Here is a 144179-nt window from a genome sequence, read left to right as displayed (position 1 = left end):
GGCACTTTTTTCGGTCATTTTGAATTTACCCTATCGTACCGCCCGGGTTCCAAAAACGTCAAACCCGATTCTTTGTCACGTCTTTTTGATCCCTCTGCCCGTCCCGTTACTCCCGAGTGTATTTTGCCTGAGAAATTAGTGGTCTCAGCACTCGTATGGGAGGTCAAGTCAAAGGTCAGAATGGCCTTAGAAGGGGTAACGCCTACGTCCGGTTGCCCACAGAACCGTTTATTTGTGCCAGAGGAGTTGAGGTCCGAAGTTGTTCAGTGGGGTCATTGTTCTAACGTGGCTTGTCACCCAGGGATAAGTAGAACTAATGGGTTGGTTAGACAACGATTCTGGTGGCCACGTATGGCTCGCAATGTCCGCGATTTTGTTTTGGCTTGCTCAGTTTGTGCCAGTGGTAAGTCATCTAACCGACCTCCTGATGGGCTTCTTCAACCGCTGTCTGTCCCTTCGAGACCCTGGTCCCATATCGTTCTAGATTTTGATAGCCCTCCCGCCCTCTAATGGCATGACGGTCGTTTTGACCGTAGTGGACCGGTTCTTGAAGGCGGCACATTTCATTCCCTTGCCCAAATTACCCACAGCCAAGGAGACAGCGGTCACTGTTCTAGATCACGTCTTTCGGCTTCATGGCTTCCCGGTAGACGTGGTTTCAGACAGGGGATCTCAGTTTATATCCAAATTTTGGAAAGAGTTTTGCAAATTGTTAGGGGCGTCTGTTAGCTTGTCATCGGATTATCATCCCCAAAGCAACGGACAATCTGAGCAAGCCAACCAAGATTTAGAGAGGACGTTGCGATGTTTGGTCTCCAAGAATCCTTCTTCCTGGAGTCAACAACTCTCTATGGTGGAGTACGCCCACAATTCGTTGCCAGTGTCAGATACGGGCCTCTCTCCATTTAAGTGTAGTGTAGGGTACCAGCCACCAGCGTTTCCCAGTCTGGAATCTGAAGTCGTGGTCCCCTCTGCTCACGCGTTTGTCCAGAGGTGTCACCGCACCTGGACAAGAGACCGCAAGACTCTGCTCCAGGTGAGGGAGCGCACTAAGGCCAAGGCCAATCGCCACCGGTCAAAGCCTCCCGTCTACGTCGTGGGTCAAAAAGTGTGGCTTTCTACCAGTAACATTCCTCTGCGATCCGTTTCTAATAAATTAGCTCCCAAATTTATCGTCCCGTTTACTATCACCAAAATCATTAGTCCGGTGACAGTCTGCCTTAAATTACCTCCTGCGTACAAGAGGATACACCCCGCCTTTCATGTGTCCAAAATTAAACCCGTGTTTTAGGCACGTATTAATCCGCCTACTCCGGTTCCCCTGCCGCCGCGTCTCCTAGATGGGGAACCAACATATTCGGTTAATCGTATTCTGGACTCGAGACGGAGGGGACGAGGATTCCAGTATCTGGTGGACTGGGAAGGTTACGGTCCGGAGGAGAGGAGTTGGGTACCTGCTAAGGACATATTGAACACTCCCTTACTGATGACTACAATCAGCAGGTAGGCCCTTCTGGGAACTCCAGGAGGAGTTCTTAGAGGGGGGGGGGTACTGTCACGGTTGGTAAACCGTGATCTCGGGGTGTTTACACTTTGTGGTGAATTCTGTGTGTTCCGCGTCTGCACTGATTAGTTGTGGGCATCTCCGTTAATTGTATCAGCAACAGCTGCCACTCATTACTCATCCACTATATAATGGCTTGTCTCACATCTTGTGTTTGTGAGATCGTTGTTTAATGTTCAATGTGGTTCCCCTGTTCGTTTGGCTCTCAGTGTTGTTTGCGTTTGGATGTCTGCGTTTCCCTAGAACCTCATCCACTCTCTGCATGTTCACTCAGCCACGGACGCTTACCTTTGGCTCTATTCCCCGCAGTTCCTGTGCCACTGTCTCCTGCTGCCTACATGCCGACGTCATCTGGATTACTCACCTTCTCTCCGCCATCTACTGGATCCCTCACCTCTTCACCATCACCACGGATTATCGTTGTCTCATCGTCTCTGTTTGTTTGTGAACTCAGATTCATATCTTCCCATTAAAATTTGTTAACTCGCATTTGCTTCCAGACTGTCCTTCTTTCACCCACCGTCACATGTATATGCCTCCTGATAAGGTATTTTAGTTTTACTCACGGATCGATTACTTCTTAATTGACAAAACCCTACTTTCTTCAGTTATTTCTTCAGATTACTCAGCCATTGTTATTTCTGATCATGCCCCATATATGTTAGATATATCCTTCTTACCTGCTTTTAAGAACCGACCTCAGTGGAAATCCGAAGTGGGACTACTTGCCAGAAAAAATTCTGTGAATTTATATCCAAAAAAATTGACTTTTTCATTGAGACTAACAAAACTGAATCAGTCTCTGCATCTTTTTTTATGGGAGACATTTAAAGCATTTATTTGTGGCAGAATAATTTATTTTATTGCTCACTTAGCTAAGATTAGGAAACCTCATCAGCAAGAGCTTATCTGTTCAATCTTAGAGGTGGATAGCCAGTATTCCAGTGATCCCAAACCCAATCTTAAATTGAAACGTTTGAAGTTGCAAACTGAATATTATTTGCTTTCAACAAATAAAGCAGAATATTTACTTAAATGAATTAAAGCCATCTAATATGTACATGGGGACAGAGCAGGCTGTCTTCTTGCCTCCCAGCTTAAACATCAGTCCGCATCCCGCTTTATTACACGGATTTATGATAACCATTCTAATGAGCTTGTTACTGATCCTCAAAAAAATTGACTCTGTCTTTTTCTCCTTTTATTCCAGTCTCTATACCTCTCAACCTCCTTCTGATGTTTTCCTAATGGAGTCTTTCTACATAATTTAAATATACCTACTAATACATTAATACAGGAGACACTAGATGAACCTCTTAGATTAGATGAAATCACCACTTGCATTGGTCTCATGCAGTGTAACAAGGTTCCAGGGCCTGATGGCTTCCCCTTAGATTTGTCTCAGTGCAGTTAGCCCCCTTATTGTTTGATATGTACAAGGAGTCGTTTAAGTAAATTTTTCTCCCTACCTCATTGATTCAGGCATCTATCTCCCTTCTATTAAAAAAATAAAGACCCAACTCTATGCAGTAGCTATAGACCTATCAGTTTATTGAATGCTGACGTAAAAATTCCAGCAAAGGTGCTGGCAAAGTGCATAGAGGTGTTCCTGATATTATATCTGAGGATCAGCCTGGGTTTATTAGGGAACGTCAGATGTCATCTAATATCCAGCGTTGCTAAAAGTTATTTTTAGTCCATCTCTTTCTACTAAGTCTGAAATTATAATTTCCCTTGATGCTGAAAAAAGCATTTGATTGTGTCTAATGGAATTATTTATTCGCTGCATTAAAAAAAAACAATATTACAATATTATTTCATGGATTCGCCTCTAATACACTGCTCCCTCTGCAAGTGTAAAAAATAATGCTGATAGTTCATCATTCTTTCCCCTCTTTCATGGGACACGGCAGGGTTGCCCTCTGTCTCCTCTGCTCTTCGCTTTAGCCATTGAGCCTCTTTCTATAACCTTAAAAAAATCTCTGTTTATATGTGGGATTCATAGGGGTGGCACGGAACATCGGGTTTCTCTATATGCTGATGACTTGTTGTTGTATGTTCAAGATCCAGTTGTGTGGATCCAGTTGTGTGAATGAGATTATGTACTTGCTTGACACCTATGGCTCTTTATCAGGTAAAAAAAAAACTTTACACAAAGCGAATGCTTCCCCATAAATGATATGGCTAAGAAAATTTCTAAAAGCGCCCTACCCTTTCATTTCTTCTCTGCAGAATTTTCGATATTTAGGCGTAAACATTTCATACCCTTTCAGTTCTCTGTTTAAGAATAACTTCACAAATTTGGTTGATCAAATTAAGCTTGATTTAAAACGATGGGACAGTCTGCCCCTTTCTCTTGTAGGAAGAGTGGAGACCATTAAAATGAATGTTTTGCCACAACTTTTATTTCTCTTTCAGTATCCCTCTTTTTCTACCTAAATCTTTTTTTAAATGCTTGAATAAAGTTCTCTCTTCATTCATTTGGGCAGGTAAGATTCCTAAGGATAATTGATCTATCCTTCAATGAAACAAATGTGACAGAAGTCTAGCCCTGCCTAATTTATTGTTTTTATTACTGGTCCGCTAATATTTCTACGATTTCCTTTTGTTGTAATGTGCCCGAGGTCCACTGGTGCACTCTAGAAGCTACTTCTTGTCTTTCTCCTTCCCTCCCTGCACTAGTCTTTGCTTCTTTGTCTCTGTGTCCCTCTTGTGTTATCAACATAAAAAAATTGTAAACAATTTTGACAACATTTTTGTTTGGAGTCACTATCCATCTCAAGTCCTATTTGCAATAATCATTTGTTTTTGCCACCAGGTATTGATCACACCTTTAAAAGTTGGCGAGATAAGGGCATTGTTTGTTTTTCAGATCTTCTTAATGATAATTATTTTGCTAAATTGACCATTTATTTCCAAATTTAACTTACAGGTATTTTCAACTCTGTCATTTTGCCAAAACCAAATTCCCCAGTGTCCCTCTATTACCAGGTTTAATAGAATCTCTGCTTGAGATATTATTGTCAGCTTCTACAGGTGGTCGTCGTATATCCTCTATCCATGCCATGTTACTTTCATCTAGTACATCTTCTCTTAACTGCTTGAAGATAACTTGAGAGAATGAGTTGCAAATCAAGTTATCGCAAGAGCTATGGTCTGAGGCCCTTGCTAGACTTAATTCTACCACTGTATGTACTCAGCTAACTAAGTATCATTCAGCTAAAAGTCTTGCATCAAATTCATGTGACCAAAGCTAGACTTTATAAATTGAAGCCAAAACAAACAAACACAACACTCACAGAAGACAGTGACAGAAAGACAGAAGACTGTGACAGAACCCCTCCTTTAAGGAGTGGATTCCAGATACTCCAAAGTTAGAAATCACGGAGGGAGGCGGAACGGAGGTGGATCATGGGGAGGGATGGAGGGCCAGGCCCATGCAGTGGGATGGGGCCTAGAGAAAGAGATAGAAAGGTTCACCTTAAGGGAACTGAGAGCGGATGGCGCCGCCTTGGGTGAACTGAGAGCAGACACCGCCGGCAACTTGGAGGAACTGAAAGCGGACGAGGACACTGTGATGGTCTCGGGGGAACTGTGAGCGGACACCGCCGCCTTGGGGCAATTGTGAGCAGACGCTGCCGCCGCCTCGGGGCAACTGTGAGTGGATGCCGCCGCTGCCTCGTGGCAACTGTGAGTGGATGCCACCGCCGCCGCTGCCTTCGGGCAACTGTGAGCGGACACCGCCGCCACCTCGGGGCAACTGTGAGCGGACGCCGCCGCCACCTCGGAGCAACTGTGAGCAGACGCCACCACCGCCTCAAGGGAACTGTGAGCGGACGCTGCCGCCGCCTCGGGGCAACTGTGAGTAGACGCTGCAATTAATACTTTATCATCCACATATACTATTTGCATAGCTGATTATATTTGTTTTTCCTTTTCATTTCTCTCTCACATTTTTATTATATTAATAGCATAACTGTGTACAAAGATTGTTGATATTTTCTAATCCTCCTGGGGGGCTCTTAGGTTTGGGGTGGCTACACCTATTTATTTTTATTATTTTCCTTTTTTCTTTCCTCATTTAGTTATTTGTGGGAAAGAAATGTGTAAAAAGGAAAAAGTGCAGACAATGTTTTCTCTTTCATGTATGAATAATAAAAAAGTTTTTGTCTGTATAGTAAAAAAAAAAACAAGAAAAGCTAGTTCATGCATTCATGACCTCTAGACTAGACTATTGTAATGCACTGCTAGGTGATTGTGTAACGACTGGGTGAAGGAGTGGCAGGAAGCAAGTTGCGAGGTTAATCAATCAATCAATCAATCACCTTTATTTATATAGTGCTTTAAACAAAATACATTGCGCCAAAGCACTGAACAACATTCATTTGGAAAACAGTGTCTCAATAATGCAAAATGATAGTTAAAGGCAGTTCATCATTGAATTCAGTTATGTCATCTCTGTTCAGTTGAAATAGTGTCTGTTTTAATTTGCAATCAAGTCAATGATATCGCTGTAGATGAAGTGACCCCAACTAAGCAAGCCAGAGGCGACAGCGGCAAGGAACCGAAACTCCATCGGCGACAGAATGGAGAAAAAAACCTTGGGAGAAACCAGGCTCAGTTGGGGGGCCAGTTCTCCTCTGACCAGACGGAACCAGTAGTTCAATTCCAGGCTGCAGCAAAGTCAGATTGTGCAGAAGAATCATCTGTTTCTTGTGGTCTTGTCCTGGTGCTCCTCTGAGACAAGGTCTTTACATGGGATCTGTATCTGGGGCTCTAGTTGTCCTGGTCTCCGCTGTCTTTCAGGGCAGTAGAGGTCCTTTCTAGGTGCTGATCCATCATCTGGTCTGGATACGTACTGGATCCGGGTGACTGCAGTGACCCTCTGATCTGGACACAGACTGGATCTGGTGGCCACGGTGACCTCGGAACAAGAGAGAAACAGACAAATATTAGCGTAGATGCCATTCTTCTAATGATGTAGAAAGTACGGTGTTATGTGAAGTGTTCCGGTTCCAGTTTACCTAATTAATGCAGCCTAAAAATCCTTTAACGGATTTGGATATTAAAAGCATATTAGTATGTTATGTGTATGCCAGGTTAAAGAGATGGGTCTTTAATCTAGATTTAAACTGCAAGAGTGTGTCTGCCTCCCGAACAATGTTAGGTAGGTTATTCCAGAGTTTAGGCGCCAAATAGGAAAAGGATCTGCCGCCCGCAGTTGATTTTGATATTCTAGGTATTATCAAATTGCCTGAGTTTTGAGAACGTAGCGGACGTAGAGGAGTATAATGTAAAAGGAGCTCATTCAAATACTGAGGTGCTAAACCATTCAGGGCTTTATAAGTAATAAGCAATATTTTAAAATCTATACGATGTTTGATAGGGAGCCAGTGCAGTGTGGACAGGACCGGGCTAATATGGTCATATTTCCTGGTTCTAGTAAGAACTCTTGCTGCTGCATTTTGGACTAGCTGTAGTTTGTTTACCAAGCGTGCAGAACAACCACCCAATAAAGCATTACAATAGTCTAACCTTGAAGTCATAAATGCATGGATTAACATTTCTGCATTTGACATTGAGAGCATAGGCCGTAATTTAGATATATTTTTGAGATGGAAAAATGCAGTTTTACAAATGCTAGAAACGTGGCTTTCTAAGGAAAGATTGCGATCAAGTAGCACACCTAGGTTCCTAACTGATGACGAAGAATTGACAGAGCAACCATCAAGTCTTAGACAGTGTTCTAGGTTATTACAAGTAGAGTTTTTAGGCCCTATGATTAACACCTCTGTTTTTTCTGAATTTAGCAGTAAGAAATTACTCGTCATCCAATTTTTTATATCGACTATACAATCCATTAGTTTTTCAAATTGGTGTGTTTCACCGGGCTGCGAGGAAATATAGAGCTGCGTATCATCAGCATAACAGTGAAAGCTAACACCATGTTTCCTGATGATATCTCCCAAGGGTAACATATAAAGCGTGAAGAGTAGCGGCCCTAGAACTGAGCCTTGAGGTACTCCATACTGCACTTGTGATCGATATGATACATCTTCATTCACTGCTACGAACTGATGGCGGTCATATAAGTACGATTTAAACCATGCTAATGCACTTCCACTGATGCCAACAAAGTGTTCAAGTCTATGCAAAAGAATGTTGTGGTCAATTGTGTCAAACGCAGCACTAAGATCCAATAAAACTAATAGAGAGATACACCCACGATCAGATGATAAGAGCAGATCATTTGTAACTCTAAGGAGAGCAGTTTCAGTACTATGATACGGTCTAAATCCTGACTGGAAATCCTCACATATACCATTTTTCTCTAAGAAGGAATATAATTGTGAGGATACCACCTTTTCTAATATCTTGGACAGAAAAGGGAGATTCGAGATTGGTCTATAATTAACTAGTTCTCTGGGGTCAAGTTGTGGCTTTTTTATGAGAGGCTTAATAACAGCCAGTTTGAAGGTTTTGGGGACATATCCTAATGACAATGAGGAATTAATAATAGTCAGAAGAGGACCTATGACTTCTGGAAGCACCTCTTTTAAGAGCTTAGATGGTATAGGGTCTAACATACATGTTGTAAGTTTAGATGATTTAACAAGTTTATACAATTCTTCCTCTCCTATAGTAGAGAATGAGTGGAACTGTTCCTCAGGGGGTCTATAGTGCACTGTCTGATGCGAAACTGTAGCTGACGGCTGAATGGTTGCAATTTTATCTCTAATAGTATCGATTTTAGAAGTAAAGTAGTTCATAAAGTCATTACTGCTGTGGTGTTGGGAAATGTCAACACTTGTTGAGGCTTTATTTTTCGTTAATTTAGCCACTGTATTGAATAAATACCTGGGGTTATGTTTGTTTTCTTCTAAAAGAGAAGAAAAGTAATCAGATCTAGCAGTTTTTAATGCTTTTCTGTAGGATATGCTACTTTCCCGCCAAGCAATACGAAATACCTCTAGTTTTGTTTTCCTCCAGCTGCGCTCCATTTTTCGGGCTGCTCTCTTTAGGGTGCGAGTATGCTCATTATACCATGGTGTCAAATTGTTTTCCTTAACCTTTCTTAAGCGTAAAGGAGCAACTGTATTTAAAGTGCTAGAAAAGAGAGAGTCCATAGTTTCTGTTACATCATCAAGTTGTTCTGAGGTTTTGGATATGCTAAGGAATTCGGATACATCTGGAAGATAACTTAAAAAGCAGTCTTTTGTGGTAGAAGTGATGGTTCTTCGATACTTGTAACAAGAAGTAGAATTTACAATTTTGGCTATATGAAGTTTACACAGAACTAAATAATGATCTGAGATATCATCACTTGGCTGAATAATTTCAACACTATCAACATCAATTCCATGTGACAGTATTAAATCTAGAGTATGATTTCGACAATGAGTAGGTCCTGAAACGTGTTGTCTAACACCAATAGAGTTCAGAATGTCTATAAATGCTGATCCCAATACATCTTTTTCATTATCGACATGGATATTAAAATCACCAACTATTAAGACTTTATCTGCAGCCAGAACTAACTCGGATGTAAAATCACCAAACTCTTTAATAAAGTCTGTATGGTGCCCTGGTGGCCTGTATACAGTAGCCAGTACAAACATAACAGGGGATTTATCATTAACATTGGTTTCTCTGGATAATGTTATATGAAGCACCATTACTTCAAACGAGATATACTTGAAGCCTGCCCTCTGAGAAATCCTGAAAACGTTATTATAAATTGAAGCAACTCCTCCCCCTTTGCCTTTTAGACGCGGCTCGTGTTTATAACAATAATCTTGGGGGGTGGACTCATTTAAAATAATGTAATCATCAGGTTTTAGCCAGGTTTCTGTCAAGCACAATTTTAATGAAGACAATGATACAAGACAATACTGAGACACAAATATGACGCTGGGAGGAATACACAGTCCAAGATGGTGGCGATGAGTGAAGTATCCGGAAGGCAGAGGTGAGTTGGCAGCAGGAGAGGGTGACACAGGAACTGCGAGGAAGCGAGCCAAAGGTAAGTGCTGTTGCTTGGTGCTGGGTTGCGTAGAGTGGACGGGGTTCCGGGGAGACACGGACATCCAACGCAGAAACACACAAGAAAGCAAAGCATAGGTCACAAACATGAAACAACGCTCTCACAAACAAAAGCCGCTAGACAAGCCAATATATAGGGATGAGTAATGAGTGACAGCTGTTGCTGATGACAATTAACGGAGACGCCCACAAACTAATCAGTGCTGACGTGTAACACACAGACTTCACCCACAAAGTGCAAAACCCTGAGATCATGGTTTACCAACTGTGACAGATTGTTCCGCATCTCCAAATAAGCTACAGGTAGTCCAAAATGCAGTGGCTAGAGTCCATACTAGGTCAAGAAAATATGATCATATTACTCCAATTCTACAGTCTCTGCACTGGCTACCTATTAAGTTCCGTATAAGTTACAAAATATTATCACTTACCTATAAGGCCCTTAATGGTTTAACTAACACTACAAACCATCACCCTCCCTAAGGTCACAAAACACTGGACTTTTGGTAGTACCTAGGATAGCAAAGTCCACTAAAGGAGGTAAAGTTTTTTTCGCATTGGCTCCCAAAACTCTAATAATGATAATAATAATGTTTGGGGTTCAGACACACTCTCTCTTTTTAAATCTAAATTAAAAACACATCTCTTTTGCCAAAAATTAAAATAATGCATCTCATAATTTTGGACTGCATTTATATCTGATCAAATGTGCATTATTATTCTTTAGCTTGGGTTAAACGAATTAATGTTGCGCTAATTATGGCTCTGTTTGTTTCTCTGTATATATGTGACATACATAAAATTGGCCGTTTTCCTATATTATATGCACATATATGCACACATATATTTACACATATATGTACCCATATATATGTGCATATACCTAAATAGGTACATATATGCACATGTATATGCACCTATATGTTCACCTATAATAGTAAAATTAAAATCCATAGCTGCTAGGCAACCTACATAAAAGTCCAAAATATAGAAATGTAAAAAAATCCTAAAAATCCTTTAACGGATTTGGATATTAAAAGCATATTAGTATGTTATGTGTATGCCAGGTTAAAGAGATGGGTCTTTAATCTAGATTTAAACTGCAAGAGTGTATCTGCCTCCCGAACAATGTTAGGTAGGTTATTCCAGAGTTTAGGCGCCAAATAGGAAAAGGATCTGCCGCCCGCAGTTGATTTTGATATTCTAGGTATTATCAAATTGCCTTTTTGAGAACGTAGCGGACGTAGAGGAGTGTAATGTCAGAATCAGAATCAGAATCAGAAAGAGCTTTATTGCCAAGTATGCTTACGCATACAAGGAATTTGTTTTAGTGACATAAGCTTCCAGTACACAGAGACAACAACACACAGAAAAAAAAAAAAGAGATTTACAAATTGACAAATAAATAAGTGTATGAACAATTGTGCTATAAATGATAATGGAATAGGATTGAGTGAGATGCAGGAATGTTCTAGGATGGAGGGTTAACAAATAAATATAAGGATATTGCACGTTTTTAAGCATAAGTAGGGAACATTTAACTGTTCATGAGGTAAAAGGAGCTCATTCAAATACTGAGGTGCTAAACCATTCAGGGCTTTATAAGTAATAAGCAATATTTTAAAATCTATATGATGTTTGATAAGGGGGCAAGTGCAGCGATGACAGGACCGGGCTAATATGGTCATACTTCCAGGTTCTAGTAAGAACTTCTGCCTGCTGCATTTTGGACTAGCTGTAGTTTGTTTACTAAGCGTGCAGAACAACCACCCAATAAAGCATTACAATAGGGCTGGGACGACGCGTCGAGGTCATCGATGATGTCGACGCAAAAAATAAGTTGACGCAAAATACGCGCATCAATTCGTCGACCTGTTTTTATTTCTCTAAAAAACATGTGCAAAACGTTTACCTTATGTGCGCTTAATATATGCGATGGCCGGAACAACATTCTGTCCAATGTTATATAACCAATCAAGGGGGTTTTCTGCATTGATCTTTTTTTGGCCGCTGTCAAAGCCTTATTTGATCGGTGAGCGATGTAGAATAGAATGAATGCTGGGCCTGACAGGGCGCGTACGAGAGAGAGCCCCGGCTGCGCGCAAACTCGCAGTCTTCAAACAACACGAGCGCTTCTTGCTCTCTCTCTCTCCCTTGTGCATATTAATCAAATTCATTAAACACAATAGAAAAAGGGCAAAACAACAAAGTTTCACGCGTGCTCGCGCACTCACAGTCTTCAAACTACGAGTGCTGTCTTGCTCTCTCTCTCTCTCTCCTTTGTGCATATTAACAAAAATCATTAGACATGATAGAAAAAGGGCGGAACGCCAAAGTTTCACGTGGAGCATTCAGAGATTTGTTTTTCTCCATGACAGGCTGCTGGCTCCCACTGTTATTTTTTTATTTTTTTGGAAAAGCACTCTCTGTATTATGTGTTCAGCAAGCTTGTTTCAGAAAGCTATGTGTTTTCAAGGCTACAAGGTTTTATTGTATGCTATCTCTATACAAGTGCAAAGTAATGCATTCTTAGTCAGTCTTTTATTTTGTAATTTTAAGAGCAATAAACATATATATTGTAATGTTAAGGAATTCATGTTTTTTCATTCAGATATGTAAATCAATATGTATAAATGTATAAATTGTTAGTAGTCAATTAATGGGGAGATAATCGAAATCGAATCGGTCTGAAAAAAATTAATCGTTAGATTAATCGATGCATCGAAAAAATAATCGCTGTTTTGTACATTTTCTGAAAATATGTCTGTCACGCTGTCTAGTCTCTGTTTCCCTGGGTGTCCACTAGTGGGCTCACTTCCCCTTAGGCACTTCACCGTAGGCACTAGAATTCCTGTAGTCTTGTCCTGTCATCACAGTAATAGCACTCCTGTTAATTGCACCATGTGGAGTCACTTTATAGTCATTAGCCTCCCTATAAATACCAGTCTTTTCCTGTTGTTTGTATGGAGACCTTACCCTTCATGTATCCAGCATTCTCGTTCCCCGAGATTTTTCCCTGTCTGCTCGTCCTCCGAGTCCTCTCGTTTCCCAAGTTCCCTTTCCTGTCCCTTTCATTTTGTTTGTTTGTTTTGGACTGTCTTTTTGGTGTTGAACTTTGCTTATTCCTGACTATGACTTGGATTACCCTATATTAAAGACATCTGCAATTGGATCTTTCACTCTCCCTGTGTCTCTCTGGGTAGTGCTAAGCTCAGCCCAGTGCCGCTGCACAAGATGGCCGCCAGCCCAGCGCGGCTGCGCAGACGCGCAGATGGCCGCTGAAACATTTTTGGATTATTTCTCCATGCTGTCAAAAATCCTAGAGGTTCCCAGGAGTGTTCACATCATGTCTGCTGATCCAGAGACTATTCACGTCACGTCTGCTGAGCCAGCACCACAGTAAAAGATGGCCACCAACCCAGCGCCACTGCACAAGGTGGCCGCCAGCCCGGAGCCACTGCAGAGGATGGCAGCTACAGTGGGCTTTCCTGGGTTGAGTCAGGTTCCCGTTGACCCTCCAGAGTTGAGTCAGGTTCCAGTTTACTATCCAGAGTCGAGTCAGGTTCCTGTTGACCATCCAGAGTCAGGTCACATTCCAGTTGATCCTCCAGAATCAAGTCAGATTCTGGTTGACCCTCCAAAGTCGAGTCAGGTGCTCGTGGACCCTCCAGAGTTGAGTCAGGTGCTCGTGGACCTTCCAGAGTCAGGGTTAGTCACCGTTGACCTTCCAGAGTCAGGGATAGTCACCGTCAACCTTCCAGAGTCAGGGCTAGTCAACATTGACCTTCCAGAGTCGAGTCAGGTGCCCGTTGATTTTCCAGAGTTGAGTCAGGTTCCGGTTGACCCTCCAAAGTTGAGTCAGATGCTTGTGGACCCCCCAGAGTCGAGTCAGGTGCTTGTGGACCCTCCAGAGTCAGGCTTAGTCACTGTCGACCTTCCAGAGTCAGGGCTAGTCACCATCAACATTCCAGAGTCATGGTCAGTCACTGCTGACCTTCCAGAGTCAGGGCTAGTTCCTGTTGACCTTCCAGAGTCGAGTCAGGTGCTCGTGGACCCTCCAGAGTCGAGTCAGGTGCTCGTGGACCTTCCAGAGTCAAGGTTAGTCACCGTTGACCTTCCAGAGTCAGGGTTAGTCACCGTCGACCTTCCAGAGTCAGGGCTAGTCACCGTCGACTTTCCAGAGTCAGGGTCAGTCACTGTTGACCTTTCAGAGTTGAGTCAGGTGCTCGTGGAACCTCCAGAGTCGAGTCAGGTGCTCATGGACCCTCCAGAGTCAGGGTTATTCACCGTTGAACTTCCCGAGTCAGGGTTAGTCACCGTTGACCTTCCAGAGTTAGGGCTAGTTACCGTGGACTTTCCAGAGTCAAGTCAAGTCACCATTAACCTTCAAGAGTCAAGTCAAGTCAATGGTGATCTTCAAGGACAGAGTCAAGTCACTGGTGATCTTCAAGGACAGAGTCAAGTCACTGGTGATCTCCAAGGACAGAGTCAAATCACCGGTGATCTTCAGGGACAGAGTCAAGTCACCGGTGATCTTCAAGGACCGAGTCAAGTCACCGGGGTTCTTCATGGGAGAATTCAAGTCACCAGTGATCTTCATGAACAAAGGCAAGTCACCATTGATCTTCATGAACAAAAACAAGTCACCAATGATTTTCATGAGCAAATTCAAGTCAGCATTGATCTTCTGGAACCCAGTAGAAACACCATGGGAGTACCAGAGTCTCGTCATTTCTCTGTTGAACTATCGGAGCCTCTCCACGTCTCTGCTGAACCACCAGAGCCGTTCCACGTCTCTGCTGAACTACTAGAGTCTTCCCTTGGCTCGGCTGATCTACCACAGTCTCTCCTCGCCTCTGCAGAACTTCCAGAGTCTCATCACATCTCAGTCGAACTCTCTGAGCACCCGACTGATCCTGTTGTGGCCACGGAGGCTACCCGTAACTTGTTCATGTTCTTTGTTTCAGACTTGCCCAACCAGACTTGTCCTCCTTTCCATTCGACCACACAGAAGTGGTGGTCTTCTGCTGCACCCTGGGGGGCTGTCTGTTTCGGCCGCACGGATGTGGTGGTCTTCTGCTCCACCCTGGGGGACGTCTGGTTCAGCCGCACGGATGTGGTGGTCTTCTGCTCCGCCCTGGGGGGCGTCTGTTTCGGCTGCATGGATTTGGTGGTCTTCTGCTCCGCCCTGGGGGATGTCTGGTTCGGCCGCACAGATGTGGTGGTCTTCTGCTCCGTCCTGGGGGGTGTCTGGTTCGGCTGCACGGATGTGGTGGTCTTCTGCTCCGCCCTGGGGGACATCTGCTTTGACCGCACGGATGTGGTGGTCTTCTGCTCCGCCCTGGGGGACGTCTGCTTTGACCGCATGGATGTGATGGTCTTCTGCTCCGCCCTGCTGGGCATCAGGTTATGTCTTTCTTGGACTTGAGTGTTTGTGTTTTTTTTTCTTTTCTGTCTGTCTTCCTCCTATGGACCTGGCCCTCTGTCCCTCCCCCTGATCCTCCGCCAGTCCACCTTCCTCCTGGGTTTCTTTTCTGTGTCTTTCTTTCTGTTTCCCTCTAAGGACCTGGCCCTCCGTCCCTCCCCCTGATCCTCCGCCGGTCCACCACCCTCCTGGACTCCTTGTTTTGTGTTGCACTTCTCTTGTCTCTTTTTTCCCATTGTACCTGGTTCTCTTGTCTCTGTTTCCCCATTTTACCTGGTCGTCTTGTCTCTGTTTCCCCATTCTACCTGGTCCTCTTGTCTCTGTTTTCCTCATTTTACCTGGACCTCCGTCCCTCCCCCTGGTCCTCCGCCACTCCACCTCCCTCCTGGTCTCTTTGTGTTTTTGGTTTTCCCTTGGGTTCGGGTGGAGCATCTGGCAGCTGCTCCATGGAGGAGGGGGTAATGTCACGCTGTCTAGTCTCTGTTTCCCTGGGTGTTCACTAGTGGGCTCACTTCCCCTTAGGCACTTCACCGTAGGCACTAGAATTCCTCTAGTCTTGTCCTGTCATCACAGTACTTGCACTCCTATTAATTGCACCAGGTGCAGTCACTTTATTGTCATTAGCCTCCCTATAAATACCTGTCTTTTCCTGTTGTTTGTATGGAGTCCTTACCCTTCATGTATCCAGAATTCTCGTTCCCCGAGATTCTTCCCAGTCTGCTCGTCCTCCAAATCCTCTCGTTCCCTTTCCTTTTGTTTGTTTATTTTACTTTTTGGTGTTGACCTTAGCTTGTTCCTGACTACGATTTGGGTTACCCTTTATTAAAGACATGTGCAATTGGATCTCTCGCTCTCCCTGTGTCTCTCTATCAGCCCATGTCTTCTTCTCCATTTTAAGTTTATTTCTGTGGTAGAATTACAGCGCCACATGCTGGTCTGGCATGTATACTACATCGGTTTCGTGTGGACGCGGATATTTCTTGAGACGAGGGAAAAAAAGATTGGGGGTCCGTCTCCGTGTGGACGGGGTCGAAGAAGTAACGGGTACTTATGATTATGGATAGAAATGTAGCAGAGTAAAGAGTACAATATTTGCCTCTCAAATGTACCTGAGTAAAGTCATGCGCACTCCCCAATAATGATACTCGAGTAAAGTATAGATCCCTCAAAATTGTACTTAAGTACTGTACTCAAGTAAATGTTTCTATGTTTTCTATGTTTTGCTACTGTACTCCGTTACTGTCCGGCTCTGTATATCATGTTAATATATTGCCATATTTAAATTCCATAACATGCCAATTACATGTAATACCAATTTCACATGTTCGCACATTCATAAGTTCTTGCACAATTTTTTTCGTTAATTCTTAGTTTTGCCTTGATAATAGAAAATATGAGCTAGGCATCACGTATGACAGTCAAAAATGGGATATGAGCTACAAAATGACCAGATCCTGGCATTAGCTATATTGGAGACATGTCTTGTATGTATAGGGCTTATATGTGGATATGAAGAAACAATTCAGGAGACCTATATTTCCTGTATATGCACAAATATGCACCTAAATTTTGCCTATATGTGGCATATATGCGCATATATGCAGTATATATATGGCATATATGCAGCATACATACGCATATACAGTATGCAGCATATTTGCGCATATATGCAGCATATATTCAATTCAATTCAATTCAAGTTTATTTGTATAGCGCTTTTTACAATACAAATCATTACAAAGCAACTTTACAGAAAATTATGTTTCTACAATATTTAGTAGTAACTAGTAGTTTGTGCACGTTTGACAGGATTTTAGAAAAAATTAAAACTAATAATGATAATACAAGACGTAGTCAGCTAGACGATGAACTATCAATATTATTAATTAATAGTTATTGGTAAATGGACTGCATTTATATAGCGCTTTCAACAGACCACATGGCCATCCAAAGCGCTTTACAATTTGCCTCACATTCACCCATCCACTCACTCATTCACACACCGACTGCGGTGTCAGCCATGCAAGGCGCCATCCAGCTCGTCGGGAGCAGCTGGGGTTAGGTGTCTTGCTCAAGGACACCTCGACACTTGGTCAGGTGGAGCCGGGGATGGAACCACCAACCTTCCGGTTTGTAGACAACCTACATGAACCACTGAGCCACTGCCACCCGGTTCAAGGTTAGCATCATCTAGGGTCCTCTGAGGGTCAGCATCATCTCTTCTCAGGTGTTCTGGATCCAGACTGGAGCTTGTTTAAATCCTAGTTACCACGGGATGTAAATCCCGTGGCAAAACATAGAAACAAAATAGAGACATCATTAGCATAGCTTCTGATCCAACAAAGTAAAATTAGTTTAACCCAAGCTAATGAATAAAAATGGACATTTGATCAGATGCAACTACACTCACAATTTAAAAGATACATTATTCGTATGCTTGGCGAAAGAGATGTGTTTTTAATCTGGATTTAAACAGAGAGAGTGTGTCTGAACCCCAAACATTATCAGGAAGGCTATTCCAGATTTTGGGAGCCAACTGTGAGAAAGCTCTACCTCCTTTAGTGGACTTTGCTATCCTAGGAACTACCAAAAGTCCAGCGTTTTGTGACCTTAGGGTGCGTGACGGGTTGTAGCATGGTAGAAGGCTAGTTGGGTATGCAGGAGCTAAACCATTTAGGGCCTTATAGGTAAGTAATGATAATTTGTAACTGATATATATTATCATATATGTGCATAAATGCAGCATACATGTGCATATACACTACATATAGGTTTCATATTTGTGCATATATCCACATATAGGTTCTTTCCATGTGGGATCAAATAATTATTGCGTTAATAGTGTTCATCATCTGTTTGATTATGTCTTTAATTGATTTTTCTGTACATTTCTGCCATATGCACATAAACTGACAGTAACCACTGATAAGGTTCTACTAAATATTGTGGAAACTTAATTTTCTATAAAGTTGCTTTGCAATCATTTTTTATCGTAAAAAGTGCCATACAAATAAACTTGAATTGAATTGAATTGAACTTATCATTGCTTTATGAAAATAAGTGTAGTAAATTGAATAATTTGTTTGATCTGAATGAGAGAGGAAGAGAGAGAAAGAGAGAAAGAGAGAGATGCAGAGCAGGGTGACAACAGGACTGAGAACAACTGCTTTAAGACACTGGTTTTGAAACGTGAATCCATTATAATCGTTAGAAGACAGAATCACAATTCATATATGTACAGATTTTTACATGCACTCGTAGTTTTCTCTTCCTCTTCTATAAAGCAGGACAACTTGGCCTCGTCCCCTTTGTTATGTGTTCCCGAGGGCAGAGTTTAAAGACCTGGGAAGAAGCTCATTGTTGTAGTTAGTAAGGTATTTGTTAAGTTTAAGTCATGGGAAGGATTAAGTAATCTAAAATATGGCCAAGCAGAATAAGGTATTAATATGTGCTTTATGAATGCTAATAAGCTGCCAAAATCCTAGTAATATGCACGCTGTAATAAGCAACAAGTTAATAGTGAGAACTGGTCCATAACCTAATAAGTGTTGCCCAAATTTCTGCAGCTTACATTTCAAACGTATCCGTCATTCTCTCTGAATGTAAAGTCTAATCCTTTTGTTTACCTGCAAAGACAGCTGATAGCATACAGATTTTTTAAAGGGGGGGGAGGGGGGGTGAAATGCTCGTTTCACTCAATATCCTGTTAATCTTGAGTACCTATAGAGTAGTACTGCATCCTTCATAACTCCAAAAAGTCTTTAGTTGTATTATATTCATAAGAGAAAGATAGTCTGTACCGATTTTTCCCGGAAAAACACGACCGGCTGGAGGAATCATGAGCGCCAGTAGGCTTTTGCGTTGAGAGCGTTTGGAAGCTGTGACATTACCGTGAAGAAAAAAAACATCCAAAACAAACCATGGCTAACAGTCAGATTCAGCGTATATTTATGATCCAGAATCAGATCCAGAGGCAGAAATTTAACAAGAGCAGCATCAGCAACGACGTCTCTATGTACTTTTTTTTTTTTTTTTTTTTTTAAGCTGTACATGTGGAAAGTGCAGTTTGATGACAACATTGCATGTTGTTTACTTGATGTGCTTATGCGTCGATAGCTAAGTTAACAACACAGAGATATTTGAAGCAGTTTTACTCACCGCCTGCGGTTCCAACACATGATCATGATCCTTTTTCGTTGAGACTGCATTATCCTTAAGAAATAAACAATGTGCAAACCGGCGTCAAACTGGGCCTTGTTTGTAAAACCAGCATCTTCGAAATGCAGGGAACAAACACAAACACTTGCACAACTCCGTTGATGCTCTGTAAAAATAAACTCCATCCACTGGTCACTTAATGCTGTTTTTTTTTTTTTTTGGTAATCTGTGCAGGGTTGTCTTGCCCTGGCAACCAAAAACACACTTCTTTTGTGACATTTCGCGATGCTCTCGCTCTGATCAGTGAATGTCTGTTGTGCTCTCAGTGCTCTGCTATACGGGAGTGCGCGCTCTTCCGGCAGAAGTGCCCTTAGGACCCATATAAGGAAATTCCGCTCCATCTAACGTCACACAGAGCCATACTCGAAAAAAACTTTCAGAAACTTGTGACAAACCGGAAAGAGTATTTTTGGAACAGAAATACTCCTTCAAACTAACAACTTAATTTTTGAAACTTTGTCCATGTTTAGCATGGGAATCCAACTCTTTAACAGTGTAAAAAAACTCAGTATGCATGAAATAGCATTTCACCCCCCCCCCCTCACCTCCCCCCCTCAATAAAAATTTGTTGTGACAAATTCTGTTTTTCTACTGTGGTGGAAAAATTCATTTAACATTGCTTCTGTATACCTATATAAGCATGTGTTTTCTTTTCTTTACTGTGTGGGTTCAGAAGGGTGACACCTGGGGGGGAAAACAGATGTCTGAGAATGACCTGAGGGGGTCATTGGGCCATATAGTGGGGGGACGATGTCTGAGGATGACCTGAGGGGGTCACCTAAGTCCTAAATGTGTGAGAAACAGCCCATAGAGAGTGTTCCTTCTTTTGTGTGGAAATTTACAGCTGCTGAAACTGTGTAACCTTGGAAGAGCAGAGGTATATAAGGTGGAGGACTGCCCTCTTCCTGGGTCGGTTTCACTCTGCAGAAACTCAGTGTTGCTGTATGACTGTCTGACCTTCTTTGCAAAGAATAAAAGCTTTCTTTTTTAATTATACCTCAGAATGAGTCTGTCTCTTATGCTGATGAGAGTTGATTTAAATTTTGCCACGACACTACTTACAGATTATAATGAAAAGTTAATATTATTTATTTTAATTAATTTTTATTGTACTTACATTCAAATTACATTTCCAATTTACATTTGTTTTTTTATTAGCAGATGATCTGTCCAATTATAATGCCGAATATGCCATTTTTGTCCAACAAGATTAACATCAGTTGATTTTAACTTGAAAAATCTTTCCACAGTTAAAACAAAATATCTTCTGATGTTTATTTCATGTTAAAACCGTTTAAATGGTAGAGTGCCATTTGAATTGAGGCTCTACAGCAATCTGTCACGACACATTAAATAGCCACAAAATTGTATTTACTGTTTGAAAAGGACAACATTTTCAACTTTGTTTGACTTTGTTACATACTTAAAGTAACCTGCTTTGTCTTGTCTGTCAGTAAGTTGTCAGCTTCCTCTTTGCTCTAGAAAAATGTATTTTTCACTACATGATCCTCGTGGAGAAGGAGGGCAGGTCTTTGCGTAGGGTCAATTCTACATGCTGCAAATCTGATAATCAACAATCATTATGGTTTTAAAACTAAATTCATGACATTTCTCCATGATGTAATATTGGTGGTAGTAGATTTAATAAAACGAGCAATGCTGAGGTTAAGAGCTGTTTAACACAAGTTTTAGTTGAAGTAAACTGTTTAACAGTCGAATAGTTGATGTTAAATCAGTTGGTTTAGTGTTTTATTTATAATAATATATAATGTATAATGCGGTTATTTAATAAAAATAAGTCCAGTAAAAACTTTGATCAGAAGAATATTTTGGGGCATAAAATAAATATGAGCAAATTTGATTGTTGAATGTTTATGTAGTTTATCTGATATATTTTGAATTGTTATTTTCCCAAGATATTTATATGTATCTAAGTAAAAGTAAAGAAACAAATCAAAATTGTCCAACATTCCTATAAAATCATGATTGATGCAAAGTTCAGAAGACACAATCTGGTCCGTAATCAGTATAATAATCCTTCCACGCTGGCTAGACTATATTGACACATACACACAACACAAACAAAACAAAGGGGCAAATGGAGGACACAAATCTCCTAGAGAGCAGAACTTGTCCTGTCGTCATAGAGACCAAGGGCTATCACTTTACAGCTAGAAACAAGACTTTAAATTAATACTTCTTCCCAGCAGGATCTTAAAGATGGGAAACCCGGGTAGCTAACCTGTATTTAATGGGGGCCTCTGAACCTCTGACGTTAAGAAGCCTTAGGGGAATTTCTCCACGAGGACATGAGGAAAAGCTGTTACCCAGTAAACCTTCTGACAAGAAAGATCCAAAGAATTCACTATATGTGCCTTAACATTGCTACATATATAAATGTGTTGCTTGGACACTTATGAATTTAGGTTCAAAATTGTCAATGTCTCACGGTAAGCTTCTCTAGGAGGATGAGGGGTCGGAGATTGTCTTGTGATGAGAAAGGGATTGTTTGTGTGTCCCATTCAGTGGCTTAAAACTAGACCCTACAGAGTGATGAATGATGTATTGTATAAACTATATTGTATTAATATTGTATAAACTTATGAACTACTTCACATATTTTGCCTTGTCGATGACAGATGACCGTGCGTGTGAAAAGGGTAAATACCCCAACATCACTCACCAAAGAATTAATTATGCAGCTGCCAAATGAAGGCCTTATTACACTTCATAAATATGGAATACAGTAAGTAACATGTATATCTTCCTGTATATTCATATAGAAATTCTTTTTTTTTTCTTTTTTTTAAACATATTTTTATTGAAAGACATTGGCTATAACAATAACATTTCCAAAACAAAAACATTTTATATATATTTTAACTATCTTCCCTCTCCCACCCACAACCACCCACAGCATCCAAAAAAATAAAAATAAAAAAAACCTGTTACACAGGAATAGTTCTTATACAAAGGCTAAGACAGACATGTCCACATATTTTCAAATAAGCACATCATATACACAAATCAATCAGTGGAGTGAGAGGTATCTGATATTGCCTGTATTGATATTTGGTTATTTTCCAGAAAATGTATAAAAAGATCCCATATTTTATGGTAATCTCTTAGTTTGCCCTTTATACTGTAGGTTATTCTTTCCAATGCAATACAATGTGACAGATCTTTTAACCAATGATCAATAGATGGACCTTCTATGTTCTTCCAGTAGAATGCTACTAAACGTCTTGCAATAACGAGACAAATGTCAGTCATTTTAGTGTGATAACCTGATAGTGATAGGCTTACAGGAATTAAACCCAAAGCACAAATTTCAGGGGTCGTTGGAATTAATTTTGAAATAATTGAAGAAATTAGTGCTGTCACTTTTTGCCAGAATGTCTTGATCACCTCACATCCCCAGATACAATGGAAGAATGTTCCCTTATGTTTTTGGCATTTAAAACAGGTATCTGGGATTTCCGGATTAAACCTGTTTAACTTTTCAGGGGTGACATATGTACGCATTACCCAGTTGTATTGGATCAGCCTAAATCTAGTGTTAATTGACAAATTCTGGGCTTTAGCACATATCTGGCTCCATTCTGAATCTGGAAGGTCATATTGCAAATCTATACCCCAAGCAATTCTTTTGGAATCAGATGATTCCTTAGAACTGTTTACAAATTTGCAATAAAACAGTGAGATTTGGTTTGTACCAAGTTCCTCATAAAACATAGCCTTTTCTAATTCTGTTAGTAGAGGTCTAGATAGAGAATGATTTTGCTTGACATTGATATAACTGCGAATTTACAAATATTTAAAAAAGTGTTTCATTGGGATTCCAAATTTTTCATTAAGATCTTTAAAGGACATCAATGTATCTCCCTCAAACGAATCCCCAACCTTACGAATGCCCTTTAGTGCCCATTGTTTAAAGCCAGAGTCATTTTCTCCTGGTCTGAAGTCCCTATTGCCCCAAATAGGAGAGAAGTAGGAAAGAGTTGGGACTACTCCCAATGTGTGCTGAACATCATTCGATACTATCAAAGTATTTTTAACAAAGGGATTTTTGGTAGTCTTTTTTAGATTTTTATACAAGTCAGAGTACAAAAACATATCCATCCCTACACCTTTTGCAGCTATAGATTCTATTTCTACCCAGGGTAATTTTGGCTGTAAGGAAAACCAATAAGTGGCACAAGTCAACTGGGCAGACCAGTAGTACCACTGCAAATTGGGTAAACGTAAACCTCCTCTGTCATAAGGGAGATATAACAATGTTAGGCGAAGCCTTGCACGTCTATTATTCCAGATGAATTTGGTTAATTTTTTTTTCATATTAGAGAAGAAGCCTAATGGTGGAGAAAGTGGAATAGAGCGAAATAAATATAGAAATTTGTGAAGAATATTCATTTTTATAATGTTTATACGACCAATTAATGAGATTGGTATGGGAGGACCATCTGTCTACAGTTTCACAGACTTTGGTTATAACTGGGTTGTAATTGGCAGAAACTAACTTGTCAATTGTGGGGGTAATAACTATTCCTAAATATTTGAAGCCATTAATTGCATTTATAAATGGATGTCCAACCGGTGGTTGATGTCTTTCGTGGGTATTTAAAAACAGTATTGATGATTTGGTCTTGTTAATTTTATAGCCAGAAAATTTTCCAAATCTATCAATCAGTTGGAGCAGTGCTGGAACGGATCTCTCAAGCCTTGTTAGAAAAAGAATGGGGTCATCTGCATATAGTGCAATTCGGTGATCACGATCTTTAATTTGAATGCCCTTGATGATAGAGTTACTTCTGACTGCAATTGCTAAAGGCTCCAATGCAAGAATAAAGAGCATTGGTGACAGTGGGCATCCTTGACGTGTGCCCCTATATATATCAAAAGGTCTTGATACTGTATTATTAGTCCTAACTTCTGCTAATGGTTTAAAATATAAAATATTGACCCATCGTAAAAATGAATTTCCAAAACCAAAACGAGTCAATACTTCGTTCATATACAGCCACTCTACCCTGTCAAACGCTTTTTCCGTGTCAAGTGATAGGATACATGTGTCATGGGCTTCCCTTTTTTCATACAGAATGTTTAAAACGCGCCTTATATTATGAGTAGCCTGACCATTTTTTATAAATCCATTTTGGTCTAAACCTATTACAGATGGAAGACATTTTTCCAATCTTGACGCCAAGATTTTAGCAATAATCTTTATATCTGTATTAAGTAGAGAGATTGGTATGTATGACTCGCACTTGGTGGGAGACTTTTCAGGTTTCAAAAATAAAGTAATTAAGGCATTTCTCAAAGTTGGTGGCAAATAACCATTTTGAAATGATTCGGCATACATTTCCTTCAGGGGGCCAACCAATTTATTTTTAAAGAGCTTATATATGTCAATTGGCAGTCCGTCAGGGCCAGCTGATTTGCCATTCTTCAGCTTTGATATAGATTCCATGACTTCACTTTCTTCAAATGTACGGTCTAAATAATTTTTATCTTCTTCTGATATAAGTGGAAACTGGAGATCATTGAGAAACCGAGTTTGGTCTTCAGTAAAAAGTGCCGATTCAGATTTATATAAATCTTTATAAAACGAAACAAAAGCATTTATCTCTAAAGGATTAGATGTTATTTCTCCATTCAACATTTTAATACTATTAATGGCTTTTTCTGTGTCCAGTTTTTTTATCTGCCATGCTAATTTCCCTGCTTTTTCTCCATGTTCATAGAAAGATTGTTTCAATCTTATTAAACTGTTTTCAGCTTTTGTTATGGAGAGAGTGTTATACTGAGCCCTTAGTTTAAGAAGATCATGATGTATTGTATTTGAAGTGTCTAAATAAGCCTTTCCCTCTGCAATCTTAATTTCTTTTTCCAATAAATCTAATTCCAATTTTATTTTATTCATTTTTGAGCTTGTAAAACAAATTATCTGACCTCGGATATATGCTTTGAATGCTTCCCACCTTATAGTAGCTGACGTTTCATTTTTATTCTCTTTGAAAAAATTATCTATCTGTTCTCCAATAAATTTGATAAAATCACAATCATGTAGCCATTTTGGTTGGAGGCGCCATCTGCGAGTTTCTTTCATATCGCATATTAATTTGTAAACTAAAGACACTGGTCCATGATCCGAAATGACAATAGTATCATACTGACAAATTGCTACTCTTGGAAAAAGGTAATTAGAAATTAAAAAATAATCAATAGGAGAATGTCCCTTCGTCACTGTAGAGCAGCATGAATATGTTCTTTTACTAGGATATAACCTTCTCCATGGGTCACACAGATTAAGTTCTCTTATATAGTTCCATATCTTTATTCTAGACTGTATGTGGGTTGTATCTGTTCCTGTTGTGCGGTCAAGGCTAGGAGATAATGTGCAATTAAAGTCTCCAGCAATTATCAGTTTTCCTGATAAAGAAGACAATAAAAGAAATAATTTTTCAAAAAAACTTGGACAATCTGTATTAGGGCCATACACATTTGCCAAAATAATGTTTTCATTAAGAATGGATCCTTGAATTATTATGTTACGTCCTGCTGTGTCCTGTACAACCTTGGATATTTGAAATTGAACTGACTTATGTATTAAAATCATAACCCCCCTAGAGTTAGAAGAAAATAAAGCTGAATAAACGTGGCCTTTCCATCGTCTTTGTATTGGTGTCGTGTCATTTGAAGATATATGACATTCTTGTAAAAATACAATTGAGGGATTAAGTTGTTTAATTCTGGTCATTACTTGTTTTACTTTAGATAGTTTCCCCAAACCTCTCACATTCCACGATGTTATTTTTAGTTCTGAATTGGAGCCCATGACAGTGTTAGTGCCTAAATCGAGAGCTGTTTATTATTACAAGATTGTGCCCTAGCCTATTACAGTAAAATGCAATTGCCCCTGTTACTGAAAAATTTTATAAAAATAAATAGGATGCTTCTCTTAGCGCTGGCTCCCTGAACTCGCTTATATATATTTTGTTACAAGACAGTTCCTTTCTCCTGTATTCGGTCTTCTTGGTTGAGGGATTAAGAGCTTGAATCCTTTAGGTTGCGAATGAAATTTTCCACCTCAGGTGGATTCTCAAAAATGCGGTCTCGTCATGGGTGACGCGCAACTTCGCCGGAAAAATTATTCCATATCGGATGCCCATGGATTTAAGCTGTTGTTTCACCTCGTAGAATTTTCTTCTATTCAAATGCGTTTCTCTGGCGATATCCTGAAAAAACTTTACTTCGCGTTCGTCATATTTTACCTTGCCTTTGGCCCGCACGACTTGCAGCACTTTGTCTTTATCCTTAGAATTCAAGAAGCGCATAATGAGTATTCTGGGAGCGTTCCGATCTCGGCGGTCCTGTAAGCGGTGAGCTCTTTCAATGATTATCGGGTTGGCAAAATTCTCTGGTCCCAGTACCTCAGGCAGCCATCTCTCAAGGAAACCCACTGTATCTGAGCCTTCAGTGCCTTCAGGGAGGCCAACGAGACGCACATTATTACGACAACTTCGATTTTCCTGGTCTTCCAATTTAACTCCAAGAAGTTTCACCTGTTGCTGAAGAGTGTCTACGGTATTTTGCAAAACGGACACCTGGTCTTCTGTATCGCTGATACGATGTTCCGCGTTTGACAGTCTGTCAGAAAATTCCTTAACTTCTTGTTTAACCTCCTGTATGGCTGAGAGGATTCCTGTAAATTGGACTGAAAAGTCTTCTCTCATGCTTGCAATTGCACTCATAATGTTGCTCTCTTGATTTTTTTCAGTAAGCCTATTTGTGCTGACTTCTTTATCCTCAGATGCCATGTTAGCATGAGGATTTGCAGGCTCGGCATTGGATTCGTCTTGATTTCCATGTTTTTTCTTTGTTGTTCGCGATGTCATTTTGTAGTAGATTTGTTTACAGTGACCTAACGTATATGTATTTTTCAGTTTCAGAACGATGTGAGGCTGTTTAAGAATGGAATTGCCACTTGCTGTGAGAGCTCAGATAAACGCGTGCGATCAACGTGCCGCCATGTTGACCTCCCTCCATATACAAATTCTTATAGTCAGTTGAATATGTATTAGACTTATTATCGTCAACAAGGAATTTAAATATGTCAATTCATTGCACTTGAAAGTAATCTTTAAAATAAATAAATTGTATTGTTATTTATGGTTCCATGAAGATCCTTTAATATCCATTGATTCTTTCCATTGCACAAAATTGTCACAGTGTCTGGACTGTGCTTCCCTTGGTGTCCACTAGTGGTCTCACTTGCCCATATTCACAACACCCTTAACCTGTTCATGTTCTCTATTTCAGTCTTACCTAACCAGATTTGCTCTCCTTTGCCATCGATCCCACTGTGGTGGTCTTCTGCGCCGCACTGGTGGGCTTCTGTCTCGACCGCACGGCTGTGGGGGTCTTCTGCACCGCCCTGGTGGGCTTCTGTCTCGACCGCACGGCTGTGGTTGTCCTCTGCGCTGCGCTGGTGCGCTTCGTTCTCGACCGCACAGCTGTGGTGGTCTTATGCACCACCCTGGTGGGCTTCTGTCTCGTCTGCTCGGCTGTGGTGGTCCTCTGCACCGCCCTGGTGGGCATCTGTCTCGTCTGCTCGGCTGTGGTGGTCGTCTGCGCCGCACTGGTGGGCCTCTGTCTCGACCGCAAGGCGGTGGTGGTTCTCTGCACCGCCCTGGTGGGAGTCAGTCCTGTCTGCTCGGCTGTGGTGGGCTTCAGTTCCGTCTGCACCATCCTGGTGGGCCTCAGTTCCACCTGCTCCACCCTGGATTCCTGCCCTGTCAGCTATGCCCTGGGCTTTCCGCTTCCTCCTGGCCTCTTTGTGTTGTTGTTGTGTTTTTTTTTTGTTGTTTATTGTTTTTTTTCCACTTCCGGTCTCAGTTTCCCTCTATAGACCTTGCCCTCCGTCCCTCCCCCTGGTCCTCCACCATGCCACTACCCTCCTGGTCTCCTTGTTGTGTTGTTGTTATTTTTGTTTTTTCCACTTCCGGTCCCTATTCCCTTCTATGGTCCTGGCCCTCCGTCCCTCCCCCTTATCCTCCACCAGTCTACCTCCCTCCTGGTTTCTTTTGTTTTTTGTTTTGTTCTTGTGTTCGGTGGAGCAGGGGCGTAGATTACGCGGGGGACGTGGGGGATGCGGGGGATGTGTGTCCCCCACTTTTAATATCACGGAAATTCGTCCCCCGCACTTTTTTGGTCAAGTGTGTTCGCATAGAGGTTTTCAAGAGCTGGTGTTAATAAATATATATTTAAACTCAAAGAGACGGGATAATCTGCACATGATCTGATATTTCATTCAGACCCAGAATACAGCGAGATGGACATCACAGAGCGCTAAACTCTCATGCAGTGTGTGATTCATTCATCCTCAAGGCCGGAGTGCGCTCTAGTGCAGAAAGTCATATCAGGAAATTCCTAATATGGGCAAAAGCATCCAGCTATCACTGTATGAAAACATTTAAAAAAAATAAAAATAAAAAAAAGGCCAGACACCTATATATGGTTTTTCAAGTAATTTCCAGCAGGTGATAAATAAAGTATGAACAATGCAGTGCCATTTGAAAAGCATTTATTACAGAATATAAACTATTCTGCCTCATTATGTGATGAAAAAATTGTTTATAGTATATAAACAAATCATTATTATTTGTTATTGTCCAGCAGTTATAGATTCCTAAGCCAATTAAAAGCTAGACATTTGAGAAAAATTTAAGTTGCCTGTAGTATCAAACACCCGTCAACAGTTTTTGAACAGTAAACTTGTTAACAATTTTTAAAAGAAGTCTCTTCTGTTCACCAAGTCTGCATTTATTTGATCCAAAGTACAGAAAAACAGAAAAATAGTGAAATATTTACTGTTTTCTATTTGGATATATTTCAAATTGTAATTTATTGAGATTTCATAGCTGAATTTTTTGCATAATTACTCCAGAAATAATTCAGAAATTCTGATTCGCTGCTCAAAAAACAAACAAACAAACAAAAATAAAACATTATGATAATGTTGAAAACAGCTGAGTGGATTTTTTTTCAGGTTTCATTGATGAATAGAAAGTTCAGAAGAACAGCATTTATTTTGAATTAGAAATCTTTTGAAAATGTATGTCTTTATCATCACTTTTGATAAATTTAAAGTGAAGTGACGTGACACAGCCAAGTATGGTGAGAATTCGTGCTCTGCATTTAACCCATCCAAAGTGCGCACACACACAGCAGTGAACACACACACACTGTGAAAACACACCCGGAGCATTGGGCAGCCATTTATGCTGTGGCGCCCGGGGGGCAGTTGGGGGTTCGGTGCCTTGCTCAAGAGCACTTAAGTCGTGGTGTTTCCGGCCTGAGACTCGAACCCACAAAAGAGTCCTTGCTAAATAGAAGTGTTCATTTTTATCATTTATTTTCCAAAAAACAAAAATTATATTGACTAAGCTTTTGAATAATAAACTGTATAATGTTGCAAAACATATTTATTTAACATAAATGCTAATCTTTGGGTCCTTATATTCATCAAAGAATACTGAAAAAAATACTCATGTTTTAAATATTGATAATCAGCAAATTAGCATATTAGAATGATTTCTGAAGGATGAGACACTGAAGACTGGAGTAATGCTGCTGAAAATACAGTTTGATCACAGGAATAAATTACATTTTTTAAATTATATTCAAATAAGGAAAAAAAGTTATTTTAAATATAAAAATATTCCTCAATATTATTGTTTTTGCATATATATATATATATATATATATATATATATATATATATATATATATATATATATATATATATACAGTCATGCCCACAAATATTGGCACCCTTGGCAAATATGATCAAAAAAGGCTGTGAAAATTCATCTGCATTGTTAATCCTTTTGATTTTTTATTTAACAAATTCACAAGAATGTATCCTTTCATTGGATAATAAGAATTTAAAACGGAGGGGAAGAAATATCATTATGAAATTAATGTTTTTCTCAAATACTCGTTGGACACAATTATTGGCACCCTTTTATTCAATACCAATATATAGCAATAAATTGTTAATATAGCAATACCCCTACCCCAAAAAATGCCCACCCAGGATATCTGCCATCCCACCCTTCTATCAAGAACAAGGGCTGACCCATATGCAGAAAACAGCAGAAACTTCAGCAGTGGATATCTAAGCGCCTTCTCTCGCTCCGCCCAGTCTTTACTATAAGAACAGGTTGGTACAGAAGAGAATTCAGTTGTCCATAACTCCGCGTCAGACGTGTGTTCTGTCTCCTCTCAACTGAAACAATGATGCTCGCGTATCTGGCGCTGCTGGTTGCGCTTTGCTTACCTGGATATCTAGATGCGCTTCATGGATTATACGCCTTCGACCAGCCAGAGAGCTTTCAGAAAAAGAGCAACTGCAAACCCATACCTGCAAACCTGCTCTTGTGCCATGACATCGAGTACACGGAGATGCGTCTGCCTAACATCCTCGGACACGAGACCATGAATGAGGTTCTGCAACAGGCTTCATCCTGGACCCCTCTGGTGCAGAAACAGTGTCATCCCGACACCAAGAAGTTTCTCTGCTCTCTTTTCGCCCCGGTGTGTCTGGCTGATCTAGACGAGCCGATTCAGCCGTGCAGGTCGCTGTGTGAGAGCGTAAAGAGCGGCTGCGCTCCAGTGATGGCCGCGTTTGGGTTCCCTTGGCCGGACATGTTGGACTGCAATCGCTTCCCTCTAGATAATGACCTGTGCATACCTCCTGCTGGTGCAGATGTTTTAGTGCCAGTCACCAAGGAAGGTAGACATTATTATTATTATTATTTGTATTATTATTAACTTTTTTAAGTGCATGTACACACCCTTTACCTTTACTGCTACAGTATGTTAATCTTTTTTGCCCAAGTTCCAAGAGTGTGTGAAGCCTGCAAAGAAAAGCCTGAGGATGACAATGAAATTGTGAACAGCCTGTGCAAAAATGACTTTGGTAAGGCTGTATTTTGTTTTATTTAAACATCTGAGTTAATGTAGTGGAATCTCTGCTTTACACTCTAAAAAATAAGGATCAATTATAACCAAAACGGGCTTATGAAGCCAAATGTCATATAAAAAAAACCTTTAAAGGGGTTGCCCCAAAAAATCATGTACTCACCGTCATATTGTTCTGTATGAAGTTATTTTGCAGAACACAAATGAAGATATTTTTGTGAATGTTTCAACTGTTTTTGTCCATGCAGTAAAAGTGGGTGGGGTCCAGAACAGCAGTGGAACCCATCAACTTTCTTTGTCTAGGCAAAAAAGAAAAAAGAAAAAAATTAAGAAGAAGAAGAATATCATACATGAATATGAATATGCATTTAATAAATACACACCGATTTATAACAACATGAGCATAAGTAAATGATGACAGAAATTTTATTTCGATGGAAACTATGACTTTAAATTCCACAAAATACATTTATTTTCTTCTTCTTTTGAAAACTGTTTGGTGCATTAAAAACTAGTTATAATGTAACATCAAGAAATGTTTTAATATTCAAAGAATCATAAATAAATGAAAATAAAAAAAAGCCTAGGCTAGGAATGTTTTGGCCAAGATGTTGTTTAGCTGATTTATCTTGTTGACTGAAAGGTACACCTCAAAAACAGAACAGACCAGCAAAGCAGCTAAGGTTGGTTTATGTTCTTAAGAAAACCTAGAAAAGTATAGAAACCCATTGAGTAAAAATGATGAAGAGGTGATGTGCATTTATTTTTAAGAGTATAGAGAAATCAAGAAGTTATTCATAAATGTGGTCTACATTGAATTCAAGCGGTTGTTTATATCCATTGTCCTCAACGTTCAATTGCATGTCCACCCTAGCTTTAAAGATCAAAGTCAAGGAGATCTCCTACATGAATGGCGACACCAAAATCATTCCAGAAGTCAAGAGCAAGACTATCTACAAGCTGAATGATGGCGTTACTGATCGTGACTTCAGGAAGATGGTGCTTTGGCTGAAAGATGGTCTCCAGTGTGTGTGTGATGAAATTAATGACATCAATGCTTCTTATCTGGTGATGGGCCAAAAGATGGATGGAAATTTGGTCATCACGTCATTAAAACGCTGGCAGACGGGTCAGCAGGAATTTAAGAGAATTTCTCGTAGTATTCGCAAGCTTCAGTGCTAGGATTGTCCACTGATCAGAGCACTCAAATGGTCTTGAAAATGAAGATCTGTAACAGTCACACCATACCTAAATGCAAAGGTTAATTTAAATCCCTAATATTTGCTTTTCCTGGCCAGTCAGGGCTCATGATTGGTGGAGCTGTTACTTGTAACTGCCAAAAAGCACCTAACCTAGATTCAACACAGTTAAAACTTTTCAACACAGTTAAAACTTTTTCAACTTTTTATAAGTTTTATCAGTTAACTCCACCTGTCATTTGTACTCTTCACAAAACCCATTCCTCTCTTTTTAACGTTTTTGACTATAGAGCCTAAAAACTGACACAGAACAAGTTTCAGACATAAAATCTTCTAGCGTTAAATTAATGTACAGTATGTGGACAATGCTTCTAGTCACTTAACAAATTATTTCATTATTTCCAGTGAAAACAAGTTCAAAAAGGATCTCACCCAAAAATGAGAATTCTTTTGTCATTTGCTCACCCTCATGCCATTACAAATGCACAAAAATTCTTTCAAACACAAATGAAGACATTTGTTTATGAAACATGAGAAATTTCTGTCCCTCTATTGAAAGTCCATGTCACCAAAACTTTGATGCTTAAAAAAGTTCATAAAGTCATTGTAAAAGTAATTTAAATTAATTGAACAGTTCCAAAGTTTCAAGAGACCCAGTTACTTTATACGATGAATAGATTTAATTTAAGCATTTATTCACATAAACATTCATCAATCCATATGCATAGAGCACATAAGCTATGGTAAACAAAAGCTTAAATAGTCCTGCTGGATTCACAGCAACCAATAATGTGTGTCACACAAGCATGTTTGAGCTTCTGCAAGACCCAATGACATTTGTTTTTGTACATCAAGCAAGTACAATTGAGCTTCTGTGTTTACAATGTCTTATTAACATTTTGAAGCAGCAAAGATTTGTTTGATTTGACTTTAAATGGAATAGATCACTAAGGTTTCATTAAACATCTTAATTTGTGTTTTAAAGGAGAAGAGAAGTCAGATTTGGAAAGACATGAATTTAACATTTAGGCTGAACCATCCCTTTAATACTGTATTATACAATGTCATTGTAGAGTATTCTGTGCTTTGTTTCAGGAGTTTGAAAAGTGTCCTTTTCTGTTTCTGAATGACAATACCACTGTTCACAAAGCAAAGTTCAATTGATTTACTCAGTCTAATGTGGAAAAAATTGACCGGCCTGCACAAAACCCAGACATGAACTCTACTGAATATCATTATATGACTTCTGTTGCAACAAACAAGTTAAATATCACAATTTCCTAGAATGCCATTGTATGCCAGTGCATTAATTGTCTTAATTGTCACAGAAATTACTGGAAAAGTCAGACCCATTAATAAGAAAGGGGGACCATATATTTAGGAAATATTAGCATGTGAGAAGTTGAAATGCTAGGTATGAAAATTTCAAGAAAGTAAGATGAAATCTATGCCATTTCATATACAGTTCCTCTATAAAATATGGTTAGGAAACATGTTTTCTTGCAATGCATGGTCTATGTGGATTTGAATCTGCCACAGTACATAAGTGAGAGTGCTTGTGTGAGTAGTTTTATCAGCACTATGAGATAGCTGGCTCTATTCTCAATGTTTAAAAATATTCTGTGTGACAGTAGTCTCTGAAGTATGATCATGTATGTTTATGTGAATATTTTCATTTATCACCAGACAATGATGAGTAGGCCAACAAATGTGTGGTTTCTTTAGCCCAGTGTTTTTTTGTCTTCTTTCTACTTGAGCCTAAATACTGCACTGTTCCTGTATAATATTCTTTAAATTACAATCAGCAGTTTTATATAGTATTGGTTTGTTTTCTTTCTCTGTCAGTTCTATTAATGCTTTACTGTATGGGTTTGTGTATTGTTTTGTTTTTCTCGCAAAGTTGTTTGCTGTTTTCTTTTGTTTTGGCATATGAACACCCAGTATTAGAGTAAAGTCACATGCTGGTAAAACCAAAGAGACATGCTTCTCTATGTGCTGCAGTTAGAGCAATGTTGACTCAGTTTTATTGTGCAGTTGGTTAGTGAAAAACATCTCATTATTAAGATAATAATCCAAACTTTTGATATACTCTGTAAATATTCCTATTTTTAAGCTTGTACAGTTTCAAAACTTGTTCCATTTCATTTGTTCATCACAGTAGCAAAATGTGCTAAATGCATTTATTTACACCCACCACCACGTAATGTAATTTGATCATTGATGATTTGTATATTTTTTCTTCAGCCCGCACACCATACATAAGTGCAAATACATTTCAAAAGAAAATCATAGGCGGTGTGTTTTACATATTTTTTAAATATCAGTTTTAAAAAAAAAATGTATACAAAGATTATTTGACGTTGGATTACATTATAGTTTTCTATTGCTAATTAACAGTAAACAGACTGTCAGAAGGTTGCAGGTATTTGTATACGTTAAACGAAACAAGAAATAACAGGAAAAAAACTGAAAATTACTTTAAAGCCTTAAATCTATAATTTGTAATATATATATATATATATATATATATATATATATATATATATATATATATATTTATTTATTTATTTATTTATTATTATTATTATTATTATTATTATTAAAAAAAGAAGAAAAAGAAAAGGTTGCAGGTATTTGTGGTATTTAGTTCCACCTAGTGGATGGCTTTGATTTCAGAAATAAAATGCATTTTGTCCAACAATATTATATTAAATTTTACATTTTAACAATGAAATTTAGCAGGGGTCAAAGGTCAATTCAATTTACGTCACTGCTCAGTTGGTTTGGGAAAGAACTTGTTTGGTGTTCTTTACCCACGAGAGAGTAGGCTGCTGTTAACATACTATTCCATCTAGTGGCTAGTATCAGTTTACCAAGGTGCAGCACATTTTTACAAGACATACATCACAGTGATTTTTATTCTGCGTTTTAGAAGGATCATTCAGAAAACCAAAAAGCTTCTTGTTACTACTTACTACTTTTAATGTTTTTGAAAGATGTTTCTTCTGCTCATCAAGCCTGCATTTATTTGATCAAAAATACAGAAAAAAATGTAACATTGTAATATATTATTACAATTTAAAATAATTGTTTTTAAATTTATTATACTTTAAATTATCATTTATTTCTGTGATGCAAAGCTGAATTTTTATGATCATTATCACATGATCCTTTAGAAATCATTCTAATATGGTGATTCATTATCAAAGTTGGAAACAATTCTGCTGCGTAATATTTTTTCAGAACATGTGATACTTTTTTAGGATACTTTGATGAATAAAAAGTAAAAAAATTATGCTGAAAATTCAGCATTGCATCACAGGAATAAATACATTTTTAAAGTATATTCAAATAAAAAACTATTATTTTAAGTTGTAATAATTTCACAATATTACTGTTTTTTCTGTATTTTTGATCAAATAAATGCAGGCTTGATGAGCAGAAGAAACTTCTTTCAAAAACATTAAAAATAGTAATGTTTCCAAACTTTTGGTCTGTACTTTTTATATATATATATATATATATATATATATATATATATATATATATATATATATATATATATATATAAATGACAACAACATTGAAGTTATTTTGGATTAAATTAAGATAATGTACCTATTGCCTCTTCTGAAGACAGGTTAATAAGAGTTTGTGCACTGAGGAAAACAAATATTTTTTATTATTTAAAAAATTTTCATCAATGGTTTAATATTTTAATTTGAATTATATTTACCTTTAATTTAAATATTGAATTTAACGAAAAACTAAACGAAAATGAAAAATGCTGCCTTCAACTAACTGAAACTAAATAAGTTCAAGTTATAAAAATATAAAGGTAATAGACAGATGCACATTAAATAAAGGTAAAAAAAAGTTAAATATTATAAAAACAAGCAAATTCAAATATTAACAAATAGGCTGATATAATAATAATAATAATAATAATAATAATAATAATAATAATAATAATAATAATAATAATAATAATACAAAACAACACTGGTTCTATATTGTTGGTTTTGTAGTTACTGTAGGACACAGTTTTTTGGAGCATTGTTGGTTTGACCGCTAGGAGACAGACATCCTGTGGCTCCAGTATATCTATTGACATACACGTCCTCTTCCGGGTGTGTTTGAAAAGACTTTCACTGAGCTGTGGAAGGGGTTGATCGAATGATACACACGGCAACTCAAACTCAAGCCAAGACCATTTTGATGAAAAGAGCAGTGCAACCAGAAAGAGAACAGTTGTAATCTGTGTGCAGGTGAGTGCTGCTGAACAATCAACTGTTGCTTCGGTGTTCTTGAATGTGTGTGTGATGGCAGGCATGATGGCTTCAGAATGCAGGGTTAATCATCTCTGCCTCCCCTGCCACTGGGAAAAGTGACTAAAGGAAATTCAGTCAGGCTGTCAGACAGAATATAAGACTGCCAACATACTGTCTATTCTGTTCAGATCGTTTCACGCTTTAGATGAAGAGAATGTCACCCACTCATAATTTTGCTATCAATTGTGTTCATGCTTAATGAAGCTCGCATCGTTGATATAAAATCGGTATAAAGTGTGAAATTGCAGATTTATTACGTTTTGTAACGCATAACTCGACTGAAGTGCCTCAGGCAGAGGAAGTAACTCAATCGCAACTTTGTGACGTGCGGGCGCAACAATGAGGCAACGCCGAGAGATTGAATTCCAGGAAGGAAAAAGACAATATAACTAAACAACACAACTTGTTGATAAAGCCGAGTATTTGAATATACATTTTGTATTGCTTTGGGTTTGTACGTGTTGTTCCATCGCTTAACACTGAAAAGTAAAAAAAAAAAAAAACGTTTACGTGTCCATGACGCGAGTTAACGAATCCTACTATGGGAAAGGGTTAGTTTATGAATATTAATTAGGTCATGTGACTGGGCGCTCCTATGAAGAGTTCGACGCGTGACCTAAGAAAAATATTCGTATGCTAAGCCTTGGTCGTAATATGTTTCATGAATTTTTTTTTTTTTTTTGTCCATGGTTTCTTTTTTTTTCTTTTTTTTATCCTGCGATTGTCTATGGCCTGTATTTAAAACTGAATGGGCTAAATTTTATTCCAGTTGACTGAATGACTGATACTTACGAATGAAAGTATCACAATTTACACACGTACAATTTCCTTGTAAAAGATAATTTAACAGTCTTCAAAACTAGGGCACATTTTCATTACGTGCAATACATTTACTTAATTTGACATAGTATCCTAAATGTTACTGATGAGGCAGCATAATAAAAATATGTAGTTGCTTTTGACATTGAAATTATAATTTTTGGTATTGTTATTTGCTATATATGAAAATGTGTAGAACTCAATAATTAAATGACATCTGAGTCTTGATTTGTAGAAAACATATCACCGTGTGTAACTGGAGCTTTATTATAATCGCAGTTTCTAGGTTAACTCCACTCTTACTGATACATGAGCATCATGGGAGAGTCTCTGTGTGCAAAGACATAGATTTCATTATTCATTAGCTGCATTTTAGCTCATCATAAAATAGTTTGGCTAATTCTTTTCCTGTGAGTATAGTTTGCTTTATAAGGAGCTATTTCCTTATTTAACCATAAACATTTTGAATTTGAGTAGTGTAGGTGGTGTAGAGAGTGAAGACGGTTGTACAAAGTACTGCAAATTTAGTGTCCTGAAGCATTTATTTCCTTTATAGGCCTGAATTCGAATTCCTGTGTGTAAAGGAATGCGGGATGCAGCCTAAAGTTTATATGAAGGATTCTATATGAGTTTCTTTCAAACAATATTAACTAAAAGGCAATTAAAACTAACATTCGGTCAGAAAGAATGTGCCTGTTCTGATTAACTAACCTATTTTTTGTTTTGCAAGCTCTTTCATTGAATATTTCAAGTGTCATTGGTTCATTGGTTCCTGGGTACTGACTTGTTGTTTGTACCATCATTAGTAGATGTTTGTTTCATGATGTAGCCTACATCATAATGCCAGAATCTCATCCTGAAACTTCAGCCTCGATGAAATTGAGTAAAATGCATAAACATTTACTTGTATTCAGCACAAGAAGAAAAAAATCTTGGTCAGTTGCTCACATGTACAGTATGTTTACTTTCAGGAATGTCAGAAGCTAGTTTTGACTCGGATAATCAATCGGACCCTAATGAACAGGGCCCTCAAAATACTGCTGACACTGTGAGCCAATCAGAGGCCAGAAAAAACAGCCTGGATGAAGCACGTATGACTGAAATTGACATCAGTGAGGACAAGGATGTTGGAAACCACAATTATATTCACAGTGAGGATGATGGTGATGAAGATGAGGATTCTCAGGCCCAGAGTAAAACTAGTGGAATAATTCGGGATAATGGTGATTCTGAAACACCAAGCAGTGTGGCAACAGAAGCTGATGTGAAGGTGACCTTAATGATATAGTGAGACCTGTAGCTTGGCTTATGCTTGATCTCGCTCATACACGTTGCTGTGATTTCAGCTTTCAGATTTTTTATTTATTTAAACATAATCAGCTACGTTATCTGTGAATTTAAAAAAGCTAGACCTCTGCCTGAATGCCACAGAATTATGAGGCACATTTCTTTCATTCTATGTCTTTGTGAGGTGTCCTTTTATTTATGTTTTTTAAGGTGATGGTGCATTTCTTTAGCATATTCTGGTAAATTTAGCTTGGCTGTTGCTGTTCAAATTGCATGATTCAAATTGTTCTACAGTCTGTCCTCATAAGGAAGTGTTTCCTTGATGCTTTACCTTGTTAAAAGTATTTCCTTTTCTTCTGATAACTGAGAGGTTTGTTTAAAAAAAAAAAAAAAAAAAAAAAAAATATATATATATATATATATATATATATATATATATAATATTATTATTATTATTATTTATTTATTTATTTTGAGCATTTATTAGATTTGGGATTACAGCTCTTCAGAATGTCTGATTAGATTGCAGTTTTTTCTGTTGGTCTCTTTGTTAATGTCTCTAAGCAACTGAACTCTAGGGAACTCTTCTGCAGGGCTTGACCGAGGCACTGTTCATCAATGCCGCTTTAATCATAGAATCTGGTGGTGACAGACTGTGAAGCATTTGGAAGTAAGGGCTTTTAGAGTTGTGCCAGCAAAATATAAACCTGACCATCATAGGAGGACAAACAAACTCAGAATGTGATGCCAGATCTATCCAGATTTGAATCAGTCATAAGAGTAACCAGTGAGAACCACAATTGACATTTGAATCATCAAATGAGTTTAGAGTCACTGACCTTTTGGCATGATGGCATCAGGTGGCTTTGAAAGATTCATGCACTGTTATTGGACACTGTGTGCTGTTTTCACTGGCCAGACAAACAAGTGGCCTGTCTCGAAGATTGAAATCACTGAGCCACTCAGCAGAACACAAACCTAAATAGCCTTTTTTGTAGTTACATATTAAGCCTCATGCAAGGGCACTATAAATTAAAACCACCTTGAAATAAGGAATTGTTGCTTAAATTGCAAGCTGAAACCAAATAGTGACAACAAACTGCTTGTCTTCTTTCTCTCATTTGCATATGTAAATGAAGTAGGCACTTTTGGATTTATCGATGTTTGTAGTAGAGATGTAATAATAATTGTAAGCAATATAAAAGCAATAAAAGAAGCAATATAGAAACAATTAGCAGTCATTAAAAAATGCAATAAATAAAAAAGAACTGTCAACTTATAGGTTACAGAAATGTGTCTCACTGGACAGGTACAATTCTCTGAATATAACCGTATTACATTTACAGTAGAAACCTACCAGACAGACAAGTGGACTGTACCATATGTCAGAATGTAAAATATGCAAATATCACACTGTTTTGAAAGTAGACCACACAGGCCCATCCTTTCAACCACGTGCCATCTTTTAAAAATTGGCATAGGCCAGAAATTACTTTTTGATATTTTGACCTGCTATATGTTCACTGTTTTATTTGTTATTCAAGATCTTTCTGCTTTTCCTCAGTATAACATGATGTGGATCACTGTATCCACTCTCACTCCCTCATCTGGCTCTGTGTTCATCATTTGTTGGCTGTTACCGCTCCTGGTTTGAGTGATTGGTTTGTTGTCTCAAATCTCGAATGTCTTTCCTTGTCTTTTTAAGAAAGATTCAGTGTTAATTAAAATCTCACTTTGGTTGTGTCACTAAAACCACATTTGGACTTGCTGTAATGCAGTGCACATTTTATTGGAGTATTTAAAGACTCATCAGCAATCTTCTTAACCATTTGGCCCACGACCTTCTGATGCAAAGTCACATATGCTTTATCTTGTTAATTACTTTTCACGTGCTATTGCTCTCACGTTCTACTTGTCAGAAGGTTTAGAAGTGAGGTTTGATTTATTTTTTTTGTATGTTTTTTTTCGTTGCAATGAGCCCAAAGCCTGTTATTTTTTATTTATTTTTTCCAGCTTGTCAGTGAAAGAGTGGTAGGAGCTGAGTTGGCGAGGTTATCCTTGGATGTCTGATTAGCTTATGCTTAATTCCACCATCCGTCACATTGTGCTCTTGTCACTAGGCTGTTTTATCCCTTAAAGGATTATTGATGAACTTGTGGTCATCACTTCATTCTTTGTGATTTTATGTAGATGAACAAAGGACATATCAAACTTTTAAACAGTACTATATATGAAAATGCTTTTACCAGTCCCTGATAAAAAATGATCACCAGATGGCAGTGTAGTTAGTCTTGGCTGTTCTCTCAGTACTTTGAGTTTTTTTTATTCACTAATAGTTCTATTTCCCTGTTGCTGTTAAATAATTATTCTAAAACAGCAGCAGACCTGATCCATTTCGTTTTCTATAGATGCAGTTTCGTTGCTTGTGGTGCCGCAGTTAAAACATAACAAGTTTTAACAAGCTAAGGTTGTGCAAAGCTTTCTGGTGGTGGTTGCACTCTGCATCTGAACTCTCAGCTTGACAGCCTTAACATAGATTTTTCCTAGTTCTCCTAATTAGTGATATTGTGTGTGTTTATTGAAGGTGGCTATGGCAGAGGAGGCCCACAGAAGCCAGGCTGCTCAAATCTCAGTCACCAGAAACGGAGAAGCAGACAAGAGTAATGAGGAAGTGTTTCACAGGGTAAGTCAAGTTCCTACATAGAACAAACCATCCATCATGCTCCAATTCCACTGTTTCTAAACTGTTCTTGACCTCAGTAGAAGTCAACTAACAATGGTGCCATTTGAGCACAGAATGTTTGGATATGAATGTTTCCAAAGTGTTGTGTACTGATGACACACAATGTCAATGAAATAAGTGTTGTGTCTCATGACTGCAGTTATGTTCTTAATTATTTAAAATATCTGACTAGATTATTTTATTTGTTACAGTCTAATAGGACTCTATAGATTAGACAGACAGACAGACAGACAGAGAGAAAGATAAGAAAGAGTTGCTATTATGGAATATATTGTTTTATGGATTATGTTGGTTTGCCCAGCCCTACCTCCATATATCCGGGTTAGCATTTATTCTTAACTTGATTTCTCCTTGTTTACTCACTGAAATGTGCCATCGTCACAACCAGCCAATGAGCTCATGGTCTATTATTAAATTTAAAAGGCTGTCATGTCTTTAGCAACCATATATATATAGTGTGCATGCGAACGTTTGGGAACCCCTTGAAGACTCTGTGAAAAGTGGATAATTTTAACTGATAACAGAGTTCATACTAAATGCATGTTATTTTTTATTTAGTACTGTCCTGAGTAAGATATTTTACATAAAATATGTTTACATATAGTCCACAAGACTTGTGAATTGCTGAAATTATTAAAATAACCCCATTCAAAAGTTTGAGAACCCTTGGTTCTTGGTTCTGTTTGTGGTTACCTGGGTGATCCATGACTGTCTTTCTGTTTTGTGATGGTTATTCATGAGTCTGTTGTTTGTTCTGAACCATTCTGAACATTTAACCTGAACACTGTTCTTCAGAAAATCCTCCAGTTCCTGCAGATTCTTCAGTTTCCCAGCATCTTTTGCATATTTGAAGCCTTTCCAGCTGTGACCTGTATGGTTTTTGTAGCAAAAGCAGTAATGTTGTTAAATATTTTTACTATTTAAAATAACTGTTTTAAAATGTAATCTATTCATGTGATTTCCAAGATGAACTTTTAGCATCATTACTCCAGTCACATGATCCCTCAGAAAGCATTCAAATATTCTGATTTGCTGCTAAAAAAAACATTTATTATTATTATGTTGAAAACAGCAGAGTAGACTTTTTTTTTTTCAGGTTTCTTTTATAAATAGAACGTTCAGAAGAACAGAATTTATCTGAAATTTAAAAAAAAAATTACATTTATAAATGTCTTTATCATCACTTTTAATTAATTTAAAGCATCCTTGCTAAATAAAAGTATTCATTTCTATCACCCCCCCCCCCAAAAAAAAACCTCCAAGCTTTTGAATGGTATATGTATAATGTTACAAAAGCTTTTAATTTCAGATAAATGCTGATCTTTGAATCTTTCTGTTGGATCTTTCATACTGTTCAGAAAATGTTGACTGGTAGTGTATGGTTCACACTCATATCACATCTTGTTTTGGATAAGAATAAAACATCAAGTCCGACAATATTGTCTTTTTTTTTTTTTTTTATACCTAGCTGTATTCGCATTGGCCCATGGAGACCTCTATGAACACATTTGACTTGGCCAAAAAAGTATTTACGTATTCTACACTCATGGCGCGTGCACACATTAGGATAGGTTAGATGCCTGCCTCTGTTAGAGTAACTATCAAGCACTTTACAGATTCAACCAGCCTATTCTCTTCTCCTTCTGTCTGGCTCTTTATATAGGCATAGCAAAATACTTGATCGCTCCATCTATAGAAGATTGTGATTGGATGTTTACACTGTCAATAAAGGAGACAATCCAATGGGCCACTGGATGCTCGCTGTCCCTGCATGATGGTCCTCAAAAATAAAACAACAAAAAGAACTTCTATCGGCCCCTTAACTGTTTCAGCCCACCGGGAAAATACCAGATTACCAATCCAGACGTGATTGAGGGACTCAAACACAACAATTAAAAAAGGTTCAAACACCGATGCTCCAGCAGGAAACTCAATGCATTATGAGTTGGGGGTGAAAACTTTTGGAATTTGAAGGTCAAGTTAAATTGTACTTAATTTATGTTCAGAGAACTTCTGTTCTGAAGTCTGTCAACTTCTGTTGCTTCTGAAAGGCAGTACTAAATGGAAAAAAAAGTATATTTCAACAAAATAAGAACAATTCGGACATCTTCATTCTGTTCAAAAGTTTTCACCCCTGGCTCTTAATGCACCGTATCAATGTTTGAACCTTTTTTAATAGTTGTGTTTGAGTCCCTCAATTGTCCTAACAAAATCATACAGTCCCTGTCGCTTCTGGCTTGCTTAGTTGGGGTCACTTCATCTACAGTGATATCATTGACTTGAAATAAATGCACAGACACTATTTAACTGAACAGAGATGACATCACTGAACTCAATGATGAACTGCCTTTAACTATCATTTTGCATTATTGACACACTGTTTTCCTAATGAATGTTGTTCAGTTGCTTTGACGCAATGTATTTTGTTAAAAGCGCTATATAAATAAAGGTGGCTTGACTTGACTACTGTAAAAGGGTTCAAATATGCAAAAGATGTTGAAAATATAAAGAATCTGTAGGAACTGGAGGATTTTTCTGAAGAACAGTGCTTAGTTTAACTGTTTAGAACAAAACAAGAGACTCATAAACAGCCATCACAAAACAGAAAGACATGGATCCCCCAGGTAACCACACACAGTATTAAGAACAAAGGGTTTCCAGTCTTTTGAATGAGGTTATTTTAATAATTTCAGCAATTTTTTGTCTTGTGTACTATATGTAAAAAAACAAAAAAAACAATGCATTTACAGTATCTTACTAGGGACAGTACTAAATAAAAAATAAAATGCATTTTGAATGATCTCTCTTATTTTGTTACAATTATTCACATTTTCACAGATTGTGCAAGGGGTTCCCAAACTTTCGCATGCAATTGTATACTGTACTTTTTCTGACTAACAACTGTCTTGCAGCATCAGCAAAACTAGCTTGATTAGCTTTCTACTACTTGTTGTAGTCTTTTTAACCTTGAGAAAATTGGGCTTTTTTTTCACATTAAACCGAAGATCTAGACAACGTGAATCCCCAGGGAATCTCTAAAATGTACCTGGCTAAAGAAATGTTTTACACAAATAATTGTACATGATGCCTAGTACCCCTCTTAACCCTTATTTTTATACGTGCATACGTTTGGTGTTGCCAAATGTAAAACAATGGCGCTGTATGATACAGCGAGTTCTTTAGCAACAGACGACCAATCATAAATTAAATAGTGCTTACTGCATTAAATATTCATGAGCTTTGTACAGTCACAGAAACTTTCACACACATGACACACATTCTATTTAGTTTCAGTGTCTGAGTGTTGTGGGGGGTGGTAGAGTTTTGAAGTGAAGAAGAGACTTAAAACAAATAGAGCAGAGTAACTTGGCCACATTTTCTTAGATAATATGCTTGGTGCGTAATATGCTTTAACCCTGCGATTACAGAGTTTAGACCGTTTTAAAAAGTGAAAACTTGTTATCTTGCCACAGAATTTAACACAAATTATGCTGTTCGGAATGAACGATTAACAGCTAAAACTAAGAGAAAAACAGTAGAAAATATTGCATTGTTATGCAGATTGCTTCATGATATCTTTCTTGAATGCCGTTCATTTTTATTCTTGCTCTCCCTGTTTTTTTCTTTCAAGGATGTGCCACACAATGCCTCCTCTGGACCAATCACATCACAGTCCCACAATTCACCTGAAAACTATGCAATGAATGAGGGAGTGGTCCAAGTGGGGCCATATACAGGTACAATACTAAGCATGCATTGAACCTGAATATAATTTGCCTTTGTCCCTTCACACAATTACATACAATGACTCGGCATGCTACAGTTAACGCACAAACGTATGTGCTTACATAAGATTATATACAGACAATGGCAAAATGTTTATCATTTAAAAACACTTTCTTTCATTGTAATAAATGAGATGAGGCTAAGGTGGGTTTTTTTCTGTCATTAGGTTAGTAGACTATAGATATGTAGTTGAATGTTTTCAAAATACTCTCACTTTCTGGTGCATCTAATGTGAACCCACATTTGTTTGTCTGCCTTTTTCTTTGAGTGTGTTGTGAAGAGAGGGAGAATTTGAATTTGAAAAGAAAGGTGTTACTGTCTCATTATAGAGTCGTCTGTGATCTTTTTTTTTTTTTTTTTTTTACATCTGCTTCCCTTTTTATTATTTCATCCTCGTCTACTGCGTGAATTAATTAGGATGGAAACATGGCAAACTGTCATTAGTTGGGTGTAATTGCTGACCACCCTTTTTATTATTCCTCTATATTTCCCATGTCACTTGTTAGCTTAAGTAGACTATGGAGCACATTTCATCAGTTTGCTACAGATCTATTTCACATTTCCCTTCTTATGTTGACACTGTACATTTAAGACTTGTTTATTTAAACAAGCCCTGTAATAATAGGAGCCTGCACATTTGTTTAATATTTTAAAGTTGAATCTGTTTAATTAAAAATGTAGCAGAAACTAATATCATAAAATATTAAAACCGGTTTTCTGTTTTAATAGACTTCATAACCATCAGTCATAACCATCAGAATTAAAACAAAAAACTCTTGAAATATTTCAGTTATGTGTGCAATGAATCTAGAATATAAGAAAGTTAGCTTTTTTGAATTAAATTACTAAAAGTAAAGAACTTTTCCATGATATTCACATTTTTTAGATGCACTTGAATGCTTTCCATAAACAACATGGGTCAAACAATCCAAAAAATGTGTGTTAATTATTTATTTATTTTGATTGGTGGATGGACACTTCCTCTGTGGCTGTAGTTTACAAAAAAAAAAAAAAACATACTTGGTGTAAAAATCATAAAAATTCATCACTGACCATTTTTAGGGTCGCCATTCCAGGCCACCACACCTAAAGTTGTCCCCAGTCCTGCAGCAGCCAGCCGGCTAGCTCGCAGCATCAGTGATAGTCAGGTGGAGACACAGAAAGGTACCACAAACCGTAACAGAAGACGTCATGCATGGATCTGCATTCCTTCATCTCTTCCTTACTAACGCTGCACTGTCAGTTTCAGGCTGGACCATCATAAAGACATGGTTTTTCTAGCAGATTCCAGTGATGTCTGTTAAAATCTTTAACAAATATAAAAATTGACATCACTTCAACTTTTGTTTAGGTGTAGTGCATTAGATTGGTAGGTTGTAACTTTATGATGGTATTTTATTAAATTCTGCCAACTCTGTGATCTCCAAGCCTGTTTTCTTCCTCCTTGTTGCTTCCCCCTTTAATGGCTTTGGAGTTGGGGCTCATTTATTCATCTTGGCTGACCACCCTGTAACCTTATGCCTTCCTGACTGATCGAAAAATATCAAGTTAATTTAATTAATTAATAATAATAAATGTTTTTTCTCGCAGAACTTCTATAATCCAAAATAATACATTGCTTCAGTTGTTTCCCACTGTTTCTGTCGCTGAGAAAAAAAATAATTAAAAAAAGCATTTCACTTAATCTTATCTTTAGTCTAGTATAACTCCCGTCTGTGTTTCAGTGTTGTTTTAGTATTATCAATTACTTTTATATTTTCAGTTTTACATTTAATTTTAGCTTAATTAATTAAATCTTTTCCTTTTCCTTTTTTTTTCATATTTCTTTTAAGTTTATTTTAGTTAGTAATTATATGCTTGGTTAATTAGACAGGGTTTAGCCTAATTTTTATAAACATGCCTTAGAAAAAAGCATTAGAGGTGTTCATCTTAAGACAAAACAAAGCCCCTGGCATGTTTTAAGATCAGTCAATGCAAGTTTATCACAGCTCAGATTTGCATTTTAGTCTAGGACTAGGCTTAAGCCTTGTCTGTGAAACCGGGGGATAGTATGTCAATTTAAAGTTAACTCAGTTAAAGTTACTCCAAGGCAACATTTGTAATTTTAATTTAGTTTAGGTTTTTCATCTTATATTTTATTTCAGTTAACAAAAATGTTTTCCGGAAGTTTTCGTTTTTTTTTTTTTTTCATTAAGCGAGAAAGCAAAAAACAAAAGATGTGATTTGTCAAACATAATTATATTGGTTGGTAATTTTTCAAGGTGCTTCGAGAGAGCAGCAGATGGGAGGAGCAGTGGTTCTTGCTGATGACATAAAGAGTCCTGCCATAGAGAAACTGGAGCTGGTGAGGAAGTGGAGCATCAGCACTTACAAAGTGAGTGATTCCTGCCAAAGTGGTTATGATGCTATCTGTGTTCATTAAAAAAGGTCTCCGGCATCTCTCATGCATCTTGCATGTCTCACAAAAGGCTTTTTGGGTTCGAGGTACTTAAACAGAACAGAGCACAAGTGCATAAGAGTCGTTGTGTACAAGTTAGCACATAAGCAAGTTTAGTCTGGTTTGAGACATTTCCCTGTGGTGATCCCTTTGACATATTCTTCCCACATGTTGCCCATCTCAGTCTTTTGTAGACCTGTAAATATTTATTTTCCTCTTAATATTGCCCATTTTGTATCTTATACTCCTCCCCACAGTGCACTAAGCAAATACTTTCGGAGAAGTTAGGTCGTGGCTCCCGTACAGTTGATTTGGAGCTGGAGGCCCAGATCGAGATTCTTCGTGAAAACAAACGAAAGTATGAGCATGTTATCAAGCTGGCGCAGACACTTTGCACTCAGCTGGCGCAGATGATGCAGACGCAGAGACAGCTGGGTGACGCGTTTGCTGACCTCGGTCTCAAGACACCCGAACTACATGTAAGTACTCTTGATTTTATACAAAATCAGAATCGGGGTTTATTTAAAATGGATATTAAGTGTCTTGTATGCATTTTTCCCCACAGTGAAAAGTTATTTTGCTCTTTAAATTTGACTATAAAAGATGCACACACATTTCAATGTTTTTCACTTCATTCTTCACACTCTCAGAACCAATCTCAGACCATCTCACAGAAATCCTACACGTTTTAAATGGCAAAACAATACTGTTTAAAAAATGACATCAGTACACACTTTCTGGTTGTCTGCTATCTGATGATACCAATGGCAATAGTTTGATTTTCTCAAGAAAAAAAAAAATCCTAACCAATTCGGTATACTATGGAGCCCTTAAAGGACATTGCGATGGAAAAAATTCAGTGTGGGAGAAAAAAAAAAATGTGTTTTGCGGTCCCTCGCAAAGATATTTGCATTCTCAGTGTTTTGTCTTGCTCTCTCCTTCACGAGTTAGTCACTACTCACACAAACACAAACACATCAGTTCACTTCAAAAGATCTTTATTAACCCACTGGAGCCATGTGGAGCACATTTTATGATGGATGGATGCACTTACTTTTAATCAGTAAAAAGATGCCATTAAACATTAATTAAAATATACAAAAATGTGTAGTTTCTACATTCATTTGGAGATTCAGTGTGAAATTATGACAGTATAAATATATTCATGTGCAATTGATCACCATTAATTACAGAAAAAAGTGTGATTTCATTTTCTAATTTATTTTTATCGATTGACAGCATTTATATGTTATGGCAGCAATTTTCTTGGATATACATAGGCTCTCAACATTAAAAAAGTCGTATATAAAATAAATACAGTAATATTTACAGTAATTTATATACAGTAATATTTTACTTTAATCAAACACAAATGTTTTTGTGAAGACTGTGTGGCATACAGTAAATGGATTTTCAGCTGTTTCAGTTCTGACAAAATAACTGAATGCATTCCATACAATATAATTTATTCATGGACCGTTTTGGATGCACTTTGGTATTGATGTTTCCAGAACCACCACGAATACTAAATACTTTATGACTGGCCTATAACCAGACAGTGAATTGGACTCTTGGGGAGTAACATTTCATTTTAATTAATTTATATGCAGAGAGGGCAAAGTCTCAATGCAGTATTTGCAGTGTTTTGTTGCCTAGCTGTTTATCTATTTCTGTGTGTTCTTTTAGTAGAAGCAAATATAGATGTAAACTCCATTTATGTGTTTTAGGAGGAATTTGGCTACAATGCTGAAACCCAAAAACTCCTGGCGAAAAATGGAGAAACTCTGTTGGGAGCTATCAACTTCTTTATCTCCAGTGTTAAAACTCTAGTGGATAAAACTATAGAGGACACCTTGATCAACATTAAGCAATATGAAGCAGCAAGGTCTGAATATAGTGTTACAAACCACTGTACACTACTTTTCTATTATATTTTTGAGCAAAACCATTCTTATTCAGCAAGGTCTGTGCTCTTTTGGTAGGATTGAGTATGACGCATATCGCACAGATTTGGAGGAGCTCAATCTGGGTCCACGGGACGCCACCACACTCCCTAAGATCGAGCTGTCTCAGCAACAGTTCCAGATCCAGCGTGAAAAATACGAAAGGATGCGCAATGACGTCTCAGTCAAACTCAAGTTTCTGGAGGAAAACAAGGTAGGTGAATGTATCTTATGAATAATAATAAATAGTATGCCTTTTATACTATGATAATTTACAAAGTTTTCAACTTGATATGTTAATACTTTTTTTGCACTACATCGACCAAATTAAATGAGCTTGCCAAACACTGCTACTGTTAACTGCAACTGGTTCTATTGGTTATTCTGTACCTATAATGCTAATTGTAGCTTGTAAAATGTGGTGGAGATGTTTCTTTAATATTTCAAAAATATTAACTTGCTTCACCTCTGAAACAACTTAAATTTTTTGGCTGATCCTAACCAAACTCAATATCCTGCTTTCTTGGAAACATACCATTACAAAACTAAAGATGTTGAAAAGGCTCTTTCAAGTTGTCTACGATATCCGGTTGAAAAAAAAAAAGATCTTTATCTTTCAGATGATGTATAATAAACATAAAAATTTCTGGTTATCACTGCAGTTGCCTAGACATTGCCTGCAACATTTGAAAATATAATCAGCAAAAAAAAATATATATTTATTTGGGATCAGTAGAATTTTTTGTGTGTTTTTTGGTTTGTTTTAATCTTGGTGTCTCAAACGAGTCTCTTATTCTCATTAAAGCTTAATTTAATTAAAATACAGAAAAAAGCAAATAAGATTGCAATTGACAATATTTGTTTACTATTTCAATATACTTAAAATATAATTGATTTTTGTGAAGCAGCATTGATTTTTCCATTAGCCATTAATCCAGTCTTCTAAATCATTCTAATATACTAATTTAGTTAAACGTTTAATATTTTTTTCCTTTGATTCTGTGATGAATAAAATGTTAAAAGGAACAGCATTTATTCAAAATATAAATATTTTCTAACAATTCAAGTCTTTGCTATAACTTTTCATCTATTTTAAAAACATCCTTGCTGAATAAAAATATTAATTTAAAAAATTAATCATGAAAAAAATTACTGGCCCTGAAACCTTTGACACAAAATATCTATTTTAAATAAAAGCTGTTCTTTTTATTTAAATATTATATAACTTTTTATTTATCAAAGAATCCTGAAAACAGTGGTTCAAAAATGTATATATGAAAAAAGATGAATATGAGACAAAACTATTATACTATTATAAACTATATATCACGTTTTATTGTTGGGTGTTTTCAAGTTTTGCCAGATAAGACGATCAACACTTTTAGAGCTGCATCTCCCTATCTGATGTGAGCATAAGTATTGAAACAGTTGCCTCACGGGTCTCTCTAAGTGATCAGCTGCATCCTGTTGCATTAATTGTTAAGATATTAAAAGCAGGAAATGTGTTGTATCCGTTATATCCATTGCTTCTGCATTCTGAGTCTTGCATTCGATGACAACACACACAAACCAGGATGAAGATCAGGGAGCTTTGAGAGAAAAGCAAGCAATTTGGCTGCTGAAAGAAAATAGGAACTCAATTAGAACTAAAGGAAAAACAAATGGCATGGAGAAATCAAGGGTTTGGAAACTACAGGTGACATCAGCAACCAACGACGGCCTGATCGACTGAGAAAACAACAGTAGTTTATGACAGACAAATCATAAAGTTATGAAAATAAACCCTAAATACGTGTCTGGAAAATTAACAACCTGCAGAAAGCTGAGGTGATGCTCTGACAATCTACTGTCCGCAGGAGAATTTGACACAGAACTACAAAGTCTACACAGCGAGTTGGCAAACCTCTGATCAGCAAGCTGGCAAAAAAGCTCAAATGTGAGCCATTAGAGATTTGGAACATAATTTTATGGATGGATGAGAGAAAGATTAACCTTTATCTAAGTGATGTGAAAGCAAAAGGGTACTGCAAAAGATCCTAAGCATACAGCCTCATCTGTAAAGCACGGAGGAGGTGGTGTCATGGCATGGGCATGCATGGCTGTCTCTGGAACTGGCCCTCTCTATTTTAATGATTACTTAATGTATCATGGCAGTAGCAGAATGATTGCAGAAGTTTATAGAAACATCTTGGCTGCCAATGTTCATGATAATGCCACCAGATTCACTGGGAATAATAATGATTATTATTATTTTTCACTCAATTTATACTTTACCAATTAATTATAACTTTTTGTCTGGATGTTTCTGTTAAATATCAAATAATGGCATGCTTGACATGCCCAGATGGATGCTCAAACAAAAAGTCTCTTTAATACTGCTGTTTTTTGTTTCTCCTTTTCGATATTGTGAGCTATGATTTATGTCTTCAGAGTGGTAATTACAGTCTTCGTTCTCTTTTCCTTAGGTGAAGGTTTTACACAACCAACTGATTCTCTTCCACAACGCCATCGCTGCATACTTCGCAGGCAACCAACAGCAGCTGGAACAGACCCTTAAACAGTTCCACATCAAACTAAAGTTACCAGGAGGAGAAACCCCCTCTTGGCTGGAGGAGCACTGATTGAATCAGATGGTATAATCCAGAGTGGAGGGCAGAGCTCAGCACTCCATAAGGAAACCAAATTCATAATGCAAAAATTTCTTGCTATCACTCCTTTCCCTTTTTACAACGTTCAGGACACTAAAACCTGTCAATAAATGTATGGCAGGAAACCATTTTGATAAAAGAGAAACATTTAGCTCCTCTCTTTGTCCTTGCTATGTCTGACTTTACACTTGAAGTTTAGTTTTTGAATAAATGCTTTTTCTTTTGTCTGAGAGTTTGCACTCTCTTGTGCAACAAAAACAATCTTGTTGTTTTTTAATCAAGTTACCAGCACTTTAGTGGTAGACAAAATACAGACATCTAAACAGGAAGCAGGAAGAAATGAGGGGCCTTATGAATGTTGTACAGACTTTAAAAAAATGTTTGGACTTGATTCTACGTAATTCTACCTTTTCATCTTTTTCTAGACCTCACTGGTGTCAACCTCTCCTAATCTTTTTTTTATGTAACTGCACTGTTATATTGTAATCAAATACATTGACATAAATTTCCATACTGCCGCCTTACAGGGCATATTGATCTGAAAGGTTGGCCATTTAAGTTCAAACTTGAAGTTTTGCTCTGCTGCATTTACTTTCACAAAAAGGACAGGATAATCAGAGGTTATAAATGCTCAATTTCTGGCTTTTTTGCTATAAATTCTTAAAGTGAAACTTTTGTAGATCTAATTGAAAGGTGATGGGGCTTCGTTTCTGACTTGATGTGCCTTGCTCTTTGTCAATCATCAGTTTTAATCATCTTCAGTGTTGTCAGGAGTTGTGAATAACAAATACTCTCATTACCATACAGACCACAGAATGGACCAATAAACACAGCCATATTTGCAGTCCAGGATAATCACGCATGCACATAGACCAGCAACCTCCATTTAACTTGAAATAACAAGCTTTTTTTTTCCTTTTTATTTTATAAAGCAACCTTTCTTTGCATTCCATTTCTTTAATAACTAAGCAAGGAAACTATGTTGTACAAAATGTAAACCAAATTAATTTGACGTGAAATACCATGTCAGCTGCCTCGGCTGTTTATATGCGTTTGAGTTTTGTTGTTCTTTCTCAGTTTTTTTTTTTTTTTCTTAATTCATTTTTAAATATAATGTCAGAGGAAGAGGAGCTCTTAACCCCAGTATCAACTCAGATGATGAAATAATCCCATACTAACCTGGAAAAGCTTTCAATTTGGGCATTTAAAAAAGCCTCTACCATGGCAATATATACAAGGGGGAAACTATGTCAAAAAAATAAAAGAATGTGGAACAAATTATAAAAATCTTGATGCCAAATGGAATGTTAAGATTTATATCTTGAATACAAAATAATGCAGTTCTTTATTCTTGGAGACTCTTAAAGCATCAGTACACCAGGTTCTCCTTGTCTTGCCTCTTTTCATTTGATGTACAATAAACTACCTTTAGATTCTGTGTGACTTCAGTTCTGTCTTAGCAGCAGACAGACACCAATGTGCAGTAAATGTGAGAATTGACTGACATGCATAGTCACATCTTGAATATATATATACATTTGTTAAATCTTGTATTTCACTTTGGGTATATAATAACTTTGCTGTGTGCTGCTTTTTTGAGGATTTGTTGGTAAATGATGGATCAGATGTTTAAGAGCAGAAAAGATCTGAATGTTGAATCATGGGAGAAAATAAAACTTTTCATTCATAAATCTTGTGTATAACTCTCTTTTTATTAAATCCTTTCAGTATTTTATTAAATCCATTTCATCTGACACCCTTTCTGGTTTCTGGAGTAATTAAAACAGTCTTTGCCTTGTAACATTGTTTCTGTTGACAGGATCTATTACCTCATACGCTTCTTATAAAGTCAAGACCGAATTCTGCCTACAGAGGGCACTGTTGCCTTTATACTAGTTAACGCATTTTCACAGACTTTATGCTAGGATTGCATAATTACCGAGTGCTTCTAAACTTTTTGGAATCCAAAGCCACAATGTGTCTAAGAAAATATTTAAAGACCTTCCTATTTGAACTTATATGTACCTGTAGTACTTCTTTTGTAATACAAATGAACTCAAAAATATAATGCTATATAGTGTTGTACATCTTTATCTTCAGTCAGTTTTTATGTTAATATAACTAGATTTAAATAGTTAATTTTAAGACTTATCTGGGCTCTACTAGAAGTATGTCGAGGTCTTTTAGAGTTCCTATGCTTTTATAAGATCATTTAGTCATAATTTAATGATGAAGTTGTGAATGTGTAGATGGATTAATTGGAAATAGTGCCTCTGTCCTTTTTCTGCAAGGCCTCATATAGCCTGTCAGAATTTATGTAACTGGTCTGAGTACAGTGTGTCCAATAGTAGCCTACAAATGAGAGTGAATTAATCCTCGTAGGTCTGCCTATCTCTGAATTACACATCATTTTACATATTAAATTATATAAAATATTTAATAAACTTGTTGTTTAGCTATACAACATTTGACAGGCTATGTCTATGCAGGCTATATAAAGATGTATTCCCACAGTCGCCTCAGGGACATTAAGGGATTATTTGAAAAGAGTTATGCAAATACATATTTGTATCTAAATAATAAATAAATAAATGAACGAATTCTTCACATGAATCGAAGACCCAAATACAGGAATAGGTAAAAAAAAAACAAAGAAAAAAAAGTCTCTTAGAGACTAAACGTGCTCCCTTTCATTTTGTTTCCCTGAAAAGCAAAATGCATGCAAATTACTACAGCCCAGCCACTGGATTTGGAAAAAAAGGTTAATGAGATGCGTTCTCAATACAGTAGGCTATTTGAGAATTATTTGAGACCCTAACATTACTATTTGTATCTGGACAATTCTCCATCATCTCCATGGTTGCCAAATATACCTGCTTATGTTTAATAAACAGCCAGCGACGCCGTATGAAAATATTAATATTTGTGCCTGAGTAGTGTCATGTTACAGTCGTCACCAGCTGGTGACACAGCCTCACACTCTCCAGCGGTCCCAAATATTCACCTGAGCGAGTCACAGTGCGCACTGCGCATGTGCTGTAGCTCTGCACACCACACACGCGCATGCGTAGTGTGTCCTCTGGCTGTAATGCACTGCATCTTTGAGCGTCGCTGCAGCGCTGGACGCGCAGAATGTCGGTTGTGCCGACACACACCTACCCTCGGATACACGCACCTGCCGCAACAGGGAAAAAAACTACTACATCTTTCCCTTAGATTCTACACGGTATGTTCTTTAAACCCAGTTTAAATGACACGTTTAGTTCTCTAAAATACGTTTATGTTTTTATAATTATTTCTGCTGCTGAATGATTTTGTTTCTTCTAGCAGTGTCCTGTACTAGATCATGCATTCATTGACTGAATAAAATAATAATTAAATTCTCCCTCTCGCATGGTCGCTCGTGATAATAATATTCCCGCTTATATATATATATATGTGTGTGTGTGTGTGTGTGTGTGTGTGTGTGTGTGTGTGTGTGTGTGTGTGTGTGTGTGTGTGTGTGTGTGTGTGTGTGTGTGTGTGTGTGTGGATTGACAGTTGTAGTTATAGATTTTATAATTTCGCCCGTCTTTCTCTCTTGTCTTACATTTGGATATACTAATCGATCCATTATGCGTTTCCGTTTTATTAACCCTCAAGTTTTATTTCTGTAGTATTTATTGTGTGTTCTCTGTCACGCCATAGGACGCATCCCTAAAGATTAGGTTCTTACTCGTGTAACATCACGGGTCCCATGAGTCAGCTCCTATATAATCTGAACATGTTGTTTAGACTTTAATTAGAAAACTATAGCACGGTTCCTGCTCAAAAGCCTTCCGTGCCTCCTTTATTTAACTTTATTGTGTTGGACCATGGTCTGTAAACATTACATCATGTGAAATATGTCATAGTCACAGTAGGCTATCCTATAAATATGAATTCACAGGACAACTGTAAAGTACTAATGTATGCATTTGAAGGTTTCTGCTGCTGCTGCTGCTCTTTCTGATGCCCAGTAGAGACCCTTAGGGCTGTTAGTAGTGCTTTTTGTGCTGCTTTGTCACAGACTGTGGTGTGCTTTATTGTAATCCTCTGAAGCCAGCTTCTTTAGTAGCCCATCCCATTTCTCATGGTGAGATGAATTGGTGACAATCCATTCAGGAGTTCTGGAACAAAGCTTAGGGAAAAGTTTTCCCTCAGGGTGAGGTCAACGGGGGAGGGTGGTTGTCCGTTGTCACATTGCCACGGTAACACACCCTAAAGTGAGGGAACTCAATTGGTGCAAGCGCCCCCAAAGTACTGACCGGATAGATTACCGTGGTAACACTATCTCAGAATGATTGTGCTTTTGTGGAATGTTTTTTATTTATTTATTTTGTTTATTGTTTATTCCTAAATGTGCAAAGAATATTGCAGTGTACATTTGTAATCAATCACAAAAACATACACATTTAAGCTCCCATTTCTATTCACAAAAAATAACAGAAATACGTGTTATTTATATATAGAATGTTCAATATTTAAAACAAAAACAATTTGTTTATATATATATATATATATATATATATATATATATATATATATATATTCAGTTTTAATTTAAGTTTTAGTTAGTTGTTAGTTTCTTAAAATACTTTTTTGTTTGTTTTTTTGTTTCAACTTATTTTATTTCTGTTAGATCCCAGTGCAACATTTCTAGTTTTCCCATTTGTTAAGTCAAACCTTTTATATTTCATCAGTATTTCAATCGCTTATTTAATTTCGTCTTTATTTCAGTTACCAAAAAATAGTTTTTTAAAGTTTAAGCTTTAGTTAAAAACAACAACATTGTCATCATCATAGTTCCAGTTGTTGTTGTACTTAATCTGTCACAATGCTTCTAATGGGCTCTAAAGGGACTAAATTCAACAGTAAGCGTCTAGCTCTCTCATTTGCACACACGTAAACATCAGGTGTTTGGACTTCAGCTTCCCCTCACACCTGCTGTCATCATGACAACCAAAGTGCGTCCTTCCGTATGTGCCACTGGATGATTCACTTCCCTATAGAAAACTGCTCGAAGAACATCAAAAATCTTGTATTTCCTATTTTGTTCTATCAAGATGTATTAGGATGGTTTTGGTATTCTGAGAGGTTTGATTTATACCAGTGTGCTCTCTTTGTTTGCACATGAGGCCTTTTGTCACTTCATCTACAGCGATATCATTGACTTGATTGCAAATAAAAACAGACACCATTTCTACTGAACAGAGATGACATAACTGAATTCAATGATGAACTGCCTTTAACTATAATTTTGCATTATTGAGACACTGTTTTCCTAATGAATGTTGTTCAGTGCTTTGACGCAATGTATTTTGTTTAAAGCACTATATAAATAAAGGTGATTGATTGATTGATTGATGAGGCCATTTATATTTTATTGCGGTCATTTCACTGTCTACAATTACTAGTTGTTCCTATGGGGACTGAACCACTTAGTGGAATTTGTGACTGTGGGAAACAGAAAATCTTGTTCGTGGTGGAGAACAAGTAGATGTATTAGCTGTTAGCAGTGACTGTAATATGAGCATGTGTGTGTGTGTGTGTGTGTTTGTGTAATTTGCTAGTCCTCTATGGTTATCACATTGGGACCATTTTAGCAAGTGTATGTGACTTAACACTCATTTAGTTCACATTAAAGTGAAGCATGTGTATAGAATAAATGCCCACAAGCCAATATGCATCTTCAGTGATTGACAGCAAAGACCATTTACATTAGTACTGTATCCCAGTCAGTGCACTTTTCAAGCTACATTGAGTCCTGGTCCCATGTGGACAGGATAATCTTCATGACACAAAAATCTTTAAAAATTAACCTTTATGCCTTTCCCAGAAACATAAAGGACACATTCAGTTTTTTTCTTCTTCTTCTTCTCATATAGCACTTCTTCTGCCTGATGCTTTAGATCATGCTTCTGTGTGTGATGTACAGAAATTGTTGTACTTTGTGAATTAGATCATCCAGCTGGAACTTTTCTTTTTTTTTTAGGTTTAGAACTAGTTTGTCTTCTAAAGAATTCTTGAAGATTTCTCTGAGTTCTGTTTGATTACTGTATAGTTGTGTTGGGCGGTCTTTGTTGCTGCTTTATTTACCTTCTCTAATGGCCTTTCGAGATCAATAGAGCTCACTAGGCTTCGAGAAGCAAGCTTTCTCATGCTGGCCACTCACCACCTCCCAGCAACACCGATTCAGTTAAAACATCTGTCTTTACAAGTATATATTTATACATACCTTTATAAAGTGTAAGATTATTACACAGACAACTGGATTCCCTGTTTTAGTGATTTAGCTAAATTTATATTCTCATAAAGTTCTCTCAAATCGTGTCCAGATGTGTTTTATATCTGATATCTTTATATCATTGTATCTTATCTCTTCACTATAATAGCATCCTCACACTCTGTATTTGGGTCAAGCCTCACCCTGCCCCCAGCTACGGTTACATTTGATAAGCAGAAGATTCATTACAGCCGTCAGTGGAGAAATCATTGTCCTATAAAAAAAATAAAATAATAAAAAAACCTTTAACTTGTTACATTAAACATTATTATTTTAAAGATCTTTTCCACATTGTGAATGAAAGCAGGAGGATGAGTAAATATCTCCATAGGTTTTGTTCATACAGAACACTTTGATGCAGCAAACCAACATGTTCATAAACCTCGCATATGAAATAAGAAGTTCTGCAGTGTCCTTAAAAGAGTCATATCAGGGCATCGAAAATATATATATTTTTTTGACTAACTGTTTTTATTTGCCAGAAATACAGATAAAAATATACAATATAAATATATAATGCAAATATAAATTATTTATATTTTTCATTAAACGTTAAAGAAATTGTTAACTCAAGCAAGAAAATTTCTTTGTGGCTGCCAGGTTTCAGCTATAGAAGCACACAACGTCTGGTAGGTGACACTTGCTCGATCTCATTGGCTGTATTGGCTATATTGGGTATCACGTCAAAAGCAGCCTGATCAAGAGTTTTGAGTTTGTTTTGAGTTCGATTTGAGTTCGGCGATGCTCCGTCTCGATCGGGAGCAGTTACATAACCGTAATGACCCCACACAAAAGAGGGGTCGCCTGCGACAAGCCTTACTGATGCTTCTAAAATGTATTCTTATTTCATCAAAACCTCTACTATGTCTGTTGGTTTTACACCATCACATATAAAACGTATTTTTATCAGTAGAATTTACAACAATATTCCATTTTAAATAATTTCAGTTTTTAAAGTGAAAGTGACGTGACATTCAGCCAAGTATGGTGACCCATACTCAGAATTTGTGCTCTGCATTTAACCCATCCGAAGTGCACACACACAGAGCAGTGAGCACACACACACACACACTGTGAACACACACCCGGAGCAGTGGGCAGCCATTTATGCTGCGGCGCCCGGGGAGCAGTTGGGGGTTCGATGCCTTGCTCAAGGGCACCTAAGTCGTGGTATTGAAGGTGGAGAGAGAACTGTACATGCACTCCCCCCACCCACAATTCCTGCCGGCCCAGGACTCGAACTCACAACCTTTCAATTGGGAGTCCGACTCTCTAACCATTAGGCCACGACTTCCCCAGTAGTAGATAATTGTGGCCTCAGTTACTGACTGGTATGGTGCGTTCAAGTCCTCCTGGGAAGTTTGTGCGCACGAGGTGGGAAGTCGTGCTTAAGACGGCATGTGTGTTTAAGTCACTTTCGTCGGAGCAAGATGGCGGAGTACTTTCTCTTAATTTATAACACAAAAATACAGCAATGTTCTTAAACTCTTGTTCTAGAAAATGAAGAACAAAGAAATGTGCATTAGGTATACTTCGTTTTTTAATGTTTTAAATTAATTTATGAAGCCACTGCCAACTTTATTTTTAAAAGTTGCATTGTTATACTAAAATGCCATCATATGATGCATCGTTGATTAACTTACTGCACTGTAAATAGAAAAGCCTGACAATATCACAGCTAAATACCTTTAAGTATTATATATTCCGCCATGTTAATCACTGACATGCCCCCAACTTGTACAGATCGGGGCTTAAAGAAAATCCTGAGCTCCCCACTGGTATTTACGATATTGTGGTAGCGTTCATGTGCATTCAACTCATAAATATGATCTATACGAGATGACTTGAACGCACCAGTAGAGTACTTTGATGGCATCAGTAGCCTCACCAATGTTTTACACTTTGTTTTACACACAATATATAGACTACAGTGCAATTATAATGACTCAAAATATGAGAAGTTAGGAAATTAAAGTTAACTGTTTCAACTAGTGGTCAAATATCAGCCTGGGTGATATATCAGCTGATATTTGGCATTTTTCAAATATCGGCATTGGCCGATAAGTTTTTCTATTTCTTTTATTTTGATGACGCTGAGAAAGGCAGCACCTGAGCACACAGTGCTCACACTCTCTCTATTCTTTACTGTCAATGTTAATAGTTCTGTCTAATACGAATAGAAGTCTGTCTAATAATCAGAACGGTTAAACAAAGGAATTAATGTATACAAGGAGTATTATAATGATTGCTTTTATATTATTAGTAATAGAAAGGCAAACATTATGGTTTCTCATTTGCCATCAGCATTAAGCAAATACACATTTGTTTCATTTAAACAAATCTTTGAAAGATTAATAAACATTTTTGAATTTCACAAACCTTGCAAACTTGTTCCAATCCATCTTGTGAAGTCTGTATTTTTATCCAGCATGATTGCGTGTTCTCTGTGTGATGTCAGTCCATGTGAATTGAATGCTTTAAACTTTAAACTTGTGATTTCAAATTATGCTGCGCTTTATGCATTTGCCCACTGTCATATTCATGTCATTTTCTCTGTGTGCTGTATGTAAAATGAGTGTAAAATGAGTGTTACCATGGCTTTATTTGAAAAATATGATTCCCAATGCACACAAACTTCCCAGAATACTTAGTGCCCTGATGGTCAAAATGTTTACTTCCTTTTTATAAATTTTTTATTAAATATTTATTTATTTGTGAAACATACATTTATTAGTTACCATTTCAACATTATCCGGAAAAAAATGTGCGCCAAAATAAAAAAATATATCGCTGAACATTTATTTTACCATAGTAAAATTTTAATTCTGGCTTAAGTAAATTTTTCATCTCAATTTTTATTATTCATTTAATGATAAAATTAGACAAATCTACTATTATTTTAATCTTCAATCTGTTATTTAGCAGTTTTAAATTCCACTTGCGCAGATGAGATACCGTTGAAACACTGTGTTACAATATGCTATTCTGTGACATTAGCGATGTAATTTACACTATTTACTTTAATGAATTTTAATGAGAAACAACAAGAAACAGGTGAATAAAGACTGACAGTCAATGTTTAATGTTTAGAAATTATTATTTCAAGATATGTAAAGCATTTTTACTTGTTTATGTGGGCTGTCCCAAGCATGGCTGCAATGTTTTCATTGTCAAACTCTAAAATCAGATCATTTTTAATTCTTAAAAAACGCCATTATTTTATTTGAAATATATATATTATAATATTAACAAATATTTTAGTTTGTCTTGTATATTATTTATTAATTCGATCAGATAACATTTTAAGCTGTTATATGGTCATGTTACAACGTGCCCCTGAGATGTTACAATGAACCCCACCTACGGGGCATGTTGTTACATTTCACTTCCATTTTTTGAAGGTAAATAAAGAAAAAATATACACTGTAATGATGAAACAAAGTGACATATTTGTACTAGACAAGTGTAAAATTACTGCGGATACAAACTGAGAAAGTCAAATCGGCTTGATATCAGCTATCGTCCCCCTGCTTTCCAAGATTTCGGCTGTCAAAAAAACAATATCGGTTGACCACTAGTTACAGGACAAGACTCTCACACTTCCATTAGCCTTTTAAAATCATTAACAGCATTTAAACCATCATCATCAACCAACATCACACTTGGCAATAAATTAATGCTGGAGACAGAAATGGCCACATGATTTGCATATAGCAGGTGACCGCGGGCAATGTATAAGTCAGTATGTCTGGGTCTTAAACAAAACTAGTGGCTTCTATCACTGTTCTTTTAGATCATTTAGCTTCCCAGTCTTTCTTTTGATTATGAAAGCAGCTTAATCTTCTAAAGACCCTGTTGGTGTATGAACTTTGGTAAATGGCTTAGAGACACTTGCACCAATTGCTGAATCCTTAGCACAAGCACCATTAAGACATTAATGCTTGAATCTGATTAAGTATTTCTCAATTTCTATGTGTTTCCTCAAAGGTTCTTTGTCTTGGTGCTGTTCATTCCACCCAAATATTCCACTGAAGGTATTAGATATCCAGTGTGTGGGTTATTGCCTCAGGCCTCATTTACCAGACATACTGGAAATCAATCTATGAGCAGAGTGTTTCAAAGTGCAATATAAATTGATTCAGTTAACAGGGCAAGACTTTGTCTGAAGAGTTGTGGTAGGGAAGATGATGTAAGATTGTCTGGGTTTGTAGGGAAAAAGTTTCTTTCTGTGTGTGCTTGTACGTAGACAGACCCAAGGGCAAGCAAGTCTACTGTTGTGTTAGTTGAAATGAATACACTTTTGTACCTTCTGCTGCCTCTTGAGGGTCTTCTGAAGAATCACTGCCAGATCATCTTTCAGTTTTACACTGTTGTTTACTTCACTGAAACAAAATATGTAATTTAAAAATGTTGCATGTAGTAACATCTAAATTCACGTTATTTAAGTCAGCAAATTCTAAATGTAAGGGCTTATTGAAGTTATTACATTGCTGAACAGAGCCTTTGAAATAGATCAAATGAGTATTCTTCTGGGGAAATTTGTTTTTTAAGACCAAATTCACGTATTTGACCTACACACCATCTACTTAATTAGATGATTTTGTTCTGACATCTTTTCTAAACAAAAGGACTAATCACTAACAAACAAACAATGAGACATTTTAGGAGATTTTCTCCTAAGGAGGATTAATTTTCCAGGCACCCAAACATATGAACAGATGTCTAATGGTCTGGGAACAGCCTATGTGTTTATAAGTACAGGACTGCCCCATTATTTCCAAATATGCTAAAAAGTACTTTAGCTATACTTAAAAATGTCTGTACCAATCAGATTTGTGACGAGGTAGATTTGAGTCCAGCTCTCAGTTCTGAGTTAGAAAGAGGCTTAGATGGAAACACTGCCTCTTTTTTTAATGACATTTTTTATAGTAAACACAAGTATTCTAATATCTAAATCATGTAATGCATCATAGACATCTGCATTATTTATGTATTTAAAAATAATTCTACATGGAAACATGGACATGCTTCATTGTTTTAACTATCTAAAAAAAGTATTTTCGTACCACTCTACAATCCATAGACACACATCCACACATAATATTTGATGAGCTATATATATGTACGATGATAAATGTTTATATATTAATAAAAGCCTAAATTAAATATGTATCTATAATGCGATCATCTCTTCAGAAGACCATTTAATCTTTTCAATCATTTTTAATTGATGGACAAAAATGATGAGAGAATATTAAAATTATCTATTTCTGTTCACGAGTTTGGAATGATATGAGGATGCATGAATGATGACAGAATTTTTATTCTTGGATGAACTATCCCTTTGTTTATTAATTTCATGAACAATATTGTTTCCTTCATCCACATTTGTCTTTCTCACAAATGGCCAGTTGGATGTCTAGTGCTCTTTAGATTTGCCGGACTTAACATGCTTGTGTTTAATCACATGATCAAAGTGTGTGATTTACCCTAAAATTACGTTGCTTTAAAATGGGTTTCCAGCATTCTGTAACGTTTGTAAATATGATGACGGTTATAATCATGAACAGATTTGGTGCTGTGTATCTGAGTGTGTTGCTGTACACTGTCGCTGACATTGCAGCAAAGACACCACTGAGGTGAGATAGAATGTGTGACAGAGTGTTAACCCTTTACTCTCTTTTCTAGCCAACACAGTGCATGTACATTTTGGATCTGAACACTCACGCATATACTATATACTTATATTATTATTCTTAAAAAAAATTTAAACCATCATACAGCATAACCCTTCTGAAGAAGAAGACTTTAGAAGGAAAAATACACCTACTTTTACATATGAATAAATTATACATAGTAGCTTGCGCCTAACTCAGCTGAACCAGCACGGAAACAGAGTCTTCCTGTGACGTCATTTGTCTTTTAATAAGTAAAAACCTTGAGGATCGAATGAGACATGAGAGTATGATGAGCTCTGGTTTACAGCACTTGGTGTCTTGTATTCTGTGTTTCCAGAACATCCTTTCACCCCAATCAGCTTTGTCAGTAAAAACTAACATGTTGTTATAACAACTTTTTAACTTTTGTCTACACTGAACAATCCCTGCATTAAAGATGCCTCACAAGTAGCAATGGCACCACGTTTTTGCTTTTTCCCTGAAATGAGACTTTTATGACCCTCAGCCTCTCTGTGAAATACATGTTACATAACCAAATCTTTTTAGTCGGATCCAAACGTGCTGTGGCATTTTGCTCTGGCCTCTCCCAGCAGAGTGCAGTATGTCATTCCTGACAGTAGTACATAAGATATAAATCCAGTGCCATTACCCGCAGTCTCTGCTCTCTTGGTGTCTGAGATACAGACACCTGCATGACAAGCCCTGAGCCATACTGATAATGTGCTGACCAATGCAAGCTGCTCACAAGGCTCTTGTACATTATATATATCAAAATAGTAGAAATTAAGCAATTCCTTTTTTTACAACTTTGGTTGTATATCTATGCCAACGTTTATGTCAAATAGCTGCTTTTTTGCGGATTGGTTGTTGGCTGGTCTCCTTGACAACCTCACTGTACTTTGAAGGCTGTTTGATGTCGGCTGTTTTGTATATTCAAATAACAGATGTGGCATGAGTGAATCACCAGTATGAAAACTATTCTAATTATGTAATTCTGGATTCAGTTGCTATTTCAGTTGCTAAACATTTACCAAAATGTATTTGATTAAATATTATATAAATTTATAGTAATGTACAATGAGTTACCAGAACTGACTCCGCAGAAAAACAAAAACAGTGTTAAAATCATTTACACCTTGAGCAACATTCTTGTTCAGTGTTCATTACGACACATTCTACCTTAAATATTCAAAGGTGCATGAAAGTTGTGTTTTAGCTACTATTTGCAAATCTGTTCTTCACAGAAATGCAGTACCATAATGGTGTTGGCTGCACTGCCATCTATTGATGTGGATCAACATGATCATCTCCCTGGTTCATTTTAGTAAGTTACACTGATAGTGAGTTTTAGGTCTACACGATAATTAATTCACTTAATTTTCTTTAAAGGTGAGATATTTCATTAAAATCACAATTTTATGTGTTTAAGTGCTATAATCAGGGTCCCCAGAGCATGACCAACACAGAAAACGTGGAAAGGAACAAGGTAACACTTTAGAATAGGTAACACCTATAATTTGCTTATTAGCATGCATATTACTAGAATATTAGCCATGTATTAGTGTTAATTAAGAACATATTAATTAAATGCTTTATTCTACTTGACCTTATTCTACATCCCTAATCTTACCCAATACCTAAACCTATAACTACCTTACTAACTATTAATAAGCAGCAAATTAAAAATTTATTGAGAGAAATGTCGTAGTTAATAGTTAACAAGTGTTACCTACTGTATTCTAAAGTGTTACCAAGAACAAACCAATAAAAGGCTTTTGGTAAGCATTTCTCTGCAAGCTTGTGACAAAACGACCCACTCAGATTTTGCGCCCTCTGTGATGTAGAAAGTCGATCTTAAAGTGGAGCAGTAGATTTATTGTTTTATTTACTGTATATAATGCTGCTGCTACACAGATCTAATATAAACATGCAATTTCTTTCCCAGCTGTTGACCTTCACAGACATAACTGTTTTTGTAACTCATGAGAGTTTTTAACATGAACTTGCAACTAAAACGTACCTGTGGAAACCTTTTCTCAAGACGAGAAATACGTACCGCCAGTTAACGCCGGCTGTGCCAAGTGTGTGACCGCACAGAGCCTCGCTCCTCTACAGAGCCTTGCTCCTGGCCTGCATTTTTTGTCATTTATGTCTAATTTGTATTATTTTTTCCACACATTTTGTCCTTTAAAAGACATAACTGATAGAAAGTAAGACTCTGTGTATAAGTATGAGTAAAGTGTTTGTTGTTGGGATGAAATAAAGTTTTCAAGTTCTGCCTCCTGGTCCAACAGCACTTGTCAAAGTCAAAATGATAGAGATGGCCAATCAAATGAAAGAAGGCAGGTCTTAAGGCTGATTTATACTTCTGTGTCGAAACTACACTGTAGACATGCACCTCTCCAAAAATGTCACAGCACGTCAAATCTACACAGACCGCAAGGGCTGTGATTAGTCTGCTAGTACCCCTCCCACCATATGTATTAGAGTTTTGTGTGTGTTTATGCACTTTAATATATTTTAATGTACTTTTTAATACACCTTTTAAAAAAAAACAAAGCAAAGAACAAATGTCTTATCATTTATTATAAAAACGTATCATTACATCACTTTGTTGTCCATTACAAAGAGTTCTGCCATGGTACAAGCCCTTGTGGAGATTGAAAGAATCCCATTTTCTCCTGTTCTGTTGTCATCTCTTTTTTTTTTTTTTTTTTTAGTTTGAAATAAATTAATATACATAATATATGTTTGTGAATATTTTGAATAACACAGGAAATACAAAATAAAAGCGATCCATGTGTCATACAGATCTATTGTGGCTGCGTTGTGTTAAACTCACGTGCGAAAGGGTTAATATAAAATAACTGAATATAAACATAGAAGCCTGCGAAAATAACCATTTTAGAAGAAAATTTTAGATGGCACTCATATATAACTACAAACCTAGAATTTATTTTAGCATTCTAATTTACTTATTCAATTGCTTTGTTATTATTATTTTTATGCAGTAGTTCATACAGTTCTTTTGAGCATGTGCGTGACAGTGATTTGTGCACAAGCATTCGTTACTGTAGCGATCACCCCCCCCCCCCCCCCCACACACACACAATTGCAGAGGGACTATAACTCTAATGCTCTGTGATGTAAAATAATGTATCCTTTGAGCTACACCTAAACCTACCGGATAGCATGAACAAAAGGGAATGTAATGTAAAAACACAAATGCAAGTATGCTGTTTTAGATTGTTTTACAATCTCTTATCTTTCATAGATGATTGAGATTGAGAATTGTATTGAGACTGATATCCTATAAAAAACATGACTCTTTTATCATGTTTTTGATAGGATTCATACCCATGGATTCCACATCCTCAGTCCAATTCCATGCCAGCTGAGCTACATGTAAGCTTGTTACATCCATAAAGCAAAACATTTGGAGCGTGCACATTGTTTTAATGCCTCTAGTGTTCATTTCTGTTGTAAACTGCAGTGATATGGACTTATTGGAATGTATTTCGCATCTTGCAAAAAAGTTCCCACAGGTATATTTTCTTTATGAGATCATGTGGTAAACTTATGTGCATATGTCAGATTAAGACATAAAAAAGAGCTTCAGTATTCACATGCCATGTGACAGCCGCTTTCTGTGTGCATGCTTCCCGATGTGCGCGCTCAAAAAAAAAAAAAAAAGTATATTAGAAGTTTAAACTAATATGGTTACAAAATTTCAGCACAGCAGCTTATTTGCATTTGAAGAGCATACAAGAAAAAGCGTTTCTGCTTACACTCAAAATAGATGTTTTTAAAATGATATAATAAATGATCTGTGGAGTATTTTGAGCTGAAACTTCACAGACACACTCTGGGGACACCTGGGACTTATATAACATATTGTAAAAAAGGGCATAATAGGTATTCTTCAACTAATCATATCAATGGATCATAATAAAAACACTTTTTATAATAAACTAGTATTATAGTATACACTATGTGTTTACACCATTTAGACTCTTCACAAAAAAAAGCAATTTCTTAATAATAATACTTCATTAAATTATCACCAAACTGAATGAATAACTATATGTTATGTAACTACAGTATGTTATGTAAAGGTAATTGGTGGTAAGTTGGCACTTTTTTTTTGCCATGACCCTGTGTGAGTTTTCATTTAGTGAAGATTTGATTCAACTGTCAAGACCATTTTTACAATAGAAGGCTGGCCCCATTGAACAATAGCATTTGGCGTTTTCCTACTGAGGCCTTTCTCTTTTGATGTCTGTTACTTTCTCATTTTCTTTGTTTTTAGGTTCCAAGTTCCTTCGCCTGACTGAACCTCAGTAATTTTGATTTTGTATGTGTGTGTCTCTTTTGTCTTTCTTGCAGTTCCAAGGGTTTGACCTCTGACCACACCACGGTGGGCAAAATCTTGAAAACAACAACTCTGCATTATGAGACTAGGTAGAAGAAGTGAAGACAAAATATGTGAGACTGGCCTAAAGGGATTGCGAAACACCTGTGTCCATCATTTGTCATTATTGCTAGATCAATGAGACAGTTGACAGTTTGGTGAAAACATTCATTTCTTAATTCTTTGCACTAAATTCTGACTTAGAATCATCTCCGCACATATTCTGCTAGAGGAAAGACTCATTAATTACCCGGCTGTCAGTTGTATAAGTGACTATGCATAAGAAAGACCTTGGGACTGTCCCAGTTTGTTAGGTGTTGTGGGAAACAGGGCAAGATTTCCCCTCACAGCCTGGCCCTCCAGGACTGCTGTCATTGCTAATGTAATGTTTGTCATGGCAAGTGTGACTGCTGCGGAGGAGTCGGCAAGTGACTGTACCACACCAGTAGTAAATCCACTGCCATTTGAACCCTCTACAACCTCCTCAAATGACCCTAGTCATGGACATGATAGCACTTCCTGCCCTCCAGCAGTACCTCCGCCACCTCCTCTACCTCCTCCACCACCACCTCCAGGCCATCCTCATGCTTCACGCAAGAAACGACGAGTACGGAGCTTCTTCTGGAAAACCATTCCTGAAGAGAAGGTTCGGGGGAAACCGAATATTTGGACTCTAGCAGTAAGACAGCAGCAGTATCAAATTGATGTGAGGACAGTGGAGGAGCTCTTCGGCCAGCAAGAGGAGGTTCGGACCCAGACAAGCAGTGGACATCCTCGTGCTGGAAGATCCAGAGGTTCATTTAAAGAGAGCAAGGATGAGGTAAGTCAAACTGAGTAGAACTAAATCATTGCTTGGGATGTCTGCAGTCAATGCTGGCAAGACAGTGTAACAGTGTAATTATGTTGTCTCTACATCATAGGTGAATGTTTTGCACTCCTAACAGGCTTGAGACTGCCTATTTCAGTTCACATTTTATTTTTAAAAATGACTAAAAAGCGCAACTTGTGTTAGGATTGGCCATGAGTGGAATTTAGCCAATACTGTTAGATATTAGGGATGCACCAATGTGAAAAGATAAGTCAGTACAGATAACCAATAATTAATTAACATCATTTAAATCAATAAAATAATCAATTATTGTTATATTTCTATATTGGCCAATATAAGGCATAAATATAAATTTAGGCAATCAAATAACAGATCATATACAGTCAAGTACAATGGCAGAAAAAATTAAATAAAAAAATTGCTTTCCATTCTGATATCTATCTAGCCTACAAGTCACTTTACCAGATACTGTGGAACATCTTTAAATTCAACATGATTTTATTAGTTATTGTTAGTGTTTGGACTAAAAGCGTGGTTTTAAAAAACATACATTTATTTGTAATATATTTAGAACATATTTAACAACATATAAAGAGTACGTGTTTTCTTTACAATATGGGAATCAACTGAAATCAAAATAATCTTTTTAAGTTCATACAGTAATTCATGGAATGTATAGGATGATTTTATTGTGTTTAATCTATAATTAAATGTGTTCAATTGCATAAAATTCCATTGCATTTACCTGATTTTGTATTATAACCATTTAGAATATTACAATAATACAATATTATACTTTTGAAAAAAAACCTTTAGGGTCAACATAGGTGTGAGATATATATATATATATTTTTTTTTTACATTTAAAAGCTGTGCATACATACTGTAAAAGCTTTTATATTTTAGTTGCTGTAAATATGTCCAAATTGTCCATTTCAGTTTATATCCCGAGTGAACATTATGCATAAATCACTAACAAAGAGAGAGGGTAATTTGATAAAACTTTTATTTGCTTGCTGCATGTTAACATGTTTGCCAACAATTGCCTATAATGTACAGTGCCTCTACCTATCATGTATGCAGCATTTTCTATCATGTACGAAGCATTTTTTTTCACTAGGTTATAAAAAGGATTATTAGGTGTGTGCAATTTGGGTTTTCCACCTTTACATAAAGCATATACCGGTATGTCCCTATTATCCAAAACATATGCTCCCGTGAGCTCGTCATTTTGTGTCTAAGCGACCAGCTGTGTTTTTGTGTTGTTTTGTGTGGTTGCTCCTGGCCTGGGTAGCTTTGTAATTATCCACAAAGGCACCAAGTGTACCTGTGCAGATCTAATGAAGCTGTGTATTGTTTGTCCGAGGTGGCATGGACCATGCATGTGGTCTCGGTTGTAATTTCAGACACAGCATTGCCACTCCTTTGAGTTTGTGAAGCGTCACAAATTACACGTATCACAAACATGGGTCATGTAAATGTGTATGCTAGAGAGAGAGTGACAGATTGTTTCACTAAAATTGCTATGTCAAGTTCGTTAGTTAATCTCATGGGCCCGAAGTCACTACCGAGAGTTTCCTGGTGCTGATGTTAATGAGAAAATCAAGTATAGCATTGTGTTCTTTAAATGGATAGTTCACCCAAAAATTACAATTCTGTCATAAAATACTCACCTTCATGTTGTTTCAAATCCATCAAATTTATTAATCCATAAATAATCCATATAAATGTAGAAGTTTAATCCAAGTCTTCTGAAGAAAAGTCTTCTGTTGTTTTATATTATGAACCAAAATAATCTAGGCTTTAATTAATTTAATAACTAAAACATAACATTTCACAAGATCAGTTTTTGAAGGGAACAAAGAATGTCTCTTTGTTAGATACTGAACTGCAGAAAGCCCACAAATTTTCCATTTAACATCAAATTAAGCACAACACAACACATCGGACAACACATTGTATTGTTTAACTACTTAAACAATTATTTTATGTATATATTGTTATATTACTTACAATACACAGCATGACACACACACACACACGCACAATTTCCAGTTATACAAAAACACAATCTGTCATTTGAAGTGTGAACTTTTCATAGTGAAAAAATTATCAGGATTTATTACAAATATCTTTGTGTTTTGAATGTAGATGAAAGTTTTATGGATTTGGAACAATATGAGGGTGAGCAGACAATGACAAAATTTTCACTTTTGGGTGAGCTATCCCTTTAAGGTTAATTTTAAATAAAAATTCCAAACATTTTTTGGAACTAAAAATATATGCATTCCTATTTAATTTAGTTGGATTGATGTGCACCAAATTTTTAAAGCACTTTATATTAATCTAAGAAACTCTGCATGTCTTTCTTATACTATCATAAAAACCTATTTGATTAGTGGGAAACAGTGGCAGTCCTGGTATAACACACTTAAAAATACAACTTTGTTCTGTTATTAAATGCATGGCTTAAAAGTCTAGTGATACAGATTTCATTTAATGTGCCCTTAAAGGGTTAGATTACCCAAAAATGAAAATCATCCTATGTTATACTCACCCTCGAGCCATCCTAGGTGTATATGACTTCTTTCAGACGAATCCAGTCGAAATTATATTAAAGGGGTCATATGACGTTGCTAAAAAAGAACATTATTTCTTGAATTTGGTGTAATTAATTGTTAATGTTAGGGATGCACCGAAATTTCGGCCACCGAAAATTATCGGCCGAAAATGGCCTTTTCGGTTTTCGGCCGATAGACTTTTATCACCGAAACAACACGGCCGAAATGTTGTGATGACGCAAACAGAAACCGCGACCTGCACGTGCACCTGCATAGCGCAGACCACAAGCTCCACGCGACATTCACTTAACACCAGTGAGAACATTCTCTTCTTATTCCTTTATTCGCAGCACTAAAGCGTCTCCTAACAAAGAGATTAAGACGGACCACGAAGTAAAAACAAAGAAAAGTACAGTCTTATAGAGTCTGTTAGCACACGTCTCACTGAGATCTTTTCGGATCCTCTGCACTTCATCGTGAATGTGCTTGATCCGCGTTATAAAGACCATTACTTGGATGCGGAAATAAGGTAGCGCGCACGAGAAATGATCCAGGCTGCGCTGGATGCGGAGAACCCGCGTGGAGACGGAGAAGCGCCAAGTGCAGGAGACAGATCAGAGCGCAGAAAAAAGACTCGTCTCTGCACCAGATGAGGGGCATGCACCCTCGTTGTCTGATATGTTCAGTGGAATTCTGCAAGAAAGTGCCTCAAATAATAATAATAGGTTGGCTATTTTGTTCTTAGGCTACTATACACACACACACACAAACATATATACATACATAATATCAGATTGTAGCCATATTTATGTTAGATTTCTGCTAGATTTCTGCTTTAATTTGATAAAAATGTTCATTTATGCCCTGACCCTATTTAAATACACTCTCTCAAATATTTCTCAAATGTCAGGTAGATGACAAGCTCAACTGCTCAACAGCTAGATGGTTATCTGTCTGAAGTCCCCATCCCCAGAAGTGATAACAGTCTTGCCAACTGGAGAAGTAATGCACTTTCTAGTCCTACATAGAAAAACTTCAAATGCACTTCACCTAAATGCACTTTGTTTTTATGAGAGAACTGTTCATTTTAAAACCTTTCTGCAGGCCAGTAGGCCTGTACATTATTATTAAATATACACATGAGTGGGATAAATTTTTAGTTTGAATTTTATTATTCAAATTTTATTATTTTATTTTCTACTGTGCATTGTTGCAATGTGCTTAATAAATATTTGCATCATTTGTAATTATGTATTTTTATGTTTTTAAATAAGTTATGTAATTGTAATTATTTTTGAAACTTTAATATTAATTTATGCAATTGCAATTTCTTAATTTTAGTAAAGTTAGTACACGGTCATAGCAATAAATGCAACGGTACTAATAATTGCCATATTTTCTTTCGGTGTTTCGGTTTCGGTTTTCGGCCTTTGGATTTCCAAGAATTTTCATTTCGGTGCATCCCTAGTTAATGTGTAACAACTTTGTGGCGAGTGGGGCGGGGCCGAGAGGTGTGGGAACGAGGAGTGAGGCCAGGTGTAGTGATTGGAGATGAGCTACACCTGCGCCCCACCGCCAGTATCGAGTCCCACGTAGGAGATGGAAGGATATAAAACTGGAGCGACGACCGTGAAGGACGAGAGAGGACCAGGCCTGGGACATTATTTTATGTTTTGGCTTTTATTTGTGCGCGTCAGTCGCCGTGAGGGGCTGACGCGCTGTTTTGTTTATTTTTGAATATTAAAATTATGTTTTGATTGTGCGCCGGTTCCCGCCTCCTTCTTCCCGATGAATATGGAGATTTGTATATTATTACAAACTTATTTTCCACATATTGTACATTATTGTTTCTCCTCTATGCCCCGCCTTTCTGAAACGCATAGATTTTTACAAAGCTCATCACTATCCAGTGCATTGTGATTGGCTGTATGCCTCAAGCATGTAACGGAAATGTTACGCCCCTTACTATTTTGTGATATCGTGTCCCGCCGTGACGTGACAAACTAATAAAGCCCATTACAAACGAGGCATTTGTTGCATCCAGTGAGGACATAATTATGGATTATAATGACTTATACAGTCTTTTTACATGTTGCATTACATCGCACCACGTAAACATAAAACCATGTCTGCATTTGTGACTGGAGAAAGGACAAACGACAAGAGCTACTCTACACTGCTCAAAACTCACATTTTAATCGTCAGTGGCAAATTCTTTAAATATGAAAACATACTTACAGACTCAGAACATTGCAGGCTATTCTCCAAGGTTCAGGAAACAGTCCTCCATAAAATGCACAACAAATCCACACACAAATATTTGGTTTAAACTTTTCTGGAACAGTGTTTCAAATACAACTTTCAACCACTATCAACTATCAACCACTGATTTCTAGTTGTGTCCTCTTTTGGAAAGTCAAACAAAGTCTTTGTGACATAGCAGCGGCAGCAGCAACAATACTAAAGCAAGAAAGCTTTGTGTTAACATTTGGGTGGTGTTATGCAAGTTGCACAGTGTAATGCACACAGTGACGTAGACATTTGGGGCGTGTTTAAAATATGTATTTTAAGAGGGCGTGGAGAGACTTTATTCACCCCCCGGAGCTGTGTGAGGCACTTTTGTATTACGGATGCACACACTTTATTTAATGTGTTTCAGAAACACCCACCCACTGCAATGTTAGAGCTTAGAAGTGCCAGGACAATTTTTAATATAACTCTGATTGGATTCGTCTGAAAGAAGAAAGTAATATACACATAGGATGGCTAAAACATGGAGTAAAACATGGGCTAATTGTCCGTTTTGGGTGAACTAACCTTTTATATATTAGAACTAATATATTTAGATTTAGAATTATTTTACTATATATAATAATCATAAAAGGTTACATTTTATTATGATATAATTTTCTTTTTTTAAGTTCACTCTCATGTTGCATTCCAGTCTGGTCCAGTTACTATCAAGGCTATTATATTTGCAATAATAGTTTAGATTTAAATGTTCCTTCTCATCTAAATCTGATGAAACGTTGTCATCATCTTTTCATTTTTGGTTCCACAGTGCCACTGCTCAATTTGGATGGTAACTTGCAGAAGCCGAAACATTTTTGGAAAAGCAAATGTGACAACAAAGTGAACCATGGAGCACTTTGTGTTCATAATGCCGCCACAAACTGAAATTATAGACACTGAAAACACTATATTTTGGAGAGTAACTGTTCTAAAAATCTGACCTTTTTGGTTACTCTTCTTTAGGCGTCACCTTTATTAAAGTAATATTGCGACATCAGAGATACAGTTTTATTTATTTAGAAACTGCATTCAAATCAACACACCACAAAAACCTGAAGGCCAAAAATTTGAATGGAATTACGTCTCTGGCAGAACACGCACAGTCTGTCCTTTGTGTATCTTTCCATCCATTTTAATAACCATCTTTATTCCTCTGTTTTCCCAGATCAGCATCTTAGACTCCAAGAGAGGAATGAACATTGGAATTTTCCTCAAACAGTTCAAGAAGTAAGTTTCTCTGTGATTTGTAAAAACTATGGATGGAACGGTTCGTGGAAGAAAATCGAAATGTATGGTTCTCCACTCACGGTTCGGCATGCGATGGGACCACAGTTCAACTTTATTCTGACAACATCTATAATATGGTTTGCTATAAAAAAACAAGGAAAAAAACAGGGCTCGGCTAATGTATATTTCTGTTGATGGATGTGCATTCTGGCTTCCCAATACATTACAATAACAGAGATAAGAAAAAAAAAAAAAAAAAACTGTGGACAAACTATTCCCTCTTGTTCAATGTGAATGCCGTATGCTGGAATATGAGGATTTATTCTGGCACAGGTGAGACCTGAACAGCACGTTGATATCTGTGTTTAAGCTAAACTCATTTAAGCTTTGCCAGTTTAAACATTTAAGATGCAGTTTATGCAAGCTTGCGCGCAAAGTGAGAAGATTTGTGCATGAGCTCATCTGAAGCGCACAAACGCGCGCCTCAGAAGGTGCATAAATATTAAGCTTTCTGTGAATCATTGTTTAAATGGATGAATTCACACACAAACTATCTCAAAATGACAATTTTGGTAAGTATCCTAATAGCACAGTGGTTTTCAAACTGGGGTAGATGATGGAGGGGGTACACAAACATAATTATGAGTTTTGGCAATAATTTAATTCTACCCCAACTTAAAGTAACATTAAAACCGAACATGTACTGTAGCTACAGTATTTCTGACAAGCAAATGCCCTTCTAATGTAAAAACAGGAAAATATGCTATCCAATTAGCTTACTTAATCTTTTGCAGTCAAAACTGACGGCATCCACACAAGCAGTCTCCATGTGATAGGATGGCAGCTGAATATGCTGCTTTAGCAAATCGCTCTGATGTTCGATTTATGATTAATGCCTGGTTCAAACTACATGATTTTAGCCTGATTTTGCCACAATTTTCTTGAGGTAGGGTGCCGTGGGGATTCGTAAACGACAATGGGCGTCGGGATGCAAGATTCCATCGTTTCAACTCGTGTAGTGTGTCATAGTGGACGATAACCGATTCCGCATCTGTGATGCTGCACAACATCATGACAGGAAGACTAGCATCATGTTTCATTTTTTTCTGTCCTCCACGAGTTCCGTCATATTGGTGACACTAACCAATAGCAGCACAGGAGCTCTTTCATACACAGTTTTCAGACAAAGTGAAACGAAAGAGAGATTGCTGGTAATCAAACAGTTGTTCATTGCCATTTACTTCCATAGTAGGAAAAAAAAATACTAAGAGTCAATGGCAACCACCAACAGTTTGATTACCAGCAATCATCAAAATATCTTCCTAAGAATATAAGAAAGCAACTCATACAGGTTTGAAACGACATGAGGGTGAATAAATGATGACAGAATTTAAATTTTTGGGTGAACTATCCCTTTAAGGAAGCAAATATCGTCCTTTAATAGAAAAGTTAATGTTAAACGCCCAAGGGGCTATAAAAACTTTGAGAACCACTGCTATAGCAGACATAGCTAACTGAAGGTACTGTTTCAGTGACAACACTTTCTTAATATTAATCGAACAGCAACAACAAAGAAATCACTCACTGCTCTTAAATGAATAGCTTTTGTAACTTTAATAAAGATCTTTATACAGTCAATATGCAATGCTGTTTTAAATTTCATCATAACTTTATTAAATGTCTGTACCTAAAGTCTAATGTTAAAAAAACTGAAAATCACTGTTTATTTTATATATCTTTACTCTATTGTATTGTTTATTTGTGCTGTCGCTCGTAGTTAGATAGATTATTCTTATTTTCTTTATTTTTATTTGACAGTATAGTTTTAGCCTAAACATCATGAAACCGTGACTCTAAAACCATAAGTTGAACTGTTCCACCCTTAAAAAACCCATGTGTGCGTGTGCTCCATGACAGAAATAGGATCTGGTGGTCAAGGGAAATCTGATGCTCTTGTGTAAAGATCAATAGCTTTCAGGTTCTGATTGATACTTGGAAGTTCACATGAGGATGGCGTAGACATTCACTGTGACAAGTACTAGGTACAGATAAATAAAGACACAAGGTATTTTGTCGGTGCTCAGTAGACAATTTGAGCAGAAAAAAAGCAGAAAACAATAAAAGTTTAGTTTATGTCAGACCTGTTGCAATGTAAAATGGGCAAGTGAAGATGGATGTGACCGGTGTAAACAGGATTTTTGTTTGTTGATTTCAACATCCACCAAGGCAGCATGGGTATAAATGATACTTCTTTATACTTCTGTTTTTCTCTCTCAGGTCCAATCATGCAATAGTAGAAGACATTCGTCTGGGCAACAGTAAGCAATATGGAGCTGAAACGCTGAAAGAACTTCTCAAACTTCTGCCTGAAGCAGAGGAGGTGAAAATTCTGAACCTACTTCATATTTGTGTATAGTCCTATTTTTATTGTGTATGGCACCTGCTATTAACATCTGCCTCATCACAAATGGACATCAGTATATACGGGAGTACTGTAAATAAAATACAGTGTTGTGTATTATGAACAAAACAATTAAATCCCTCAAACCACATTAGCTGGCAGTCAGAGATGCATATAACCACATTGCATTTGTTGTGTATTTGTGTCTCAGAAAACATCAAAAGAGACTCATGTTACAAATGATCACTACATTAAAATAATGTTTCGATATGCAGTGGCATACTGATGAGCTAAGTGATGTATGTGGAGATAAAACCAGACCCTATCCTCAATGAAATGCAATCGGCTTTACTTATCAGTGTTATTTTAGTATTATTTATATAATATTTTAATATTTATTAACATTTTGAATTAGCTTTCCGTTTTCATTTTAAATGTATTTTAAGGAATTTTGTTAAGTCACTTTTATGAGTTTTTTTTGTTGTTGTTGTTGTTGTTGCTAATATAACTTTTTAGCTTAAATTATTATTGTTGTATTGTTGTAGTTTTAATATTTATTTTATTAGTAACTCATTCTATTTCAAATTTTTTTTTACTGAAGTATAAGTTTGTAATGTTATATTTAAAATATATTTCAGCATTTTCAATTAACTTATTTATTTATTTATTTATTTATTTTTACTTTTAGTTAACATTAACAACACTGCCTAGACATAATTTATAAGGAATGTTGAACATTTTATTAATACTTTTTATTTAGGGAATTAGGGAGGCACCAACTTTAAAAATCTGGTTGTTACACTTTATTTTAAGGTGTCCTTGTTACAGTGTAACTATACATACAAGTAATTAATAATATTAATTAACTACATGTGCTTACTATAGGGTTAGGGTTAGGGTTATGAAAAGTGTTTTGGTTTAGGGTTAGTTGCATGTAATTATGCATAATTTATTGTTATTATAGTAGTAAGTACAAATATTGTGTAACAAGGACACTGTAAAATAAAATGTTACCAATATGGCCAATACCAATGCTAATAATTATGTGTGTTATATGCAGTAATTGATAAATTTCAGAAATTAAAATGTGTACCATGTATACTAGTTTCATCATAACATAATTTGTAGTATGAATAATGGACATTAAGTTTGATGCTTGCTGAGAATAATTTTACCAATGCTTTTACATTATTAGTGCTTTAATATTTAACATTACGTGTTAGATGACAGTATATATATATATATATATATATATATATATATATATATATATATATATATATATATATATATATATATATATAATGCATTCAATTGATAAATTAAAAATGGTACAAATCAATTGGGCATCCTTAGTACATTGTTTACTCTCTGGATTTAAATCACATATATTCACTAGGTGAAGAGACTGAAGGAATTCAAAGGAGACCCAAATAAGCTGACGCTGGTTGATTCCTTCATGTTCCTGCTGATTCAAGTGCCACGGTAAGAGGCACACCAGATCTCTCTTACCAGTGAAATACAAATCTAAGATACAATACCTAACATCATATAGAAAAAGGCAGGTCAATTATTGTTTGTTCAATTTTAAAGCTTTGATGTGCGTATTGAGGCCATGGTACTTCAGGAAGAGTTCCTTCCATCCTGTACAGTCATGAGTCGTGAGATTAACATTGTGCGCCAGGCTACTGAAGGTAAGAACATACTCATAAAAAGTTCTGATATTTATATCATATTTTTGAGGATTTTTTTTCTTTAAGAGTAATAACTGTATTTTTGTTAAGCAGACAATACATTTTGTCATTCACGTGGGGGGAGAAAATCTCATTCTTGCTCTCTCCTACACCTACTCATCATCCCCTCTAATTTGATACTCTATTCCACTACTTTTAAAAGATCTCCTGTCAAGTATGGTCCAATAAACAGTAAAGTAAACTTTTAGCCGGATTCAATTCTTGTTAAGTGCATTTTGCTGAGTCATTTTCAGCTGTTCCTGTATTAGCCTCAGAAACCAATGGCTCATGACCTTTTAATGCCTCAACACTACTGAAACGTAAAGATTTGGCACTCCATTAATCATTACATTGATGCCTTTAGCAAAACTCCAATTGAGTTTTATTAATCTTGCATCAACTAATCCTAGCAGTCTATTTTGAACTACACGTTAGATCATGCTGTCAGCACTTTTTTACCTAATTTAAATGTGGTATCAAGTGTTCAGATTTCTTTTAAATGTTTTAGTCTGTAGACTGTAGGAAGGATAGAAATAGCATTTAGAGTGTTGTGTAATTTAACAAATTGCCTGTGGTTATTCAGTTTCTATTGATTATTCCACAGAACTAATGACTTGTGAAGAGCTCCATGCCATTCTACATTTGGTTCTCCAAGCAGGAAATATCATGAATGCAGTAAGTATTTTTTTTTCTATTTGTCTTTCCAGTGTTCCTTAGCCTTTACCCCTCATCTTACCCCTTTTTATGGACATTTCCCTCTTTTCACTTTTGTTCTTTCCTTTCAACTCCTCCTCCAAAACATTCCCTGATTTATTTTAATCAGGAAGGGTTGATGGCTTTTACAGCATTAACCAGACACTGACTGATGTTCTCTGTGTGTTCATAGGGTGGCTATGCAGGCAATGCTGTGGGCTTCAAACTGTCTTCACTTCTCTCTCTGGCTGACACGAAGGCAAACAAGCCTGGCATGAACCTGCTCCATTTTGTTGCCCTAGTAAGTGCACTGTAGTTTTTTCCAGATGTGATGATACAGTTTTGTAAAAAAAAAAATTATGAAAACAAGCCATTGTAATAACACCAACATTTTGTTTTAACTGGTTTGACTTGGATTTTTCTTTAACTTTTATCACAAAGGAAGCACAGAAAAAGGACGAGGCCCTCTTGAAGTTCCCAGAGAAGCTAACGCATGTTCAGAGTGCAGTCAGGTAACAACAGTATTAGTTTCTGATGCATATTGCAAACATAAGTGCAAGTTAACTTCTATCAATAATAATCATTCCATTATTTTTATTCAACTTTAGAACACCTTAAAGGATTAGTTCACCCAAAAATGAAAACTCTGTCATTAATTACTCACCCTCATGTCGTTCCAAACCTGTAAGACCTTTGTTCATCTTCAGAACTCTCTGAACAGACTCTCCCATAGACAGCAAGGATCCTTACATGATAAAGTCTCAGAAACATAGCAAGGAGATCAGTAAAATAATCCATGTGACATCAGTGGATTAACCGTAATTTTACAAAAGCTATAAGAATACTTTTTGTGTGCAAAGAAAACTAAAATAATGAATTTATTCAACAATTTGTCTCCTCAGTGTCGCCCTATAGCACCATTTTATAGAGTATAAAAAACATAAACAACATTTGTACGAAGATACGTTGTTTCGGAGAGCACTCAGAGTGCATAAAAAATATCTTAATTAGTGTTCTGAAGATGAACGAGGGTCTTACAGGTTTGGATTAATGACAAAATTCTAATTTTTGGGTGAACTATCCCTTTTAATGGAGTTTTATTAATACTGATTGCATTAACTGTTATTATGACTACAGCAGTGTCAAACCAAACTACCAAACAACTATTTTGATTGAAGTTTTGACTTTTTCTTAAAAATGTATTCATTATGCACTGAAACTTTCTATTAAACTTTTTCCTTCCTCTGTCTTTCTCTGACTTACATTTTTATTGTTTAAGAATTTCAGTAGAAAATATAGAAGGAGAGTTTTCCTCTCTGTATGTCAAAACGCGTTCCTTGGAACAAAAAATTCAGGATGACGTTGAGCTGCAAAAGCAGCTAGATCCATTTTTGCAGGTAAATGAATCATTCCCAGAATTATAATTATGTAGTACATTTTGGTTTTGTCTTTACAAAATTTTGTATTTACAACATTTTGGTTTTGTATTTCTACTGTCTTTATATTTTCGTTTTATTAGCTATAATGGATTAACTAACTTTTTATGTCAATATGAATAACCTGCTTTCTTTTTATTTGTTAGAGCTCTACACAAGCCTTGCAGGACCTCAAACATCGCAGGCTGGACTTGCGCAAAGAGGGTAATGCCCTCATTGACTTCTTCTGTGAAGACAAAGACACTTTCAAACTGGATGAGTGCTTTAGAATTTTCCAAGATTTCTGCCTAAAGTTCAAAAAAGCTGTAAAGGTAAATTTCACATGACTGACATGCAAAAATTACATTTAACATAATTTAAAATAAAATAATTAATAGCTTATTTGTCACGACATAAAGATTGAGATTTACTATCAGCTTGCGCCAGTACAAACCCTAAAAACGGATTTACTAAAGACACACGGTGTGAAATTAGAACTGAAAAGGTGTGGATTTTAGTGTGGATTTTAGTGAATATACACTTGTAGATCTTTCCCTTTCAATCTGTAAATTTATGGGAGGAGAGTATTTAAATGAATCACGCAACACAATTTATGAAGATTTGTGCTTGTCAATTCACAGGTATTTGCAGCATTATTTAACTCCAAAAAAAATGTCTTAAAGCAGGCAGTAATTTACACTGCTTCTGGTAGATTGTCATTATGGAAATGAGATGTTGTGTCTGTGTAATGTGCACCTTCTCAGTAAATCGCAGAATTTTCCCCTCCCATCTGCGTTTTTCTAACAATAATTTGCCCTGTTTAGTAAATCTGGCCCTAAGGCATTTATGAATCATGCTACAGATCATATATCTGTAGACACAAACTCCTATAGTAATCTCTTATCCACTCTTCTGCAGGACAACCGGGACAGGGAACTGAAGGAGGAAGCTAGACAGCGTCGCTTACGGGAACTGGAGGAGAGACGGTGTGCCTGGGGTGCAGCCAATAATGAGGCAGGTGGTTTTGGTCGCAGCAGCAGCGAAAATGATGTTGACATCCTAACCAAAGAAGGCCTCCTGGACTTCCTGCTTCAATCGAGACCTCAAAGCCCCCACAGTCCTTTGGGGCGCTCAGCTAGTGCCCGACGTTACCATCACACAGAGCTGATATCTGGGTCTTCAGCAAGTGACTATACAAAATTCAGCAGCCTGCCACGTCCAAGCAGGAACCACCAGCGAAAAACATTGCCATGGCTTGTCTTACAGGATGATAATAGAGAGTTGGGTCCACAGAGTCAGGTTTACCAAGAGAAGCTGGCAACTTCACCAAGGGCTGAGACTGAACCCATCAGTCCTTTAGCTAGATACTCAAGTTTTGGCTACAACATGAACAATGATCCCTACAATAATAATAATTACACTTCTCTATCTGAAGGTGGATTTACACCTCAATTAAGTAATGCAAAGCATGTCTTTCAGGGCACATCTGGTCAAAGTGTTGGACACATGAGTGTTTCTGTGGAGAAACACAAACTAGTTACTGGTCTTCAGCCCTTTGAGATAACCAGCCAGATCAAAAATAACAGTCATGCTTTTGTGCACAACCAGCATGAAGTGTTTGTAACAGATCTGGAAAGGGAAGAAAACTCTCCTCAAGCATTTGTCCTTGATACACCCCCATCTAGCAGGAGTTCAGAGGAACCAGAAAAAATATCACAGAGGGAGGAAGCAGACACAAGTACCTTTTCCTCAACAACTTGTGACACCCCGTTGCCCCTGGATCCCTCTGTGTCCAGTAAGAAACCTGTGTTGTATGTCATGGACTGCACTGAAACCGATTGTTCCATTGTGCTGGACTGTTCTGAGATAGAGAGTTCTCCTATCATACAAGAAAGATCTGAACTTGACCCAAAGTCACAGGATGCCAACTTTCCAAGAGTTATTCAGGACACCAATTCCCTTTCCTCCAATTTTGAGTCCACCGATTGTCACATTGTGTCCACGTCAAGTGATGAACCACTTGCCGGAAGGATCACTCAAGCTAGTCCAGAATCAGTCAGTCCATCTGTTACTACTGAAGAAGCAGAGACAGGTAGCTGTGACACAGCTGAAGGGCGAAGAGTTGGCAAGAAAGCAGTCAAGACCGGTAGCACCAAAACAACACTTGTCAAAACCAAGACAACATCCAAAGTAATTGCTCATGCCAGTCATCCGACAAGAACCCTCACAGCAACTGAGACTCAGAACATGCGCAAGGTGGTGCCCATTACAAGGCAGAATCGCTCTAGTAGCAGCATGAAGAAAGTCGAAAAACCTTCTGGACATGAGAACATTGAACCCAGACGTCCACATCGTGACCAAAGCATGCCAGTCAGGAGAGGCGAGAGGCAAGGTAGACCAGCGCGACATTCAAGCCTCCCTCCAGAGGATCCCAGGGCACAACGAGGAGCGACACCAAGCAGCTCTCGGTGGGCAAGGGATTCGACTCAACACAGACCCTCCATCAAGAAAACAAATCCTAAACCTGTTCGTAACATTTCAAAACCAGCACCAGAAGAAAAGATGTGTCGTTCTACAATGCGTGCCTTGGCCAAAGCTCAGGCCCAAGGAACTTCAGAAGTTGGAACACCTGACAGTCCCAACAACACAATGAAAAGTTCTTCGCCTTTGCCTAGCTTTGCTCGCAACACTGTGGCATCTTCTTCCAGATCTAAAAAAGACATGCCTTCACCAGCTGTAACAGGAACACCATCAAAGAGCTTAGCCAGAGCTAGCTCTCAGAAATTGCCTGGTGGTAGAACGGACTCTGTCAGTAGCGGACCTTTGCCGAGGAGCGAGGATAAACTAGGGGGGTCTATTAGGAGGGTTCAGAGTGTAAGGGCTTCTAGTCGAAGCAGTGACACACCTCCCCCGCAGTCTGGACGAGAGCACTCCCTTAAAAGTAGCAGTTTCTCAGAGAGATCCACACAGATTAGAGACTCCATCTCGAGCAGGACCAACAAACCCACATGGAAGTAGAGTTACACTGTGGCTCTAAAAGCAACATTAAACATGGATGGTCACATTTTTTTGCATATAGTGGAATTACTAGAGACACAAAAGCCTCTTAAATTGTTCTGAATGTATCTACAGCCTTTAAAATGTAGCTGAAGTTGTATCACTGGATGCTCAGTAACAGCTTCAAGAATAATATGAGCTACTTTTGACAGCACATTTAGTAGCACTTCCACATCCACACAAGGATGGTTTTGATGGCCTTTTTCCATATAGCTGAAACATTATCAACTGTCACAGAAAACACATCAATCACAAATTGTAATAGTGTTAGATTAACCCTATATTTTATTATCTATGTATTATGTCTACAAAGATCTTGTGAGCTGTTCTTACAAATTGTGAGAACAAATAAAATAGAAGACAATTTGTCATATATACATATGCTTGCTTTGTTATTTTATATGTGTACTAAATGTAAATGTAGTACTGTTTACTAGGGTAATATTTCCATTAAAACAGCTTCATGAACACTCAAAGATTCATCCACATTTCCCATGTGCATGATGACAAATCAAGCTGAAGACTGTTTGATGAATGTCTAATAATGTTATCCAAATACATCTTAGTGTAGCTGATGCAATGAGTACTACAGCTAGTAGTTTCGAAGATGCCTCTCCAGTGATGTTTTTGGATACGTTCAAAATCTTTGCTGCCGAGTTGCTTGTTTTCAATTTGCCTTTTATGCAGGGTACATGCTGCTGTACACTGTCTTGCTGCTGATGACACTGTATTTGTGACTTTTCTGTGAATAAACTGCTAGTTCTTTCTTTTTAAAGCCATACTGTTAACCAGGAGTGGCAAAACCTGGTGCTAGAGGAAAGACTCAGACTTTTGGGAAAGCAAATACACTGTATGCATCCAATATTCTCACAGTATCTGCTTGAAATAAAGTTGATAGGACCCACTTTATATTAAGTGGCCTTAACTACTATGTACTTACATTTTAATTAATATTTTAGTAAAATGTACTTATTGTGTACATACATGTTTTTACATTGTACTTATATTTAAAAAAAACAGTCATGTAATTTCATATGTATTAAATTTCTGTAATTACATTTATAATTACACTGTTGACCCATACTTTACACCTTAACCCACCCTTAAACTTACCCATACCTCCAACCCTCTCCCTAACCTTACCCCAATATAGCAGCAAAAGTGTTTTACAATTCAATATGAACACAATAAGTACATTGTACTTATTTTTTATGTAAGTACATAGTAGTTAAGGCCACCTAATATAAAGTGGGACCAGTTGACAGATAGTCGACATTGCTCAAAACCAACAAATCAGTGTTAGAATAAGTGGCAACACTTTACAATAAGGTTCTTTAACAATATTTTACCTAATTAACATTCATTAATGTATTATAAATAAACATGAATGAACGATGAACAATATTAATCAATTAATATGAACCTACTGTAGATTAATAAATGCAAAGCTATAAAAATTGTTGTTCATTGTTAGTTTTAGATACCTAATGCATTAATTAGAATGAAGAGAACTAGATGCATTAACAAACCAAACTACATTGTAAAGTGTTACCGGTTAAGCATAATTTAGTGGTGATTAATACAGTGGTAAAAGATGTGCAAATATGAAGTATTTGGTGCACAGGAAGGCTTTTTACATGCTTTTACCCTTATATATGTGTGTCTACTCATTCTCAAGCACCCACCATGTTGGTGAGGAAGTGTATAAATGATATACTCAAAATAGAATGGATAAGTTTGAAAAAATAAATATATTTAATATAAATATAAATACAAAAAAAAGTGTGAATAGGTAAACAATAATAGACTTTTGTCAGCTGATGAAATCAATACTTATGTCAGACTATGACAACATCCTTATTTCTACCTCTAGAATCATATTTGCCACCTCTGGTTCTTACATTCTGATGGCTCACTCGTCAAGTGAATCATTGGCTTTTCACAAAGTTCTGCAGGTGTACCTCAGTTACAATGTACAATGCTTTTTTTTTTTCTTAGAAGGGTATATGTATTGGCATACTGTATCTGTATATTTAGCGCTGATTGGTTAACATGCTTTAGAATGCATCCATGGCAACATGATCTAGTCTGACACAATGGAATCCTTGTTCCAGCTGTAGATAGTGGTTTACCAAAAAAATAAAAAAATAAAAGCTAGCAAAATTTGGAGCAAAATCATTTTAAGCTATAGCTTGAAATTAAACCTTATGTGCATTTGTCCAGTCAGACAGTTGGGCATATATGCCAATGTGTTGTACCTTTTATTGATATTGCTTGAATTTTCTATTTTGAATGTTATTTCTGAGCCCTGTTCTCTGTGGTTGTAGAATTACAATCAATATAAGCTAATCAATAAAATATATGTGAAAATATATTAAGAATATTTAAATTCGCTGATAGTGAATTTACAGTGATGTGTTTATTTTGTGAAAAGAAAAAACTGATTATTATTTAGCTATGGAGTGCATAGATGTTTAGTCATCCATGGTTTGTTTTTAACAATGGTCACTTTTTTCTTTTGTTTATAATTTTTTTTTAGTTGAACCACACCCAGTGTTTAGTTGTGTGGGTGTGTGAGAAAGAGGAAGAGATGCAAATGAAGCATACTAGGCCTATACAAATATATATATATATATATATATATATATATATATATATATATATATATATATATATATATAATTTTTTTATTTTATTTTTTTTATTTTTTTTATCGCCCAGATAACAGCAAGAGAACAGAACACAAATATCACTTTTTTCATATGCCCTATTCTTCACACTTTACCAGCTCTAAAGCTCAACACCTTACTGTGGCAGGGGAAAACTCTTTTGTCCTCTACTAGAATGACATCTGCTGGTCATTCTTTGAAGAAGCATAAATAGTTCTGGTTAATGCCGGTTTTTCCCAGCGCCTGACTTTTATGGTGGTCTCTCTTGGCTCTTAAGTTGCCATGGTAAAGGTGTTCCTGTAGAGAACTATTTACCCTTAAAGGCACTTTCATTTGTATCTCTCTACATATCAAAGTACAGCTTAACTAAGCGAAAACACCTCTTTCCATTGCACTTAAAGGAATGGTTCAAAAAGCATTGAAGAAATATTTTTTTATGTGAACTATTCCTTTAATGTTTTTTATTTACATGTAATATTGGTTTAAACTATTTAGCATTGAACACATTATACAGATTTTCCTGTTGCCTACTGAAGGGTTTTAAAGTGGAATTACACTTTTCTTTTGCAGGTCATCGGGGATATTATCAAATAAATAAATCATTACAGGAATAATATCTAGATTAATCTGTGTGAATAATCATATGTTGAATACCATGTTTAAAACACCATATATATCAGTACTGATGGAATCCCACCTCGTGGACCTTTCCAGATCCAAACAACCCACTCACCCCCCTCTTTCTCTCCCACTTGCTTCCTGTCAGATCTCCACTTTCCCTGCTGATAAATACAGCATAGACTGGATTCTATGCTGGTATATTGCTGGTCCAGGCTGGATTATGCTGGTATAGTGCTGGTATATATATATATATATATATATATATATATATATATATATATATATATATATATATATATATATATATATACATACATACATACATATATATATATATATATATATATATATATATATATATATATATATATATATATATAAAATATGGAGCTGATGATGCTGGTTCACTGGAATGGGCTTTGAAGGGTTGAGTGTCAATAGGCCAGCTGCATGTATGCAAGCAGTGTTCTGGGGACAAACATAGTTTTGCTTGCATATTTCTCTATTTAACACATTAAAGACGTGCCATAAGGGTAAAACATATGATTTATTGAATTTTTAATTACTTATTTATTTATTTATTTATTGCGCTCCCTCTGCTGAAAGTAGAACTGAAAAATCGAATATCTTAAATTATGATTATCAAAACTGGTTTTTTAAAGACTTTCATACTTATCTGGGAAATCACATAGGTCCAAATCCATCACTGATTTCAAAGTGTGCACATAGTAAAAGGTATGTCAGTGCAGTCAGAACTATAATATTATTGAAAAAAAATGATAGCATAAACTTTTAACAATTGCTGAAAAATTGCTGTTAATTCAAACAAAATCAGTGGCTAAGTGCCCAACTAAAGGTAACACTAATCACCATAATGGTAACAAGCTTTAGCAGCCTTTGTGCATGTGCCATGAAAGAAACAAAGCCAAACTGATTTGCAATAAGTGAATATGGTAAGTCTGTTTTTAAAGTTGTTTAATAACTTCAGACAATGGTAAGATATTGATTTTATCTAAGGCTTTGTGGCTGTAAGTTGTAGTTTCTGCTCACCTCTTCTCTTTTTTCTGTTCCTGCTGTTCCTCTTATCCTCAGTGATTCTGCTTATTAACTGCAGATGTCGTCACTTAATGCTCTGTCATCACTTGTAGAGTGAATCTTCTTTATTTCACTTCAACACTGCTTCATTGTTACTTTTACTCTCTGTAAATTAGGATCATATGAAAACTGAATGGTGTTTGTTTAACAAAAGCCATTTTACATTCTAAAAGTAACCAGCAACATGTTTTTTTTTTTTATATATACTTTATTAAAAATTATTTGGAAAATTGTCATGGTCTTTCATTTCTTTTAAAAGAAATGATATGTAACACATACACAAGTTTTGTGTTTGGTCCTGCTGTGATCATACCAGAACCCAAAAGACAACAAATGCTGGTCCACCAGCACACCAGCATCCCAAGCTGGTCCCAGAATGTGAAACATACCTTATGCTGTGGTTTTCAACAGGGGTCCTATCAAGAAATATGCAAAAATGCCAAAACCACCACTATATTATCAACGTAATCAGTTTGTGCATGACCCAGAACAAACTAAGGTTAATGTTAGACTTTCTACATTGAACTTGAGTGTAAATACAGCAATATTCCTTGTGCTTGTAGAACAGCAACTAACTTGTTGGACAGTTAGTGCAGTTAGCTAACAATCCTGATTAATGGTTTTCAGATATCACAATTATTCGTTTTTTTTTTTAAGGGAATCCGTGAGCATGTTCCTACCAATGCCAAGATCGTGAAAAAGTCCTCAAGAGTCCTTCAGTAGTGATCTAAAGAGAACTGCGTAAAGTCGGTTGACAGAAATGCTAATATTATTATTTAGGTATTATTTAGAAGTCATTAAGTTTGCTGTTGCCAAAACCAAGACAATAAACCTCAAGGCAACTACTAATGCAGTACAATCCAGCAGGAGGCGCCACTGCATAAGATAAAAGCACAAATCTGAAGGGAAAAAAAAACGATTTCCAGTCCACAAATAGCAGTAGAAATTTTGGAAACACTCAGAGTAAAGGCAGAGAAGTATCCAGCCTAAAGCATAAAGCACATAAAATTGTTATTAGAGTTAAATACAAGAGTTACACAACTAAATCGAGTTTGAACATTGACTTGAAGTGTGCCAGCCTTCCAGAAGCATCAAGAACTGTTATATTTATAATGTGGAAAGGTTTGTAGACGCTGTCCTATCCTGGCTTAACAAAAAAGACGGATGTGTCATGCTGCACAACAAAACTCCAACTGTGGTGAAAGTTTACACTGGAGCAAAATGTAATGTAAAATGAGACGTTCAAACAAGTTTCTTATACCAAACAACCAAGCAAGAGAGGAAGATTATCTTTGTTGCTTATGGTCAAGGCAGAATTAAAATGAAGTGCATCATTATTGAAAGCAGTGGAGCTTCAGAACATGATGATTTGAAAAATAGTTCTCAGCTCAGTGTTATTAGCCATAGGTCACATCTTTATAAGTGAAGGCCTAAAAGCTGATCCCTCCAAAAGTAAAGCTATAACAGTGTGTATCAATGACAAATAAGACTGTGATAAGAGAATCATATTTAAAAATTAAAAGTAAAAAAAAATAATGTGCCAAGTTCTTAGACACAAATTTACTGTTTTACTGTATTTATTTGGTTTAATATGGTTTTGAAAACAAATTTTAAATGATGGTGACATGTTCCAAAATGACATGTTGGAACATCTGGACGAATATGAAAGAAGCAAACCATCTATGGACAGATCACAGAAGAGACAATTTAAAGTGAATTTTGGTTTCATGAAATAAGTCAGTAACAGAGAATATCCTGGCAGCACTGATTTTATTCTTTCAAAACATTCTGCTAGCATGAAAGGCCTCATATATGATTTATTAATATTTTCTTCCCAGCTCACAAAGAACTGAATAATTCATGTAAAAAGTGTCTTACATGAAGCATTTTAGTTGGAATACTCTGCAAGATGACACATTCACTTTGAGTGCTGTGTGCAGTGTGAATAGTTCTCTCTTACGAGACCATTATAATTCAGTGCAAAAAGGACTCTGGATATCTACGTAGTAAAAGTAAGTTTTACAAATTTCTAATTCATGCCATGCTCACGTAATCATTTTAAAAACAGGTAAAATGTTGCTGTCACAGATGCCATCCATCACATCATTACACTGCAGCTTTAACTATGATTTGTGTTGTTGTATTTGACTTAATGTATTTAGTTTTATATTGAGTCAAAACATTACACATTTATTTTTCTGCATGCAGAACTACACAAATTATTTTGTACTATACAAAGCCAAGTATAAGAGTAAATGGATGGCTTTAAGTTCTTGGGATATGATGTGCTTCTGTGTTATGATATAATTTGTGTTATTATTTTGTTAAATTAAAGAAGAACACTGTGAGCACTCCATCTGGTTTTAAATGGTTTATTTACTCTTGACTTGAGTTTCAGGTTTATGTTCTGTAAGTGATGAATATCAATGTCATTGTGCAAGTAGATTAAATGACTGACCTTTATTCTCATTAGAACAACAAGATGATTTTGTTTTGGCCTTGCATGGGGTGACAAAATGCCCCATGAAACTAGTAAGACATTTTCTTTATAAATAGGGTATGCAGGTATGTATGTACAAACCCGATTCCAAATAAGTTGGGACACTGTACAAATTGTGAATAAAAACAGAATACAATGATGTGAAAATTTCAAATTTCAATATTTTATTCACAATACAACATAGATGACACATCTCCAAAAAGTTTGGACAAGGCCATGTTCACCGCTGTGTGGCATCCCCTCTTCTTTTTATAACAGTCTACAAACGTCTGGGGACTGAGGAGACAAGTTGCTCAAATTTAGGAATAGGAATGTTGTCCCATTCTTGTCTAATACAGGGTTCTAGTTGCTCAACTGTCTTAGGTCTTCTTTGTCGCATCTTCTTATTTATGATGTGCCAAATGTTTTCTATGGGTGAAACATCTGGACTGCAGTCTTGCCATTTCAGTACTCGGATCCTTCTTCTACGCAGTCATGATGTTGTAATTGATGCAGTATGTGGTCTGGCATTGTCATGTTGGAAAAAAATTGACATCTGGATGGGAGCATATGTTGTTTTTAGGACTTGGATATACCTTTCAGCATTAAAAGTGCCTTTCCAGATGTGTAAGCTGCCCATGCCACACGCACTCATGCAACCCCATACCATCAGAGATGCAGGTTTCTGAACTGAGTGCTGATAACAGCTTGGTTGTCCTTGTCCTCTTTAGTCCTGATGACATGCCATCCCAGTTTTCCAAAAAGAACTTCACATTTTCTGACCACAAAACAGTTTCCCACTTTGCCACAGTCCATTTTAAATGAGCCTTGGCCCAGAGAAAACGCCTGTGCTTCTGGATCATGTTTAGATATGGCTTCTTTTTTGACCTATAGAGTTTTAGCCGGCAACGGCGAATGGCACGGTGGATTGTGTTCACTGACAATGTTTTCTGGAAGTATTCCTGTGCCCATGTTGTGATATCCATTACAGTTGCATTCCTGTATGTGATGCAGTGCCGTCTAAGAGCCTTAAGATGACAAGCATCCAGTATGGTTTTCCGGCCTTGACCCTTACGCACAGAGATTGTTCCAGATTCTTTGAATCTTTGGATGATATTATGCACTGTAGATGATAATAATTTCAAACTCTTTGCAATTTTTCTCTGAGAAACACCTTTCTGATAATGCTCCACAATTTTTACCGCAGCATTGGGGGAATTGGTGATCCTCTACCCATCTTGACCAATTGACCTAATAAGTTGCAAATTGGTCCTCCAGCTGTTCCTTATATGTCCATTTTACTTTTCTGGCCTCTTATTGCTACCTGTCCCAACCTTTTTGGAATGTGTAGATCTCATGAAATCCAGAATGAGCCAATATATGGTATGACATTTCAAAATGTCTCACTTTCAACATTTGATATGTTATCTATATTCTATTGTGAATAAAATATAAGTTTATTAGATTTTTTAATTATTCCATTCCTTTTTTACTCAAAATTTGTACAGTGTCCCAAATTTTTTGGAATCGGGTTTGCAGGCTATGTATTTACTTTAAAGTTACGTATATAAACCCATACACATGGGCCGATTATTGTCTTGAATGCTTGGCTTTAGTGTATATGTCTTAAATGGTTTCCATGGGAAGGAAGGCCAGTAACAGATATTTTTGATTCATTGTTGTTAACGATTAACATTCTTTATAAAACTAACACAGATAAATTATAAATCACATCCACCTTGGTTTAAATATTGGCTGATAACTGAGAAACTAAAATAGCTTGTAAAGTAAAGGACACATCACGTTCGAGTTTAATATTGAATGAACAGAAAGAGATTTTCCAGTTGCACATTAGACCTCTGTCAAACTAGGACTACTGCTTCTGTACAGCTACATTCTCAAAATACTGGATAAAGTTCTAAAATGAACACAAAATGGTAATATTTTTCTTTACTAACAGAATTAGCCACTGGTGGGTACTGAAACTATTACATCTATTACCAATAGTGTAACTCTAAGTTCAGAATTTTTGCTATATTTTTTTAAGAAACATGCATAATGGTACTGTATATGAGTAACAAACACTGTTATGTTCAGTTTTTTTATATCTTTAAGGCTTTTGGAAGAAAAGTCCCAGTGCAGTGGTGGACAGTAACGGAGTAGCTTTACTTCGTTACTGTACTTAAGTACATTTTTCAAGTATCTGTACTTTACTGGAGTAGTTTTATTTTGAGCAACTTTTACTTTTACTTCACTACATTCCAAAGCATAAAATCGTACTTTTTACTTCACTACATTTCATAAAACATATCGTTACTCCCTATAATATCACGTGCTCCGACACGCAGAAGCGGTGTCTGATTCATCATGAACGAACTGAATCTTTTCAAAATAAACTTTTAAATCGGATCGCGAATCACACCAAACGATTCGTTTACGATTTAGAATGATCCGATTGCAGCTGTTCTGGAGTCGACCACTCACTGATTCAAATGAACCTTAGTGTGAGTCACCAGAAGTAGGAACCGGGAGATCTTGTGAGCGCGCGTGCGTCTGACGTTGCTAAAAGTAAGTTATTAATGTCGAAATTTTGGATTAATTATTGTAACTGAAAATCATATTTAGGTCAAAACTGTCAGTTGTTTGGAAACTAAATCCGTTGTAAAGGTATCTATTTAAGCCCACTCAAATGCTCGAGTGCAGACGATGCAGACACATCAATTCTAGGTAAAAAAACAACAACAACAAAAAACCCATAAAATAACACAGATTAAATACAATAACTCGTGCACGTTCAAATTCCCCGCTGCCGTGATGTTAACAGTTTTATTAAAATGTCCTATGTTACGTCTGTTTTTATATTGTTTATCGACAGTAACGTTATACATATGTATATTGTTTGGATTAACTAGACGAGTAGACAGACATGAATGTTCATCGTACTGAAAATAAGTAAATATTGTTAGCTGATGCTAACTGTCTAGCTAACAAGCTTGTTGGTGCTAAATTGATGTAATTTTTATAAATAATGTCCAAATATTTTTATTCAGCCACCTATATATATATATATATATATATATATATATATATATATATATATATATATATATATATATATAATATAGTTTACATCTGGTTAGAAAAGAAAGGATGTGATGTTCAGAACATGGTAACTACAGTAATTATCAGTGGGAAGAGATGCACCCCGTTTGGCCAGGGGTGTTTTTAAACCACAGACAAGATTTGAGAAGGAAAAAATCATTATCTTTATTTACATTTTTTTTATTATTTTTTTCGTAAAATGTTCTTCCTAACTTCAGGCCTTATTATCATGTCATATATACAGTACAGACCAAAAGTTTGGACACACCTTCTCATTTAAAGAGTTTTCTTTATTTTCATGACTATGAAAATTGTAGATTCACACTGAAGGCATCAAAACTATGAATTAACACATATGGAATTATATATGGAATTATATACATAACAAAAAAGTGTGAAACAACTGAAAATATGTCATATTCTAGGTTCTTCAAAAAAGCCACCTTTTGCTTTGATTACTGCTTTGCACATTCTTGGCTTTCTCTCGATGAGCTTCAAGAGGTAGTCACCTGAAATGGTCTTCCAACAGTCTTGAAGGAGTTCCCCGAGAGATGCGTAGCACTTGTTGGTTCTTTTGCCTTCTGTCTGCGGTCCAGCTCACCCCTAAACCATCTGGATTGGGTTCAGGTCCGGTGACTGTGGAGGCCAGTTCATCTGGCGCAGCACCCCATCACTCGCCTTCTTGCTCAAATAGCCCTTGATGCCTTGAGTGAGACTCTACAATTTTCATAGTCATGAAAATAAAGAAAACTCTTTGTATGAGAAGATGTGTCCAAACTTTTGGTCTTTACTGTAACTTTGATATTCTGTAAAACAACAAACTTTAAAATACTTTTTTCTTACTGGTGAAAATCAGATGGTCATCTCTGTTTTCTCTCGGGTACATCACAGTGTAAGCTTCACAGTGAACATTACTCTCATCAGCGTAGTCCATATCAACAACAAAAATATATCTTGACTTCATATAGTGGTTATTTTGAAAAAATCCAAGGTATTTTGAGCAGTAGGATTATAAAAAGAATATGTGCTAATATAAAATTAAATTAAGTAGCCTATATAAAATTGCAAACATCTATCTTGCAGTACTTTTTTACTTAAGTACATAAAAACTCGAGTACTTTTGTACTTTCACTTGAGTAAAATTGAAAAAGGAGTACTTTTACTTTTACTGGAGTAATATTTTACCATATGTATCTGTACTTTTACTCAAGTACTTGATTTGTGTACTTCGTCCACCACTGTCCCAGTGTATGGTACAGTACAAAGCTCTCCTGTTTTCTCTCAGTCTGCCATGCCAGGGCAGATTTCCTCTAACTGTCCTTATATCTCACACACTGATTTATCTTGATGTATCAATACATGTTTTTATTGCCCCCGGTTCTCAAAGTGAAAAATATATCCACTAGACAAAGAAATCATATTTAACAGAGGCACAAGCGGCAGTATTGTATAAGGTAAAACAAATGACTGTTATTAAAAGAGAAGTAAAAAAAAAATCGCCCTTTATGCCCTTTTTGTTTTTAGTTATTTCTTGTAAAGATATGTTTATCACAGTTCTGCTGTGTCTGTGTCTTGTGACCTAGATTTCTCTAGTGTCTTAATTGGATTTGCTTCACCTGACCTTAATCAATTATGTCGTTACCTTTTGTGTTCTTAGGCTACATCCACACGAAGCCAGAGCTTTCCCTATCCAATCTTCTTTTTCCCTGTCTCAAAAAATATCTGCATTCACACGAAACCACGAAACAAAACTATGTATTATTGCCATATCAGTATGTAGCACTATAATTTCGCCACAGAGGTACACTATAAAAATGGAGAAGAAGACTCGCCGCTTTTGGGTGTTGGTAAATAATAAATCACCACTCACCATTTTTTAACACAAACAAAGAACTCACCAGCCCTCTTCCTGTCTAGAGCCCAGCCAGCCTTCACCCTGTGAAACAGAGCTAAAGCCTGAGCTAACCGCAGATATGGAGACAGAACCCACTGTAAACAAAATGCTTCAGATTATCAACCTGGAGCTTGAGCCCAATATGGAGTCTGACCAGGTGTGTGAGTCAGCAACAGCGCCTCTCCAGGTGGGGACTCTTGTTGAGTACGAGGGCATGGAGGAATGCCCTACCCACATATCTGCCACTGAGGGTGAGCGGCAGCTGGCCTCTGTAGATTTACTTTCTCTTTTCGATCAATTGGTTTCTTCATCTTCATCTAGCTCTATCAGTCTTTTTTTCTCTGTGTCTTTCCGACCATGAATCCTCTGTGTTTTTGCTGGTCTTGTCCAGCCCTGATCCTCCTGAATCTCTCGGACTCCAACTCACCCTACGACCCTCAGAATCCACCTTGGCTCCTAGTTCCCTCATCTCCACCGTGGCCCATCATCCCTGTGGATCCACTGGGCTCCCTCTTCCCATTGGTTCCACTTTGGTCACTTGTCGACCATCCGCCACCTCGGGACTCTCCTCCAAGGGATTCACAAGAGATATATGCAGGGAAATCGTTAGGCTGACAGAGAAGGTTTCAGAACACGCATCCAAATTTTGATTGAAGACAGTAAGATAGAATATGAGAGCTTGTTGAAAAGAGATGGAACTATAAAATACAAAAAAAGTCCAAACCAATTTAAGAGTAACAATTTAATTGATGTTCAACAAATAAAAAAAACTGATGTAATATGGTTAAACAAATGATAACGCTTTGCTTATTGAATACCAGGTCCCTTTCTACGAAAGCTTTTTTTGTAAATTATATGATTACTGAACATAACCTAGATGTGCTGTGTTTGACAGAAACCTGACTCAAACAAGATGATCACATTATTTTAAATGAGTCTACCCCCCAAGATTACTTTTATAAATTTTAGCCACATCCAAAAGGTAAAGGGGGAGGTTTATTAAAGAATTTGATGATTTTATATCCGAGTTGGTGCTGGCTGCAGATAAAGGTTAATTGTGATTTTAATATCAATGTTGATTTTGAAAAGGATGCATTGGGATCAGCATTCATAGATATTTTGAACTCTATTGTACCAATTAGATAGACAGAGGGATAGAGCTGGGAATGATTTGCTACATGTTAGGGTAATAAAGAATGCAATTGGATAAGACTGTTGAGAAAGTGGATGGAGTATTTTGAGGAGCTGATGAATGTAGAAAATGAAACTTAGAGAAGGTTGAATGATGTGGATATAGAATCAGCAAGTACAGGGTATTAGTGAGGATAAGGAGGGCAGCCATTAAAAAGATGAAGATGACCAGCAGAGGTATGGAGATGCTTAGAAGAGATGGCAGTGAAGTTATTAACCATGTTGTTTAATATTATCTTGGAAAGTAAGAGCATGCCTGAAGAGTGGAGAAGAAGTATTCTGGTACCGATATGTGCCTGTTTACACCTGGTAACTTTTGATTCTATCACACATGGCTTAAGAGTTTTTAGTACAACATTAATATTATGCATACTCATTTTAACACAATGTACAAGTATATCCATTTCTGTCATGATAGGCCATTCAGATTTGATTTATAGCCTGCTGGAATTTGATTGATTGAGGGCAGCCATTTTTCATTCATACAATTGATTCTTCAGGATTGTTTAGCACTTTCAATTTCCCCGATCAAACTTTCAGAGTTATTCTTGTGCAGACATAATATAATTTTGTCAAAGTGTATCAAGTTTCATTAAGGTTGGACATTGCATTGATCCGATTAGTCAAAATTGCCAACTCTAGACAATTTAATTGGCTTAAATCTTTCTTCATAAGGCTCTTGGGATCTTTTGGGTAGAAAAAAGAAAAATTGGCAAAAGTGTACAAATAAAATAGTATTCCATCACCTTATGTAAACTCAATTTATTTATACAAATTTATTTATACAAAGTTCTTTTAATTATGGATTCCTGAAAGTAAAATTCTTGATGAAAAGCAGTGTCTTCAGCTGTTTCTTGAATGAAGAGATGTAACAAAGTAGCAATCTCAGCAGATTGGATGGATGGAAGTAAATTAAGTTTGTGGAAGGTGTTATTTCTACCTTCTCAATGAAGTTGTCCTGTTGGCTTAGAGAACAAGTTAATTTTAGGATCTATGATGAAAGAGAAGTGAATTTCCAGGTTTTGGAAATAAACAAACCTATCTGTGTGAATAGTACAGCTGCAAGTCCATTCTCCTTTATTATTTAACAGCAGATAGTCCATTCTACACCGTTGTACCACTAGATGGCACACTATTTACTGGGTTTGGACAAGACTCTGGTCATTATCAAGTAGTGAATATGATTAATATTTTGGAATAAAAAATTGGGTTATCTATTATTTTAATGTTGTCACATGACCCTTCTTGTCATATTTTACATTGTGTGCTCAAACTGTGGCATAAAGATGAAGAGAGTCAAGCAGAGAAAAACACAGAAGAACAGTATCAGATATACTTTATGGTGTAATCAATTGAAATACTTTTTTTTTTTAAGAAACATTTGGGTTATCTTCCTCACCTTGTTAATTTAATGATGTCACATGACCCACATTTACAGTAGTAGGGACTCAAACAGTGATATGTAGGCTAGATGAAGAGAGTCAAGCATAGAAAGGAACCAAATTCCACAATCAGAAATACACTATAAGAAACATTATGGTTATGAAACTTACCCTGTTAATTTAATGTTCTCACATGGTCCATATTTACCAGTAGAGACTCAGACAGTGGCATGTAGATGAAGAGAGTCAAGCTCAGAAAAAACATAGATCACCAGTATCAGAAATACAGTGATTTTATGGTGTCTTTGAATGAACCATCAGATTCTTATATTAAAATAAACTTTTTGATCATTGAAATTACCTTTTTATTGTTGACAAATTACCCACATTTACTGTAGCAGGGGCTCAAACATTGACATGTAGATGAAGAGAAATACACAGTATTAGATATACACTGATTTTATGGCGTAATCAAATGAAAAACTTTATGATTTTCGACTGCAAGAAACATTTGGGTTATTAAACTTACCTTGTTAATTTACTGTTGTCACATTGCCCATATTTAGCATCGTATAGGCTCAAATAGTCACGTGTCGAAGAAAGAAATCAAGCATAGAAAGAAACAGAGAAGACCAGTGTCAGAACTAAAGTGATTTTGTGGTGTATTCAAAGAAAAGGCATTCTGATTTAATATCGCAAGAAAAAAATTGGTTTACTGAAATTACCTTGTTAATGATGTCACCGGACCCACATTCCCATAGTAGAAGCTCAAACAGTGATAAATTAAAGAAAGTCAAGCATTGAAAGAACATAGAAGGCCAGTATCAGAAATAATGGTACAGTGTTTTATGGTGTATTCAAATGAAGCATCTGATTCTAAATAAAAAGAAACTTTGTGATTATTTAAATAAAACATTTCATAATGTCACATAACCCACATTTACCATAGCAGGGGCTCAAACAGTGACATGTAGAATAGGAGAGCCAAGCATTGAAAAAAAAAAAAAAACAAGAAAAAACAAACAAAACAAAGACCAATATCAGATATACAATGATTCTTTGATGTATTCAAATGAAACAGTTTATTTTATTTTGCAAGAAACATTTAGGTTATTGAACTTACCTTGTTAATTTAATGTTGTCACATGCATATTTATAATAGTAGGGGCTCAGACAGTGACATGCAGATGAAGAGAGTCAAGCACAGAAAAAAAAAAAACACAGAGAAGGCCAGCATCAGAAATACAGGGATTTTATGGTGTATTCTTTTGCAAGAAACATTTAGGTTATTGAACTTACCTTGTTAATTTAATGTTGTCACATGCATATTTTTAATAGTAGGGGCTCAAACAGTAACATGCAGATGAAGAGAGTCAAGCACAGAAAAAAAAAAAAAAAACAGAGAAGGCCAGCATCAGAAATACAGGGATTTCATGGTGTATTCTTTTGCAAGAAACATTTAGGTTATTGAACTTACCTTGTTAATTTAATGTTGTCACATGCATATTTACCATAGTAGGGGCTCAAACAGTGACATTCAGATGAAGAGAGTCAAGCATAGAAAAAATATGGAAGACCAGCATCAGAAATGATGTTATACTGTATTCATACGAAACTTTCTGATTTTATATTATCAGAAACATTTGGGTTATTAAACATACTTTTTTTCATTTACTGTTGTCACATGACCCACATTAACCATAGTAAGGGCTCAAACAGTGGCATAGAAGAGAGTCATGCGTAAGAAATACAGTGATTTTTTTTTTTTTCAAATAAAACTTTCAGATTTTATATTGTAAGAAACATTTGGGTTATTGAACTTAATTATTCATTTAATGTTTTCACATGACCCCCATTTACCATAATAGGGGCTCAAACAGTACATTACATGAAAAGGGTCAAGAATACACAGAAGACCAGTAAAAAAATACAATGATTTTATGTTGTTATCAAATTAAACATCTGATTTGATAATGATAGAATATTTATTTTAGATTGTAAGAAACATTTGGGTTATTATCGAACTCACCTTGTTAATTTAAAGTTGTCACCTAACCCAGACAGTGATTATGTAGATAAAAAGTCAAGCATAGAAAAATAACAACAAAAAAACATAGAAGAACAGTATCAAAAATACAATGATTTTATGTTGTATTCAAATGAAGCATCTGCTTTTATATTGAAATAAACATGTTTTCATGTAATGTAGGCTAATGTTTTCACATGACCCACATATACCAGCTCAAACAGTGTAAGAGTCATGCACAGAAATACAAAATCCAGTATAATAAGAATTTAAGTTAATGATCTTTGTTTTTTGTTTTATCTCTTAAAATTACCTTTATAGGAAGTATTCGCTTGTCCTAGTCACACGCAAGAACTAAAGACTGCACTCCAATGCATGACGTTATAACAGTAATAGAATATTTAGATGTATGGCTGCAGCTCATTCGATTGCGCTTGTTTATTTTTGAATGTTACACACGGTCTACTGTTAAAAAGAGCTAACTATGAAATAATTTTTTTATAAAAAATTAAAATAATAATAATAACCGTAAGCTAGTCAAGAGCACGCGACACTGATTAAATGGTCAACACAGTATGAATTCAAAAAAATACTTAACACAAATAGAAACCTTAGACAAATAGTTACTGTTAAAAACGTATAAAAATACAAATATCTAATAATATTAATTACCTGTTTAAATATAAACGTACAGCATGTTAACGTTATTTCAATTATGTTACGTGTTATATAGTAGCCTACATGTGGAGCTATTGTGAAACTGTGGTTCCCTCTGGTGGACAGCATCAATACTAGCTACAGACTTTCTTCTTTCAGTCACATTAAAGTAAATGGTTTGTCGTCATTTAAATGCTGTAACTCCTTAGCATCAGAAATTCATGAAACTGTTTCTTCACAATGTCCTTTTTTTTCATACATAAATGATTGCATACCAAATTTTGTGCACATCAGACAAATGGCCTAAAGCTATACAAGATGCTTCAGGCCACCTTAATTCATAGCATACCATTCACTTGTAGCATAGCATTTTCAGAAGTCACAATTTCCATTTATCACTATTTACTATAGTAAATGTATTCTGAAAATGTTACATCATAGTAGCCTTTTTATATTAGGAATTATATGAGCTACCGTGTTACCTATCAGAATGTAACATGATCAGCCACTCCTCTCACTCATTAAAAAAAAGACTATGAACATGGAATTTAAGGTTATTATTCAATAATTTTGCATTGATAAAACAACGTTTTTGATAAATATTTGATGATTTATTCCAACAGTTTGTACCCTCATGAGTCATGACCAATGCGTGTGTTGTGCATGTTTTGGTGTGTGTGTGTGGGTGGGTGTGTGTGTTCTCCCACAATGCCCCAGTCTGACCCATCCAATCTCAGTGGTGCTAATTCAGCTTATTTTGGCATGATAGTCCTCTGGGACTTTGAAAACAAGCCAACTAAGCATGTCTGCAGTTAAAAAGTCTTATCTTAGACTTGACACCATCAGCCTGTAGGTAAAAGTAGCAACTGATGCTGATGTGAAGATAAATATTTAGCTCGAAGCATATTAATCTGGTTTCTCACTAGTTGCTTCTTAGAGTTCTGTGATCATAAACTATCTTCTTGCATTATTGCACTCTAAAAATTAATTCAGAGATGAAGCCATTATTTTCAGAGACACTTAAACAAATGGGAAACTCATCACACATTCTACAGATTGTCCTGTTTCTATAGCTTATATATACCTGCATTTGGGATATTCACAATTTCCCACCAGCTTTAAATGATATTAATTTTATGTAGTGGGTAAACAGGAGTCTTAGTACAGTCAATGATTTATGTGCAGGTTTTCAAAATCGCCAAGTTTAATCACTGAACTGATTCAGCCAAGTGACTGCCTCAAATATAGGCACATTTTTGTCCAGGCTTCCTGTATTGACATTGGTTTTTAAAACCACCTCTGGACTTATACTGAAAATAATTGTTATGAGTTCTGTTAATGCCACACATTGATATGGTCTTGAAGCATTGATATGGACTTACTGTAATGCATTTCTCTGGTATTGCTTAAATAATATATGCTTTTATTTTGCCTTTTTTTTATCTTTGACCACTTGTCTTTGTTAAACAAGAAGGTTTATACCTGCACAGATATTTTATTGTAATGTATAAACCGTAATCTTTGGTTATGTTACTCTGTAAAATAATATAGTCCTACTGTATATATATATATATATATATATATATATATATATATATATATATATATATATATATATATATATATATATATATATATATAATAATAAAAACTTCTTGTTGACAGTTTATGTGGGAGAAAACAGGGATATGGTAATCCGTTTTGTCAGACACTGGTTATTTTATAAATATACATTATAAATATGATTAAGTAGGAATACACGTGAATACACATACTGTACTCAACCTGAACTACAGTTACTCTCAAATCCTCTCATCCCTGCTGCGTGGACAGTGAGTTTTTACCCTACACCTCACAAACCAGTTCACACTTCCCCCGCCCTCATTTAAAATACACCCTTGCGATTGGCCACAAACCGCTGCTAGTCAAGGTAACCCCGCCCTTACAGTCCTTTAAGTGTTCCGATTGGTCACTTTCAACGGCTCCTCCCTTTGGCTTTTGACAGCAGCTGACGCCACACTACACATTGAGTTTTGTTATCCGTGACTCACGTTTCATAAAGAGAAAAATGAGTGGACAGATAGAGACAGTCTGACGGTGTTATTTGGTGGAATTAATCGGCTTGAGCAGGAGTGCAGACATGGAGATCGTGTAAGTATTTTCAGCAATAGAGAGAAATCAGCTCTCTGCGATGACAGGAACATGTGCACTTATACTCACTGTGGCTGTGAGTTTTTTTTTTTTTTTTTTATATTTTCATAAATTATTATGCATGCAACAGGCTTCTTTAACTTTGTATGGCAGAGAATATCTATCTATCATGAAAATATAAATACATAGTCTACATATATTAGTTGATGGTACTTTTAGTTCACAACTACAGTTTTAATTTTTTAAATAATTTTCAGGGACTTTATGATTACAATATGTTGTTATAATTAAAACCATATATTTTACTGAAGCTCAGCTAGTGTCTTCAGATGCTTCATGTCACATGAATTCACCTGTAGCCTACCAATTTCTTCAGAAATCACAATTTACATGTATCTCTGTTTAGTATAGTAGTGAATGCATTCTGAAAATGTTAGACCATATAATTCCCAGTAAATAGTATTTACTATGGGAATTATATGATCTGCCATTTTCAGAACACTTCAACAACATTGCTTTACACGAGCCATTGTCTTTTGTGATAATTCATTGTAACATGACAGTTCTGCTCCCTTCCTGCATGTCTGGAAAGAGTTTATCAACAGTTGCAGACTGTGCACTGACGCCTATTCAAGGAAAATATGCCACTCTGATATAAGACGATGTGTGTGTGTGTGTGTGTATCTGTGAGTTGTTTGCTACTATTTGACAGTTAGACAAGACCTTGGTGGTTATCCTTGCTCGCCTATTGTAATTCACTCCGTGGTTGCAACTTTAATGATTACTGTAATGTAGGCTATATAGTCAGTTGAAGATGTTGCCACAAACACACACACACACACACACACACACACAAACACAGTTGTAATAACAGCTTTCTTTAACATTGCGATACTTTCAAACCAGCAGTTTGTGAATTAACACATAATTTAGACAAGCATTGTGTAGTACTGCTTGTCTTAAGCAAAAGGACTCTGTGAAAGGAAATGCAGATTGTAAACAAGATCAGTTTAACTTGGTGGGCTGTAGAGCACACACATTCAAGCTGATAGGCCTTCTCAGGAAGCTGATTGGCCCAGTGTCCTGGTTTGCATACAGGAAGGCAGTGGCTTATGATATTTTTAGTGGCACTAAAGACAGAATTGTTTTATATGTATTTTTTTAACACTGAAAGGAATTATTAACCCAACTTTTTTAAATCATAATTTATGCTCCCTCTATGCTATGCACAAATTTGGTAAATATGGTAAAATATCCTCTCTGTTCTTTTCCAATCCACTAAAGTGGTCAATGAGTTAAAATATTAGGTCCAAAAAGGACCATAAAAGTAGATGTAATGTTTTGTTTGGGAAAATAATGATATATACGTTTTTTTTTATTTTTATAAATCTGCTACGAACTGTCACATATGCGAAAACGAATGATGTTCCTGCTTAGTTTAATCTCTTCCTCATTTGTCGTGGTTTCTAGTGTGCTGCTCTTCTGGCTGTATGCAAATAAAGTTATTTTCTCCCAAGTATCATGATTTTAATTGACACTCGAGCGATAACCATGATTCATGCTTTTTACTATAATTATTTTTAATGTAGAGTTTTACAATTTGGTAATTTTGAACAAAATGACTTACCAGTCTGTTTTTATGAAATCTGAGGCATGCAGGTTGTTGCTGAGGTTGTGGCTGTACACAAATATTGATTTTGTTTGGTTACTGATGATAAATTGGAGGAACTGAACTACTTACATTTGATCACATAGGCTCTTTGATTGGCTGTACCTAAACAAGGTTTTATTCTCCATACACCATTACAGTTGTTGTCCATTCCTGTCTTTCAGTTTTATATTGGTAACAAACCTTGTACAGTTATTATACTTAATGGCTGAGAACGGCATACATCAATACTGAATTGGCGTATTGTGAAATTGACAGATATGCAGTGCATCTGTGTCCACCCTCTGTCCTCATGCTGAAATCATGATCAAATCTATGGATAAAAGGATTTGATTTGCATTATTATTCTGTTGTGAAGCTGATGCTTCTCTGTTATAAAGTCACAGTGTTCCCGAATTGAATAAGCAAAGTTGCCATTCCTCTTGTAAAGTAATGGAAAGATGAATGAGCACAATTTATGTTTTACTATTGCTTAGTGGTTTCTCCCTGTGTCTAGTGTTGGATGTCATACGTGCCCTGGCAGTGGTGTGTGTGTGTGTAAGTCTAGGTTAAAGCCCTGATGAGATGATTAGTGCTGATGAAAGTGGTGGAGGAGGGGCAGTGTAAAGAGTCAACCCTGTGTGACATGGATTGTGATGGGCTGTGAATGTATGGCAAAGGTCACATGTCTATGTGCTATCTATGCATATTTCCTTTAACCTTTTCCGTTAACTGTACTTGTACTTGTTTGTGTGTGCGTGTATTTATTTTTTATTAATATTTTTTTATATAAAAAATTTCATTGCATTAATCTGCAGTTGCAAATACTCCTGCTGTGCGACAGATATTACATAGCTGTTAAATTATTTAAGAGCTCTTAAAAGCTTCAGACTTATTAATTATAGTTAATAGGGATTCACAGAAATAATTTTGGTAACACTTTAGAATAATGGTCCATTAGGTAATGTTAGTTAATTCATTAATGAACAAACAATGAACAATACATTTAATACTGTATTTATTCATCTTTTGTCAATGTTAGTTAATGAAAATGCAGTTATTCATTGTTAGTTCATGCTAATTCACAGTGCAGTAACTAATGTTAACAAGCACAACTTTTGATTTGAAAATGTTGAAATTAACATCAACTAAGATTAATAAATGCTGTAGAAGGATTGTTCTTGCTTAGATCATGTTAACTAATGCAGTTAACTAACATTAACTAAGGGGCCATTATTCTAAAGTGTTACCATATTTTTTTACCGAAGCACAGAAACTAAAGTTAAAGTTTTTCTTTGTTTAAAAAGATATTGCTTATTATTAGTTTATAAGGTAGTAGTTACATTTAGGGTATTGGTTAGGATTTTGGTTGTCAATGTTATGGATGTTAATAGATTTATGTTACTACTCCAATTTGTTGTTATACAGTATAAACATGTAACATGTAAATTGTTTTCATGACAGATTTATCAAAACATACATTAAATAGTAGGTTAAGTAAAAATATAAGGAATATGTGCATATATTTAGCTAAATGCTCTTCTCTAGAGTTTCGGCTCCCACAAACTATTTTGGCCTAAACCAGAAATTACTGTTTTAGCTAATTTTAGTTTGGTGCATTGTCTAGAATCTACTTACAATGTTTTTGGGAAACGAAGCCCTGTTCAGTTCAGTGATTTGTTTGTGAACAGGTACGTTTAAAAAGTTTGGTACATACACACACATTTCTTAATAGTAGGCTTAAAGCAGTTGGAGTTTTATAATGAAGGTGCATTATAGTGAAACAGTCAATAAATGAAGTAAGAAACTAAAAGCAGTCGAGTATTCTCTAGCACTTGAAAAGTGAGTTGGTTTGAACTTCTTTTTTTTCAGGATCTGAAACACAAAGGCACAACATCAGTCACTTGTAAATTATATTTTATACTAATTATGGTGATTTTGCTGTGCTGGAAATGCTGTTGTTGCCTGGTTACAGAAAGCTCGAATTAAACTCCCTCCCCCTCTGATGTGGTATACTGTGTTTTCTAGAGGAATGGTGTAGCAGAGTGTCAGATCTTAAATTTAATATACATTTAACGTCCCGTTTAATGTAGGATGTGTTCAATGTCTCACTGTTTTCAATTTTTAATAAGATGTACTTTACACAAACTCAAAAATTTTATATTGTTCATTCTTACTATCTAAAACTGTATTGGTTAGACTGCTAAATGAATTCATTGGATGAACATGTAGTTTAGATGTTAAAAGTATTATTATGTAGTCTTGTGTAGCCTGACCTTCAGATTGATGGCAATAGGTCTGGGAACCTTGGTCGCTTTGAATGGTCCCAACAACAACAGCCAATGGTCTGTGGGCAAGACGTCTGAGGCTGAAACTAGTATTTATGTATTTCCAACTGAACACAGAGAACACAATACCTGGCACTTGGTACACAAAGACGGTAACAATCAGTGAATGGTTTTTCAGTGTGAATGGGTCATTTTGAGTAGAAAATGAACTCTAGATGTCACAAAAAAATGAAATTGATCTGATACATGGGATCGGTATCTGCTCCTATACTGGCATTTTCTGCAGATCGGGTATCGATCAGACGAGACCGATCCAAATCCAATACTGTGCGTATACTATTCTGTGTTATTGTTGAGCCCCAAGGAAGGCACAAAAACATTATAAAGCACCAAAATTTTTTCGTGGACATATTTCAGGTGTTCTGAAGCTGTTCCATTGTTTAATGTGAGGTACAGATTAATAAAGAAGTCATTAAATTCAAGTGCACATTAAAGCTGCGGTAGGTAACTTTTGACGCTCTAGCGGTTAATAAACAGAACTGCTTGCGTCTTGCGGAAGAACATCGTAGCCGGAACTACTTCTCTCTGTTTATGTCTATGAAGAATCACAAAGGTATTGGGTTACTCCGCTGCGGTACCCCCGAAGCAATCTAAAATAGTCAGAATATAAACACTTATTATAGGTGCACCCTAGTGATTCAGGACAAGCAAAAAACACGGTTTGGAAAATGGATTCATGGTGTACTCGCTTATTATATACATTTTTCTACATTTTGAACACAAACAAAGTTACGGACCGCAGCTCTGATTGGTTGATTTCTTACCGGGAGCGGATGTATTTCTGCAAATGGCAATAGGACCACTGGGAGGAGCCAGAGGTGCTTGATTTTTTCACAGATTATCTGTCTCATATTCTACTGTCAGGACATAATGACAGGTTTAACAAATATGTAAAAAATATATTTTTACAAAAGTTACCTACTGCAGCTTTAACTTTTCTCTCCTGCGGCTGTTTGTAATCCTCCATTCAGCAATCAAACTGCGTGTCACGTTCTGTTACTACAGTCAAAACGATGAACTCTCTTCAAGAGTGCACATTAACTGAGGTTTAAAACTATTCAAAGAAAACGCTCAGTACACTAACGCACAGATTTAATTCTCTATGTATCAATATTTCTTCCCTTTGTATTAGTGATAAGCACTCTGTGCCACTTTGTATTGGTGCCTTTAGTATTATAATACTTTTCTGCGCAATCAAAGATTATTAATAGACTTTCTTGTTCTGTCTTGTTCTGTCATTATGAGTATAATTCCTACTAATTTTGCCAGCACGGGTCACATATGTTTAAAACAAACATACATTTATCCTAAATACTTCCAGTAAAGCATCCTTTACAATGGAACAGCTGATTTGATACATGTACCAGTATGAGTTTTACTCAAAACTCTACATTAAGCTAAAAGAAGTAAAGCTTTGTTTTTGTTGTTTGGGCTGATGTGGTTGGGGACTTGGTCATCACCATGGTCACTGGTCAGTATGACTCTATGAAGCTAATGTGGTCAATTGCCAAGGCAGGTCATAAACAAAACAGCTGAGCTCGGTGTCTAGAAAGCCCTGTGATGTGCTGGACTTGTTGAGAACAACATCATAGTAGAACTGAACTGGATGTATGGCAGTAGTGCTTTACTAGCTGAAGGCTGAAGAAAACTATAGGATTCCTCTGTAGAAATGAGAGTGAGTAAACCCAACCATGAAAGTTCTGTTAAGAGCAATACACACTATTAATGTGTAATATAGTGCTGTCTTATATTTATGTGTTGATTGCTTTTGCTTCGACTATGAAGGCTAATGTTTTTTTTTTTGTTTTTTTTATGCGTCTATGTGTATTTTTTATGTGTCTATGTGTATTTTGACTTAGAATAGTATGTTTTGTGTATGTCCAACTGAATAATTAAGCTACCTTATTGGTTTGTTATAGTACCAGTTTTGAGGGACAATAATAGTATGAAATTTAATACAGGTTTTTGTGATTTTGCTGCTCGTCATCATGCCTCCCATAAAGGTACTTTACACGAATAGTGTCTTCAAGCCCAGACACACAGGTGGTTACCATAATAGTGAACAACAATCACTTGACATCTATGTTAAATAATGTTTATTTAGGAATTAATAAAGCTGATTATCTTTGCTTGAAACTTTGATAAAAAAAATGTTATTGTGTGTGTGTGTGTGTGTGTGTGTGTGTGTGTGTGTGTGTGTGTGTGTACGTGTGACAAATCAATGAAAATAAATTGTGACCACTGATCTGATACTGGTCCCCATCTGTATCGTCACTCTATGAAAAGAACAGCTTGGACATTCTGCTAAATATATATTTTTGTCTTCCACTCAAGAAGATGATGTATATAGGTTTGGAATTACAAATTTATTTTTATTTTTTTCATCACTTCAATCAAGACTTGATCACATTTCTCAATTATTAACCAAATTCATATTTCTAAGGCTTATATGTTTTAAAGTGTGTGTGTGTGTGTTTTGTAGTTTGTACATGTGTGTGTTCAGCCTCTCAGCATCGCTCTCTCAATTCTGACCACCTTACAGTGAGTCAGCACTAATAACGCATGCTGACAAAAGCAGCTGTATTTCATTGGCTTGCGCTTTCTCATGTTCCCTCTCTCTCTCAGACATCATTGTTCAGTTTAATCTCCTAATGCCCTATTGGCTGAAAATTGGTCCCGGCATCTGCGCCATCATCTCTTCTAAGACTCAGAATTACATCACAATCCCACAATGCTTTGCAAAATGTACTGCAGTGAGTTAGCATTTAGAGAGCTAGAGCTGATGAGAGGAAAAGTGTGGGGAGGGGGGTGAATGTTTACATGGTGAATTTATGAATGACGTCGAGAGTGAACGAAAGAAAGGTGTGGCCTGATTAAAGATCCAGAGAGTGCGAGAGTCCAGTAATCCTCTTCCTCGTGTGCTAGTTTGAAGTGAGCTGTCATCTTTTTTGCTGGCTTAGTGGTGCTCAGATATCTTTCCTGCTCAGTGCAGACAGAAATGCATCATTGCCGGGTATCAACATGTGGGATGGTGCCTTGAGAACAGCTGCTTGATGGTAGGTTTCAGTGGAACTCTTTCTGATATACACTGTGGATGCTCCATTGATTCTTTCACAATGCTGCTGGTAACATTTTTCCATTGTGGATAATACTTAATGATTTGACACAATGTCAATGGATGATATGTATAGTTCTTAATACAACTTTGTGGTTTAGGAGTCATATGATGTTGCTAAAATATATATATTGTGTGTATTTGATGTAATGCAATGTGTTTATGTGATTATGTTAATCCTCAAAAAACACATTATTTTTCACATAGTGAACATTATTGTTTCTCCTTTATGCCTGTGTCGTACAAAGCTCATTGTACTGAAAAGCGAGGTGTATGCTGATTGGCCAGGAATCTAGTGTGTTGTGATTGGCTGAATACCTCAAGCGTGTGACGAAATGTTACACCCCTTACCATAATGTGATGCCATGTGTCCCGGCTTGACAAGACAAAACCAATAAAACCCATTACAAAGAAGACATTTGTTGCATCTAGTGGGGACATAATTACTGATTATTATGACTTATACTGTTTTTTTTGACATTGCGTTGTGTATCGTGTCACGTAAACATAAAACCATGCATGCATTTGTGACTGGAGAAACAATAGTAAGAAAACATACAGGCTGTGAGTCAGAAGCGGCAAACTGTCCTTGCAAAATTGGAACTGCCCCACTTTATAAAAACAGACACCGACATTGTAGGCTACTCTCACAGGAAACATTCCTTGTCCTCTGCAAAATGCGCTGCACACATCTGAATATTTAGGTTGAACTGTTCTGGAACAGTGCTGTAAATACAATTTAACCACTGATTTCTAGTTGTGTCCTCTTTTGAAAGGCTAAACAAAGTAGCTTCGCTTTCACAATGAAAGACTTACTGCATTATATTGTAAATTCTGGTGCTGTTGGTGTGGAATGTTAGTCTTTTAGGGGTAAAATACTGTTGTTAACCAGTTTAAATGTAAAATCAGATGTCTTCATCATGTGACAGAGAAACTGTGCTCTAGGCTTGCTTATATAAATATTATGTAACAGGACCAGGCCGGGATGGCATGCAGAAAATGACAGAGGCTTTTAGGAGTCTAGGAAATTTGTTTGTTTTAGAGTCTGTCTATTTGGAATATGTCTTGAATAGCACCGGTTTATTTGTAGTAATGATAAATGAATGGCAAACACAATACTGGCAATAACAGAAATATCATTTGTGGTGGGAGTTAGGGGTGGTGGGATACATAGTTAAAAGTCCACAACATCATTGCCTTGAAAGGGAACTCTTCATGTCAATTTAGTATGAAATAATTATATACTGTATGTGTGCAATTTATTTACTTATTTATATTTATTTACATATATAAAATATAATTCAGCTGCTGTCAATCCATGAACCTATCCCTTTACAATTGCTAAAAATGTAAAGTAGTTAAGTTACATATTTAAAAATGATGTAACAATAGACATTTGTGTAAATGTCTCAATATTTTTTGATTTCAACAATCAGGAAATTGTACACCCATTAATTAATTAGCTATTGTTTTGTGCTTAGCATAGGGACAGATGTAGTGTATCTAGTAAGTGTTTTTTTTTTTTTTTTTGTAGAACACTTTTTTTCTTAAAAATAATTTAGCAACACAAGCAATACAAGTTCAAAATGTATTTATTTTTACATCACATCGCTTCAAAATCTCACATGCGTTACCTGTCGAACTCACAGCCTTGTTATCTCAGTTCTTAGTTGTTTTATTTTAGATTTTTTCTTTCTGTGCTATTTTTTAATTGTTGGTGTATGAATGCGAAACATAGAAACCTTTGCCAAATGACCCATGTCTCATTGTTTTTTTCAGCATCTTCCACCATGAGCTCTGCCTTTTGACACCAAATTAAGAAATAATTGAAAAATCAAATCAGTGTCAATTTTAAAACAATAGACAAATCAGATCAATATGGGAGCATGGTAAGCATATACTGTATACATACAGTGTACAAGCATATCAGAATATGTTATCATTGTCATATTAGCAGCAGTGCATGGGAGTTAATTCACTTCTGTTGCATTCCGTCTAGCAGCTGATATTAATTTAAGAACTTGCCCTGTGTGAACACCCCCTTATGCTCTGGTTCAGATGTTCCCGGCCTCCTTCCGTCTCTTAGTGTTGCTATGGTGATATGGTCTCAGTGAAGCTCTTTTCCTGCAGAGCGAGGGGGTGGATGATGCCCTTGAGGGATCCACTTCAGCACAGTGGATGTGTCCTGCTTCTTTCCATCTTACTGATGTACAGTATTCGTGACATGCCCTACATTGCAAGCTAATCTGCTCTTCCTTTGAATCAAATCTCAGATGACAGTTTTTAAATGTTTTCTCATAAATTGCATGTTTAATCTCTAAAGCAGGGGCCTCCCTAGCCATTTTTTTCCAGCTGATTTTCAGGTGTAATATATACAGTTGTATGATATGTGAATACCACATTCAGGAACATCACAATGTCTGACAGATGCTCGCACAACTTACTCTTTTCATTAGTTCTTCTGGTGTTTTCAGTGATATACTTCCTCTCTTTTTCCTTATTGAAACTGGGCTTGTCAGGTTTATAAATAATTAATAGGCGTTGTTAATGTGTAAATGTGCGTTCATGCGTTAAAGTGCATTCATCTGTCTCATGTCAGAATTTTACAGAAGTACAGAACAAGCTATTTGCAGTTTCGGTTTTGCTGAGGAGAATGTTTTCTTTTAATGTCACAGTATATTTACATAGTACAGAACTATTTTGGTATTATATATTGTTATATAATTAATTATAATTGTATCAGATTAGATTTTATATTTTACATTTTTTTAATGTAATTTTTGTTTAAGTTTTAGTATTTTTTACTTATGCGCTTTTATTTTCTTTATTAAATATTTCTATATCATATTAATGTTTATTACCTTTGTATCTTTAATGCAGTTTTAATGTTTTCATCTAATATATTGTCTTTCATCTTTATTTCAATTACTGAAACAATTTTAATTGCAATGCTATTTAGTTTTATTCAAATAGTAACAACACTGGTGCAGTGCAGTGCCCTTCAGTACCAATGACTTAGCAAAACTTTGACATTAAGTATTGGAACTAGACACTCACACCGTAGCTAATGTACAGATTTCCACCGAAATTACCCGGAACATTTGTACCAGGAACTTTTTCCCCAGGAACTTTTTTCCCCCCAGACCTGTTGCTTTCTGCGTTTCCACCGCGGTGTAAAGTACCGGGAAGATTAGGCAAATAGACTGGTGACGTAGGTCTGCGTGCGTTTCTCAATACAAAGTATGCTGATTTTGGACGTGCATCCTCGGTAGTTCAGACTTTGTGCATTTGACTTGGGAGTGTGATGTCCGCGATGTCGTGAATCCGGTAAATCTGCAAACAGCAGCGTACTTGATAACATCAGTCAGCTGACCATGGCTACTGCAATTTTCCTCCCTGTATATGTACAATAAAATGAATTATGATATAAAATACCACTGCTTCCTTTCGTTTTCATTTAAACATAATAACAGCTGCAGAAATGTAGTTAGTTCAGGGATATGTGTATATATACAGCCATTACAATGAAATGAAATATTATATAAATTTGACTTTTTTATTTTCATTTTAACATATAGATAAATTGAATACAGACCAAAGATTACCAGTTAGATTTACCCAAAGCTAATTATATTTTATGTTTAACCACTAAAGAGACATAAGAGCCAGCGGCACATATCAGGAAGTCTAGCCGAGGTGAGGCTGCTTCTCGGCAGAAACATGAGCACTGAGCTCTCGCTGATCGCGTGGAGCTGACCGTCTCCAAAATCGGCAAAGGAAACATTTTTAAATAAGCACTGTCTTTATAAATAAACAACAGATTTGAGTTTTAAACAACTACATTCTCGTCTGAAATACTTTTAAAATTACATTTCATGACACAATAACAGTAATATTTTGAAAATGATCCGAATAAATGGTGGTTGAACTCAACCAATGCTGTGTGAACTCAACCAATCAGGATGTTTAGTGCCCAAGTCCCTCCCCCGAAAGTTCTGGAACTTTGAAAAAGTACTACCTCGCCAGCAGGGACTTTCTGAGGGACATTTTTTTTTTACCCAGAACTTTATTTAGTTCCTTGTTCCCGCAGTGGAAACACACCGAGTACCAGGCCAAAGTCCCTAGTTCCTGGGTAAAGTTCCTGCGGTGGAAATGTGACATATGCTTAAAAAACAGTTTTACTGATAAGAAGAAGAGCTTATGATTAAGATCATCAAGCTCAAAGAATGGTGCTAGAAGCAGAGCAACATAAAAAGAAAAAAACACAAAGAAAAGAAACAGGCCTGATCTACTCCCCACAGGAAATGATAGCAATTACAGAACAAATGGGTTTGAGTGGAACCATGCTGGTATTGTGGTAACCTGAAGCATTTTAATCTTATAGCAAGAAATCTCAATTTTCCTCACCACTGAGAATAGACTGAATGAGACAAGTTGTGTCATTACAGACACAATTTTAGAACTTGATTTTATTACTGTATTTGTGTTCATGACAAGGTAAAATAGTTTTTTCTGTTGAACATAAAAGATATTTTGAAAAATGTTGGTTACAATGTTTTGGTTTATTCTGAACGTTTATTTGCCACACATTCTTCAGAATTTTTGAATAATGTTGGTGAGCAAACAATTGCTAGTAGCCACTGACTTCCATTGTATTTTTGCCCCAAAGATCTTTTGTGTTCAACAGAAGAAAGAAACTCAATCAGGTTTTGGTCAACTTGAGGGTGAATAACTGATGACAAGAGTTTTCATTTTTGGGTGAACTATCCCTTTAATTTGACAGAATTTTTATGGAATTTTTTTTTTTTTTTTCAGTTTACGATCTATACACAATAATAGTATGTTGCTTTTTAGACTTGAATATGTTTACCAGTATGTAAGAGATTTACTGTATGCTTCACTCCAAAATGATTACCTTATACAGCATCCGAAGCAGACAAGCCCGTATATTTTCCCTTTATGAGCTTTCACACCAGACTTTCTTTTCCAGTCTGTTACATAGATATTGTCCTGAAGCCTGTATTTAGGGTTCGACTTTCACTGAGCACTTTGTGGTCAGTGGATCGACTCACAGATGCAAGATTCTGCTTTGCTCAGCACTGAGGACATCTGGACTGTTCTTCTGCTCAGCTTTGTGCACTTTGTGCATTAAAACAGACAGCTTTTAAAGCTTTTAAAACTCTTGTCAAATTTACTTAGACAAACATATAGCCTATATTAAATAAGAGTTTTAATTGGCTTTTGGATTTTTGCAGACAATAAGCGCTGTGACCAATAAAACTGACTTTTACGCATTTTGCTTATCTCTTAAATAATCTTTACAAAAGAAAACTTGTTTGAATTTTGAAACCAAAATACAAGGTAAATGTAGGTAAAAACAGGATATTAACAAACTATGGTTTCATAACTTCAAAATCACCACCATTAGGCTTCTGACAACATTTTTATATAAAATTCCCTAAAAGATGGAGTTACATTACTTTGCAAGAACATGATTGTAAACACAATGAGGCTGTAAAAGCAGACTAGTGTGACGATATTTAATGTCCCTAACAACCTCTATAGTCCCATTTAAGTACTTGTTAGAAAGCTTTTTCAAGAAAAGTTAAATCTTAAAGTAAAAAATTATTAGAGTATTACTGAAATGTTGTACAATAAACTGTGAAAATATCTTGTGTTTGCCTGTGTTAACCACAGATTGTATTTCAGGCATTTAACCAAAGACTAATATAAAGACCCACTGATTTCAAGGCGATGGAACTAGAAGTGCTGAAACCAATCATACTGTTCGTCTGAGTCATGGCTGATGTTTTACCATTCAGATTATTCATTAACACAGACATGATTCAATACAGCATGCTTTAATTATTAATCTGCCTTGTAATGGTTAAAAACTTTTTTGTGATATCTGGGATTCCAGTGTTGTTGTGTGATATTTACTGCTGCCTCTAGCACCTTGTTTGTATGAATTAATGCAGCATATTGTCACACAAAAGAAACAGCTACACCTTGTGGTCCTTTTCAGGAACAACATCTCATCTAGTTGTTTCTTCTACATCCAGGGTCTGGGCTGAAGGAGTGTGGGAGGTCTTTGACAGAGTTTTAGGATGGCAACTGAAGCTTCTACCCTCCCAAGTCCTGTCGTGCGTCAGATCGACAAACAGTTCCTGATTTGCAGCATCTGTCTGGATCGCTACAACAATCCCAAGGTCCTTCCCTGCCTTCACACCTTCTGTGAAAAGTATGTCATTTTTTGTACTACATTATATTGCTCAATTAATTTTACATGTTTTATTTTATTGCTTAAATTACTTACTCTTATTAAATAGTTTTGTTAGCTGAGTGTAAATGACATTAATACATTAACCTTTACATTATTCCATGTACTCATGGAAATTACCCAAGTCAAACCTGTTCATTAGAAAGGGTGTCCCAATACTTTTGGAAATATAGTGTAAATATGCACATTCAGAGGATCACAAAAGATGTCCGTACAAAGAATTTCAATGGAATCTAGTATTGTTGTGGACTTTCAATGTATAGACAAAACTGCTGAAACATTCTTCAGAATCCTTCTTTTTTGGGTGAGATATGAGATATGCAAAGAAGTGCATTGTAAATGTCTACTACAGAGTTTTTGTTTTTGCCACAACACAGCTATGAATTTTACATTATTTCTCTAAACAACTTTTACATTTTAAGCTAGCTTGTGATGTTTCTGATCTCTGGTGAGCTATTTAAATCTTATTTTTATTTCTAACTTTCAAATATTTGTTTATGCTGTTGCAGCTAAACTGCAGACTAATTTTACCTTTATAAAGTAACCCATTCAAAGTCTTTTATTACAGTAGAGCTTTAAGTTGAGTGGTTTGTGTCTATATCCTGGAAGAGCCAACAATATGCAAAATTAACATGACGTAAGCTCAAAACCGACAAATTTGTTAATGCAAAATGCAGGGGGAACCACTACAGTGTAATACTTCAAAGCTGCATCTCACCTTATCACGCAGCATTTATCCCATTACACTTCCTCTCATTGGCCAGTAATGACAGGGGAGTGATTAGTAATCATTATTGCTGACACTTGATGGCAATCAGACTTAAAAGAAAAACAAACCAGACACCAAAACTGGAAATGATGTTCAAATTTGTGCTAGGGCATCCTGAAATAAATACATGGACAATAAAGAAAGATACTGTAAGTGTTTTCCATTTTAAAAGCTGATGAAACTGTTTATGCTGTGTAAGGTACAGGTATGTATAATTGTAAGACAGTTTTAATTAGTTTTCTGACAGTATAAGTGTAATATACATAACCTTACTTTGGTATGACAATAATACTTTAAATTATAAAGTATTTCCAAAAGTATTTTATATTTGTTTAGATTATTTACTCACTCAGGCTGTTTTGTTTTAATAGCCCTAGCATATTTATTTTGCCCCATGTTACAGTCATCCATTTAGTTTGCAGTGTCACCAAACTATGATCCAGTTGATTCCCGATGGACAAGATCAATTCCTGCCCTGCATTTTTTTTTTTTTTTTTTTTTTTTTGCTTGATAAATCATTTAGCTCAGATATATGTCACAATAGAGAAGAAAAGTTGGTCACAATGTAAATGCTTGATTTATCACAGAAACACTTAGAACACACATTAATGTGATAGCCGGGCACTGACACCGAAGTTGTTTTTTCAGTAACCTGTTCCTGTTTCTCCAGGTGTCTGCAGAACTACATTCCCGCCCACAGTCTGACTCTGTCTTGCCCCGTGTGCCGTCAGACCTCCATCCTGCCAGAGGAGGGTGTGGCGGCACTTCAGAGTAATTTCTTCATCACCAACCTGATGGAAGTGCTAAAGAGGAGCCCAGACACTAACCTCAGTGAGGACTGCTCCGACGCTATCAACGGAGTGGCCACTGGACAGCCACTCTCCTGTCCCAATCATGGAGGAAATGTAAGAATTACACAGCAGCACAGCATAAAAAACTTTCAAAAATCTCTAGTGTACAGATGCCTCACTGTATGTTAGAAGTATTTTCCTCCAGGCAAGTTGCATTCCGTCCAGTTTTTGCAAAGGGAGAAGATATATATATAATTTACAAGGGCATCCGACTTAAGTATGATATTCAGTTCTTCCTTTTTATCATCAGGTAATGGAGTTCTACTGTCCACCATGTGAGACAGCCATGTGTGAGGAGTGTACTTGCGGCGAACATGCAGAACACGCCACCGTCCCGCTCAAGGATGTTCTAGAACAGCACAAAGCCTCGCTACAGGAGCAGCTGGACGCTGTCAAAAACAGGCATGTAACATATGCTCATGTACACTTTAGTGCAGAATTTACATTTATGTTGTTTTATGTTTAAGCAGCAACATTTCTCATTAAAAAACAGGGTTGATTATGTAGAATGAGTCCGATGTGAAAAAAAAAACAGTACTAAATGGAGTCTTCGATCAGTGAGGATGATTTTGTTCTTCATGAATCTTAAGGGGTAAGTCGGGGCCTAGTGCTTAGAGAGTTTGACTCCTAACCCTAGGGTTGTGGGTTTGAGTCTTGGGCCGGCAATAACACGACTGAGGTGTCCTTGAGCAAGGCACCAAACCCCCAACTACTCCCTTGGCCCCACAGCATAAATGGCTGCCCACTGCTCCGGGTGAGGTATTGATATGATATTGATGAGATATTGAGAGGAAAGAAAGTTCCATCTCCTTATTAAGCAGCAGGATTATCACAGGGGATTCAAAGTTTGATGCTTTGCTAGCAATATTACAGCTACATATTAAAACGATCCCCAATTTCTGTGAACTGTGTGCAAGGATCTTTACAGTGCTTTGTGCTGCGAGATGAAGTGGATGAACTTGACAATCTGCATTCTAGATTTTGGTTTTCGCTTGTACGGTGGTTCTGAATTGTCAAAACCCCTCAAAATGCTTGCTATGGATGCGAAAAAAGTTTAAAATCGAACCGGACCAGAATATATATATTTTTTAATGATGGACAAAACTTTTGGAGGCAGTGTGTAAACGTGATTGACACAAGGTCGTATTTATTTTTTAATGTGGAAAATTTTGGGTGAAAAATTCTGACTCCGTATGCAGTGGTCTTTTTTTTTTTTCAGTTGATTTTTTTTATCACCCATTAAACACCCAAACACATGATTAAGAAACATATTTTGCATAAGAAACATTTTTGCTGATTTTTGCAAACTGATATTTCCTCATTAAAGAGAAAACAGATGCATCCTACACAGAAGTCTTGTTTGCTGAATCACCTTGACATATTCACCTGACAACGTCATACTTCTCTAGTACAATTTGAAAATGTTGCATCCACTTTATTATTTCTCAATTCCTTTGTTTTAGAGGCTTGTTTTTCTGTTGAAGTCTCATTCATTTCAATAATTGCAGGTGTAGAAGTGATATTAAACCAACACCACTTTGTAAAATTAATTCAATGCAGTTAGCATTGATGCATCAACATTGACTTTCATTGTTTTAAATGTCGGCTTGGCTATGATTATATTATTATTAAAGGCAGGGCCTAGATCTAGGGACCAATAAAAGTTTCTGATTCAAAGACCTTAGACATCTTGATGGACTGTGTAAAATCAAAAGATCAGACAGGTATGAGTGTGCCAATTCATTTAAAACCTTAAAAACAAACAAAAATTTTTAACTCTGTTTTAAAATGGACTGGCAGCCAGTGCAAAGCAAGTAGGAGTGCTAGTCAAAATTCTAACAGCTGCATTTTGTACTGTTTGTAGGCGATTCATACATGATTGGTTAATACCGATTTACGTTGAATTTCAGTAGTCTAATCGAGAAGTGATAAAAGCATGTATAACTCTCTCGAACTCAGCACAGGTTAAAGAGCCACACTCAAAAATGACCTGTATTACAGTGTATGATGTAGCTGTCCATCAGTGTAAACAATGTGCAAAGTAATTAAACCAAAAAGTACACGATTTATAAAGTTATTGGCTTCTAAAGTAAGGAGTCGACTCTGAATCGCTGAAACGAGTCGTTATAGATTTCAAATCTTTTGCCCATCTCTATGTACGTCACTAGGAACACTTTGCATAATAATCTCCGCCTACCGTCTTGGGAGAAACAAAACTCTGACCTGCCCCACCCCCCCCACAAAGACGCTCTGGTTGGTGTGATAGCATCATGTCGAGGAGACAGTGTGTTTTTAATTGTAAAGGCAAGTTTGTTTTATTTTCACTGCCAAAGAATGAAGATCAGAAAAACCAATTGCTATAATTCATTTTTACCACAATAACAGAGCAGTACAACAAATCCCTTTTGTTGTGTTCACAACATTTCACTGATGACTGCTTTTCTAATCTTGGTGAGTACAGCGGGATTTTCAAAGCGTTTGGCCATAAAAGAGGGTTCATTACCAACTTTATTTAGACCAACAAGCATCTCCGAATCACAACGCAAAGTATGATTATGAAGTTATGTGTTTGTTTTCTCCCGAGCGTCTTATCAGTATGTGTGCTGTCTGCAGCCTTTGTCTGCACTGATCTTCATTTACACACATGTCATTAAAATGAAGTGTAACAAGTGCTGCTAACATATATTCTGTGATAAAGTAATCCATATGAAAACAACGCGATGTCCGTTTTTCACGTCTCCCTTCATTATATCTATATAAGACATAATTCACCCCAATCCAAACTGCTTATGTTAGTTGACCAATCAGAACACAGTATGCTACCGAAAGGTGGGGTTTAAGGAAACTGAATCTTTTGAACAGCTTCGCACGAACCGTTTGGGGATCTCTGAGAATTGAGGTCATTTTAAAATGATATTTTGACAAAATGACAATGTTTTTTAAACTTGGATGGATTTAAACCTATTGTACAGGACTTATAAACAGTGATAGGAAGCTTAGAATTTTCATCTTACTGGCTCTTTAAAAAAAAACTCACCTTAGCAAGGAGTCTGAGCTGGAAAAAAAAAAACAGAGGGCTTGACATATGCAGCCAGAAGACCCAGTACTTACTGTATTTTGCCAGATACAATTAAATAACTGAACACTATTGCCTATGTCTTAGTCTCATTGAGACTAATCAATTGATTAAAAACAACTTTCTTCAACCTGACAGGTTATGTTCTGGGTTAGAGATCTCAAACTGAAGTTGAACCAATCAGATGTGAGAAAAGTGACACAAAGACACAAAGTCACTCCCCCAGTTTATCTTTATCCAAATTAAAGGTCACTAATGCTTAAAAAAAAAGAAGTCTGGCTTTAATGATAAATACTGAGTCATTTTATGATTTATGTAATTATTATCATTCATATTATTTTTATTTATCTATTGCACACAAGCAACTTTTGTTTAACAGTTATTATAAATTGTTTATTTTAAATAAATATTAATGTATACAGATCATGTAATATAAATAAGCTGTAGTATCAATAGATTGCACTATTTAAAAAATAAAAAATCTGACCTTACATGTTCGAGCCTCTATCAATATATATTTTCAAATGTATAAACTAACTTAACAAGTTCTCTGAATTTGTTCAGCTACCATCATGGTACAGGCCCCTGGACAGCCCTGTTTTATAGTTTTGATGTGTTAACTATGATTCTACCATCGGCGTAGGTTTGGTCTCAGCTTTGGTGGGGACACCACGGGACACCATGGGACACAAGAGGTATATTGGATAAATGAACTGAAAGTGGAACAAATCCGCGCTACTCCTTTGGACTATGCAGCGAAGACTGTTTATCTGCTCAGGCTGGAGCCGTGGGGATACCAATATGTAGCATTTGGACCAATCAAACACACAACTAATTGTAACATTTAACAAATAATATTTAACGCCTCCTCATCTAACCAAAGGTTCTATGGACCCTTCCCCCAAAAGGAAGCTATCACCTCAAAATGGACAGAACAGGCCTCTGGATCCCTAGCAACCAAAGTCCCACTATCTGATAACACTAGGTTTATGACGCCCAGGAATGTGGCTGACCAACTCTTAAATCAAGTCTCTCAGAAACGGACACATATGCACGATCTCTCTCTAATTAATAAAAGGCACTCTTCTCTAATTAATTCATAGAAAAACCTTTCTTTGAATTAATTCACATATGCTTTAGTGCATCGTGTATGCTGTTCCTGTACTTGCATATTGTGTATTGCAGTGGTTCCCAACCTTTTTCAACTCGCGGCCCACACAACCAAACACATATGTTTTCGCGGCCAAAAAAATGAACTGACCCCGCTATTGTTGGGTTAATAACTTAGTACTCAGAAGCTAGATTTTAAACTGTATTTATTGAATAAACTAGGGCTGTGCGATATGGACAAAAAAAAAAAAAAAACTATCGCAATTTTTTTTTTGGATCAATTTTGCAATTGTGCTTTTACAGTCATAAATGCATTCAGGATTAATTTGAAACATATTTCCAAAAGAAAACCAATCAGAGCTTTATCAAAAAGTTAAAAGTAACATCTCTAGAACAGACATAAGTCAAAATTATCACTATAGTGAAGATGTAAAAAAATGTATAGACTTGTGGCAAAAAAAAAAAAAAAAAAAAATCCTGTATACAGGGACTTTTTTTTCTTTTTTGCCATGCATTGTTCATAGAGCTCATTAATTGTAGCGGTGCCTGAGGTGTTTGCAGTGTATATACAGTATGTGTATGCGGTCAGCAGTGAGAGCTCATAAATATAACGCGAAAGCACATTAAAATAATGCACGAGTGCGAATCTCTCTGTTCGCAGCAGATTTCCTTTGCTCTGTCACAAAACCGGTCGTGCTTGCTCAGATACACGCTGCTTTGCGAGGAGAGAGTGTGTGCACTTAAAACGTGTCTCCTCTCACTTAAACTGCATCCTGTTCACTAACAAATTCACTCTATGCTCATGTGTTAGACATGAATTATTTTCGCACATTTTTATTTCTAGCCTTTTACCGCAGTGAGAACGCTCTGATCCGTCAACATTGGCTCAAAAAAAAAGGCGCATCACAGAGAGTGTGTGAACCTGGAGTTAGGCATATGCGCACACTCAAATCATGATTTTAGGACATTTTCTTTTAATCGCACAGCCCTAGAATGGACTGGAAATGAACAGAAAATAATTGGTGGCCCACCTGCAATACCACCGCGGACCACAGGTTGAAAACCACTGGTGTATTGTATATGTTGTATACATGCTTATGATGGATCACTAGTTAATATAACATTACCTATATGATGTTTGGTATCTATGAGTTCGTATTTTCATGATCTAAATGAGAGTGTATATTATATTTTGATGCCTATGCACCACATTCGTTTTATAAGAATCTTAAAGATTCTTCTTGAATTGCATATAGAAAGACACCAGACTAAACACAAAGAGTTGAAAAACTTCCCTCCAAAAGGTACCACTCCTCATTGGTTTACTCAAATCCTGAGGGTGGGACATCACCCCCCAATATAGATCACTGCTCACCAGATCAGGGTGGTTCTTTTAGATTCAGGAATTCCAGGAGAAGATGCTGAGCTAAGAGCCTTAAAAACCACACTTAGCTTGTGCCAGGCTTCTGCCTTGACTATTCATTCATCAAGATTCTCTGATTCAAACTGGTCTCATCAATTCACTTCCAGAGACCAACTGGAGCCCCAAAGTGCATCAGGATTCATTATCAAACAGGAGAGACTTGCAATTACCAAACTTAGTCTTATTAAAACGCAGGGTGTCCGAGTGGTTGTAAAAGGTAATAAATGAAATTAGCCAAAATTAAGGGCATTAAAAAGTATCGGCTCGAGCTGGAGCCATGGGCTGATCTCACAGCGCTCTGAGATACAGTGAAGAAATCAATAACATCTCTGTGAAATCTTGTGAGAAGCATTCAAATTCAGTGAAGAAGCTACAGATATCAGAACAAACGCTGCTGATGTGGAAACCAGGAAAAACATTGTTCATTGACCATGGATTAAACAGTAAACTACAGGGACAACTTGTGGAAGAAATGGTTTAATGTTTTCGAGTGATTTTAAATGCTTCACACAACTTTTCCCAGCACTTCAATGCTTAAAGTATTACCACATTTGAAAGTTATTTTTAATGTGAAGATGTTTGTTAATCTTTAATAGGTTTCCCCCATGTATAAAACTAAAAGTTTTATAATGTAGGAAAGCAAACGATTATTAAAAAAAAAAAAAAAAAAATTGCTCATTTAATATATATATATTAAATGTAAAAGCTACTAGATGGCTGCAGAGAAATACTTATAGGTCATTTTCACTCCCTAGTATGGCCTATATATTTTTGTATTCATTAAATAATATTTAGACATTATGAATGACAGTAATAAAAGTACATTTTATCAGATGTAATATATTTATTAAATCTGTAAGACATCTGCTAAAGATCTGGGAATCATCTGCTGTGTACTCTGATAAACATCTCAGAAGCAGTTTTACATGCATTCTAATAAATGTCTATTTGACATCTGACAGGTAACATAGACGTACTGCAGATGAACAAGCACTCTTAAAAATACATCTTGAATAAATCTCAGAGATGTACATGTGCGATTAACGTGCTTTACTCTCAGGTGCTGGTGCGACCTTCTGTAGAACTTAATGGCACTAGTGCTGGTCAAGTCAAGTCACCTTTATTTATATAGCGCTTTAAACAAAATACATTGCGTCAAAGCATCTGAAAAACATTCATTAGGAAAACAGTGTGTCAATACTGCAAAATGACATTGAGTCATTGATGAATTCAGTGATGTCATCTCTGTACAGTTTAAATAGTGTCTGTGCATTTATTTGCAATCAAGTCAACAATATCGATGTAGATGAAGTGACCCCAACTAAGCAAGCCAGAGGTGACAGCGGCAAGGAACGAAACTCCATCGGTGACCGAATGGAGAAAACCTTGGGAGAAACCAGACTCAGTTGAGGGGCCAGTTCTCCTCTGGCCAGACGAAACCAGTAGTTCAATTCCAGGCTGCAGCAAAGTCAGATTGTGCAGAAGAATCATCTGTTTCCTGGTGTCTTGCCCTGGTGGTCGTCTGAGACAAGGTCTTTACAGTGGATCTGTATCTGGGGCTCTAGTTATATCCTGGTCTCCGCTGTCTCTCAGGGATGTAGAGATCCTTTCTAGGTGCTGATCCACCATCTGGTCTGGATACGTACTGGATCAGGGTGACTGCAGTGACTCTCTGGTCTGGATACAGATTGGATCTGGTGGCTACGGTTACCTCGGAATAAGAGAGAAACAGACAAATATTAGCATAGATGCCATTCTTCTAATGATGTAGCAAGTACATCGGGTGTTATGGGAAGTGTTCCCGGTTCCGGTTTACCTAATTAATGCAGCCTAAAAATCCTTTAATGGATTTGGATATTAAAAGCATATTAGTATGTTATGTGTAAGCCAGGTTAAAGAGATGGGTCTTTAATCTAGATTTAAACTGCAAGAGTTTAAATATAAACCCTTACACCTCCCGAACAATGTTAGGTAGATTATTCCAGAGTTTAGGTGCCAAATAGGAATAGGATCTGCTGCCCGCAGTTGATTTTTATATTCTAGGTATTATCAAATTGCCTGAGTTTTGAGAACGTAGCGGACATAGAGGATTATAATGTAAAAGGAGCTCATTCAAATACTGAGGTGCTAAACCATTTAGGGCTTTATAACTAATGAGCAATATTTTAAAATCTATACGATGTTTGATAGGGAGCCAGTGCAGTGTTGAGAGGACTGGGCTAATATGGTCATACTTCCTGGTTCTAGTAAGAACTCTTGCTGCTGCATTTTGGACTAGCTGTAGTTTGTTTACTAAGCATGCAGAACAACGACCCAATAAAGCATTACAATAATCTAATCTTGCGGTCATAAATGCATAGATTAACATTCCTGCATTTGACATTGAGAGCATAGGCCGTAATTTAGATATATTTTTGGGATGGAAAAATGCAGTTTTACAAATGCTAGAAACGTGGCTTTTTTAGGAAACATTGGGTTCAAATAGCACACCTAGGTTCCCATCTGATGACGAAGAATTGACAGAGCAGCCATCAAGTCTTAGAAAGTGTTCTAGGTTATTACATGCAGAGTTTTTAGGTCCTATAATTAACACCTCTGTTTTCTCAGAATTTAGCAGTAAGAAATTACTCGTCATCCAGTTTTTTTATCGACTATGCATTCCATTAGTTTTTCAAATTAGTGTGTTTCACTGATTATAGAGCTGAGTATCATCAGCATAACAGTGAAAGCTAACACCATGTTTCCTGATGATATCTCCCAAGGGTAACATATAAAGCGTGAAGAGTAGCGGCCCTAGTACTGAGCCTTGAGGTACTCCATACTGCACTTGTGACCGATATGATACATCTTTATTCACTGCTACGAACTGATGGGGGTCATATTAGTACGATTTAAACCATGCTAAAGCCAACAAAGTGTTCACGTCTATGCAAAAGAATGTGCTCAATTGTGTCAAACACAACACTAAGATCCAATAAAACGAATAGAGAGATACAACCACGATCAGATGATAAGAGCAGGTCATTTGTAACTCTAAGGAGAGCAGTCTCCGTACTATGATACAGTCTAAATCCTGACTGGAAATCCTCACATATACCATTTTTCTCTAAGAAGGAATATAATTGTGAGGAAACCAACTTTTCTAGTATCTTGGACAAAAAAGGGAGATTTGAGATTGGTCTATAATTAACTAATTCTTTTGGGTCAGGTTGTGGTTTTTTGATGAGAGGCTTAATAACAGTCAGTTTGAAGGTTTTGGGGACATATCCTAATGACAATGAGGAATTAATAATAGTCAGAAGAGGATCTATGACTTCTGGAAGCACCTCTTTTAGGAGCTTAGATGGTATAGGGTCTAACATACAGGTTGTTGGTTTAGATGATTTAACCAGTTTATACAATTCTTCCTCTGCTATAGTAGAGAATGAGTGGAACTGTTCCTCAGGGGGTCTATTCGCTTGTTAAGTCTGACGTCACGTAGCAGCGCTTCCGTGTCCAAACGCTCTATCAGTTACCACGAGAAAACAACAAACGGTGCTAATATAAACTCACAATGTGATAGAATACTAGCGAAAAAGTTATAATCGTAACATTTACCTCCATACTGAAGTCCCAGATAGCCAGACAATGAAAATATAAATATAAAAAAATATATATAAAAATTATTTGTGTTTGGGACGCTGTGAGCACGGAGACTGTAGTGTATTCCGTAAGTTTGAAAGCGTTTAGCTTAAATTATTAATATGAATAAACAGTGCTCATAAACGGCTGCTGAGGTCGTATTCTTAAGTGAAGCGAGTTGAGGCTTGGACCCGGAAACAGCGCTTCTTACGTCATCACTTAACAACCGAATAGTGCACTTTCTGATGCGATACTGTAGCTGATGGCTGAATGGTTACAATTTTATCTCTAATAGTATCAATTTTAGAAGTAAAGTAGTTCATAAAGTCATTACTTCTGTGATGTTGGGAAATGTCAACACTTGAGGCTTTATTTTTCGTTAATTTAGCCACTGTATTGAATAAATACCTGGGGTTATGTTTGTTTTCTTCTAAAAGAGAAGAAAAGTAATCGGATCTAGCAGTTTTTAATGCTTTTCTCTAGGATAGGTTTCTTTCCCGCCAAGCAATACGAAAATACAAATGAATAATAAAAAAAAAATGCTGGTGTCCTCAAACGTTAGTCTGGAGACCTTTAGTGGTTCTCGAAGTCAGAAAAGTCATAACAGTGTTTTTTTTTTTTTGGTTTTTTAGAAAGTAAAAATGCACAAAGTTTCCCATGAGGGTTAGGTGTATAGTTGGTGAAGGCTGATAGTATACAGTTTCTACAGTAGAAAAACCATTACGCCTATGAGATGTCCCCACTTTTCACAAAAACAAACGTGTGTGTGTGTGTGTGTGTGTGTGTGTGTATGTTACACTAGTTTAAAGGGTTAGTTCACCCAAAAATGAAAATTATGTCATTAATAACTCACCCTCATGTCGTTCCAAACCCATAAGACCTCCGTTTATCTTCAGAACACAATTTAAGATATTTTAGATTTAGTACGAGAGTTTTCTGTCCAATGTACAATGTATGTACAGTAAACTGTCCATGTCCAGAAAGGTAAGAAAAAAATCATCAAAGTAGTCCATGTGACATCAGAGGGTCTGTTACAATTTGTTGAAGCATCAGAAATACATTTTGGTCAAAAAAATGTAGGGTCTGTTGTGAACACGTTCACAACACTGCAGTGTAGTGATGTCCGGTTCGCGAACGAATCATTTGATTTAACCGGTTCTTCTTGAACCAGTTCACCAAATCGAACTGAAACGGTTAAAACAGTTTGCATCTCCAATAAGCATTAATCCACAAATGTCTTAAGCTGTTAACTTTTTTAACGTAGCTGACACTCCCTCTGAGTTCAAACAAACCAATATCCCAGAGTAATTAATTTACTCAAACTGTACACTGACTGAACTGCTGTGAAGAGAGAACTGAAGATGAACACCTAGCTAGATAACGAACGAAAGATTGACTCCTTCTCGAGTCAAGAACGTTTGCATCAGTTTTTGGATCACGTAGTGATGGGAAGTTTGGTTCTTTTCGGCGAACTGGCTCTTTCGGACAGTTCGATTCAATAAACCGGTTGAAACTGCTCAACATAAAGATGTCATTGGCGATGATTGGCCTTCATTCAAGCCTCCGGTTTACCCGCGCTCATAACATTAGCACGGAATCAGTTCAGAATCAATCACCAAAAGAAACCGTTTGGTTCAGACACGCTGTGTGTCAGTCTGCTTCACACTGAATCACGCATGTGCAGTATCATCAGCTCCTTGGTTCTCGAATCGGACAGGTCCGACAGAAACTGTTCTTGACTCGAGAACGAGTCAATCTTTCGTTCGTTATCTGGCTCTGTGTTCATCTTCAGTTCTCCCTTCACAGCAGTTCAGTCAGTGTACAGTTTGAGCAGATGAATTACTCTGGGATATTGGTTTGTTTTAATTCAGAGGGAGTGTCAGCCACGTTAAAAAAATTTAAAGTAATTTGTGGATTAATGCTTATTGGAGACGTGAACCGTTTCAAACGATTCAGTTCGATTTGGTGAACTGGTTCAAAAAGATCCGGTTAAATCGAATGATTCGTTCGCGAACCATACAACACTAAACTGCTTTGTTTTGAACTCTCTCTCACAACAGACCCGGAAGAGAAGACAATGCTGAATAAAGTCGTAGTTTTTGGTATTTTTGGACTAAAATGTATTTTCGATGCTTCAACAAATTCTAACTGACCCTCTGATGTCACATGGACTACTTTGATGAGGTTTTTATAACTTTTTTGGACATTGACCCTTTACCGTGCATACATTTTCAATGGAGGGACAGAAAGCTCTCGGACTAAATCTAAAATATCTTAAACTCTGTTCCGAAGATAAACAGAGGTCTTACGGGTTTGGAACAACATGAGGGTGAGTTATTAATGACATAATTTTCATTTTTGGCGGAACTAACCCTTTAAACTAGTGTAACATATACACACACACACACACACACACACGTTTGTTTTTGTGAAAAGTGGGGACATTTCATAGGCGTAATGGTTTTTCTACTGTAGAAACTGTATACTATCAGCCTTCACCAAGTGTTTATGTAGTTAATAAAGTCTTATTTGTATCAAACTTGAGGTTGTTCATTGTTTGCTCATAACTGAAGTCCTTAATCATACAGATTTTAGCTACATGCTCTGAGCAGTATTGTACAGTAAGAAAGTTATTTTCCTTAACCAGAATATCACACTCTTAGAATTGAAAGAGAGTTGACACGGAGAGGTCAAGTAAAAACTTACAGCAGATCTAAATATTTATAATTTATCATAACAAGTTTTGATTGATTATTCATTTTTCCCCTTGAGCTGATTCGTAATAGATATCCACAGCGCTGGGAGATACAATACAGTCAATAAAGTAGTTGAATTCGCTCTCATGAGAAGCATTTAAATTTAGCGCAGAATTATGTTGAAGCTAAAGATATCAGAACAACCGCCACTGATGTGGAAACCAGGAAAAACGTTCTTCAATAATCACCAACAAATCACCACTACCATTCAGTATGGATTAACATAACTACAGGAACAACTTGTGGCAGAAATGGTCTAATGTTTTAAATTTGTATTTATTAAATTATTTTTAGACATTTGTGAAAGACCGTAATAAAAGTTAATTATTTGCATCTCAACTACCCAGACAGCACAAGTACATCTGTAAGACATCTGTGGTGTACTCCTTATATCGTCTCAGAAGCAGTTTTACAAGCATTCCAATAAATGCTTATTTGACACCTGACAGGAAGCATCTTAGAGATGAATGAACAAGCACTATTAAAAATACAGCTTGCATATGTAAATGCCGACATCAGATAGACATCTCTGAGATTTATATGTGTGATTATGGTGAGTGCTTTACTGTCAGGTGCTGGTCCCACCTTCTGTAGAACTTAATGGCACTGGTTTCCTCAAATGTTAGTTTGGAGCCTTACAATGTTTCTCTAAGTCAGAAAAGTCATAACGTTGTTAGAAGAATGTTGTCTGTGTGTTATATTTTCACCTTTAAAACAAAAATAAATGAAAATTTCACTGCAAATTTTGAGAATTTTAGGCCTGAAATCCTAGAAATCCTGGAGGGACTGAATAGTAGATTTGTCCAAATGTTTGACTGGTAGTGTAATGAAATAAAAGTAACATAAAAAGAGATCAAATATGTAACTTGCTCCTTTTTTTTAGACTGCCAGAAATTGACTCTGCGCTGGAGGTTTTGTCTGATATTCTACAGCAACTGAGCAATCAGAAGAGTTCAATAGAAGAAGTGATTCATGCAACTTTTGAGGAGCTTCAGAAGACCCTAAACGTACGCAAAAGTGTTCTGCTGATGGAGCTGGAGGTCAACTACGGACTCAAACAGAAGGCTAGTACACTTTTCTACAGGCTATAACTTTTGTTGTTATTGTTAGAAAACAGGCTTTTTCTTCATTTATCATTTATCAAGATATTCAGCCTTTTGTTTTGTTTTCAACATCAGCCTATATATTATATTATATTTATTAGTTATAGTATCAACAGATTCAGATTTAACTACCCCTAAATGTTGCATAAAATCTAGTAAATTGTGAGTGGCTGTTTTATAAGCCTTCCTCTTCCTGTCTAATTAAGCAGTTCTGGACTGGAACAAGTTGCAAAGCAGACCAGACTTTATTTCCTGGACTGTTATTTTACACCCATTTATCTTGGCTTGGTGAATGGTTAAACCAATCAATAACTGTAGCATATGCTTCTGTGAGGGTCTGACATCAGTCCTGGCAGCTGGCAGTGCGTCACATGGGAATGATTCATCTGGGAGAACCAGACCAACTACAAAATCACCTGATCCCTTAAACACAAAGTAAACAAAGGCAGCACAGCTAGTCCATAACAAGCACACATAGTTTGAGGCTTTGTAATGGAAGAGGACTGTGATAAACAAGTTGAGGTGAGGTAGGATTCTGAATTCAGTTTTCTTTATGGAGTTTTGTTTTCAGCCTTTGAGAATCAAACTGTTTGTGTCAAGCTTTTTTCTCATGATGTTTTTATGATGGTTGTGGTTGATGATTGAACATACTCCAAATGTAAGTGATGTTATTTGTGTGTGGATCATTGATTTATCAAAGCATGGATCTGTCAAGGCGTTTAGTGCATTTGGTCCTTAACCATTGTCACTGTCATTCTGTGATGACTGATGTATCTGACCGCTTTTTTCTCTGATATAAATGGCAGATTCGGTAACCGAAGACCTCAGTGTGTATGTCAGGAATTGTTGTTTCTTTAGAGGTGACTGTTATGTTATCCAGTACATTCTTTTAGCTCTGATTAAATTATTATATTTATTTAACACATACAGTGGGGTCCGCTAGTTCAGATGATTTAAAAAAAAAAAAATTAAGTACTTAAACACCTACATTTTTTAATGTTTTTGAAAATCTTATGTTCACCAAGGCTGCATTCATTTGGGGAATAACTCAGTAAAAACCGTAATATTGAGAAAAATTACTACTGTTTAACTGTTTTGTATTTTTGTTAAATGTTTCGTATTTTAAAATGTAATTTATTCTTGTGATGGCAAAGCTGAATTTTCAGCAGTCATTACTGAATAACTATAATGTGTTAAATTGATTTTAAATGAAAGATTTAAAAAATATTTTTATTGCAATATAGTATTTAATTTTCATAGATATATGCTCTCTATATAAATCATTACTATAGATTCTGTAAAATAAAGTTGAGTTTCTACAAATTATATTGTCAGCATAAATGCATTTAGCATAAATGCAAAATTCACAGAATGTTAAATCAAGTATATCAAGGAGTTTTATAGAAAACCTGCACATCATGTTGTCCAGCTTAATTTGAGAATGTTCCAGCATCTTGTGCTTTACCCTCTATACAAAGGATTTAAAGGAATAGTTCACCCAAACATTTTTATTCTGTCTATGAATTACTCACCCTCATGTCATTCCAAACCCAATAAGACCGTGATTTCTCTTTGGAACTCAAATTAAGATATTTTGATGAAATCCAAGAGCTTTCTGACTCTGCATAGGCGCCAATGCAACTGAAATGTTCCCAGGCCCAGAAACCAAGTAAGGACATTGAGAAAATAGTCCATGTGGCATCAGTGGTTCAAAACGTAATTTTACAAAGCTATATTATAGATAGAATACTTTTTGTGTATTAAACAATTTGTTGCATTTGATTAGTGATATAGAAAAACATTTAGCTTGTCCATCATTTCTAAACTAAAAATTTTCATTGGATGTTGGTCTCTGTTGTATGCATAATCTATGTGTGCTTCAGTCTATGTGTAATTATTTATACATGTATGTTTATGAATATCTGTGTCACTGCAGGTGTTGCAAGCCCAGCTGGAGTCGTTGCTGCAGGGACAGGAGGGAATTCGCAGCAGCTGCAGTTTCACAGAGCAGGCTCTTAATCACGGCTCGGAAGCTGAAGTCCTATTGGTCAAGAAGCAGATGAGTGAGCGTCTTGATGAGCTGGCAAGTCAGGAGCTCCCACTTCGGCCAGAGGAGAACAGCCAGCTGGACTTCTTGGTGGAGACCGACGGTCTTCGCAAATCCATCCACAACCTCGGTGCTATAATAACCACCAATGCTGTTGCTGCAGAAACTGTTGCGACCGGTGAAGGCCTGAGGCATTGTATCGTGGGGCAGCCTACTTCTGTGACCATAACAACAAAAGACCGAGACGGCGGACTGTGCCGGACAGGAAATGCTCTGCTAATAGCTGATCTTTCTGCCTCTGATGGCACCGTAGTGGGGGAAGGTGAAGTCACAGATCATAAAAATGGCACTTATGAGTTTGTATACACGGTCCCGTGTGAGGGCCGCTTCACCCTCTCACTAAAGCTCTATGATCAGCATATTAGGGGCAGCCCATTCAGCATACGTGCCAACAAATTGACAGACCTCTCCCTGACTGCAGACGGAGGCAAAAAACATCTCAAATCTCCAGGAAGTAGCCATGTGAAACAGCGTGCTATCAAGCGCCCCGCCAGCATGTACAGCACGGGCAAACGGAAAGAAAACCCAATTGAAGATGACCTCATGTTTCGAATCGGTATGATGAACATGCATCGCTTTTGTAACACCAAATCAAAAACAAAAAAAAGGGTACCGTATTTTCCGGACTATAAGTCGCTCTTTTTTTTTCATAGTTTGGCTGGTCCTGCGACTTCTAGTCAGGTGCTACTTATTTATCAAATTTAATTTGACATGAACCGAGAGAAATGAACTAAGAGAAATGAACCAAGAGAAAACATTACCGTCTACAGCCGCCAGAGGGCGCTCTATGCTGCTCAGTGTTCCTGTAGTCTACACTGAAAACATAGAGCGCCCTCTCGCGGCTGTAGACGGTAATGTTTTCTCTTGGTTCTTGGATCTAAATAAATGCGACTTATAGTCCAGTGCGACTTGCGATGCAGTGCGATGTTTTTTTTCCTCATCATGACCTATTTTTGGACTGATGCAACTTATACTCAGGTGCGACTTATAGTCCGAAAAATACGGTACACTGTTTTACTGTTATCTGCTCTTGTAAAACTTTAATATATTACAATGTTTTGACCCAAACAAGGTCTTTGTCAGACAAAAAAGACATTTGTAAATATTATATAATCTATTTTAAATTAGTATATATATTAATCTATACTAATTTGTTAAGAAAAACATGAATTAATTTAGGCATCACAGTAGCATAATAAGTATGAAGGATTCTTTTCCTTTTCAAACGTTATATGAATACATAATATAGGTAGTTAATATACATAGTTATGTTTATGATGGTAACACTTTAACATGGGGACCAATTCTCAGTATTATCTAGCTGCTTATTAGCATGCATATTATTAATGTATTGGCTGTTTATTAGTACTTATAAAGCACATATTCTGCACGACCATATTCTACATCCATAATCCTACCAAATACCTACACTTAACAACTACCTTACTAACTATTAATAAGCAGCAGATTAGGAGATTATTGAGGGGGGGAAAAAATCAGAGTTAATGGTTTTATAATAACGAGAATTGAACCTTAAAATGAAATGTGAACATTTTGATTTATGTAGTTTACTGTATATTTGTATGTATGTGTGTATGTATATAAGAAAAAAATTGCAATATATAAACATGTACATGTATTTTTTGTCCCATAGGAACTAAAGGCAGAAATAAGGGTGAATTCACCAATCTGCAGGGAGTTGCTGCTTCTTCTATTGGGAAGGTCCTGATAGCGGATAGTAATAATCAGTGTGTTCAGGTATAAAATGCTGCACCTGTTTATCACATTATAAATCATATAAAAAATAGAGAAGGTTTTTTACCATCATTCAGCAGATTGCTTGTTGCCTATTGTATTTCAATGAAACATCTGTAAGAACAGAAATTGTTTTATATTTTAGATCTTTTCAAATGATGGACTATTTAAGAGTCGTTTTGGAGTGAGGGGCCGGTCACCAGGACAACTTCAACGGCCAACTGGTGTTGCTGTGCACCCAAATGGTGACATCATCATTGCTGACTATGATAACAAATGGGTCAGCATTTTCTCCTGTGATGGCAAGTTTAAGGTAAGTTTTTTTAAATTTATGGTGCTAGAATTTATTGCAAATTATTATAATTTTTTTTAACGAAAAAACCTAGCATCAAAAACAAATTAACATTCTTTCATATGAAAATTCTTTTAACAGACTTGAATTGTGGTAACTTTTTTCTCTTTCTGTTCTTTTGTGTTTTATTTTCAGGCTAAAATTGGCTCAGGGAAGCTCATGGGTCCTAAGGGTGTAGCGGTTGATAGAAATGGCCACATCATTGTGGTTGACAATAAATCCTGCTGCGTCTTCATTTTTCAGCCCAATGGAAAACTTGTATCTAAGTTTGGAAACCGAGGCAACAGTGACAAGCAGTTTGCAGGTACTTACCTGGGTTATATACAGGGGAGGTTCTAGGGTGAGTAGATATCCAGAGCTTAGGCCACAGACATCCATGTACAGTCAGTGTGTGTCAAAATACATAGGATAAATACAAGTATATATTTACATTGAGTAAGTGGCTTTAAAAAAGGCCAAGTATAAGCCTAATTAAACATGCAGGGTTCAATATTTTTTTGTATTTATTTCTAGAACTTACACTATTACAAAATAGAATGATACTTTTAAATGTAAAAATTAAAATGACCAGTAGATGGCGGCAAACCACTGTCCTAATAAGTGAGTCACTGAGTCATTTATTCAATCGATTCTTCTGTAGCTTCCTGACAGCCTGATGAATGAAGCTGTCATTCAGTCTGCTGGTCCTGGCCAGGAGACTCTGTAGTCTCCTCCCTGATGGCAGCAGACTGAAGAAGCTGTGTGACGGGTGGGTGGGATAACATGCAATGCAGAGGGCTTTGCAGGTGAGTCGGGTTCCATAAATGTCCTGGAGGGAGGGGAGAGAGACGACAATGATCTTCTCAGCTGCTCTCACTGTGCATTGAAGGGTCTTCTGTCAGGACACATTGCAGGTGCCATTCCACACAGTGATGCAGCTAGTCAGGATGCTGTCAATGGTGCCTCTGTAGAAGGTGCACATCATTGGGGCCGGGGCTCTGGGTCTTCTTAGTTTGCGGAGGAAGTAGAGACACTGCTGTGCTTTCTTGGACAGTGCTGCAGTGTTGTCGGTCTAGGAGATGTCCTCGGTGATGTGCACACCCAGAAACTTGGTGCTGCTCACCCTCTCCACAGTCACACCGTTGATGGTCAGAGGAACATGCTAAATGTGAACTTTCCTGAAGTCTACAACAATCTTCTTTCGTATTCTCCACATTCAGAGAGAGTTTGTTGTCACTACACCACCCCGCCAGGTGGCTCACCTCGCTCCTGTAGTTTGTCTCATCTCTGTTGCTAATGAGACCCACCACAGATGTGTCATTTGCAAACTTAATAAAGAGGTTAGAGTTGTGTGACGGGGTGCAGTCGTGTGTCAGCAGAGTAAAGCGGACGGGCTCAGCACACATCCTTGGGGGTCCCCAGTGCTCAGTGTGATTGTGCTGGATGTGTTACTGTTGACCCATACTGCCTGAGGTCTCCCAGTCAGAAAGTCTAACAGCCAGTTGCACAGCGAAGTGTTGAGCCCCAGCTGGACCAGTTTGTGAATGAGCTGTTGAGGGATGATTGTGTTGAATGCTAAACTGAAGTCTATGAACAGCATTCTGACGTATGAGTCTTTTATCTCTAGATGTCAAGTCAAGTACAATAAAAATAAAAATAAAGTTAAATAAAGCAGCGCAAGGTACATGGCAGATAGAGTGCAAACCAGTGAATTGAACAAACAGTGCAGCTAAAAAAAATAAAAAGCAAAAAAAGCTTATTCAGTCTGATTAAAGTGGCAAAGGGCTCAAAAGCAGTTATTTTATTTAATCTGATAGATGAGGTGGTAGAATGACAGTTCCAATCAGTTCCATGGTGAATGAGGTAGTGAGCAGATCAATGCTGCACAAAGTGACTGGTGCATGTCATCGTATGTTAGTCAGGGTGGGGGGGGTGGTCCTTCGGTCCTTCTAATATAGTTCGGTCCTTCAGTCCCTGATGGCAGCAGACTGAAGAAGCTGTGTGACGGGTGGGATCACCTGCAATGCAGAGGGCTTTGCAGCTGAGACGGGTTCCATAAATGTCCTGTAGGGAGGGGAGAAAGACACCAATGATCTTCTCAGCTGCTCTCACTATGCGTTGCAGAGCCTTCTGTCAGGACGCATTGCAGGTGCCATACTACAAAGTGATGCAGCTAGTCAGGATGCTCTCGATGGTGCCTCTGTAGAAGGTATACATGATGGGGGCCGGAGCTCTGGCTCTCCTCAGTTTGCGGAGGAAGTAGATACACTGTTGTGATTTCTTGGCCAGTGCTGCAGTGCTGATGGTCCAGGAGAGGTCCTCTGTGATGTGTGAGTGCTGAGTGGAGGGCAGTTGCGATGCCATCATCACTCGAGTGGTTAGACCGATATGCAAACTGGAAGGGGTCCAAGGAGGGGGGGAAGGGTAGATTTTATGTGGTGCAAGACTAGCCATTCAAAGCACTTTATGAGAATGGGAGTAAGTGCAACTGGGCGGTAGTAATTGAAGCAGGATGGAGACTGCTTCTTTGGGACTGGAATGATGGCGGAAGCGTTGAAGCATGTGAGACCAACAGCCTGACTAAGCGAGATGTTGAAAATGTTTGTGAAGACATCAGTGAGAGATCTGGAGATCTGGAAGAGATAAATACATTTAATACATTTATTTATCACTAGGAACATAAAATGCAAATGCAAGTTATTTATTCATTTATTTTATTTATAAAGCACTGTACAACTGCACCTGAAGACCAAAGTTATGTACAATCAACATACAGGTACATACAATAAATAAAAAAACACAAACAATTCAAATAAAACAGATACTAGCACCACTCCTTGAAAGCTAATGAAAAGGAATAGTTTTTAACCCCAGTTTTAAAAACAGTTATTGATGCAATCTTTCTAATCTCAGATGGTAGGCTATTCCAAAGCCTTGTACCTGCAACAACTAGATAAAATATAAAGTTTTGTTTTATGTGTTCAAGGCAGTGCATGGAATGGCTCCTGCTTATTGCTTTCCAACAGTCATGCCAAAAGCACATTCGAACCACAATTCTCTTCATGTTTTAAAGGGAGATAAAGTTGTGTATCAGCGTCGTACAAATGGTAAGACATATCATATTTCTTAAAAATCAAGCCTAGAGGCAGCATGTACAAGGAAAACCATACAGGGCCAATAATAGAACCCTGAGGAGCCCACAGGTAATAGAAGCTGTAGATGAAACAAAGTCACCATACTTCACCTAGAATACTCTGTTCACAAGATAAGATTTGAACCACTTAGTCCCACGTATCCCAACTAAATGTGATAAATGCTTAAGGAGAATCCCAAGTATTGTAAAAAAGGCCGCACTCAAGTCCAATAATCAGAGCTGCAGAATTACCTGAATCTCTGATTATACAAAGATCATTTACAACTCTTAACAGTGTAGACTCTGTGCTGTGACCCATCCTAAAACCTGACTGAAACTTGCCTAAGACCTCATTCTTCTCTAAAAAAAGACATTAACTTTGAACACTTTTTTTTTTTTTTTTTTATAAAATCTTTGAGATGCATGGTATTATTAAAAATAAATAATCCAATAATTCTTCAAATTTAATGCATTTTAGTTACATTTTTTAAATATAATCACAAATTGACAGAATATGTGATAAAAACTTTGAAAACTTCTGTATAAAATCCATATTATATCTAGGTGGACTACATATCAGAATGTGATTAATCACTCAACAGGCATACCCATGAACACTTGAAGACATCCGCACATTAAAATGATCATTAGGATTAAAATGGACAAAGACAACATGTAAAACCATTAAAATTCAAATATATAGATATAAAACCATCTTCATATATTGAGCAGTATAAAACATGTCTTTTGTGTGACCGTGTCACACCATGAAGGCAGCAAATGGCTTTATCTGTAAGTTCATGCAGTATCTAAAATGGTTTTCCAATTGGTCAATATTTCAACTGAAAGGCAAAGCCACATTTCATAAATGCCATATTGGGTGGGCTAATGTGATGAGGGCTTGATGTTACCAAATGCTGAATGTTCAACTCTTTATCTTTCCTTTTCATAGGTCCACACTTTGCCGCAGTGAATCAAAACAATGAAATCATTGTGACTGATTTTCATAATCATTCTGTAAAGGTAAAATACCTAATATGTATTTCCATGTTCTGTTCCTCAAAGGTCATGTCCTGTCTAAATTATGTAGCCCCAATTGTGGTTAGTTTTTGAATAACAGTTTGCTCATATCTGTTCAAAGTTGACAAAAACATAAGTCTTTTTAAATAGTGATGAGTGAATGCAGATTATGTCATCAAATTGTAGGTGTTCAGTCCAGAGGGTGAGTTCCTACTGAAGTTTGGGTCAAATGGTGAAGGAAACGGTCAGTTTAATGCACCGACAGGTGTGGCAGTAGATTCCAATGGCAATATTATAGTGGCTGACTGGGGCAACAGCCGCATACAGGTAATACAGGCTTTGATTAAATATGTTTAACAATGTGATCACTTGCAGAACACGTGTCAGATAAAAAAAAATTTAACATCTTCATATCACACTTTTCTGCGGGACTCCAGGTGTTTGACAGCAGTGGATCCTTCCTGTCCTACATCAACACCTCCGCAGACCCTCTGTATGGCCCACAAGGCCTGGCTCTGACTTCAGATGGCCACATTGTGGTGGCAGACTCTGGGAACCATTGTTTTAAAGTCTACCGTTATCTACAATAGCACTCTCATCTCATCAAATAAATACTTGCACTTTTTCCTTCAAGCTGCCACCCCCTTGTGCCAAATGGGACCCTCATATTGCATTGAAGTTGTGTTGTTGTGGCTTCATTTTTGACACCTTCACCTCAGACTGAAGAACAAACTCTATACCCTGATCATGGTTTGGTTGTTGATGTTTAAAGGAATAGCACTTCCAAAAATACAAACTCTGTCATTTAGCCTCAGGTCGTCTCAAACCAATATGGATTTCTTTCTTCTGTGGGATTTGAAAGGGAATTTTCTTGAAGAATATCCTGACCTTTCTTGTGTACGCAAGTAATTTCTCGTAACCATAAACACCATAATCATCAAAAAAAGTTCCAAGACATCATAGACATTGTGGGATGAAAAGATTCAAATCTTTTATATAAAAGAAATCACCTTTTGTGCTTCATGGAAGAAAGTCAGAATGATTTGGAACAACATGAGTGTGAGTAAATGATGACAGAAATGGAATGCTCGGTTGAAAGTTATGCAGTTCTTCACCTCGGACTCAAAAACTGCTACACATTAGGGAAAACATTCATGTTTCTACTGTACAGTGTTAAAAAAAAAAATGAATGTTCAGATTATTAAAAAGGGAACTCTTCGAAGCACTGGCATGTATAATAAAAATTATATTATATTATAATTATACAAGTAATGTTTATTCCAAACTACTATACTATACATATATGTCTGCACAACAAATAGACACAAACCCATTAAAACAAATCTCACTATGGTGGGCTAGTATCAGTAATATTTTGCCAAAGTTAGCCTGTTTAAAAGTGATGTCAGGAATATTCATAAAATATGCAAAAACATATGTTCTGCATTGCTATTGACTGTGATGTGCATAACTGTGGTTAGGACAATGTTCTTATAATGCAATTAAGTCTCTCGAATCACCCATATTATGTAAGAAGCATCACTTGATATGCTTTTTAGACCGCAACAAAATTTCCTTTATCACTGCACTGTTCATTTAAAAATCAGCTGTGGTTATTTGTCTAAACCATAAAAGTTCACGTGTTGTTTGGTGAAACATCACATGCTCAAATCACCAGATGCACTTTGTGATTTAGCAACACAAAAAATATGTAAAGTGCTGTTATTAATAATAGCCCCGTTTAAAGATTTACTATTAGACATGCATTATTATGATTATAATTACTGATCTTCATGTGCTCTGAGAGTGGTTGTGTTGTTGAGAAACCATGTTCTGTATTCATATTCATAATGCTTAAAAAACATAAAAAAAAAGCGAAAAAGTGCCCAAGGTTCTTTTCAAGTGTATTTATGCCACACTGATAAAACTTCCTTGTCTTATGTTTGTTCTCCTGTACAGTTCGATTGTCGTTCACAGGGAACTACTGCTGCTTGTTTGCACAAAATACACAATATATATATAACATGATTTACATTCCAAAATGTATTTCTCCCTTTAGAGCCACAAACCTGCTTTTTTGTAGCATTAAAGCTTGCGTTTTACTCCTTTGTTGTATTACCACATGAAAGGACATGCAACCTATTATGCTTTTTCATTTGTAGATCTTAATGCCACATTCAGGCGACCTGTGTTATATCATGTTTTGCACTGCACATAAATAAACTGCATTATTTGAGATGTTTCAGACTCATTCTAGTCATTATTTACTAAACAGAGACCTATAGAATGATGGTGGAGGCTAATTAGTTTTATAAGGGTGCGTGATTTGTTTGGTGTTCGGAAACTTAAGACAAACCCTTGGTGCGCTAGAAATACGGTAAAGAAGTCACTTTGATAACACAGTTGACTATGTGCCTTAATTTCCAGTCAAGAACACCTTCCGAGCCATTCATCAATTCATGATTAATTTCATGTCCAAGTTTCCATTTGCTTAAAATTGCAAAAACTATAGAAGACAGATGAAGGCAGGGTTGATTATTATATTATATTCCATTTTCAATGTATTTTTAATATGTTAATGGTTTAGAAATCTATTTAGATTGTTTAAATTAAACAAATTCTGCCTTGCTCATGTTTTGTCAAAGATGTACACTTAAAAATTAAGGTGCTTAAAAGGTTCCTCACAGTGAAGCCACTGAACAATTTTTGGTTCCACAAAGAACTATCTCTTACTTACCTTTTTATAATCTGGAGAACCTTATTCCACCAAAAAGAACCTTATGTGAAACAGAAAGGTTCTTCAGATGTTAAAGGTACATTATGGAACCATTTACAAAAAAGGCATCATGAAGCACCTTTATTTACAAGAGTGTATCGTATTTTTCGGACTATAATTCGCACCTGAGTATAAGTCGCATCAGTCCAAAAATATGCCATGATGAGGAAAAAAAAAACATACAGTATAAGTCGCACTGGACTATAAGTCGCATTTATTTAGATCCAAGAACCAAGAGAAAACATTACAGTCTACAGCCACAAGGGGGCGCTCTGTGCTGCTCAGTGTAAACTACAGGAGCACTGAGCAGCATAGAGCGCCCTCTCGCGGATGTAGACGGTAATGTTTTCTCTTGGTTCATTTCTCTCGGTTCATGTCAAATTAATTTTGATGTATAAGTCGCACCTGACTGTAAGTCGCAGGACCAGCCAAACTATGAAAAAAAGTGCTACTTACAGTCCGGAAAATACGGTATTTAATTTTTCTCACTAGCAAGTTATACATTTAAACCACTGACAAAGCATACCCAAAGAACTTCACAACACAAAATCAAGTACAATTTTTTTTTTTTTTTACTTTTTTTTTAATTTTCAATGGTCAAACTTGCAAAACATCTAGAAAAATATACAACAAAATGCTGAACCTTACCACAACGTCA

At 36.6% G+C, this 144179-nt stretch overlaps 5 protein-coding genes across 16 annotated transcripts in view; 4 read left to right on the top strand and 1 right to left on the bottom strand.

Annotated features, from left to right (window-relative positions):
• Nucleotides 1-30217: 30217 nt before the first annotated feature.
• Nucleotides 30218-34679, top strand: LOC113044149 (secreted frizzled-related protein 2-like). Its single transcript, XM_026203808.1, has 3 exons — nt 30218-31050; nt 31156-31236; nt 32113-34679. The coding sequence occupies exons 1-3, from the start codon at nt 30552-30554 to the stop codon at nt 32418-32420; spliced, it is 888 nt and encodes a 295-aa protein (XP_026059593.1). The 5' UTR covers nt 30218-30551; the 3' UTR covers nt 32421-34679.
• A 1849-nt stretch (nt 34680-36528) lies between these two features.
• On the top strand, nt 36529-54117 carry arfip1 (ADP-ribosylation factor interacting protein 1 (arfaptin 1)). Of its 4 annotated transcripts, XM_026203804.1 has the most exons (10): nt 36529-36705; nt 38559-38857; nt 41459-41557; nt 45249-45354; nt 46466-46567; nt 47665-47777; nt 48098-48319; nt 49568-49725; nt 49823-49997; nt 52249-54117. In XM_026203804.1, exons 2-10 carry the CDS (start codon nt 38561-38563, stop codon nt 52402-52404), a joined length of 1428 nt encoding a protein of 475 aa, XP_026059589.1. In that variant the 5' UTR covers nt 36529-36705; nt 38559-38560; the 3' UTR covers nt 52405-54117. The 4 variants fall into 4 exon arrangements, with proteins under 4 accessions (XP_026059589.1, XP_026059591.1, XP_026059590.1 ...); XM_026203806.1 differs by lacking the exon at nt 38559-38857 and having other exon boundaries at nt 36533-36705; XM_026203805.1 differs by lacking the exon at nt 46466-46567 and having other exon boundaries at nt 36534-36705.
• A 794-nt stretch (nt 54118-54911) lies between these two features.
• Nucleotides 54912-85502, top strand: fhdc1 (FH2 domain containing 1). The gene is made up of 12 exons (XM_026203803.1): nt 54912-55657; nt 68800-69644; nt 75672-75733; nt 78011-78113; nt 79534-79619; nt 79728-79828; nt 80472-80542; nt 80754-80861; nt 81002-81072; nt 81840-81957; nt 82143-82307; nt 82894-85502. Exons 2-12 carry the CDS (start codon nt 69210-69212, stop codon nt 84991-84993), a joined length of 3420 nt encoding a protein of 1139 aa, XP_026059588.1. The 5' UTR covers nt 54912-55657; nt 68800-69209; the 3' UTR covers nt 84994-85502.
• Nucleotides 85503-104169: 18667 nt separating this feature from the next.
• Nucleotides 104170-142985, top strand: trim2a (tripartite motif containing 2a). 6 transcript variants are annotated; one of them, XM_026203798.1, is made up of 13 exons: nt 104170-104299; nt 117473-117651; nt 119130-119364; nt 119561-119712; nt 132180-132360; nt 134336-134768; nt 134928-135062; nt 136161-136264; nt 136407-136574; nt 136749-136917; nt 140678-140748; nt 140932-141072; nt 141183-142985. In XM_026203798.1, exons 2-13 carry the CDS (start codon nt 117518-117520, stop codon nt 141333-141335), a joined length of 2076 nt encoding a protein of 691 aa, XP_026059583.1. In that variant the 5' UTR covers nt 104170-104299; nt 117473-117517; the 3' UTR covers nt 141336-142985. The 6 variants fall into 6 exon arrangements, with proteins under 6 accessions (XP_026059583.1, XP_026059580.1, XP_026059582.1 ...); XM_026203795.1 differs by having other exon boundaries at nt 134336-135062; XM_026203797.1 differs by lacking the exon at nt 104170-104299 and adding an exon at nt 109858-109970 and having other exon boundaries at nt 134336-135062.
• A 1100-nt stretch (nt 142986-144085) lies between these two features.
• The window catches only part of tmem131l (transmembrane 131 like), a 49024-nt gene continuing 48930 nt past the window's right edge, over nt 144086-144179 (bottom strand). For 3 of the 4 annotated variants that reach the window (XM_026203789.1, XM_026203790.1, XM_026203791.1), the window contains exon 35: nt 144088-144179. This exon is cut by the window's right edge and continues 400 nt beyond it. The gene's annotated coding sequence lies outside the window, so the exon portion shown is untranslated. The other variant, XM_026203792.1, reaches the window with a different exon arrangement.

Source organism: Carassius auratus, chromosome 26, assembly GCF_003368295.1.
Source record: "Carassius auratus strain Wakin chromosome 26, ASM336829v1, whole genome shotgun sequence".
NCBI lineage: Eukaryota > Metazoa > Chordata > Actinopteri > Cypriniformes > Cyprinidae > Carassius > Carassius auratus.
This window is presented reverse-complemented; position numbering and strand designations above follow the sequence as displayed.

What these genes read in the sequence shown, in the direction of transcription:
- LOC113044149 (XM_026203808.1), top strand. Translation starts at nt 30,552, where the DNA reads ATGATGCTCGCGTATCTGGCGCTGCTGGTTGCGCTTTGCTTACCTGGA. An exon ending in AGTGCCAGTCACCAAGGAAG is followed by an intron (nt 31,051 to 31,155) that starts GTAGACATTATT and finishes TTTTTGCCCAAG; the next exon opens with TTCCAAGAGTGTGTGAAGCC. An exon ending in CCTGTGCAAAAATGACTTTG is followed by an intron (nt 31,237 to 32,112) that starts GTAAGGCTGTAT and finishes TGTCCACCCTAG; the next exon opens with CTTTAAAGATCAAAGTCAAG.
- arfip1 (XM_026203804.1), top strand. Translation starts at nt 38,561, where the DNA reads ATGTCAGAAGCTAGTTTTGACTCGGATAATCAATCGGACCCTAATGAA. An exon ending in ATGAGGAAGTGTTTCACAGG is followed by an intron (nt 41,558 to 45,248) that starts GTAAGTCAAGTT and finishes TTTTCTTTCAAG; the next exon opens with GATGTGCCACACAATGCCTC. An exon ending in AGTTTCTGGAGGAAAACAAG is followed by an intron (nt 49,998 to 52,248) that starts GTAGGTGAATGT and finishes TCTTTTCCTTAG; the next exon opens with GTGAAGGTTTTACACAACCA.
- fhdc1 (XM_026203803.1), top strand. Translation starts at nt 69,210, where the DNA reads ATGTTTGTCATGGCAAGTGTGACTGCTGCGGAGGAGTCGGCAAGTGAC. An exon ending in TTAAAGAGAGCAAGGATGAG is followed by an intron (nt 69,645 to 75,671) that starts GTAAGTCAAACT and finishes CTGTTTTCCCAG; the next exon opens with ATCAGCATCTTAGACTCCAA. An exon ending in TGCTCCATTTTGTTGCCCTA is followed by an intron (nt 80,862 to 81,001) that starts GTAAGTGCACTG and finishes TTTATCACAAAG; the next exon opens with GAAGCACAGAAAAAGGACGA.
- trim2a (XM_026203795.1), top strand. Translation starts at nt 117,518, where the DNA reads ATGGCAACTGAAGCTTCTACCCTCCCAAGTCCTGTCGTGCGTCAGATC. An exon ending in ACTACGGACTCAAACAGAAG is followed by an intron (nt 132,361 to 134,335) that starts GCTAGTACACTT and finishes GTGTCACTGCAG; the next exon opens with GTGTTGCAAGCCCAGCTGGA. An exon ending in GGGGCAACAGCCGCATACAG is followed by an intron (nt 141,073 to 141,182) that starts GTAATACAGGCT and finishes GCGGGACTCCAG; the next exon opens with GTGTTTGACAGCAGTGGATC.